This window comes from Salvelinus fontinalis, chromosome 4 (genome assembly GCF_029448725.1).
Source record: "Salvelinus fontinalis isolate EN_2023a chromosome 4, ASM2944872v1, whole genome shotgun sequence".
In the NCBI taxonomy this organism is placed as follows: domain Eukaryota; kingdom Metazoa; phylum Chordata; class Actinopteri; order Salmoniformes; family Salmonidae; genus Salvelinus; species Salvelinus fontinalis.
The window spans coordinates 32,552,052-32,696,230 of record NC_074668.1 but is presented as its reverse complement, the minus strand read 5'-3'; the positions used below and the strand labels follow the sequence as shown (position 1 = coordinate 32,696,230).

General features: G+C 42.2%; 1 protein-coding gene across 15 annotated transcripts; it reads left to right on the top strand.

The window, feature by feature from the left end:
- The first annotated feature begins 91,823 nt into the window (after window positions 1-91,823).
- Window positions 91,824-143,086, top strand: LOC129853561 (AP2-associated protein kinase 1-like). Of its 15 annotated transcripts, XR_008759152.1 has the most exons (22): window positions 91,824-92,846; window positions 104,166-104,284; window positions 104,995-105,103; window positions 105,214-105,356; window positions 105,585-105,706; window positions 105,908-105,989; window positions 108,201-108,333; window positions 108,525-108,628; window positions 109,288-109,367; window positions 109,457-109,611; window positions 110,593-110,780; window positions 112,920-113,135; window positions 113,927-114,120; window positions 114,405-114,592; window positions 114,709-114,804; window positions 115,294-115,389; window positions 119,006-119,110; window positions 119,306-119,377; window positions 120,902-121,078; window positions 123,596-123,703; window positions 130,516-131,406; window positions 142,397-143,086. XR_008759152.1 is itself a non-coding variant. In XM_055919718.1 (21 exons), exons 1-21 carry the CDS (start codon window positions 92,684-92,686, stop codon window positions 131,334-131,336), a joined length of 3,468 nt encoding a protein of 1,155 aa, XP_055775693.1. In that variant the 5' UTR covers window positions 91,824-92,683; the 3' UTR covers window positions 131,337-139,307. The 15 variants fall into 15 exon arrangements, 14 of the variants coding, with proteins under 14 accessions (XP_055775693.1, XP_055775692.1, XP_055775696.1 ...); XM_055919718.1 differs by lacking the exon at window positions 142,397-143,086 and having other exon boundaries at window positions 119,309-119,377; window positions 130,516-139,307; XM_055919717.1 differs by lacking the exon at window positions 142,397-143,086 and having other exon boundaries at window positions 130,516-139,307.
- The last annotated feature ends 1,093 nt before the right edge of the window (window positions 143,087-144,179 follow it).

Below are 144,179 nucleotides of genomic sequence, written 5' to 3'. Positions count from 1 at the left end.
CGTTGCTCGGTTGTAGATTGTCGCCTTCAACGTTGGAATTAGCAGTAAACATTAGCCATGTGGCGAAGACGTGTCCAACTCACTATAACGCAGCACTAAGAAATATCCGAAAATTGCAATATACTGATATAAACTGATATAACTCGGTATAAAATAACAACATTATGATGTCTTTAACACCTATATCGAATAAAAACAGAGCCGGATATATCTAAGGGCTATAACGGGAGCTTTCTAGAAAGACATCCTGAGGTCCTTTTTGCATCATGGCGAAGAGAAGAAAGGGCGTACACCACGTTGCCAGCCCATTTATAAGTCCTCAGATCTGCCTAGCAACTCCATTCCAATTCTCACAATTCGCTGACATCCAGGGGAAGGCGTATGCAGTGCATCTCAACCAATAGAATACATGCACATTAATAAACCGACCTCAGAACAGCCTGCAGATTTCAGCATTCTCACATCCTCATTGGAAAATTGCTCCAACTCGAGTTCTGTTTTACTCACAGATATAATTCAAACGGTTTTAGAAACTAGAGAGTGTTTTCTAGCCAATAGTAATAATAATATGCATATTGTACGAGCAAGAATTGAGTACGAGGCAGTTTAATTTGGGAACGAAATTATTACAAAGTGCAAACAGCACCCCCTATTGAGAAAAGGTTTTAAATGTATCCGTTTTATTGTGTTGACCTCCCCCCTCTTTGCAGTGAACTTTTTTTAAATTGAGTAATTCCAGAGTCATTATTCTGAATTAAGGCCTTCACATAAACATGACCTTTCCAACCAACTAGTACCATATTGTTCAAGCCTTTTTACTGAAGAATGTGTTTGTTTCATATTTTATTTTACTGTCATCTTATCCAGAGTGACTTACAGTAGCTAGAGCATACATTTCCATTTGTACTGGTCCCCTGTAAGTATCAAAACCACAACCCTGGTAGTTGCCAGTGCCATGATCTACCAACTGAGCCACAGGGGATCATATGATCGTGTTTTGCATTTCGTGTTTGCTTTCATGTATGGTGTAATTTGTGTATACTGTACAGTGCCTTCAGAAAATATTCATATCCCTTGACTTATTCCACATTTTGTGTGTTACAGTCTGAATTCAAAATGGATCAAATACTTTTTCCCCCTCACCCATCTACACATAATACCCCATATTGACAAATTGAAATCATGTTTTTAGAAATGTTTGCAAATTTATTGAAAATTTAATTCAGAAATATCTAATTTACTTAAGTATTCACCCCCCTGAATCAATACTTTGTAAAAGCAACAATTACAACAATTACAGCTGAGAGTATTTCTGGGTAAGTATCTAAGAGCTAAGAGCTTTTCTCTAAGAGCTTTTCAAAATTCTTCAAGCTCTGTCAAATTGGTTGTTGATAATTGCTAGACAACCATTTTCAGGTCTTGCATAGATTTTCAAGTAGATTTAAGTAAAACTGTAACTCGGCCACCAAGGACCATTCACTGTCTTCTTGGTACGCAACTCCAGTGTAGATTTGTCCTTGAGTTTTAGGTTATTGTCCTGCTGAAAGGTGATTTCTTCTCCCAGTGTCTAGTGGAAAGCAGACTGAACCAGGTTTTCCTCTAGGATTTTGCCTGTGCTTCATTCCATTTATTTTTTATCCTGAAACTCCTCTGTCCTTAACGATTGCAAGCATACCCATAACATGATGCAGCGACCACTACGCTTGAAAATATGGAGAGTGGTACTCAGTAATGTGTTGTATTGGATTTGTTCCAAACATAACACTTTGTTCAGGACAAAACGTTCATTGCCACATTTTTTGCATTACTTTAGTGCCTTGTTGCAAACAGGTTGCATGTTTTGGAATATTTGTATTCTGTACAGGTTTCCTTCTTTTCAATCTGTCAATTAGGTTAGTATTGTGGAGTTTTCTCCTATCACAGCCATTAAACTCTGTAACTGTTTTAAAGTCACTATTGGCCTCATGGGGCATTGCAAAACCTCCCTGGTCTTTGAGGTTGAATCTGTATTTAAAATTCACTGCTCGACTGAGGGACCTTACAGATAATTGTATGGGTGGAGCAGTGACGATTTTAGAATGTAAATCTTGGCGGGGCAAACAAACAAAAAAATGTTGGGGATGCATACGAGCAAAGACACTACACAACACAACACTAAACAATACATTTTTTGACAAACGGTGTTCACATACTGTTAGGGCGTACAGCAGTCCTAACACCTTACCCCTGCTACACCTGGCTATCAGAGGAGCCTTGTCTGGAAGTGAAACAGTTAATTCAGCCTCATTTACTGCCTTTAAAAAAAACATAGCCGATAATTGAGATGTACAAAATATGGCATAAGGGGACGACAAGCGGATAAGAGGCAATCTGTGAGCGAGCTAGGACGGGCGTAGTCAATATAACTAATTGTTAAGCACTTTTGAAATGTACAGGGACAGAATTCAGAACATGGGCCATTCTTAAGGTATTCTCTCTGTACACCAAGTCAGAACTGTAGGATAAATAAAGGGAGCATATAAGCAGACAATGAAAGCTCTTACAATATTTTATGACATTTCTCTAACAGCTATAGGCTACATGTGCACCACCAAGTCAGAACAGTTGGCGGAATTAAGAGGGGAAAATAGACCTAATTATTAGGGTGAGGAAAATGGGCTACTAACAGCTTACTACACAACATACACTTAATTTTACTTTCACAGCTACAGTATACTGTACATATCTCCGTGGCATATTACATCATTATGCAGCTGCAGCGTACAAGACATTTTTGGACTCACCTAGCTGTGCTGTGCTCACTTGAACAGGAAGGTGGCGCGACAGTCCTTTATGGGCAAATGTGTCATCAAACTTGGTCATCAAAGTCTGACATTCTCTGAATTTATGGTGCTTTCAAGACAAATGAGAGCTTGGATAAAAACAAGTTGGAATCATGATGACGTCAGTGATCTTCACGTCGTATCTCTAGAAAGAGGTCCGAGATACCCCACCTTACAATTCCAAGTTGGATGACTGTTCAAAGCATATTTTCCCAGTCTGAGATCTTTTTTTCCCAAGTTCCCAGTTGTCTTGAACTCAATAAAGTCAGATTTCCCAGTTCGGAGTTAACAGTTGTTTTGAGCGCGGCAAAAATCCTACTGGAATGACAGCATGGCCTATGTTAAATGTTTATCATTTTAAGCTTGGAAAAGAGACTCTTAAACCAAGAATTGGGACCACACACCCACTCCACTGAATAGCAAGCTAGTGATTGCTTTGCGATGCTTGCAGTTAGCCACTGATTCGTTCCAATCCACTCATTGTTGAATTTGCGATTTCCAACTTGTTGTGTAATGTTTATGGCCGATGAGCACGATACGTTTTATCTATATGATTTGACAAGGATTAAAAAGAATTTGCCAGTAGATTGTTGACTTCATTCATGATAATGACTGCTGCTAATGTAGAAAGTATGATGTTGATCAGCCCAATCAAAGCTAGTGTATATACTGTATAACGTGATTTGATGTAATTTTATCTGTGGCCAATGACCTTGAGCCTTGGATGGGCACTTCTAATGTAACTCTATGGCAGCACCCACGGGTCTTGAATTTTAGAGCTCTTCCCTTAGATTTGGCAGTGACGTAGTGTCCCCGTGAGTGACAGAACACTGAGCCAATCACGGCGCAACTAGAGAACATTACCAACCGCTACACTCTGTATTTTTCGCTGGCTGCCCAAAAATCTAACACAGCGGTTGCATTAAGAACCAGTGTATCTTTCATTTGCCATACAACAAGTACTTTTATGTAAAGTTTATGATGAGTTCTTTGGTCAGATTAGGTGAGTGTCCAAAATATCTCTGGACATCCTGGTGAATTGTTGCTACGTATTCACAATGTATAACCACGATTTGCAGCTCTAAATATGCACATTTTCGAACAAAACATAAATGTATTGTATAACATGATGTTATAAGACTGTCATCTGATGAAGTTGTTCAAGGTTAGTGATTAATTATATCTCTATTTGTGGGTTTTGTGAAAGCTACCTATGCGGTGGAAACATGGTGAAAACATGCCGTTGTGTGTTTGGCTATTGTGGTTAGCTAATATAAATACATATTGTGTTTTCACTGTAACATTTTAAAAATCGGAAATGATGGCTGGATTCACAAGATGTTTATCTTTCATTTGTTGTATTGGACTTGTGATTTCATGAAATTATATTATATGATATCCCTGTCCCGTTAGGCTAGGCTATGCTAGTCAGCTTTTTTGATGAGGATGCTCCCGGATCCGGGATGGGTATCACTGAAAGGCTAATACAGGAACTCTCACAGGTAGCACCTGAGGAGATGCTGGTGGTCAGCGGGGACTGGAACTGTACAATAGATTTTACGAAAGACAAATGGGGAAGAGCCTCATGCAGGGTCAGTGGGAGTGTTTATTTAAATAAAAAAATTGTTGAGAACAAGTGGGAGTGTTGAGACATCTTTAATCAGTTTAACCTAGTGGATGTTGGGAGAATTAGACATCCTGACACAAGACAGTGTACATGGGTGAAGGTCTTTGGGGTTAGGGTGAGTGCAGCCCGACTTGATCGTTTTTACATGTCCAGGAATCAGAACAATAAGCTGTTGGGCGCTACCATTCTCGCAGCTGCCCAACCACCACAGAAAGCACTGAGCTAGGCTGAAACACCTGCATTTTGGAGCTGCCTTGCTCAAGAAAGCAAAATATAGGCCATGTTTGTATGCTGCTTTACTGACTGATTTATTTTGACATTGTTTGCAAACTGATATGTGACACGTATTGATGTCAAAATAACATGCAAAAGAGCAAAAATTGCCCTGAATGATGGGTCGCCACTGGTGTGGAGTAGAGAGATGAGGTAGTCATAAATGTAATCAATTTGAAATGCAAACTGTAACACAACAAGATGTGGTAAAGGTTGTGAATACTTCCTGAAGGCACTGTATGTATAGTGTAATTGTTCTTAATTGATGTGCTGTTTATTGATGCTTTACAGGTCATCATTGTAAATAACAATTTGTTCTTAATTGACTTAACTTTATAAATAAAGGTGAAATAAAAGTGTTCTTGCTACACAGGTCCATATCTGTTCAGTCTTTTTTCACTTTTACTGTACCCTTTATGGTGAACACACTGCATCCTTTGAGAGGTTTAAGAGCAGCAACTCCATATTTCATAGGAAGGAAACCCAGTTTACATAATTCAGAGGCTCTACAGGAACTTCTCAATACAGTGCGTCAGCCAGTAAATCATGGGAGCTGTCGCAGAGCGTTATAGAGCCTGTTTATCACAAGCCCTGCCCACGTCATGGGAATGTTTTCTTCATTACTATGGAAACTTTTACCATGATCAAATTCGTTAGTGCTCTCACACAACTGGTGTGTGTCTGTTCTTAGATGATTTACTAAAGTGGCCTATGGCAATGGATAAAAAAATATTGTAAAGCAGATTAGAAACCTGGGAAGAAAAGAGATTTTCATGAATTCATGAATATTACATTTTCTAGGCTTCCATTTTCTAGGCTTCCATGTGCTTGACTCAAGTTTGAGTGAGTCTTATGTTGCAGCTAGATTAACGAAACATGTGCTTGTCAGCATGTTGTTGTCTTTTACTGAAAAGGATACTTCGTCATACAGCTGGAGAAGCCAAAGAAAATAAAAACGGGTATTTTCATGCATGAATAATCTGATGTAAATGTAGTTATGGTATGCTGGGGTGTATATCAGGCAATGCAGGTGTCCTAAAACATGAAACTGACGTTTCCAGTTGTGCTTATTTCTCAAGGAGACACCACCCCAAAGGCCTACAGGGAGGCTTTAAGCTTTAACTCAGTCAAACAAAAATGAAATTGAAATCACGTCATATAACGGATTCAGTATGAACAAATTGGCCAATAGGGGGTAAAGTTTGTTATTCTTCATATGTCCAATTTATTATGTCAAATTCCAGCAGTTCACTGTAAATTAAAAAGTAATCCCACTGTAGGGATTCATGTAATCCCACTAGCAGGGGTGGGCAACTCTAGTCCTCGAGGACTTGATTGGTGTCACACTTTTTATCCATCCCTAGCAAACACAGCTGATTAATCAAATTGCATTATAAACTGAAGATCATGATTAGGTGATTATTGGAGTCAGGTGTGTTAGCTGGGGCTGGGGCAAAACTGTGAGACCAATCAGGCCCCCGAGGACTGGAATTCCCACCCCTGCTTGACTATAGGGATTCCCATTGGTTCAAAGACAGGCTTGATTTATCCAGGACAATCCTTCCGCAATTCTCGAATGTCGTGACTTTGCTGTTTATCTGAAGTTTACAAGTTTGTTTGATTGTTTTTTTCTTAACAGGAAATTCTCCATTAGCATGAGAAGCTAATCAAGACAACAGGGGGAAAGAGGAAACTGCTACTGCAAAACAGTCTGACGCTCCCACCCTGATCTGACTACCACATCGGAGGCCTCACCATTTATCTGCCATGATCAGAGCATAATAACACGGTCTTTGCACCACCAACAGAGATACAACAATAATTCTCTGTGACATATGTCTGTATGGTCCCGTTTAACCAGACGATTCTGTGAAGAAAATGTTTCATAAATGTTGACTACTTACGTAACTTAGATTTGACTCTAGGGGGTTAAACAGCATGGTTATTGTTGGGTTCATTGGACCATGGAGTTCTGATAACCACCAAAATGCATACATATGTTTTCATGTTTATTTATTCTTTATTTAACTAGGTAAGTCAGTTAAGAACAAATTTGTATTTACAATGACGGCCTACCCTGGCCAAACCCTAACCCGGACGACGCTGGGACAATTGTGCGTCGCCCTATGGGACTCCCAAAAACAGACGGTTGTGAAACAGCTTGGAATCAAGCAGTGTCTGTAGTGAGGCCTCTAGCACTGAGATACGCACAATCCCTCCATTAGTGCTCAGACTGTCCGCAGTAGGCTGAGAGAGGCTGTACTGAAGGCTTGTAGGTCTATTGTAAGGCAGGTCCTCACCAGACATCACCGGCAACAACGTCGCCTATGGGCACAAACCCACCATCGCTGGACCAGACAGTGCCTTATACTGCTGCGCCATTTGAGAGCCCTAGTTTTTCTCTGTATCATACAGGTGTAGGATCTTAGTTGAGACAGTTTGCTACAGTAGGAAAATCATCCTACAGCAACTGGAAATGTGAATTATTATGTGGATTATAATTCATGGACATTTTGTCGGGGTTGGTAAATGTTTTGTTAGGGCAAATCAAGTCAAAAATTTCAAAGTGTAAATTATAAACCTTAGAAGCCTTTTTTAAACTCAAATGCGTTACAAGTTTGTATTTCCTGCAGTGCAGGAAAATACTCAGAAAAAAAAGAGTGATCCAATTACATGTTGAAGTAGGGTGTTCCTGTTATTTTAAAGAAGAATCGAATAAGACAAACATCAGTTGACCACAGTGTATGCTTGTGTTGGACTGTGCATGTGTGTTTCTGTGCATGCATGTATTTATGTGCATGCACGGACTGCATGTTTCTGCACAGTATGTATGTGGAGGAGGGCTAACCACCTGCTAATGAGCTTGGAAGTTGCTGTCAATCAAGTTGTAATCAACTCTAGAAAGCCCTCCTCCACAGTTTGACTCCCTTACCTTGTAATTAGATCTATAATACGTGGGGAGCTGAGCTTATATTTTTGTTGGGAGTAACAAGGTATGACAGGCTTCCACAGCTTCCAAGTCCAAAAGAGGCCCATGGGCAGTGCATATCAGACATAGAGCCAGTAAACACAGTCATCATCAGGAGGAAATAAGAGAATGCTTCTACTCTAGTTTCAAAAGAAAACTCATTGTCACATGTCATGAGAAACACCCAATGTGGGCAGTATTATTTGGCAAACAATGCAACATTGACCTATAATGCACTGTGGTATACTTGATTGATATGTGTGTGCTACATGGTTTAATTTCACCCATCCAATACAAGCATTTACCCCAAAACTAACTCAAGGACAGCTTCAATGGCTATTACATAGGTCGATAAAACTGCAAAGATACTACCGTTAACTGTGGTTATTAAAATGTTATATTGTAAACAAGGGTGAACGTAGATTTCATTATTCCCAGTAATAATAATAATATGTTACATTTATAAAACGCTTTTCATTATACAAGAAATCTTGTGATGGTAAATGTTATGTTGGTGCTTTTCTAATAACTGTTTTCTGTGTTCATGCAAGTGACTGATTGAACAAATCCTCACTATCAGTATCTGCAATTTGTCAGTACGCCCAGACCCTTGTTTTGAGAATGAAAGATATCTCAGTTTCAAGGTCTCAGCTTAGAGAGAAGAAGCCTCGTGAGGTATTGGTCTGTCACATGCATGACCCAGTATAGGTTGGTCACATGAATGAAGCAAACGTTAATGATTCATTAAGTATAAATAAGCTAAATCATGCAAATATGACTTGTCTGCAATATAAACTCAGCAAAAAATGAAATGTCCCTTTTTCAGGTCCCTGTCTTTCAAAGATAATTCGTAAAAAACCAAATAACTTCACAGATCTTCATTGTAAAGGGTTTAAACACGGTTTCCCATGCTTGTTCAATGAACCATAAACAATTAATGAACATGCACCTGTGGAACAGTCTTTAAGACACTAACAGCTTACAGACGGTAGGCAATTAAGGTCAGTTATGAAAACTTAGGACACTAAAGAGGCCTTTCTACTGACTCTGAAAAACACCAAAAGAAAGATGCCCAGGGTCCCTGCTCATCTGCATGAACGTGCCTTATGCATGCTGCAAGGAGGCATGAGGACTGCAGATGTGGCCAGGGCAATAAATTGTAATGTCCGTACTGTGAGACGCTTTAGACAGTGCTACAGGGAGACAGAACGGACAGCCGAATGTCCTCGCAGTGGCAGACCACTTGTAACAACACCTGCACAGGATCGGTACATCTGAACATTACACCTGCTGGACAGGTACAGGATGGCAACAACAACTACCCGAGATACACCAGGTACGCACAATCCCTCCATCAGTGCTCAGACTGTCCGCAGTAGGCTGAGAGAGGCTGTACTGAAGGCTTGTAGGCCTGTTGTAAGGCAAGTCCTCACCAGACATCACAGGCAACAACGTCACCTATGGGCACAAACCCACCATCGCTGGACCAGACAGGACTGGCAAAAAGTGCTCTAAACTGACGAGTCGCGGTTTTGTCTCACCAGGGGTGATGGTCGGATTCGCGTTTATCAGTGAGAAGGCGTTTCTTTTTTTGCTGAGTATATAAGAGAACTGAGGGGACTGCCCCATGAGGGCTCCTGACAGACGTTCACTATGGTGCATCAAGTTTGTTGGAACATCTCCAGTGCCCTGACAATAAACATTGATTCATTTAAGATTGACTTTGAGTGGCCCTGTGTAAAAATTTCCACAACAATCTCAAAGTGCATTAAATAAAAGTTTTTAAAAAATTGTTGTATGAAAACAAAGCAAATACAGTGGGGAGAACAAGTATTGGATACACTGCCGATTTTGCAGGTTTTCCTACTTACAAAGCATGTAGAGGTCTGTCATTTTTATCATAGGTACACTTCAACTGTGAGAGACGGAATCTGAAACAAAAATCCAGAAAATCACATTGTATGATTTTTAAGTAATTCATTTGCATTTTATTGCATGACATAAGTATTGAAAACTCAAACGTTTTCCCTGTGAGTGGTGCGGTTGTGAGGTTGTACAGCCTACCCTGAGAACCCTGCTTACCTACTCCGGAGCGATACTCTGGGGATCCTTGTACCTGCCGGGATTTTCTTTCTCAATGCTCCCTTATTTTTGAGCTACAGCCATCTTTGTTTCCTTCGGAACCTATTGAAGATAGCATATATTATTACGCTAATGTCGGGAAGGGCGCTCTCCTGGGCGACTGCAGTTTTGGCGCAACAATCAGCTGTTTCTCATTGAGTCTCCCCATGTTCCAGTTGATTAGGGACCCTACGTCCGTGCATTGACTAGCGGGGTTTTAATGATATTACGATTAAGAATTGTTACACCCTACCACTCCTCTCCTCGGCTTTAGAACTTCTCCAGGGGGGTCACCATTTTTTGTCGCAACTTACGTGAATTTTACGTGAATAAAATTACTTACGTGAATAAGCAGGGTTCTTGGGGTAGGCTGTACAACCTCACAACTTCACCACTCACAGGGAAAACTTTGAGTTGTTGGGGGTCCTCAGAGGTGGTAGGCTAACTCCCTGATTTGCTCCATAATAGCCTTAAACCCCTGGTCATGGCGTTCCGTCAGGGAACGAAGCCCTTCCAGAAGGTCCTGAAGTATAGGGAAAATAAGTGACACCTAGAAGGGGTGGAGACAATCACAAGGACAGGTAAAACAGATCAGGGTGTGACACCAATTGACTCAAATTATGTCAATTAGCCTATCAGAAGCTTCTAAAGCCATGACATAATTTTCTGCAATTTTCCAAGCTGTTTAAAGTTACTGTCAACTTGGTGTATGTAAACTTCTGACCCACTGGAATACGTTAAATAATCTGTCTGTAAACAATTGTTGGAAAAATTACTTGTGTCATGCACAAAGTTTATGTCCTAACCGACTTGCCAAAACTATAGTTTGTTAACAAGAAATTTGTGGAGTGGTTGAAAAACAAGTTTTAATGACTCCAACCTAAGTGTTTGTAAACTTCCGACTTCAACTGTAATTCATATTCTGTCATAAAGAGCACATGCTCAACTTCATAAACATGTTTTCCCATCTCAAGAGGTTAAATATGTATATATTTTAAATACTGTAGTAAGTGACAAATAAAGTAACAGGGTTGACAAAATTGGGGATGACTATTTCCTCTTAAATATGCCATAAATCCTTTTGTGACAGGGGGAATGGAAGCTTGTTGTGTGGAACAGGGAGTGGCAAAGGAATGCAAGCTTCACAAAAACAATTAATAAAAAAAAAATGTTTAACCTGTCTATCTATGGGTAACAGGGTCAATGTGTTACACTCGACCTGCTCAGTTTTCCACCACAAAACACTAGAAAACGGGCACTTCATTTAATATAAAATACTTTTTTTAAATTCTATATTGGTGCACAATTGTGACTGAAAATATCAAAAAGAGTGCCTTTTGCATCCTACGCAGAACGACCTTAATTTGTCTTGCTGTCCTTGTACATCTAGGAACCTGCCTTGGCAAAATGTCAGTGTTCACGTCGAACCACAATTTGCAATTTGGAGAAATTTTATTTCACCTTTATTTAACTAGGCAAGTCAGTTAAGAACAAATACTTATTTACAATGACGGCCTACCCCGGCCAAACCCTCCCCTAACCCGGACGACGCTGGGACAATTGTGCATGTACCACCCGGCTCATGTTTTACCGGTACGCCGTACCCCCACTATTTATTTTGCCAGTACTCCATACAGGACTGTACCAGCTTGCTTTCACCCCTGATTGTAAATCACCTGTACAGTAAATCTTTTTTTGTCCTTATCTATTCTAGGGCCTGGTTGAAGGCAGTAGAAAAGCTGGCTCAAAGGTGGGATATAGCACCAGCACTTTAAGAGAGTCATGTCCCCCCTGCACTTCCGCTGAACAAGTGAATGTGTCATAGAACAGAGGAAAGGTTAGGAGGCCAGGGTTCGCTTGTTCTGGCGCCAGCAAAATGGCAGCAGAGAAGCGAGAGAGAGAGAGGCGCTTTAGTTCATCATTGTGTCCTCTGGGATAGATCAGTGGGGATAGTGTCAGTACCCTGCTGACCTGCTGCAGTCACAGTGACTTTAGTACACGTTCATCATTGTAATTGCTTATTAATATCCATGATCTAGCTGAATTATGGCAAGCAATCTGAGTCAAGGTGAGATCCAGGAGCAATACATTTGCATCAGTCGAAGATGACAACCTAATAAAGCAAGTAAAAATTTCAATTTGGAAAATGAAGTTACCATGACACAAGATGACTGCAATGTACACGTGAGGAGAATTCTAATGTCAACATGAAGTAAGGAGGGGCTGAGCTGAAGAAAAACATTTTTAATTGAGCGGGGAATAGCCTAAAATAGGCAACAATAATGGCATTAAAGTAATGCTGGCAGTGTTGTATGTGGGAGTTAACTTATGAGGACAGTGCTCTACAATGTCAGTGTTTTCAACAGTATTTCACAACTCTGGTGTAACAGACAGTTGATCTGATCAAGACTATGAAGAGGTTAGTTGGGTTCAGTCGAGGTTAGAGTATTGAGAATCCAATGCATTGCAGAAGAGAAAGCTCAGTGTTCTCTTCTACATGAGATCCAACTTGGTTTATTGTTTAACACAGTGGTCACTGAAAGGAAACTCGGGGGATCATGGTGGTGTGGACAGACTAGAGGATTTTCTGGTTCTTGATGAGAAGGGTGGAATGGATTTTGTCCATATTCCCAAAGGCCTGACAGTTTGCTCAAAACATCACTACAGTGTCCTAGTTCACAAATAGCTACTTCCCTATACTGTAGCAGTTGAAATGGTTATCCTCTTAGAACACATCTGTAAATCCATTGAACTGAGATGATCAATCCATAGGGTATTTAGTCACAAAGTGATCAGATATGCCAGAGCAGTGAAGTGACAGTTTAAGAATCTTAGACAGGTTCAAACAGACATGTTCAAGATGTCCAGATAAGTGGAAAGTTCTAGGAATTGTCTTGTAAACACTTCATTCTTCCTCCTCCAGTGTTCCAGATTTCCAGATAGCCATCATATTGTGTTCAACTGCAGTTGTTCATTATCAGGTGTGTATCTTACTCTATCATGCTGTTCGGGTCTAGACCAGTTCAATGTTTTAGTGATTTAAGCAGGGAACCACACCCAATTCATGTATTTCTAGCTCTGTAAAAAGGAAATCTGATGTGTTGACATGCTCCTCTACAAAATTACAATGAGAGAGACTTAGACATAATGTATTTTCCAGTCCAATGTCAGTCCTCAATATCGTCAAAGCCTTACAGTCTGAAATCACAATTATTCATTGATTCCTATTAAGACTGGCCACACCTTTAAATCCACCCCCACCCCTTTCTGTTTCAATGACCCCCCCTTCACATTCAGCTGAAGTAATATGTGGGAAGCCCCTAGATGTTTGTACAACAGCAACAAAGTCCCTTTATTCAAGCCTACAAAGATCCTTTTTACTGGCCTCGGTCCTTATTGACCATACTCTCCAGGGCTGTGTGTGTGTCTGTGTGTCAGGGCCGCCGACAAACGTGTGGTGAGCAGTCATTTGCCACAGCACTGGAATTCTTTGTAGTTTGGTTGTTTTCAGTTTTTTTTTAATCCCCAGCCCAATTGGACAACCACAGAGCAGGCCCCACTGCCTAGTTCACTTGCCCCAGGCATAGCCCTTTACACTTGTACCCGTATTTGGGTTGAAAATGGCAGATTTAGACACTGATAAGCAATTAAATTGGAACACAGTAGCTGTACAGTAACATATTTATACATGATGTCTGGACCGCCGCTTCACAGAGCTGTATGGGTTTTGACTGACAGCCATTCTGAAAATGTTGCATTTTTTTTTTGTCTGAGTGAGGGAAATGCTGTAAATTACGAGGACTCTGTGTATTTTGGAAGATGAGACGTTGAGGATTATAATAAATACCGCTTTGATGTCATACATGCAAGCCAAACACCAGTGAGTCCAAATGTGTACATCACATTTCCATATCATAAAACCCATGTAATATACAGTGTCAATGTTTATGTTCACTGTTTGATGTACAGTTCCAAAATGACATGGCGTCATACCCTGGGTTGTCCTGAACAGAATGAGCCTATTTTTGTTGTATTGTGAAAAAACATTGCAGCTGACCACACATCTAAATGCACTCAAGACTCCATTCTATGCGCACCAAAATTATCTCTTTTCTCTGAATTGCCTAGTGAAATCTTAACACAGTAAGATCGTATTTTAGAATTTTGTCTAGTCATGTTGGCATTCAAATTATGCCCACCTGATCCAGATTGTGATTTACTGTGTAATGGACTGTTTTTGGATTGTGTAAACCTCAACCGTAATTGTGTAGATCAGATTACTTTCAGTTACTTTTGGATTACTTTTGCCTTAAGAGTCATTAGAAGAAGACAAAAAGGATCCATCAAACACATTTGGTGTGTCATCATAGTGGTCTCTGACTTGTGGTCAGACTCTCTCAGGTTGAACAAACTTAAACCTGCACCTTTTTTCAACGTTGAATTGAATGTTATTGAGAAAACAAAAGGTGTCAATGTATTTATTTTTTCTTTCTAAATGTAAAAGTAATCCAAGAAGAAATCATGTAGTCATTCAAAAGTATCTATAATCTGGTTACAATATTTTTGCTGGTAAAGTAACTGAATGCAGTTTTTTGGTAATGAGAGTACATATAAGCGATTACATGTAATCATTTACTCCTCTACCCTGCGTGCATGTCATGGGGATCACCAAGGTGGGGCATTGTAGTTTCTTTACCCAGCAGAGCAACACACCTCCCCCATTAAGTGGCCCAGCAAGTTATTTATAATTATTGTATTTAAAGAGGCCAATGCAGAGTAACTACAAATAACCAACTCAGATGGGATGCTAGGTCTAACCCTAACCCTGCTAATGCAATGTCATATGAAAGGAGAGATCATGTGTAGTTGATACAAGGACTCTATGTAAGAGTCATATAAATTACACTTGTTCTACATACATAGTCATATGAATTACAGTTCTACATAGGTTAACCTGACAGCAGGTAAAATTAATGAACCACAGCACAGATCTCTGTGTATTGATATAGATATTGTGGTGGAGATAAGCAACTAGCATAGTATAACCACTGTGTACCTCATCTGGGCACCATTCTTAACTGCCTGTAACCCAAATCTGGCAGTAAACCCTGTCCAGCCAGTGGCGCATGCTTGTCCTTAGTCGGCCTCCTCCACCCACCCGGTCCTATCTACCTCTCCATCGCCACGCCAGAGCCTTCCTGAATGCCCTGTCTCTGTCTGCCCCCTTGGGCTCATACCACTCCAGGGATAGGAAATTCACAGGGCGGCTTCTCACAAAAACTAGTTCAGACAGTCAATAGTGTGTGTTTACAACATAGTTTCTGTGAGACTGGGTGTAGGTAGTGTGTGGATGTTTATGTGAGGTGTATATAGTTTGTGGGTTGCATAGTAGTTATGTGCATCAGATACGGAGATACTGGATAAGGCTCTGGCGTGGCCTCTGACCCTGAGTCACTGGCTTACTAGTGCTCTTCCATGCCGTCCCTAGGAGTAGTGCGTCACGTCGTGCCAGGCTTTAAAAATATATATATACTCGACTTGAGCGAGTCACTGACATGATCTTCCTGTCGGGTTTTTCACCCCCTCGGGCTCATGCGGTTGAGGACATTTTTGTGGGCTATACGGTAGTAAGTTGGTGGTTTGTTGATATACCCATCTAGTGGTGTGGAGGCTGTGTTTTGGCAAAGTGGGTGGGGTTATATCCTGCCTGGTTGGCCATGTTGTTGGACAGTGTCCCCCACAAAATAACTATTGATTTAGAACCACGGAGAGTTACCTCAAGTCACAAAGAAAACAGGAGCTGCCTTTACTATTCTAGCAACATTTCAACATCATCAAATCACCTCTGCTTATTCTAATACAGTGACAACTAAAAGATAACAAAACAATTTAGTCCAATCAACTTAAGCTAAATATGATGGCTGTCTGTGGTTCTGATTTCTGTGTGCGTTTGCATGCAAGTAGAAAAGGTTGACTCCCCCTACTTGTAGAGAAACGCCAACGCCATCCTCATCGATTTCATGCTAATGAAACAGTCTATCACTGTCATACAGTAAACACATGTATTGTTTTGTCATCCTGGGGCTACCAGGCTAGCGAGCAAAGCATTTTAGCCAAACTTCCATTCATGGCCACGTTAGCCTTCTACATCCTTTGTATTTATTTTATTTAACTAGGCAAATCACTCAAGAAAAAATTCTTATTTACAATGACGGACTACCAAAAGGCAAAAGGCCTCCCGCGGGGACGGGGGCTGGGATTAAAAATATAAGACAAAACACACATCACGATGAGAGACACCACAACACTACATAAAGAGAGACCTCAGATAACAACACAGCATGGTAGCAACACAACATGGCAGCAGCACAACATGGTAGCAGCACAAAACATGGTACAAACATTATTGGGCACAGACAACAGCACAAAGGGCAAGAAGGTAGTGACAACAATACATCACGCAAAGCAGCCACGACCGTCAGTAAGAGTGTCCATGATTGAGTCTTTGAATGAAGAGATGGAGATAAAGCTGTCCAGTTTGAGAATTTTTACAGCTCATTCCAGTCGTTAGCTGGAGCGAACCAGGGATGTGTTTGCTTTGGGGACCTTTAACAGAATGTGACTGGCAGAACAGGTGTTGTATGTGGAGGATGAGGGCTGCAGTAGGTATCTAAGATGCAGAGGAGTGAGGCCTAAGAGGGTTTTATAAGTATCAACCAGCTGGTCTTGCGACAGGTATACAGAGATTTTACAGAAGAGTATAGAGTGCAGTGATGTGTCCTATAAGGAGCATTGTTGGCAAATCCGATGGTCGAACGGTAAAGAACATCTAGCTGCACGAGAGAACCCTTACCTGCAGATCTATAAATTACATATCCATAATCTAGCATGGGTAGGATGGTCATCTGAATCAGGGTTAGTTTGGCAGCTGGGGTGAAAGAGGAGCGATTACGATAATGGAAACCAAGTCTAGATTTAACCTTAGCCTGAAGCTGAGAGAAGGACAGTGTGCCGTCAAACCATACTCCCAAGTACTTGTATGAGGTCACTACCACAAGTCAAGTCAATAAAAATAGCAGCACAACATTTCTTAGAATCAAAGGCAATAGTGCCATAATTTAGGACATTTAAGGTTGAGGTGACACATCCATAACCTAAGCGGAAACCAGATTGCATACCAAAGAGAATACCATAAACATCAAGAAAGCCAGTCAGTTGATTATTGTCAAGTTTTCCCAACACTTTTGATAAACAGGGTGAAATAGAAATTGGCCTATGACAGTTAGGATCCGCTAGATCTCCCCCTTTTAAATAAAGGATGCACTGTGGCTGCCGTCCAAGCAATGGGAACCTCCCCAGAGAGGAGATACAGGTTAAACAGGTCAGAGATATGCTTGGCAACAATAGGGGCAGCAACCTTAAAGAAGAAAGGGTCTAAACCATCTGACCCAGAAGTTTAAGGAGCTCCTTTAGCACCTCAGACTCAGTGACTGCCTGCAGGGAGAAACTTTGTAGCGGGGTGGGGGAAAAAGGAGAAGCATTGGGTCTAGTCGCATTAGAAGGGGTGGGGGATGAGGAAATGTTGGATGGGCAAGGAGGCATGGTCCTGAGTCAAATAAGAATCCTGGCTTAACGAAGTTGTGATTAAAAAGCTCAGTCATGTGCTCCTTGTCAGTTACAACCATATCATCAACATTAAGGGACATGGGCAGCTGTGAGGAGGAGGGTTTATTCTCCAGGTCTTTAACCGTTTTCCAGAACTTCTTGGGGTTAGAGAGAACTGCTCCTTAAAGTAACTCACTTTGTCCTTCCGGATAGCCTGAGTGCACTTATTTCTCATTTGCCTGAACGAGAGCCAGTCAGCCTGAGTATGTGTGTGCCGAGCCTTTCGCCAAATGGAATTCTTGAGGTGTAGTAACTCTGCCAGATCACGGTCGAACCAGAGGCTGAACCTATTTTTAATTCAAATTTTCTTTATGGGGTCGTGTTTGTTAACAATACCACTGAAAATAACAAAAAAGAAGAGCCAAGCATCTTCGACAGAGGGGATCAAGCTGATTTTGTACCAATTTACAGAGGCCAGGTCATGAAGGAAGGCTTGCTCATTAAAGTTTTTTAGCAAGCGTCTATGACAAATCAAGACAGGTTGCTTCACTGAGCAGCCATTATGAACACAGGCTGTAAAACAGTGATCACTAAGGTCATTACAGAAGACACCAGACTGATACCTATCAGGAATATTTGTGAGGATAACATCAAGGAGAGTAGCCTTTTCTGGGTGTTTGTAGTCATACCTTGTGGGATTGGTAATAATCTGAAAAGATGTAGGGAGTCCCATTGCTTTAGGACTTTGTCCAAAATCAGGTTGTAGGTTTGGAGTTTTGATTTGGAGTGAAGGTTATGTTTAAGTTGTGGAGGGTAGAATCCTGTATATGTCCTTGTGGAAAAATCCAAGTTTATCTAACTTTTTGTAAAAACATGTAGAAAATGCAGGAGCCCATCTGTTCATGATCTCTCTCGCTCTTCCCCCACATCTAGCTAATGTACATACTGAACTTCCATCCTCTCAGGCCAGGGGCTCAGCATTGCTTTCTGTTTGGGTTTTAGGCTGGGTCTCTGTACACTGTAAAAAAAATATTCAGCTGGTTAGTAAATTATACTTGAAAATATTATTATTTTGACATAAAGAATATGTAGTTGTCATCTTTAACAAAAATATAAATGTAACATGCGACAATTTCAATGATTTTACAGAGTTACAGTTCATATAAGGAAATCAGTCAATTGAAATAGATTCATTAGGCCCTAATCTATTGATTTTCACATGACTGGGCAGGACCGCAGCCGTGGGTGGCTTGGCATATGCCCACCCTTGAGGATCCAGGCCCAGCCAATCAGAATTAGTTTTTCCACACAAGGGCTTTGTTACAGACAAATATTCCTAAATTTCATTAGCTTCCGGGTGGCTTGTCTGAGACAATCACGCAGATGAAGAAGCCGGATGTAGAGGTCCTGGGCTGGTGTGCTTACACGTGGTCTTCGGTTGTGAGGCCGGTTGGACGTACTGCCAAATTCTCTAAAATGAAGTTGGAGGCGGCTTATGGTAAAGAAATTAACATAAAATTATCTGGCAACAGCTCTGGTGGACATTCCTGCAGTCAGCATGCCAATTGCACGCTCCCTCAAAACTTGAGGCATCTGTGGCATTGTGTTGTGTGACAAAACTGCACATTTTAGAGTTGCCATGTGGCTCTGTTTTCAGAGGATTGTGGGTAAAATAAAATGTTTTTGATACTTTTACACAATGTTGAATGCATGGTTGAAGAACGAAAAGCACATTTCTATATTAGTATCAAACAGTTTGTTATGCTTTGAGGTGTAATGGATCATGATGAATGGATAGCAACTCTGCCATTTGACAAAGTTCCCCAGCTCATGACACTGGGGACACGCCCGATACAGCTCTGAGAGGCTACACTGAACACTAACACGCAGCCGGGCCGGTGTGTAGCAAGGAACAGCCGGCGACCTGCCACTGACAACCGACCCAGACATCACCCGCCCACCTGCGCTTCTCTCTCGCTCTTCACATTCAACGAGAGACAGACAACAACACAGTTGTGTGGGGGTGTCAGTGGCCTTGGAGGGAGCACCCTTTGTTTTGGCCTGCACGCAGCCGGCTTCTCAGCAGCCCTCTTCTCAGGTGAGTTCTGTGTTTCTGGCCCCGTAATCTGCTTCGAGACACGGCAGAGGCCGGATAATTACGGTGATTGTGATAGGGAGTTCGATGGTGAGGCATATATCTGTATCTGGGGTAAAGACCTTGTGCTTTCCTATGGCAAAAGTTCAGGATATCACCAGGTTGCTTCCCGAGGCCGTGAGTCAGTCACCGGGGGCGGATAATGTCATGGTTCATGTGGGGTCAAAAGACATCATGAAGGGCAGCTCAGAGCAGTTGAAGATTGATTTAAAAGAACTGATTTGGTCTCCACTTGACACCAACACACGGCTCATAATATCTTGCCCTCTGCCCTCCCTAAATTGTGTCATTGAACAGTTCAGCAGACTTTTAGCCCTCCATAACTGGCTACGAAACTATTGCAGCTCTGTGGGTGTAACATTTATTGACAATTTTGATAATTTGGAAACAAAGCTCATATTATAAGGCGAATGGGATCCACGAAAATAATTTGGGTACCTGGATCCTTTCGCAGCATTATAAGGCTGCGTTGAGACAACTACTTATCAACAACACAAGTCCAGCTCATATAATCCCTACCATTGTGTCGCTGAGTTGTCGTAATGTTTCAGTAAATCCTAGGGGCGTTGGAAGACAAAATATAAGTAACCTAATATATGTCCTTGTTACTTCCCGAATGCCTCTGCTGATCCTACATCTATTGCATGCAGTAATCATATGCCTATGAACCAGAGTAATACAGTTAGAACTGAGGTGGTGTGCCCTAGTAGGAAGTTCACTGCATGCAGCTCACCCTGCACTAATAAAAATAACCCAAGCATGTCTACCTCTGCTAAGCCTCCCAGAAAAACAATCAAGCATCACATCAAATTGTTAAAAATAACCCACGTTAACATATGTACAGTTCAAGTCAGAAGTTAACATACACCTTAGCCAAATAGATTTAAACTCAGTTTTCACAATTCCTGATGTTTAATCCAAGCAAAAAATCCCTGTTTTAGGCCAGTTAGGATCACCACTTTATTTTAAGAATATGAAATGTCAGAACGATTGTAGAGTGATTTATTTCAGTTTTCAGCCAAGTATGCTTGGGGTCATTGCCCATTTGGAAGACCCATTTGCAACCAAGCTTTAACTTTCTGACTGATGTCTTGAGATGTTGCTTCAATATATCCACATAATTTTCCTGCCTCATGATGCCATCTATTTTGGGAAGTGCACCAGTCCCTCCTGCAGCAAAGCACCCCCACAACATGATGCTGCCACCCCCGTGCTTCACAGTTGGGATGGTGTTCTTCAGCTTGCAAGCTTCCCCCTTTTTCCTCCAAACATAACAATGGTCATTATGGCCAAACAGTTCTATTTTTGTTTCATCAGACCAGAGGACACTTCTCCAAAAAGTACGATGTTTGTCCCCATGTGCACTTGCAAACCATAGTCTGTCTTTTTTATGGCGGTTTTGGAGCAGTGGCTTCCTTGCTGAGCGGCCTTTCAGGTTATGTCAATATAGGACTCGTTTGACAGTGGATATAGATATTTTTGTACCTGTTTCCTCCAGCATCTTCACAAGGTCCTTTGTTGTTATTCTGGGATTGATTTGCACTTTCCGCACCAAAGTACGTTCATCTCTAGGAGACACGCAAGACATTCTTCTCTTCGCCATGACGCAAGACAGACCTCAGGATTGCGTTCTGAAAAGCTCTCGTTATAGGAGTTAGATATATCCGGCTCTGATTTTATTCGATATAGGTGTTAAAGACATCATAATGTTGTTATTTTAAACCGAGTTATATCAGTTTATATCAGTATATTGCGATTTTCTGATATTTCTTTGTGTTGCGTTCTAGTGAGTTGGGCACGTCTGGGCCACATGGCTAATGTTTACTGCTAATTCCAACGTTGAAGGCGACAATCTACAACCGAGCAACGATTCTTTTGGACAAAGGACAACTTGCCCAAGATTCTGATGAAAGCTCATCAAAAGTAAGAACTATTTATGATGTTAATTCGTTGTTCTGTTGAAAAATGTAAAACTCATATTCCGCCATTAATTTCGGTGCGGTCTCGCTTTAACGCACGCTGTATGTCGTAGTAACGTTAATTTAAAAAATCTAACACAGCGGTTGCATTAAGAACTAATGTATCTTTCATTTGCTGTCCAACCTGTATTTTTTTGTCAAGTTTATGATTAGTTACTGATTAGATTAGGTGCCTCTCCCAAGATTTCTCCCGACATTTTGTTGGCAGCTTGGCTACTATTCTCATTGTATAACCACGATTTGTGCCGCTAAATATGCACATTTTAGAACAAACTCTATATGTATTGTGTAATATGATGTTATAGGACTGTCATCTGAAGAAGTTTGAGAAGGTTAGTGAAAAAATGTATATCTTTTGCTGGTTTATTCGTTATCGCTATTGTTGGCTTGAATCAATGCTGTTGTGTGGTTGGCTATTGTAGTAAGCTAATATAATGCTATATTGTGTTTTCGCTGTAAAACACTTAAAAAATCTGAAATATTGGCTGGATTCACAAGATCTTTGTCTTTCATTTGCTGTACGCTGTGTATTTTTCATAAATGTTTTATGATGATTATTTAGGTAATTCACGTTGGTTTCTGTAGTTATTCTAGTTGCTTTGGTGAGAGTTGGGATGGTGGCTGCAATGTAAAACTATGATTTATACCTGAAATATGCACATTTTTCTAACAAAACATATGCTATACAATAAATATGTTATTAGACTGTCATCTGATGAAGTTGTTTCTTGGTTAGTGACTATTTATATCTTTATTTGGTCGAAATTGTGATAGCTACCTATGCAGGAAAAAAATTGTGAAAAAAAAAGTTGTGTCTTTTGCTATCGTGGTTAGCTAATAGAAATACATATTGTGTCTTCCCTGTAAAACATTTTAAAAATCAGAAATGATGGCTGGATTCACAAGATGTGTATCTTTCATCTGGTGTCTTGGACTTGTGATTTAATGATATTTAGATGCTAGTATTTACTTGTGACGCTATGCTAGGCTATGCTAGTCAGCTTTTTTAATGATGGGGGTGCTCCCAGATCCGGGATTGTGTGCAAGTAGAAGTTAATGCAACCGCCGTGTTAGATTTTTTAAAATAACTTTACCATAACAAACAGCTTGCGTTATTGCGAGACAGTGCTCACAAAACGGCAGAGAATAGGAATCAACATTTTCCACAGAAATAACATCATAAATTGCTCTTACTTTTGCTGAGCTTCCATCAGAATCTTGTACAAGGAGTCCTTGGTCCAGAATAAATCGTTGTTTGGTTTTAGAATGTCCATTTCTTCTGTCAAATTAGCAACCTTAGCTAGCCATGTGGCGCGAACATGCCCATCTTCTCTTGATGCAAAGAACGGAAAATTCCAAAACTCCCAATAAACGTTGAATAAACTGATAAAACTCGGTTGGAAAACCTACTTTATGATGTTATTATCACATGTATCAAATAAAATCAGAGCCGGAGATATCCGCCGTGTATACCGAACGCTTATCAGAAGACAATGTCGACGTACTTCGCGCGCCAGAGAAGACAAAGACATTTCCAGACCTGTCACTCTAAAAGCTCTTGTTCGGCCTCAGATCAAGCTAGACACCCCATTCCACCTTCCACTGCCTGTTGACATCTAGTGGAAGGCGTATGAAGTGTATGCATATCGATAAATATAAGGCAATTGAATAGGCAGGTCCTGGAACAGAGCATCGTTTTCAGATTTTTCACTTCCTATTAGGAAGTTTGCTGCAAAATGAGTTCTGTTTTACTCACAGATATAATTCTAACAGTTTTGGAAACTTCAGAGTGTTTTCTATCCAATAGTAATTATAATATGCATATTGTATGATCTAGAATAGAGTACGAGGCAGTGTAATTTGGGCACGATTTTTTCCAAAGTGAAAACAGCGCCCCCCTATAAGAAATTGGTGGAGTGGTTGAAAAATGAGTTTTAATGACTCCAACCTAAGTGTATGTAAACTTCTGACTTCAACTGTAGCTTAAGAAACAATATTTTGTAGAAGAGGTCACACAATACGTTTTGTAGTGATTCCTTTGTTGTTGATGTCAAGAATATTTGTTGGTCCATGGTGTGTAATGACGAGCAACCAGATGCTGCGCGTGACACATTTATGAATTGCTTAACTTAGTTACTAATAATCATGCACCCATTAAATACGTCTTTGGGATAGGGGGCAGCATTGGGAAGTTTGGATGAAAAGCATGCCCAGAGTAAACTGCCTGTTACTCAGGCCCAGAAGCTAGAATATTCATATAATTAGCAGATTTGGATAAAAAACAGTCTAACGTTTCCAAAACTGTTAAAATAATGTCTGAGTATAACAGAACTCATATGGCAGGCGATAACCTGAGTAAAATCCAACCAGGAAGTGGGAATTCTGAGGTTTGTAGTTTTCAAGTGAATGCCTATCAAATATCCAGTGTCTGTGGGGTCAGATTGCACTTCCTAAGGCTTCCAGTAGACTTCAACAGTCTTTAGAAGTTGTTTCAGGCTTGTATTGTGAAAGGGGAGAGAATAAGAGCACTCAGAGTAAGTGGCTCAGCTGAAACCCATGAGTTGTTTATCGCGCGTGGCCGTGAGTGCGACGTTCGTTCCCTTTCCTTTCTAATGAAAGCAGTATTGTCCGGTTGACACATTGTTGAATATTCATGATAAAAACACCTTAAGGATTGATTAGAAACATCATTTGACATGTTTCTACGAACTTTAACCTCTCTAGGGTACGTGAGACGGTAGCGTCCCACCTCTTCAACAGCCAGTGAAACTGCAGGGCGCCAAATTCAAAACAACAGAAATCCCATAATTAAAATTCCTCAAACATACATGTATTTTACACCATTTTTAAGATACACTTGTTGTAAATCCAGCAACAGTGTCCGATTTCAAAAAGGCTTTCCGACGAAAGCAAACCAAACGATTATGTTAGGTGAGTGCCTATTCACAGAATAACACAGCCATTTTTCCAGCCAAAGAGAGGATTCACAAAAAGCAGAAATATAGATAAAATGAATCACTAACCTTTGATGATCTTCATCAGATGACACTCATAGGACTTCATGTTACACAATACATGTATGTTTTGTTCGGTAAAGTTCATATTTATATCCCAAAATCTGAGTTTACATTGTCGCCTTACGTTCAGAAGTTCCAAAACATCCTTTGATTTTGCAGAGAGCCACATCAATTTACAGGAACACTCATAATAAACATTGCTAAAAGATACAACTGTTATGCATGGCATTTTAGATGCTCTTCTCCTGTTCCAGATTTCAAAAAAGCTTTACGGAAAAAGCAAACCATGCAATAATCTGAGTCGGCGCTCAGAGCCCAATCAAGACACAAATATATCCACCATATTTTGTAGTCAACAGAACTCAGAAATAACATTATAAACATTCACTTACCTTTGATGATCTTCATCAGAATGCACTCCCAGGAATCCCAGTTCCACCAAAAAAAAATTGTTTAGTTCGATAATGTCCATCATTTATGTCCAAATTCCTCCTTGTTGTTCTAGCGTTCAGTACACTTTCCAAACTCATAACGCGCGGGCAAGTCCAGCGCTCACAGACATCATTCAAACAGTTTTAGAAACTTCAGAGTGTTTTCTATCCAAATCTACTAATAATATGCATATTCTAGCTTTTATGGCTTTGTAGCAGGTCGTTTACTCTGGGCATGCTATTCATCCGGACGTGAAAATGCTGCCCCCTACCCCAAAGAAGTTAATGGAACTTTTTTGACTTTTCGTCTGGATGTTGTGCCCACACTTTGTGCATATGGATTACTGAACTAAACGCACGAACAAAAAGGAGGTTTTTGGACATAAAGAGGAACTTAATCAAACAAAACAAACATTTATTGTGTAACATGGAGTCCTGGGAGTGCCACCAGATGAAGATCATCAAAGGTAAGTGATTCATTTTAACGCTATTTCTGACTTTGTGACACCTCCCCTTGGCTGGAAAATGTCTGTTTGGTTTTTGTGGCTAGGCGCTGTCCTAACATAATCGCATGGTGTGCTTTCGCCATAAAGCCTTTTTGAAATCTGACACAGCGGCTGGATTAACAAGAAGTTTATCTTTAAAATGGTGTATAATACTTTTATGTTTGAGGAATTTTTATTATGAGATTTCTGTTTGAATTTGGCGCCCTGCAATTTCACTGCCTGTAGGCCAGGTGTTCCGCTACCCCCTTCCTAGAAAGGTTAAGAAAATGACTGTAAAACTGTTAAGTCCCCATGGATTGATGAGGAATTGAAAAATGTTATGGTTGAGAGGGATGAGGCAAAAGGAATGGCAAATAGGTCTCGCTGTACAATCGATTAGCAAACATACTGCAAATTGAGAAATCATGTGACTAAACTGAATAAAAAGAAGAGACTACACTATGAAACAAAGATAAATTACCTAAAGAATGATAGTAAAAAGATTTGGAACACCTTAAATTAAATGTTGGGCGAAAAGGCAAACTCAGCTCCATCATTAATTGAAACAGATGGCTCATTCATCACAAAACACACTGTTACTTTAATGATTTTTCATTTGCAAACTTGCTGACACTACACATCCAAGTATATCTGACCAAATTAGGTAAGACAAGCATTGTAATTTTTAATTCTGTAAAGTGTGGAAGAGGTGAATTATTGTCTACCAACAATAACACGCCACCAGTGTCTGACAACTTGGATGGAAAATTACTGAGGATAATAGCGGATGATATTGCCACTCCTATTTGCGATATCTTCAATTTAAGCCAACCAAAAAGTGTGTGTTCTCAGGCCTGAAGGGAAGCAAAAGTTATCCCCCTACCTAAGAATAGTAAAGTCCCCTTAACTGGCTCAAATAGCTGACCAATCAGCCTGTTACCAACCCTTTAGTAATCTTTCGGGAAAATGTGTGTTTGACCAGATACAATGCTATTTTACAGTAAACAAAATGACAACAGACTTCCAGCATGCTTATAGGGAAGACGTTCAACAAGCACAGCACTTACACAAATGACTGGCTGAGAGAAATTGATGATAACAAGATTGTGGGGGATGTTTTGTTAGACTTCAGTGTGACATTATAGATCATAGGCTGTTTCTGGAAAATCATGTGTTATGGCTTTACACCCCCTGCTATGTTGTGGATAAAGAGTTACCTGTCTAACAGAACAGAGGGTGTTCTTTATTGGTAGCCTCTCCAAAAAAATCAGAGTAGAATCAGGAATTCCCCTGGGCAGCTTTAGGCCCCTTACTTTTTTCAATATTTACTAACAAGATTGAACCATAAACCGTAAAAGCCTTTGGTTCATGCATGTTAACATCAGAAGCCACCTCCCTAAGTTTGCTTTATTCACTGCTTTAGCAAACTCTGCCAACACTGATGTCCTAGCCATGTCTGAATCCTGGCTTAGGAAGGCCACCAAAAATTCTGAAATGTCCATCCCCAATTACAACATTTTCCGTCAAGATAGATCTGCTAAAGGGGGCGGAGTTGCAATCTACTGTAGCCTGCAGAGTTCTGTCATACTATTCAGGTCTATGCCCAAACAGTTTGAGCTTCTACTTTTAAAAATCCATCTCTCCAGAAATAAGTCACTCACTGTTGCCGCTAGTTATAGACCCCCCTCAGCTCCCAGCTGTGCCCTGGACACCATATGTGAATTGATCGCCCCCCATCTATCTTCAGAGTTCGTACTGTTAGGTGACCTAAACTGGGATATGCTTAACACCCCGGCTGTCCTACAATCTAAACTAGATGCCCTCAATCTCACACAAATTATCAAGGAACCTACCAGGTACAACCCCTAATCTGTAAACATGGGCACACTCTTAGATATCATCCTGACCAACTTGCCCTCTAAATACACCTCTGCTGTTTTCAACCAGGATCTCAGTGATCACTGCCTCATTGCCTGCGTCCGTTATGGGTCCGCGGTCAGCAGAGGATGTCTGGTTGTTCTTTAAAAGTGCTTTCCTCACCATCTTAAATAAGCATGCCCCTTTCAAAAAAAATTTGAACTAAGAACAGATATAGCCCTTGGTTCACTCTAGACTTGACTGCCCTTGGCCAGCACAAAAACATCCTGTGGTGTACTACACTAGCTTTGAATTGTTCCCGTGATATGCAACTTTTCAGGGAAGTCAGGAACCAGTATACACAGTCAGTTAGGAAAGCAAAGGCTAGCTTTTTCAAACAGAAATTTGCATCCTGCAGCACTAATTCCAAAAAGTTTTGGGACACTGTAAAGTCCATGGAGAAAAAGAGCACCACTTCCCAGCTGCCCACTGCACTGAGGCTAGGAGACACTGTCACCACCAATAAATCCACGATAATCGAGAATTTCAAGAAGCATTTCTCTACGGCTGGCCTCATCTGGCTACCCCAACCCCGGCCAACAGCTCTGCACCCCCCACAGTAACTGGCCCAAGCCCCCCTCGCTTCTCCTTCACCCAAATCCAGACAGCTGATGTTCTGATTGAACTGAAAAATCTGGATCCCTACAAATCAGCTGGGCTAGACAATCTGGACCCTCTCTTCTTAAAATTATCCACCGACATTGTTGCAACCCCTATAACTAGTCTGTTCAACCTCTCTTTTGTATCGTCTGAGATTCCCAAAGAATGGAAAGCGGCAGCGGTCATCCCCTTCTTCAAAGGGGGAGACACTGTAGACCCAGACTATTACAGACCTATATTCATCCTCCCCTACCTTTCTAAAGTCTTCGAAAACCAAGTGAACAAACAAATCACTGACCATTACGAATCCCACCGTACCTTCTCCGCTATGCAATCCGCTTTCCGAGCTCGACACAGGTGCACCTCAGCCACGCCCAAGGTCCTAAACGATATCATAACCGCCATTGACAAAAGACAGTACTGTGCAGCTGTCTTCATCGACCTGGCCAAGGCTTTCGACTCTGTCAATCACCGTATTCTTATCGGCAGACTCAAGAACCTTGGCTTCTCTAATGAATGCCTCGCCTGGTTCACCAACTACTTTGCAGACAGAGTTCAGTGTGTCAAATCGGAGGGCCTGTTGTCCGGACCTCTGGCAGTCTCTATGTGGGTGCCACAGGGTCCAATTCTCGGGCCGACTCTTTTCTCTGTATATCAATGATGTCGCTCTTGCTGCGGGTGATTCTTTGATCTACCTCTACGCAGACGACACCATTCTGTATACATCTGGCCCTTCTTTGGACACTGTGTTAACTAACCTCCAAACGAGCTTCAATGCCATACAACACTCCTTCCGTGGCCTCCAACTGCTCTTAAATGCTAGTAAAACCAAATGCATGCTCTTCAACCGATCGCTGCCCGCACCCGCCAGCCCGACTAACATCACTACTCTGGACGGTTCTGACTTAGAATATGTGGACAACTACAAATACCTAGGTGTCTGCCTAGACTGTAAACTCTCCTTCCAGACTCATATTAAACATCTCCAATCCAAAATTAAATCTAGAATCGGCTTCCTATTTCGCAACCATGCCTCCTTCACTCATTCTGCCAAACATCCCCTCGTAAAACCGACTATCCTACCGATCCTTGACTTTGGTCATTTACAAAATAGAAAAAATACAAAATTACATTTACGATGTCATTTACAAAATAGCCTCCAACACTTTAATTGGCAAATTGGATGCAGTCTATCACAGTGCCATCAGTTTTGTCACCAAAGCCCTATATACTACCCACCACTGCGACCTGTATGCTCTCGTTGGCTGGTCCTCGCTACATATTCGTCACCAAACCCACTGGCTCCAGGTCATCTATAAGTCTTTGCTAGGTAAAGCTCTGCCTTATCTCAGCTCACTGGTCACCATAACAACACCCACCCGTAGCACGCACTCCAGCAGGTATATTTCACTGGTCATCCCCAAAGCCAACACCTACTTTGGCTGCCTTTCCTTCCAGTTCTCTGCTGCCAATGACTGAAAAAAATCACTGAAGTTGGAGACCTATATCTCCCTCACTAACTTCAATCATCAGCTGTCAGAGCAGCTTACCGATCGCTGTAGCTGTACACAGCCCATCTGTACATAGCCCATCCAACCAACTACCTACCTCATCCCCATATTTGTTTTTGAGCTCTTTTGTACACCAGTATTTCTACTTGCACATCCTCATCTGCACACTCCAGTGTTAATTGCTAAATTGTAATTACTTCGTCACTATGGCCTATTCATTGCCTTATCCCCTTACTTCATTTGCACACACTGTATACATATTTTTATATTGTGTTATTGACTGTACATTTGTTTATCCCATGTGTAACTCTGTGTTCTTGTTTTTGTAGCACTACTTTGCTTTATTTTGGCCAGGTCGCAGTTGTAAATGAGAACTTGTTCTCAACTGGCCTACCTGGTTAAATAAAGGTGAAATAAATAAAACAACATGCCACTGGCTCTGAGTAAAGCCAGTGTGTCCCTGTATGTGGATGACTCAACACTATACACGTCAGCTACCACAGCGACTGAAATGACAGCAACACTTAACAAAGAGCTCCAGTTAGTTTCAGACTGAGTGGCAAGGAACAAGTTAGACTGAAATATTTCAAAAACTGAAAGCATTGTATTTGTGAAAAATCATTTACTAAACCATAAAACCTCAACTAAATCTTGTAATGAATAATGTGGAAATTGAGCAAGTTGAGGAGACTAAATTGCTTGGAGTAACCCTGGATTGTAAACTGTCATGGTAGCTAGGATGGGGAGAATAAAGCGCTGCTCTGCATTCTTAACAGCACTATCAACAAAGCAGATCCTACAGGCCCTAGTTCTATTGCATCTGGACTACTGTTCAGTCGTGTGGTCAGGTGCCACAAAGAGGGACTTAGGAAAATTGCAATTGGCTCAGAACAGGGGAGCACGGCTGGCCCTTGGATGTACACAGAGAGCTAACATGAATGATATGCATGTCAATCTCTCCTGGCTCAAAGTGGAGGAGAGATTGACTACTTCACCACTTGTATTTGTGAGAGTTATTGACATGTTGATTACACCGAGCTGTCTGTTTGAACTACCGGCAGCTGAGACACCCACAAGACATGCCATCAGAGGTCTCTTCACAGTCCCCAAGTCCAGAACAGACTATGGAAAGTGCACAGTACTACATATAGTGCCATGACTACATGGAACTCTATTCCACACCAAGTAAAATTAGATTTAAAAAAACAGATAAAAATACACCTTATGGAACAGCGGGGACTGTGAAGCAACACAAACATGGACACATGCATACAAACACACGATAACATACGCACTATACACATGGATGTTGTGTTATAGATTAAGTGGTAGTAGAGTAGAGGCCTGAGGACACACACTTAATATGTTGTGAAATCCGTTATGAATGTATTGTAAAGTTTTTAAAATGTATAACTGCCTTAATTTTGCTGCCTTGGCAGCAGCTAATGGGGATCCATAATAAATACAAATAGCAAAACTGTCAGGCAAATTGACGTTCAATGAGACCAACCATTTTCACCATTAGTAAAATCATGCACGCACTCTTGACAGAGACAAATACATCAAGCTACAATGCTTGCAGCTTTATCTCCAGTTAGTGCTTGTAACGTTCTTCGTCGGGCGAAAGAGAGGAGGACCAAGATGCAGCGTGGTGAGTATTCATTTTAATAAGAATACTTAAACAACGAACAAAACAATAAACCGACAAACGAACGAAAACGTAACAGTCCCGTAATAGTGAACACAAACACAGGAACAGGAACAATCACCCACAACCCACAATGACAAAACAGGCTACCTAAATATGGCTCCCAATCAGAGACAACGACTGACACCTGCCTCTGATTGAGAACCATATCAGGCCAAACACATAGAAACAGACAAACTAGACATACAACATAGAATGCCCACTCACATCACACCCTGACCAAACAAAACATAGAAACATACAAAGCAAACTATGGTTAGGGCGTGACAGTATCCCCCCCCCAAAGGTGCGGACTCCGGCCGCAAATCCTAAACCTATAGGAGAGGGTCTGGGTGGGTCTCTGTCCGCGGTGGCGGCTCTGGCGCGGGACATGGACCCCACTCCACCATAGTCTTAGCACGCTTCAGTGGCCTCTTTGGAGCGGCGACCCTCGCCGCCGACCTTGGACTGGGGACCCTAATAAAGGGCCCCACTGGACTGAGGAGCAGCTCCGGACTGAGGGGCGGCTCCGGACTGAGGGGCGGCTCCGGACTGAAGGGCGGCTCCGGACTGAAGGGCGGCTCCGGACTGAAGGGCAGCTCCGGACTGAAGGGCAGCTCCAGACTGAGGGGCAGCTCCGGACTGAGGGGCAGCTCCGGACTGAAGGGCAGCTCCGGACTGAAGGGCAGCCCAGGCGGCTCAGGCGCCTCTGGACTGAAGGGCGGCTCAGGCGCCTCTGGACTGAAGGGCGGCTCAGGCGCCTCTGGACTGAAGGGCGGCTCAGGCGCCTCTGGACTGAAGGGTGGCTCAGGCGGCTCAGGACAGACGGGCGGCTCAGGCGGCTCCTGACAGACGGGCGGCTCAGGCGGCTCAGGACAGATGGGCGGCTCAGGACAGACGGGCGGCTCAGGCGGCTCAGGACAGACGGGCGGCTCAGGCGGCTCAGGACAGACGGGCGGCTCAGGCGGCTCAGGACAGACGGGCGGCTCAGGCGGCTCAGGACAGACGGGCGGCTCAGGACAGACGGGTGGCTCAGGCGGCTCAGGACAGACGGGCGGCTCAGGCGGCTCAGGACAGACGGGCGGCTCAGGCGGCTCAGGACAGACGAGGCGCACTGTAGGCCTGGTGCGTGGTGCCGAAACTGGTGGTACCGGGCTGGGGACACGCACCTCTGGGCGAGTGCGGGGAGCAGGAACAGGACATACTGGACCCTGGAGGCGCACTTTAGGCCTGGTACGTGATGCCGGAACTGGTGGTACCGGACTGGGGACACGCACCTCAGGGCGAGTGCGGGTTGCTGGAACTGGAGGCCTGGTACATGGTGCCGGCACCGGAGGGCTGGTGCGTGGGGCTGCCACAGGAGAGTTGGTGCGTGGGGTTGCCACAGAAGGGCTGGTGCGTGGAGAAGGTACCGGATAGACCGGACCGTGGAGGCGCACGACAGGTCTCGAGCACCGAGCCTGCCCAACCCTACCTGGCTGAATGCTCACCGTAGCCATGCCAGTGCGGCGAGGTGGAATAGGCCGCATTGGGCTATGCACACGTACAGGAGACACCACGCGTAGGGCTGGTGCCATGCGTAAAGCCGGCTTCATGGCACCTGGCTCGATGCCTACTCTAGCCCGGCCGATACGAGGCGCTGCTATGTACCGCACCGGGCTATGCACACGTACTGGAGACACCGTGCGCTCCTCCGTAAAACACGGTGTCTACCCGAAAGCTCTCTCTCCACGGTAAGCACGGGGAGTTGGCTCAGGTCTCCTACCTGACTTAGCTACATACCCCTTGTGCCCCCCCCCCAAGAAATTTTAGGGGCTGCCTCTTTGGCTTCCAGCCGCGCTTACGTGCTACCTCTTCATACCACCGCCTCTCCGCTTTCGCTGTCTCCAGCTCAGCCTTGGAGTGGCGATACTCTCCAGCTTGTGCCCAGGGTCCCTTGCCGTCCAGAATTTCCTCCCAGGTCCAGGAGTCCTGCGATCGCTGCTGCTGCTGCTGCTGCTGCCCATTACCACTCTGCTTGGTCCTTTGGTGGTGGGTGATTCTGTAACGTTCTTCGTCAGGCGAAAGAGAGGAGGACCAAGATGCAGCATGGTGAGTATTCATTTTAATAAGAGTACTTAAACAACGAACAAAATAATAAACCGACAAACGAACGAAAACGTAACAGCCCCGTAATAGTGAACACAAACACAGGAACAGGAACAATCACACACAACCCACAATGACAAAACAGGCTACCTAAATATGGCTCCCAATCAGAGACAACGACTGACACCTGCCTCTGATTGAGAACCATATCAGGCCAAACACATAGAAACAGACAAACTAGATATACAACATAGAATGCCCACTCACATCACACCCTGACCAAACAAAACATAGAAACATATAAAGCAAACTATGGTCAGGGCGTGACAGTGCTAGTGAAATTAGTACTGCGCTCAACAATTCCTGCTAAAGTGGATCAAAAAGTCAAGAGATGAAATATATAAAGCCATGTTTAGAAATGTTTTTAATCTGGACTTAATATATTAGTGTTTGTGAAACACTACATGTCAAGTATATTATAAGTAAAAATACATCATGTTGGAAATACTCAAAAAACTGAAGCAAATAGTTCCCTCAATTATTTGAAGTGGAACTAGCACAATATTTTTTACAGTGTATAAGCACTTTGTGACATCTGCTGATGTAAAAAGGGCTTTATAAATACATTTGATATATATGTGTCCTTTGTATGTACTATAGTGAAATCCCTTTTACAGGCTGTCTTAGTAAGAATGCTACACATGTTTGCATATTATTACTACAGGTAACACTTGGGTTGTTGTTCAAAATGTCCTTTGCTGATGCTGTATGTTTCTGCTGTAATAGAACTTGAGGCCATGTGGCTAGGCATGGGCTCGGAGGTGGCCTTATCTCTCCACACTGTGTGCACTCGGATTATCAGGCCGTCTGAGACACTGTCAGGCCTCTCCTCTCAAAGCAACAATGCCTCTGGTGGTACTCATGGTGATCCAAGGAGGGCTTAGAGATAACGGGAGAGGAGAGAGGCTGGAAGACTTCCAGACATCTGCCTTCTTTTGTTGCTGAATGCTTTCACTACACGCAAGTCCCTGAACATACTCACATTCTTAACATATTAAAACAAAAAAAGAGCTAAATAATATTTTTCGAGCCTTTGCTGCTATGCTTGCAGATCAGCATAATATGCTGCGACCCTAATCAAAAAGTATTTAATAACTCCAAATAACAAAAACGTAGCTATAGGTTTGTTGTAACAAACTTAAAACATGTTTTTTTTGCACTAAACGGATCACCGTTGCGGTTGAATGCAGCATTGCTGTATGGTGCACTCAAAATGTATTGTAGTTGAGTCGCCACTCTGCTGTAATAGGCCATGTTTCTCCTTTGCACAGTGTTTTGTTGCAGGTTTAGCTTTTTTAGTTATTCATTGTCAAGCTTTAAAAACCGAAGCCAGATTGCAACATTGTAGTAGCCTAGCTAGGACTGTGGAAAGTGTCAGTACACTTTTCCTCCGCTGCGTGCTATAAAAAGGACACACAAAAGCAGCGCAATTGAAGTTCAATTCACCAATGTGAACGCATCAAGCTGTAATTTCATAAAGTAGCTGACTCAACTTTTGACTCATTTATACTCGCTTGTGTGTCCTATTCGGCCCGCGGGCCTTGTTTTGACATGTGGGCTAGTCTATCAGCCATGTTATGACTGACTTGTGATCATTGCCCTTGCTAGTTTGATTGTATTGACATTCCCAGCCTTAGTTATAGTCATCTGTTTTGTCCAGAATATTGAGTCATAGTAACGGAAACAGTGCATCCAGAATGGAGACAGCAAACAATGTACCAGGCCAGCTGTGTTTACATACAACCTGATAGCAATAGTTTTGGGACTACCAAGAAATCTATTGATTTATTATATTAATCATGCATTTAACTGCATCCATCGATTCTGCCAACAATGTCTTACTGTACTTCATGGAATTTTTTGTAAAATATAACCTATTTTTAAAACGTCTTTATAAAGTTGGTTTTGAAGCATAAACTGGGAATTTTATATTTTAACTGATATTGTCTGTTTCATATCCGCAAAGTAATTAAAACGCTGTCAGTTCAACTTTAATTATATAAAATTACAGTCCACAAAAACTATACAAACCTAAAACATGAAAAGATTGACATTCAATCGCTAGATGTTGTGATATTGATATTTTATCAATTAGCTCTCCTCTATTTTTAACATAGTTCATTTTCTGTTTGTCTGGTAGGTATTTTAGTTCTGATTTTGACTTATTTGCCTTGAACAACAAGAACAGTTTGTCTCCTGAGCCATCATGATGCCCATCTCCTGCAGCCAAACTGCCAAGACAATATATAGTCCTCCCAGCTAATAAATAACGTTCTGAGAACCTTGTGTTTTTTAGAGCCTGGTGAGAGCATGGTTGTCCTATGGTTATTTTGCATACAACCTTCCCATAAAGTTCTGGGAATGGTGCAGGATAGTTGCTTGACTTTGGAACATTCTCAGAACATTTAAGGAACATGACAAAAAAACTATTTTCTTGGTATTTCTGTCACGTTCCTAAACTGTTTTTCCTTTTTCTTGTATTTATTTAGTTGGTCAGGGCGTGAGTTGGGGTGGGTTGTCGATGTGTTATTTTCTGTGTTCGGCCGGGTATGATTCTCAATCAGAGGCAGCTGTCAATCGTTGTCCCTGATTGAGAATCATACTTAGGCAGCCTGGGATTCACGTGTGTGTTGTGGGTGTTTGTATCTCGTGTCTGTATTCGTGCCACACGGGACTGTTTGTCGGTTCGTTTCTCTTTCGTCATTTTGTTTCATTAGTGTTCCGGTTATTTTTGTTAATAAATAATCACGGACACAAACCACTCCGCATATTGGTCTGATCCTTCTCGCCTCTCCTCCTCGTCCGAGGAGGAGGATTATGACGACAGTTACAATTTCATTACTTTAACAGAACGTTTCCTTAAAGTTCAAACATGGTTACATTTAATAAAAAATTCTGTAATGTTCTAGGAACGTTCTCCAACTAGTTTGACATTGGAAATGTTCTCAAATAGTTCAGAGAACGTTAAGAAACAAAGTTCTTCAGTGGGAACTTCAGTACTTCAGCATAATGTTTCCTACAGGTTTATTAATAGTTCTATTTAAAGTCATGTTCTCAAATTGTTCCGAGAACGTTAAGAAAACAATCCATAAACACAAGAAAACATTAGTAACGTCCAAAGAACATTCTATGAATGTTATTTAAAAATATATACATTCCGTTCTCAGTATCAACAAAACGCTTTCTATCCTCTATCTTGTTAAGTGTGTTCAGGTGTGTTGGCCGCGCCGAGTAATTGGCCACACCTCATTTTAATGAGTGCTTGTTTCCTTTGAAACTGGGTTTGTTTGAATAGACTAAAATTAACATATTTTTATGAGTAAAAAATACATGGCATGCTAGCTCCATCCTGGTGGCACATTGGACTAATTTCATGGATAGGGAACAGAATCAGAAGATTATAGGTTTGCATCTAACTGATGACGTGTCACACACCCATACAAATTGTTTAATGTGATTAATGCCTAAGCAAATTAATTTCCATGTGTCCTATCTGTGGTTGGAGTTTAAAAAAAAGTTAATCTAAGCTACCAGCAGTGTTATTATAAGTTCTCAGAACATTATTTAATTACCTTCAAATAACCTAGAATTTCTGTTAATAAAACCTCCCAGGAAAACTTTCAGGGAACCACGTTCTCAGAACCAATGGGAAACCAAAAACATACATTCCCACAACTTCTAAGGAACCAAATGTGCTATCTGGGCTCCTTCAGTACACTGTAATGGTTGGTGCACTGGTCTCATCACCTCATTGTGGCTAAGTGGTCTACAACAAAAGTGCAGCATAATAGAATCATATTAATTTAATCTGCAGTGCCTCTGTTCCTGGGTTGGAGGTATTGGCTTGGAAACTCACACAATGGCATACTAAACCTGGAGATTAGACCCTGAGACATTCCTCCCCATCGCTCCCTCACTCCCTCTTCCTCCTCGTCTCCATGCACGTCTCAAGTTTTCCAATTCATGGCTAGGCAACTGTTGTAACTGAAGATAGAAAAGTGGCCAGTGGACAAATATTGGTTTTCACTTTCTCTGCTTCTATCCCACACTTTGTCCACCTCCACACACATGAAATCACACTGCATAAGTCCTCACCACAAAACCAATCCTGCAGATGTGGCTTTTTGCACACACACCTATGCATACTCACACATGTACACACACATACAGACCCACGTGCATGGTTGCACTCTTATGTCCGGCTGAGGCCAAGAAGGTGAGCTTAAGCCCTGACCAGAATGATAAGCCCTGACCAGAATGATATATTAACCAAAATGAGCTGTTCAAGCCCCTATGTCAAGTGTCAAAGGAAACTGTGCGAATGTCCAATCTCAACTGGCCAGAAGCAGAAACCCCACAGTTAAATTCCACATGTTGAATTTCCTACCACTCTTCCCTGGTAGCGCATAGACAGGCCAGAACAAGGTGAGTGAGATGGACATGGGAAAGCACCAAACTCAATCTAAAGTTTCAGGTAACTCTGGTGAGTCATTCCAGCTCTTTCAGATTGCCTGAATAGATCTAATCGAGTGGATGTATTGAGCAGCCTGTTGTGTCTATTTTCAACGGCCAACCGTGGAACCGAAACAATTTTCTGATGGCATGCAACAAAAACAATAACAGTAACTGTAAATCAGGCAAAACAGGACAAGGCCCACATCACAGGAATGGGAAATTGCCAACATCATAAACATACTGTATCACTTAGACTATCAAATTCTTACAACACTTCTATTTTTGTGGCGTCAAAGCGGGAGACCCTTTTTACAGTAAAACTTCTACTGCACACTGATAAGCGTAAGGAACACAGCTGGAGTTAGACTAACAAAAGTAAAAGCAATTGCTCTCGTATCTCAATGAACAACTTCCCCTTGGCTCCAATGAACCCATTCAATTTTTCTGTGCTATTTGGCAGCATTACGATATGCATTTAAAGGGACCAGCTTCCTGGTGACCCTCTGTGTAATCTATCATCACACAACCGGTGCAGCAATGGGAAATGGACTGGGATGTGTGTTCAGACAGAAGGACTGATTGGGCATCAAGCCCACAGAGGATGGAGCCATGAGAAAAAACAGTCTGCTAAAGATTTCTGACACTCTCTCTCTGTCTGATTTTATTTCACAGCTAGTATGACAAAGATTAAGGATAATGTAGGTCGACAGTATTACACAAATTAGCTGTGTACGAATGTTTCTTCTCACTTGGTAATGCGAGGAGACCCTTATCAGAGTTATCTGAACAACCGTGGTGCATATTATGAGCACTCACATTTCCATCTCTGGTTCATTCAATACCCCAGGATACCAGCTGACCTGTATTAAGCCCACCTGTCTGCATTGTCATTAGTCTGCTGCTGATAAGACCTTGATTAGACAAAATGATAAAGGTTTTAGTGACATATAATTGAATTACTACTTTGCAACCATTGGTGTTCTTACCCCTAATGAACGTTGGGTAATCCTAGATTGTTCCATGAAGCCAGTTCCAAATCCCAGTGCACCAATTTGTGCTGTGCTCCAATGTCATCACTTGCGTCACCCCAATTGGATAGGAAGGAAAATTGTTTAGCTGGACAAATTACATGTTGTTTGCTCAATCTGCATATGAGGGTCTGAATGACAGAACAATGTCAGGGAATCAATCAAATCAACTCGTCCTGAAATGTGATTACTGGCAATTACACCTTGGGATTCCAACCCCATTCTCTCCCGGCTGGTATTTGGACTTGATCTGCATAGAGGACCAGCACACTGTTTCTGTGTCACTCTGTATTCTGAAAGAAAAACTCTCTATTTATAAAAGTTTCTTTTTAGAAATGGTCACGTTGCATTCTTTGTGGTTCAGTGATCCTCTCTGTACTGTATGTAGTAATGACTGATGAACGGAGTGGCATGTTTCTGTAGTGCTGTTGTTGTTTCCAGATAATGAGGACCTTTCCCCTGTGCTGCACTGAGATGTCCTGTTTGCATTTTTGGGCTGGCATGCTGTCTGCTCTGCTTTGCTAGCCTCTATAAGGGCTGGACCAAGCACAGGCGCAGACTAGCTGTTCTATTTTAGAAGTCAGAAGAACAGGTCTGAGCTCGCCGCCAGCCTTTATATACCATTAGCAATGTGAGTACTGTTCCAAAGCAAAGGGAAGCGGGCTGCAGAGATGCTATCACAGGCCAAGATCTCATGTTTTCGCTCCCCTCTCTCTCACCCCCTCCTGTCTCAACATAGACTAGGCTATAAACCTGGCTGTCTCTTCCTCCTCTGCCATGCATGCTAACACCCCACCCCCAGACAACCCAACCTTACGACACCCTCCTCTCTCCTCTGTCTCCATTTTACTCTCTCTGTCTCCTCGGTTCAACTCAAGCATTAACTGGCCAGGCCAGATTCTTCAGTGCTTGCAGGTTAACATGTTTTTACACACAGCTCTTTATCAGTCTGACCCATGTTAAAATGCTATAGACAGCATCATATATATATATATATATATATATATGTATGTGTGGACATTATAAAGAGACATATTTTTTCTAATATAACAATAGCCAGTTTGGGTAGCTATTACACATTTCTTTTTAATAAAACAAAATAGGCTATGTCTGGACTGTGAATTTCTTGTGTTTTTTCAATATGGCCCGTGATCTGATTGAGTTTTACACCCCTGGACTAGCGTATCTATTTATGTAGCTAGCTATATATTTAGCAAGCTAAGAACACGGAGCCTAACATTTGCTGTCTGTTGGGAGGATGTAATGTCATTGGAGGAGTGGATGAGTGACTGACTTTTTAACCTCATATGGTTTTTCGGTGACTACAGCTAGAGATGCAGGTGTCATTTGGTTAGCTACCAAGAAATGTGAATGGCTTTGCTAGCTAGCGGCGATAGTTATCCACAGTTAGCATATCTCTTAGTTGTCAATCAAATGTATTTAGCATCGATCAAATGGGCGGGGCAGACAAGTTCCCAATCTGTTGTCAAAACGTGGGTTGGGACAAGCATCCATTGTCAGGCAAGCTGCAGAAGGATGAGCAGGCTATTATTGCCCATTGTTTCAGTGCAATTTTGACTGCCAACTAGCTAAAAAGCTTGAGGGTTTATCTAATTTTCCCTCATTAGATATTAGCTTATCTCGCTCTGGCTATCATTAGTTGTTGATCTTGTTGTTGTTGATGTGCATAGGCAACTGAGGGAGAACAAGCGTACCTTTTCAAGGTTATTTGATCAATAGGACTGTAAAGTTCCCAAATGCAAGAGGACTCCAATTGTATTTACATATTTGCCGAAATCTATTCAGGTGTATTTTGTGGCTTTTGAAAGTGTTCTAATGATCTAAAGTTGTGCTTTTGCTACTGCTTATAAAGACACATTCCAGTTCAAAGTGAATGATGGCAAGCCCGTGTGACAAATGGCTTATTTGCATATAGGCTATGGCGTTCCTGTCTGCATAGACTCCGGTCCTGGACAAGTCAGAGGTTTTTATTAGGTTTTATTTACTGCAGTGTCTATTAATTGCCCAAACGCACGGCCGCTTTCCCACTCTATATTGCTATAGAATTTTCTATATTTTGCTATAGAATTTTTTTTTTATAGAAAATGCCTTACTATACATCATTCCCAAACATTCTATGAATTTATGAAAATGTGAAAAGGACCATTTCTAAGTGCTCTCTTGTCTGATTTTTTTTTAAAGATGTAATATTCTTCCTGGGGTGTATATGAACAAATTTTAATAAGATTTGACAACAGTCAGTGAAAGTGCAGGGCGTCAAATTCAAACAGAAATCTCATAATTAAAATTCCTCAAACATACAAGTATTAAACACCATTTTAAAGATAAACTTGTTGTTAATCCCACCACAGTGTGTAACGAACATTGTCGGGAGAAGGAGAAGAGGACCAAGGTGCAGCGTGGTAAGTGTTCATATTACTTTTAATAAAATACGAAACACTTGACAAAACAACAAAAAACGACAAACGAACAGTCCTGTAAGGTGATGACACACAAAACAGAAAACAACCACCCACAACTCAAAGTGGGAAAACAGGCTATCTAAGTATGGTTCTCAATCAGAGACAACGATAGACAGCTGCTTCTGATTTGGAACCATACCAGGCCAAACACAGAAATACAAAACATTGAACAAAACATAGAATGCCCACCCCAACTCACGCCCTGATCAAACCAAAATAGAGACATAAAAAAGAAACTAAAGTCAGAAAGGTGACACAGTGACCGATTTCAAAAAGGCTTTACGACGAAAGCATACCATGCGATTATGTTAGTTCAGCACCTAGTCACAAAAAACACAGCCATTTTCCAGCCAAAGAGAGGAGTCACAAAAATCAGAAATAGAGATAAAATGAATCACTAACATTTGATGATCTTCATCAGATGGCACTCATAGGACTTCATGTTACACAATACATGTATGTTTTGTTCTATAAAGTTCATATTTATATTCAAAAATCTCAGTTTACATTGGCACGTTATGTTCAGTAATGTTTTGCCTCCAAAACATCCAGTGATTTTGCAGAGAGCCACATTTAAAGATACACTTCCCCTTAATGCAACCGCTGTGAGAGATTTAAAAAATCTTTACAACAAAAGCACACCATGCGATAATCTGAGTACAGCGCTCAGCCACCAAACAGATACCCGCCATGTTGTGGAGTCAACAAAAGTCAGAAATAGCATTATAAATATTCACTTACCTTCGATGATCTTCATGTTTGTTTTGTTCGATAAAGTCCATCATTTATGTCCAAATACCTCCTTTTTGTTCACGCGTTTAGTCCAGTAATCCAAATGCACAAGGCGCAGGCACTAGGTCCAGACGAAAAGTAAAAAAAGTTATATTACAGTTTGTAGAAACATGTCAAACAATGTATAGAATCAATCCTTAGGATGTTTTTATCATAAATCTTCATTAATGTTTCAACCGGACAATTCCTTTGTCTTTAGAAATTAAAAGGAACAGAGCTCGTGCTCACGGCCGTGCGCGTGACTAAACTAATGGCTTTCTGCCAGACCCCTGATTCAAACAGCTCAAAATTCGCTCCCCCTTCACAGTAGAAGCCTGAAGCAATGTTCTAAAGACTGTTGACATCTAGTGGAAGCAATCAGACCAAATTTTACACTGTATATTGGATAGGCAATCACTTGAAAAACTACAAACCTCAGATTTCCAACTTCCTGGTTGGATTTTTCTCAGGTTTTCGCCTGCCATATGAGTTATGTTATACTCACAGACATCATTCAAACAGTTTTAGAAACGTCAGAGTGTTTTCTATCCAAATATACTAATAATATGCATATCTTAGCTTCTGGGCCTGAGTAGCAGGCAGTTTACTCTGGGCACGCTTTTCATCCGAACATGAAAATAGCGCCCCCGGCCATAAGAAGTTAACAGCCAGTGTGCCATCTCTAATGTTAAGAAACCTGAGTTAGAATACCTCATTATAAGCTGCAGACCATACTATTCACCAAGAGTTTTCAACTATATTTTTCGTCGCTATCTATTTACCATCACAAACCGATGCTGGCACTTAGACCTCACTCAATGAGCTGTATAGGGCCATAAGCAAACAAGAAAATGCACATCCAGAGGTGGTACTTCTCGTGGCCAGTGATTTTAATATAGGGAAACTGAAATCCGTTTTACCTAATTTTTACTAAGCAGGTCACCTGTGCAACTAGAGGCAACAAAACTCTAGATCACCTTTAGTCCATGCACAGAAATGGCTCTGTCTCGCCCTCCCTTTGGCAAATCTGACCATAACTCGATCCTGCAGATTCCCGCTGACAAGCAAAAACTCAAACAGGAAGTAAAAGTGATGCGCTCAATATGGAAGTGGTCCGATAAAGCGGATGCTAAGCTAAAAGAGTGCTTCGCTAGCACAGACTGGAATATGTACCGGGATTCATCCGATAACATTGAGTAGTTCACCACATCAGTCACCGGCTTCATTAATAAGTGCATCGACAAAGTGGTCCCCACAGTGACCTTACGTACATATCCCAACCAAAAGCCATGGATTACAGGTAACATCTGCACTAATCTAAAGACTAGAGCTGCTTCTTTCAAGGAGCAGGACACTAATCCGGACTCATTGATCAGCATGTCCAGCCCTTATATTTAGCCTCACAATGAAGTGTTTTACCATTTTCTTTTCAGGATAACTAGGGCTACAAGTAGAACTCAAAACAATTTGACATAAACAATTGCTTTTATGAGTTTTATTGACAAATGTACATGTTTTTAAAGTCTGATAAAAAAAATGAATTCATATGAATGCTGTACATACATCAATTGTTTGCTCAGTGGGAAATTAATATCTAACTAGTCAGTAACAACTGTGTGGAATTTGGAGTTTGTGATAGTGTCTACTGTAATAAGATCACATAGTTGCTATGTCCTGGGATTTCCTATGGTCTTCTACAATATGTAGAAGAACCCCTTACCTTCTAAAAAAGCAAAAACATGTTACTGTGTGTGAGAGTCTCAGCTTTTCATAGATAGCTTTGAATAGTTTGTAGCTCTACAGACATTTTTGTAAAAACAAAGAAAAACGGCCCTGGGCCCTGGGCCCCTTTGGGCCTGTTAATTACACAGACTAAATAGATGAATCTAATGGTACAACCAAGAAGTCTGTAGCTCAAACACACCATGTTTAACAATCCTAATTCACGACAGCGTGGCGGTGGTACTCATTGGGTTAAACAGCTTAACATTCACAAGGCTGCAGGGCCAGACGGATTACCAGGACCCTTACTCAGAGCATACACTGACCAGTTGGCGGGTGTCTTCACTGACATTTTCAACCTCTCCCTGACCCAGTCTGTAATACCTACATGTTTCAAGCAGACCACTATAGTCCCTGTGCCCAAGAACGCCAAGGTAACCTGTCTAAATGACTATCGCCCCGTAGCACTCAGATCTGTAGCCATGAAATTCTATGAAAGGCTGGTCATGGCTCACATCAACACCATCATCCCACTCCCTGGACCCACTCCAATTTGGATACCGCCCCAACAAGTCCACAGGTGACGCAATCTCTTTTGCACTCCATACTGCCCTCTCCCACCAAAATTGTCAAAGACTCTGGCCACCCAACTCATAGGCTGTTCTCTCTTCTACCTTATGGCAAGCGGTACTGATGCACCAAATCAGGAACCAACAGGAACCTGAACAGCTTCTGCTCCCAAGCCATAAGATTGCTAAATAGTTAGTTAAATAGTTAGTTAAACCAAATAGCTACCCAGAATATCTGCATTGACTGTTTTTGCACTAACTTTTTTGACTCATCACATACGCTGCTGCTACTTTTAATTATCTATCCTGTTGCCTATTCACTTTATCCCTACCTACTGTATATGTACAATGCATTCAGAAAGTATTCAGACCCCTTCCCTTTATCGACATTTTGTTACGTTAGTCTTATTCTAAAATTGATTTTTTTAAATAATAATCCTGATAAATAAATTATCCAATACCCCATAATAACAAAGCGAAAACAGGTTGTTTTTATTTGCACAAGTATTAAAAATAAAAAAACTCATATCACATTTACATAAGTATTCAGACCTTTTGCTATGAGACTGGAAATTGAGCTCAGGTGCATCCTGTTTCTATTGATCATCCTTGAGATGTTTCTACAACTTCATTAAAGACCACCTGTGATAAATTAAATTGATTGTACATGATTTGGAAAGGCACACACCTGTCTATATGGTTCCACAGTTGACAGTGCAAGAACCAGGCCATGAGGTCGAAATAATTGTCCGTAGAGTTCCGAGACAGGATTGTGTCGAGGAACAGATCTGGGGAAGGGTACCAAAACATTTCTGCAGAATTGAAGGTCCCCAAGAACACAGTGGCCCTCACATTCTTAAATGGAAGAAGTTTGGAATCACCAAGACTCTTCCTAGAGCTGGCTGCACGGCCAAACTAAGCAATAGGGGAGAAGGGCCTTGGTTAGAGAGGTGACCAAGAACCCAATGGTCACTCTGACAGAGCTCCAGAGTTCCTTTGTGGAGATGGGAGAACCTTCCAGAAGGACAGCCATCTCTACAGCACTCCACCAATCAGGCCTTTATGGTAGAGTGGCCAGACAGAAGCCACTCCTCAGTAAAAGGCACGACAGCCCGCTTGGAGTTTGCCAAAAGGCACCTAAAGGAATCTCAGATCATGAGAAACAAGATTCTCTGGTCTGATGAAACCAAGATTGAACTCTTTGGCCTGAATACCAAGCAAGAATACCATCTGAAGGAATCCTGGCACCATCCCTATGGTGAAGCATGGTGGTGGCAGCATCATGCTGTGGGGATGTTTTTCAGTGGCAGAGACTGAGAGACTAGTCAGGATCGAGGGGAAGATGAATGGAGCAAAGTACATAGATCCTTGATGAAAACCTGCTTCAGAGCACTCAGGACCTCAGACTGGGGCGAAGGTTCACCTTCCACCAGGACAATGACCCTAAGCACACAGCCAAGACAACGCAGGAGTGGCTTCGGGACAAGTCTGAATGTCCTTGAGTGGAATGAACCCTATCGAACCCTATCGAACATCTCTGGAGAAACCTGAAAATAGCTGTGCAGCGACGCTCCACATCCAACCTGAGCTTGAGAGGATCTGCAGAGAAGATTGGGAGAGACTCCCCAAATACAGGTGTGCCAAGCTTGTAGCATCATACCCAAGAAGACACGGGGCTGTAATCGCTGTCAAAGGTGCTTCAACAAAGTACAGAGTAAAGGGTCTGAATTCTTGTGTAAATTATATATTTCTATTTTATTTTTATAAATGTGCACAAATGTCTAAACCTGTTTTTGCTTTGCCATTATGGGGTATTGTGTGTAGATAAGGGACATTTAAAAAGAATACATTACAGCCTTATTCTAAAATGTAACAAAATGTGTAAAAATGTAAAAGTGGCCTGAATACTTTCCGAATGCACTTTACATACAGCATCTACTACCTCGTACCTATATTGACTTGGTACTTACCCTGTGTATATAGCCAATTTATCGTTACTTATTGTGTATTTATTCCTTGTGTTATTTCTCTATTTTTCTCTCTGCATTGTTGGGGAGGGCCCATAAGTAAGCATTTCACAGTTTTTTTTATTATATTTTATTTATTTAACTTGGTAAGTCAGTTAAGAACAAATTCTTATTTACAATGACGGCCTAACCTGGACGACGCTGGGCCAATTGTGCGTCGCCCTATGGGACTCCCAATCACAGCCGGATGTGATACAGCCTGGATTTGAACCAGGGACACTGAGATGCAGTGCCTTAGACCGCTGCACCACTCGGGAGCCCAGGAGTATATGAGAATACTGTTCATTGACTATAGCTCAGCATTCAACACCATAGTGCCCTCCAAGCTCATCACTAAGCTCAGGACACCAGGACTGAACACCTCCCTCTGCAACTGGATCCTGGACTTCCTGACTGGCTGCCCCCAAGTGGTGATGGTAGGCAACAACACATCTGCCACACTGACCCTCAACACAGGGGCCCATCAGGGGTGTGTTCTTAGTCATATCCTGTACTCCCTGTTCACCCACGACTCCGTGGCCGCGCAAGACTCCACGCCATCATTAAGTTTGTTGACAACACGACGGTGGTAGTCCTGATCACCAACAACAATGAGATTGCCTATAGAGAGGTCAGTGACCTGGCAGTGTGATGGTGGACTACATGAAACGGAGGGCCAAGCATGCCCCATCCACATCAACGGGGCTGTAGTGGAGCGGGTTGAGAGCGGCAAGTTCCTCGGTGTGCACATCACTAAGGAATTAAAATGGTCCACACACCAACACAGTTGTGAAGAAGGCACGACAACGTCTCTTCACTCAGGAGGCTGAGTACATTTAGAATGGGCCGTCAGATCCTTAAAATGTTCTACAGCTGTACCATTCAGCGCATATTGACTACCCCGTGCATATAGCCAAGTTATTGTTACTCATTGTGTATTTAGTCCTCGTGTTATTATATATAGTTTTAAATCGCTCTGAATTGTTGGGAAAGGCCCTTAAGAATTTTACTGTTAGTCTACACCTGGTGTTTACGAAGCATGTGACAAATAAGATTTGATTTGATTTAAATGCCAAATCCCTTCAAAACACTTTGTCTCGCTGCTGCTGCATGTAATTATCATTCCATCGATAACACAATTATGTAAATGTAACTCTTTTACGGTTTCCTTAACCTAAAGTAGTGAGGGACACTTCACCCTATGAATTCCTCAACATGAACAGAACATTCCCCCATACGTTAGAAAAAAGATCTAGCCAACAACCATTCATACTGAAATCTTAGTTCAGTGTTATGAGATCTGTTGAAGTGGGGTCTCAGTTACAGGCTAGAACACAGTGCCAATGCTAGCTTTATATTATACACCCCCTTAATGAAGAGACATATTCATACTGTATGTCTGCAATGGCATGGGTGGACTGTACAGGGAATGTAGTTCATCTCACACAGGGTACCATCATGTGTGAAGTAATTGTCTCTGAATTTATCCCTTTTCCCCTGCAGGACCTTGTCTCCAGTCTAGCCTGGGATAATATGGTGGTAATTCATGACCATAGAGTCAGATCTGTGGTCTTTTAACACAGCATTGCATTTATTGTGTGGGTTCCTTTTGGCAGGAGGTCATGTTATCTTTTTGTCTCTTGTCAAATGATTGTGTTGCTCTTTGCTATTTTGGTTCTGTGCTGGGCCGGTTGTGTTATCAGTCTCTGTCAATGCCCCTCTCACTGTCCCTTAATTGGATTTCTCTTTTATCTGAATACAGAATCACACTTCCTGCTTCTGCTGCCTCCCGGAGGCTCCTGGAAACTTAGTGTTTGGCCTTTTCCAGCATTCCCTTATCCTGCATGGCCCAATCCCAGCCCCCTCTCCTCTGCCAGGTACAACAGGTCCAGGCTTGGGCTGCAGCCATGAGGTGGTGGAGATAGGGTTTAATGTTATCCAGCATTCAATCATAGAAGAACTACAGTGCTTTCCCACTATCTGGGTGCTAACAGTAGTGGGTGTATAATCCAATGTCTGTCAGGAGGAGCTCTCTAGAGACTATGATTAATGGACTGGCTATGGGCTTGGAGAAGCATGTATGATGGTCAACATCAGGCCACAGCTGGACTATGAGTCAGGCTGTTGCTGACTTCACCTTGACCTGTCTGTCTGCTGACTCCAGCATGTTTTACATTGTTCTACAGGTGTGTTTGTGACAGTTGATCCAATCATATATTGGGCGTCGTCTCCCTTCCACATACCTCACAAAACAATTTGAGCATTGGTCATGTTGTGCACTGTATAGAAAAATTATTTTAACGGCCGTTTGAACAGGACACAAACAAACAGTTATTGTAGTTGTGCAAAGATAAACACGGTCTTAAGTGGCTTTGAAATACTTTGAAATGATCACAAATACAATATCTCTATATTCAGGAAATGGACCAGTAGCTGCATCCAGGCCCGGCGGTAGCATTAATTCCGCAAGGGGGCATCAGAAATGACCAAGGGGTCACAACTATCTTCGCTTACTGACAACACAGGATGGATAATAATTAATAGTACAATTACACACATTGTATTTGCAGCCACGCATGGCTGTCTTGACGCAAGAATACAGGCTACTGCACCGCTTTACAAACATGGACAATTCATAACTTGCAATTTCTCGAGCTGGTTATGACAACTCTACACAGCTACATGCACAATACCCAACAATGCAATGCAAAACAGTTGCTAAGTACTGTAATACACTTCCCCATGCCAATACAATGCATTTCCAATCGTGGAAAGCAAACAATAATGTACAATGCACTACCATGAATTATCGGTACAATGTAGCTTGGACGCAGTTACCAAGCTGTCTTCCCACAAGAGTGCCATACTACGTTGCATATGATAACAGAGAAATGTGTATTTCATAGCAACGATGTGTTTATGCCAACACTATAGCTACATTGTTACTCAACCATTGATCAAGGTTTGCCCACCCTCATCAATGTAATGCAAAGCACCTCTTCTACCTTATAGACCAACATCAACATCAATCCGATTATACTATAAAACAAACATTTCCAATCCAATCACATCGCAGAAAACAGAGTATTCGCTCCTACCGGTGAGCCTGGTCTTTTACCGGGCATGAGGACACAAAATGCCCAAAAGTCCCGCAATACAGACAACTCCTTGTGCTGATCCGATGTTGCCGTTCCACTGGTGACAGCCCAGCCCTGCTTAGTTGTATGAGCTCGGGAAACAGTGCCTCGGCCCTCCTCGGTGACTCTCGAGGAAGGTCGGGAAATCTCGGGTGCTCTCGGCCACGGGACCGTCGGGGACTTCCGGGATGACTCGGAGGCGAGGTGGAATCCCTGGACGTGCGAGTGAAATCATATTTCCTCTCCATACGTCATTCCCGCAATCGGCCATCGATGTGGATGGTCAAAGCGATCAGGGAATCAAAATCTGTGGTTAACTCCCGAGCCGCAAGCTCGTCCTTAACCTCCTCCGAGACGTTGTGCAGGAACATGTCGAACAGAGCTTCCGGGTTCCACGCACTCTCCGCTGCCAACGTACGGAAATCCACCGCATAGTCGGCCACCGTGCGGGCTTCCTGCCGGAGCTGGATTGGCTTCTGGGCACCTTCTCTCCAGGAGAACAGGGAATCAAAGACCTTCCTCACCTCTCCCACAAACCCCTCCAGGCTCGCGTATATGGCTGGCTGCTGTTCCCATAAGGCGGTAGCCAGGTGAGAGCCCTTCCAGACATCAGCGTGATGAGGTAGGCTTGGAGCGATCCGAGGGGAAGGAGGAGGGCTGAAGCTCAAAAATGAGGGCACACTGAGCTACAAATGCCCGGCAGGTGCTTTGCTCTCCATTAAATCGTTCCAGAGAAGGTAACCAGGGCTCCTGGGAAGGTGGAGTGGCCGGTGGGGTTACCACCGTGGCAGCTGACCCCCCAATGACCCACAGAATTGCTCCAGCAGCATGTCCAACGCCCGGTCATGGTTCTCAGCCAACATTTGAAAGACCTCCATCAGCCCACAAAGCAATTCCTCGTGCCTACCAATGGAGGCTCCTTGGTAGGAGATGGTGTTGAGCAGCTGGTCCGGCTCTACTGGGTCAGTCATGGCCAGTTCGTACTATCAGGTATGAAGGTAAGACCCAGATGCAGACCAAATCAAATAAACAATAGTTTAATATACCAACAGGGGCAGGCAATAGACAGGTCAAAGCAGGCAGGGGTCAGTAACCAGAGGTGGGGCAACGGTACTGGGCGGCAGGCAGGCTCAGGTTCAGGGTAAGGCAGAGGTTGGTAATCCAGAGGGGGGCAATGGTACAGGTCAGCAGGCAGGCTCTGGGTCAGGCAGAGTGGTCAGGCAGGTGGGCTCGGAGTCAGGACAAGCAAGGGTTAAAACCAGAAGGGCTAGAAAAGAGAGACTGGAAAAAGCAGGAGCTGAGACACAAAACGCTGGTTGACTTGAACAAACAAGACGAACTGGCAACAGACAAACAGAAAACACAGGTATAAATACACAGGGGATAATGAGGAAGATGGGCAACACCTGGAGGGGGGTGGAGACAATCACAAAGACAGGTGAAACAGATCAGGGTGTGACAGGTTGCCTGTTCTTACCCAGATTCAAAAGAGTTGCAGCCGCCTTGATGCGGTGTTGAACCTCCTCAGCAGTCTCTCGTTTCACTCCCCACGGAATTTGTTTGTAAGATCCCTCTCAAATGCTAGTTGAAATCAGCTGCACTTTCCTCCTGTGTAACATGCTCTGTCTGTGCTCACTGAATACGATTTCAGTCTGTAGAAACTGGCGTGCGACAATAAACTCAGCTTCCACAGATTAAGTCCAGCAGTGGTTTCACCTTTTCCACATCCATAAAGGTTTCATTCTCTGGGTGAAGGCACACAGGGCCTCAACAAGTTGGCTGTTTCATTCGTTAAATCTTGCTGACATTTCTCCCAGTACAGCACCCAGAGTGCTGAAAAACAGTCTTTTGCTCTACCTCTCATTATCCTCTTCTTCTGGCCCATTGTTGTTTCGACCACATATTCTTTCAAATTACTACTCTTTGCCATTTGCTTGGAGCAGGGGTGTCCATGTGCTTCTATTTCTCCCATAACTCAAACTCACTGTCACGTCGCAGTTTTTACACAACATTGTGGGCACTGCAGACGACTCGGATGCCAGTGTACAGATCAGTTGCTTCAGCATGAAGTAACTTGTTAGAGGGGGAGGGTCGAAAAGGCTGAGGACTTTGTGAACCATGAAGGCAATGAATCTGAAGCTCGGCTCAGAAACAGCTTTCAATAGGCCCACAGCCTCAAGTCGCACCTCTGTACCGTAGGTGCGGGTACTCTCGATTTCTCTGAGCAGGTGGATGATGCTGTCCAAATATTTTATAATGACACTCACCGTGGCCAGATGACCAGTCCATCGCTGCTCAAGCAGCCATTTCAGTTTCTCTCCCATATATTGCGCAGCCACAGTTGGTTTCTTGAGAAACTTGTAAAGGGAATTACACACATAGAAAAAGTCATCCAATGCACCCTCAGAGGACATAGCGTGCACTACGACTAAATGCAGCTGGTGGTTAAAAGCAATGCACATACGGCACTTCCCATTTCAGCTTGTCCTGCACTAACTTTTTGCATACCCCCATGTTTACAAGACATCACACTGGCCCCATCATAACATTGACTAAGAATCTTCTCGGTGCTAAGGCCAACATTTGTTATTTTATCTTTATTTAACTAGGCAAGTCAGTTAAGAACAAACTCCTATTTTCAATGACAGCCTAGGAACAGTGTGTTAACTGCCTTGTTCAGGGGCCGAACAACAGATTTGTACCATGTCAGCTCTGGGATTCGATCTTGCAACATTTTGGTTACTAGTCCAACGCTCTAACCACTAGGCTACACTCCGCTCTGACAGGACCAAGTTAGTCAGCGATAAAGCATCACATTCTTTACTCGTTGCCGCTCACAAACACGGTTGTTTTCGCTCATGTAACGGAGTACAATTGAAATGTTCTCGCACCCGGTTGGGTCTTTAGTCCCATCCACTTTAAGTGTGTACCATGAATCACCAACTTCCTTCACAATTTCCTCTGTACCTACCTCACTCATGAGCCCAATTATTTAGTTCTGGGTCATGAGATGTGTATGTGGCATTGCGGGGAATTGTGCTTAAAAGGCACTCGCAAGTTCCTTGTCTTTCCTGAGCATAAAATCTAACATCGCCAGGAATAGACAAAGCTCATTGACAGCAAGAAATTCCACAATGTCCACAATCTTTGACAAATACATACGATTTCTTGTAAGCTTTGCAGAATACACAAGTGTTGAAATCTCCGCTCCTTGTGCATTCCTTCCTTGTCTTTCTGTCCAAAGTACCATGCATTTTAAATGTTACTTGCTTGATGCGTGCCTCTCCAGTCCCTTGTTGCTATCAATGTCATGTCACCAGTTATTATATCCAGTTTGGGTGAAAGCCTTATAGGCGTTAGAATTGAAGCCGTATTGTTACATTTTCGACAAGGATAGCAGAAATCTGCATCTGCCTTGCAGGAATATTCCAGCCACACGCTACAAAATGTCAGTTTTCTCCCACAGTACAGGCAGGTTGGATATATTTCCCCAGACAAACCTGTGCTGGCTCCTCATCACTGAGGTCATTAGGCACTAACAGAGGCATCAGTGCTTGTAATATCCTGGTGGTGCTGCTGCTAGGTTCGGTCTTGGCGGCTGCAGGCCCCTCCTCGTGTTGATTAACTCCTATGTCACCAGGCTGCAAGACAGTTGCGCAAGTGCCTTTGCTGCTGGGCTCAACTACCTTGGCCTCGGTGATTGGCATCGGCTCAGCGGCCTTGGCCTCTGGCAGGCCTCCCCCTCCCCGCCGCTTTGATCCGATGCTGCCGTTGTGCCCTGGCAAAGCCAATTTCTAATATCCATCATGCTATCAGCTACCTACCTAACTGTTAACATTAGCTAAATTCCATCCAGCTGGGCAGTGAACCTTTTTTTTTTGTAGTACGTAACTTTGAAAGTAAACCTAAATGGTCAAATTGACCCCACCTTTCTACTGTGAAGGCCAATCAAAATGCGTTTTTTTCAACTGGTAAAATGTGTATGACGTATGTATGATGCGTGGAAGGGAGTTGCATGAATGAAGCATACACAACAAATCGTTTGGGCATGACGGAGGGGGCAGATTGTGGGACAGAATAGGAATACAAAACTGAAGGGGCACAATATTCCAACTATGGGGACATTTCCCCCTTTTGCCCCCCTCGTGGCACCGGGCCTGGCTACATCCGTTTCCTATCTCTACAGTTTACATATTTAGTGATCAACAGTGGAGGTGTACAAATTGATTTATTGATTGTTTTCTTTGTTTGAGCTTGCTAGGAGAGCGAGGATGGGCAGAGAGCAGATAGTGTACAGGAAGAGTTTGTGGGGCACAGAGACTGGCACAAGGGAATGGGCTAAACTAAGCTGCCCAAGAACAGGGATCCTTCCCCTACAGTCCTTGAACGAACCACCAGAGCTGCTCTCTTCTCCACAACAGGAACCCTATCTTCAACAATGGACAACCCTCAAACCCACCCACACAATACAGTAATTCATATTACGAACATGAACCTGCGCCTCAACCCCACATGCCCCCTCCACACTCACCCATTCCCAGTCTAACTGCAGGCATGGTTAATGTACACACTGCACATGTTTTAAATATTCAACATACAGATGTGCATAGGTAAGTCTAGGATCAGAGCTAGGGATAACATTTATTTATTGACTGTTGAAAAACTGCACGTCAAGAGAGATGAGACTGCATGCAGACAGTACACAACTCTCTGCATGCAGTAGGGTAATCATGAGGTAGCAGTAGGCAGCAACAGAATGTGAAGTTTCACAAAATGATGTGCTGTGTGGGGCAGTGATTGATACAGCTTGAGTAGAAGGGATGGCTGTGCCTATGCTAATTGTTCTGTTTGCAGACTGAAGTAACAAGGCTCAATGAGATAGTGTCTGAACAGGGGGTTTTCTGGTGAAATTAGTTCATAATGGCTCAACAAACAATACTGCACTTATTCCTCTAGCATTATCAGCAATTCAAGAGATATCACATGCTGTTTTTATTAGAGGAGACAATGGGAAGTGGGGGTGGGGATGCATGAGGCAATTGTGAACTTGGAGAGCTCTGGGTTTCGTTTTGTCAACATGATTGCGGCCATGTGCGGTCGTGACCAATGGCAGCATGTGGGAACCTGGCCCTAGCCAATAGGAGATGTCTATATTAGTGTGTGATTCAAGTTAAAAGGCTCCATTCCCTTGAGAGATACAAGTTATGGTTTCTAAACAGAAAAACAAGATATTTGACTTAAACCTATACAATTATTTATAATTCCCGTGCTGATTTATTTTGGGCTCAACTGTGCAGTATACATCACTAGTGTAATGGTATTGGGACAGACATTCCATTCTTTTTCTCAGGCCCTGCATCTAGTCCACCCACTGTGTCCCCATGGGTCTGCTCCTGCCACAGAACAAGGCACAGTTGAATCCAATTCAAATACACTGAGTGCTGAACCAACTTAAAGGAATTGGAGTCAGTAGTTGGAGAAATTGAGAGGTCTCAGCCGCTGAGCAGTTCTGCACTAGTCACACACATAAGGAATAGATGAGTACCTTGCAAGCAGAGGAACAGTGTGGATCAGAGATTTCTTGTGTGTTATTGCTCTACGTTACCTTATTTTACAGTACTATATATTGATATTGATTACTGCATTGTTTGGAAAAAAGTTTGCAAGAAAGACATTTCACTGTACTCGTGAACGCGACAATAAAGCTTGAAACTAGAACTACAGCGCCTTCAGAAAGTACTGTATTCAGTACTGTACTGACTTTTCACACATTTTGTATGTTACAGCCGGAATATAAAATGGATTAAATTTAGATTTTTTGTCAAGACCTGAAAATGGTTGTCTAGCAATGATCAACAACCAATATGACAGCTTGAAGAATGTTGAAAAGAATCATGGGCAAATGTTGCACCACCCAGGTGTTGATAGAAGACTTACCCAGAAAGACTCAGTTATAATCACTGCCAAAGGCGCTTCTACAAAGTATCGACTCAGTGGTGTGAATACTTATGTAAATTAGATATGTATGTGTTTTCATTTAAAACAAAATTCACATATTTCTAAGAACATGTTTTCACATGGTCAATATGTGTGTGTTGTGTGTTCATGGGTGAATTTATTATTATTTTTGAATTCAGGCTGTAGCACAACAAAATGCGGAATAAATCAAGGGATATGAATACTTTCTGAAGGTACTGTGCCGCTCCAGGTCAGAGGGCATGCTGTGAGGATGAGCAGGTGCTACCTCATGTCAAATGTGTAATTGGACAGGCAGGTGTTACTCTGTGTGCTAAGTCTATATACAGTATATATATATTTTTTTTTTAATGTATATAAAATTAGCTCTTCATTGTACTGTAATGACTGTTTCCTAACCAAATACCACAAATACTCCATGCAAGTCAAGTGAAAGGTAACACAGTATATCACAATCTGCTGTCAGTTTGATCTGGCAATAACAGGCAACTGTCAAGCACTTCACAACAAATCCACCAAAGTGACCATACTGTTTCTTCTGATCAGGCAACTGCAGAAATGTGAGAAAAATTGTGTCTGTGACGAATTATACTGGTCAGTGCAAGTACAATTTTGCATACCAATATTACTTGCTGTGCATCATGCTGTAGCTATATACAGTACATACTCAATACAATATTTTCTTATTTTCATTTTATAGTTTTGCACAAACTTGTGGGCCAAGCAGAAAACTCCCTGGGATTACATAATGCTCTGTGCCATTATCAGCAGAGATAATGTGATTACATAATGCTCTGTGCCATTATCTTGGCCCTAGTACTTCTCTGCTCTCCGCTCCCAGGGGCTAGCACTTCCCAATGCTAATTGTGGTAATTACTAGACATTTAGACGTTCTGTACTGGCAGTCGCTTATTTGAGGCATTTTAAAAATGCTCTGTGATCACACTCATGCCGTTGCCATCAGGATTGCTAAATGTAGACTGAGCAATATGTAAACGTTTTGTTTTGGTTAAAGCATCATGAAGGCTTTGTGATTATATATGTACATTTAATAGTGACTGTTGCTGCCGTTGTTTTGACCCAGAAGCATCAGATAATCTTTTAATGAACTTTGTCAAGTTTAAACCACAAATGTTTGTTTGACTACAGCTGTCTATAAGATTATAAATCCATCAATGCTAATTATGACTCTTTGTCTCCCATTGAGATTTGAGACTAGAGGATGGAGTGAGGCAAAGGGAGAGATGTTTCACTGGAGTTTCCTTGGTGTCTGGACCACTGCGGGGCTGTGTTATAGGGAGCCAGGGGCAATAACCTTGGGCCCACTGCCCAATCTCATGCCTCGTTATTCCTTTCCCAGCCTGCCTCTACCCACTATGAATTGTGAGGGTAATTTCAAACAGTCACCACTCACCCATCTGAGCAGAATTGTGATTAATAATCCACCAGAACCAAAGAAAAGCACAGGGAAATTTCTTCCATGCAATTAAGTTTAGAGTACCTTGTTGACTAATTAACGCCCAAAAAACAACTCCATTCGGCCAAAATGTGTTGATAGTTTGATTCAGTCTTTCATTGCATTGACTGACAGAGACACTAACAAAATCACATATCCCTTTCCCTCCTGTAAGAAGTATCTGAAAAATCACGTCTACCTCTATCTATTGATCAGAGCCAATGCTTGTAATCCATATCTCTCCTGGATCATACCCATCTTCCCTGAAAAGGAAGAGGAGATCATTGGCAAATATCTCCACCAAAGCTTGGAGACACAGGCTGGCTGACAAAACCATATATCGTCCCTAGGAATTAGTGTCATATAAGAGCCAGTATGGTGGAGATAGATAATAACTTCTCCAGTTCATGCATTACATTAGTCTCATCAGGACACAATCATTTGTTTCCTTTCTCTTTAGTAACCAATCCTTTAGTAGTAACAATCTATGCCGACTCTGCCGAGTCAGACTTTGACACAATGACAAGGCATTATGTTCTGCAGGTTGGTTTGTTGTATGATTCTACATAAACCTGATCAAATTGTAAGGAAGATTTTTCTCAAAAGCACAATACCTTAGATTAACCTAATTTGTACTAGTCTGGGCCCAGAGCTTTATCAGAGAAATTTCTAGACATGCCTGGCCACTTCCTTACAATTTGATCAGCTTTATATGTGGAAGGAAACATACAAGACACGGTCTGAGTAAAATGGACCATCTCCAATATAGCATAGAAATTATCCTTTTACCGTCTGGGGCTCGTGCACACCAGGTTTAGCCTGTGAGTGAGATAGTCAGCCAGTAGTATTTCAGTGGCTGGCTCTGCTGATTGGGACACACTGCCAGTGAGTGAATCTGAGGCTCATTACTCATCTCTGGGCGGCTCAGCTGAATCCTATGGTTTAGAGATCAGATCTAGGGTCAGTAGACCAGACTCCTGTCTGCAGGACACAATTGGTAGGTGACTGACTGTTCCTAAAATACAATAATAACAATGTAATAGATCATAAATCAGCTGCCATTTGGTCCAGGCATGCCTAATGGGATTATGCACTGGGATAGGAATGACGGTCAACATCTGGCCCTGCTCTTGAAGTATACAGCAAATACTGACAGAGCGTGCACACTGTTAAGATCTAAATTCTTGGCCCCCTTAAATTTGAACTCAGCCGCTGAGTGACTTCCAAGAAGCTTTTAAGAGTCATCATAAAGCAGAACCTAGTATCCTAGGTGATCTCCCTGAGGCCAAGGGCCAATGGCTGTAAATTCAGCCATCGGTGGTTTCAAATGATAGAGACTATCATCTAAAATACGATTATAGTGTAAGATACGATTCCTGACAACACATGCTGAACAGTATTCAGTATGCAAGTATTCAGATTGTCAAAAACACTCACAGCTTGATGTTGGTATTGAACTCTTCCTCAGTTAAAGGAAAACAAAAGAAACATAATGGAAAAAGCCCCCGCTCTAATACATCAAATGTAATACTGGCCCTGAGCAACAAAAACAATATTACCTTTTGAAATTGTATTTCAGTCAGAAAGCGATGAATTAAAATAAAAAATAGGCATGAGGGAAATTAATCTCACCATGTCACTGATCACACAGACTAGACTTAATCAGTCAATAAAATATTCAAATCTGAATGTGTTTTGTGCACAATATTAAGTGTTAAGAATGGTGCTAAAAAGGTTTTTAATTAGTAGGCTATTAGGCAAACGCACATAGTGTGAACGTGAAGAAGCATTTTTATTATACCCTTGAATGAGTTTAATTGTTTCTAAGGTGTGTGGGACAGACAATGAGACAGATGGGAAGAACAGAAAGAAAATAGATTTTTAGCTTTATAGGAATACAGGAAGCTGTGAGCACTTCTTCCATCTTGGGGTCACACAAGTGATTGACAGATACTGCCATTAAAAAAAGCAGTGAACTTGAAATGTATTGTGCACAATGTGCATTGAAAAGTTTCTATATGACTAATGATCTGGGGAAAGAAGGCACAGTCTCTGAAATAGAATCATATGACTAATGATCTGGGGAAAGAAGGCACAGTCTCTGAAATAGAATCATATGACTAATGATCTGGGGAAAGAAGGCACAGTCTCTGAAATAGAATCATATGACTAACATCTGGGGAAAGAAGGCACAGTCTCTGAAATAGAATCATATGACTAATGATCTGGGGAAAGAAGGCACAGTCTCTGAAATAGAATCATATGACTAATGATCTGGGGAAAGAAGGCACAGTCTCTGAAATAGAATCATATGACTAATGATCTGGGGAAAGAAGGCACAGTCTCTGAAATATAATCATATGACTAATGATCTGGGGAAAGAAGGCACAGTCTCTGAAATAGAATCAGAGGGAGAAAGCACAACCTCCTGCAGCTTGTCGGAGCTCTGTTTTGTCTGCAAGTATCTTTTGTGTTATTTTTGTGCGTACAATTAATGAAGTTCTAAGTTGCTGGGCTCACAGTATAGGAGCCGCAGCGCATACGTGTATGACACCCCTTCTAATGGCATCTTTAGTTCACACTTCTCTGCTCATTTTGCAGTAGCTGGTCATTTGTGTTTGTCAACGTATGGTCCTCAGCCAGGCATACAGTGTGTTCCTGCATGCATTCATGGTGCCTCTGTGCAATTGGACGCCTTCCATGAACCTCCTTGCCTCCTCTTTTGTGATGAGAGAAGTTTAAGCTTCGTCTGTGACCTCTAGAGGTGAGGACTCTCATGAAGGACTTATCCACACGGTTAACAGCCTGTTTGAGTATTAGGTTACTTCCTGTGCCTCTAAAGACTACATTCTATTCCACTCTAGCTGGGGATTACAGGCGTGAATCATTTAATTCTGGGGAAAGATGTTTATGTAACCCACAAGGGGCTCGTAAACCGAATCTGTTGCTCCTCTGAACATTACTTAGACACATGGGATTAGGATAAAATCCCATGACTGTTGATAAAACTACACAGATGAATATCAACAATGCTGGTTTCCAGTGTTTTATTGCTAGACTATTCTAGTTGATTACTTTGGAGAGGCTTGTAACCATGTACTTAATGAAGCCATCCGTTGTGGTCATGTCAGCTCATCATGTCCCGGTTTATGCTGCTCTCCAGCCCTGAGGGAGCCACTAGTCAGATCCATCCAGCGTCTTTCCCACTCCACGCAATACTGTGGTATTAGGGTACACTGAGGTTGATGTATATTTGATGACATGCCAAAGTGTGACACGCCAAAGGATGGAATGAAAGCAGCAGGGATATCTGTATAAGTAACACAGGGGAACAGGCAGCTTTACACATGACCGCCCTCCTTGACAAACCAAATGATCTATAGAAAACAATCAAATTTGCTAGCTCCATTAGCAACATTTTAAGCTACAGTTGAAGTCAAAGGTTACATACACTTTAGCCAAATACATTTAAAGTCATTAAAACTCGTTCTTCAACCACTCCACAAATTTCTTGTAAACAAACTATAGTTTTGGCAAGTCGGTTAGGACATCTACTTTGTGCATGACACAAGTATTTTTTCCATTAATTGTTTACAGATTATTTCACTTATAATTCACTATATCACAATTCCAATGGGTCAGAAGTTTACATACACTAAGTTGACTGTGCCTTTAAACAGCTTGGAAAATTACAGAAAATTATGTCATGGCTTTAGAAGCTTCTGATAGGCTAAATTACATAATTTGAGTCAATTGGAGGTGTACCTGTGAATGTATTTCAAGGCCTACCTTCAGTGCCTCTTTGCTTGACATCGTGGGAAAATCAAAATAAATCAGCCAAGACCTCAGAAAAAACATTGTAGACCTCCACAAATCTGTTTCAGCCTTGGGAGCAATTTCCAAATGCCTGAAGGTACCACGTTCATCTGTACAAACAATAGTACGCAAGTATAAACACTATGGGACCACGCAGCCGTCATACCGCTCAGCAAGGAGACACATTCTGTCTCCTAGAGATTAACGTACTTTGGTGCGAAAAGTGCAAATCAATCCCAGAACAACAGCAAAAGACCTTGTGAAAAAGCTGGAGGAAACGGGTACAAAAGTATCGATATCCACAGTAAAATAAGTCCTATATGGACATAACCTGAAAGGCCGCTCAGCAAGGAAGAAGCCACTGCTCCAAAACCACCATAAAAAAGCCAGACTACGGTTTGCAAATGCACATGGGGACAAACATTGTACTTTTTGGAGAAATGTCCTCTGGTCTGATGAAACAAAAATAGAACTGTTTGGCCATAATGACCATCGTTATGTTTGGAGGAAAAAGGGGGATGCTTGCAATCCAAAGAACACCATCCCAACTGTGAAGCACAGGGGTGGCAGCATCATGTTGTGGGGGTGCTTTGCTGCAGGAGGGACTGGTGCACTTCAAAAATAGATGGCATCATGAGGAAGAAGAATTATATGGATATATTGAAGCAACATCTCAAGACATCAGTCAGGAAGTTAAAGCTTGGTCGCAAATGGGTCTTCCAAATGGACAATGACCCCAAGCATACTTCCAAAGTTGTGGCAAAATGGCTTCAATCCTTTAGAACATTTGTGGGCAGAACTGAAAAAGCGTGTGTGCGGAAGGAGGCCTACAAACCTGACTCAGTTACACTAGCTCTGTCAGGATAAATGAGCCAATATTCACCCAACATATTGTGGGAAGCTTGTGGAAGGCTACCCAAAACATTTGACCCAAGTTAAACAATTTAAAGGCAATGCTACCAAATACTAATTGAGTGTATGTAAACTTCTGAACCACTGGGAATGTGAAAAAAAAAAAAAAAAAACGGAGTTTAAATGTATTTGGCTAAGGTGTATGTAAACTTCCGACTTCAACTGTATGCCTAAATAGTATATATGATGGTATATAATTTTTAAGTGGAGGATTCTCAATAATAATTTCCATGATAGCACATTGGTAGAAGTCAGTGACAAATATCAAAACTAAGCTGGGCTCGGCTAAAACCCTAGATGGGAGAACAAAGTTCAGTTGTACATAGATTATCACGTAGGAGGTGCTCGGCCCCAGCCTAATGTTGAAGATCTGACGTTGTTTCAAAAGTACAAATTCAACATATTTTATACAAGGTTAGTCTATGTTGAAAATTGGTTACCAAGATGGCATAATCCTGTGGTTGAAATTTCACCCTCAAAACAACAGCTTATGTTGGTGACTTTTTGCGAATCCAAAGTATTTTAAACATAGATTCCATGTCACAATACATTAACAAATTACATTGAAACAACGTTGATTCAACCAGTTTGTGCCCAGTGGGATTTGACTCCATGAGCAAAGCTAACTAATGCAGTCCCACCATTAATGATCACTGATTAGTGATATGGATGACGCTTGTTAGTGATCTTCCATCACAGAATACCATCTGTTTTGAACTTGATTCAACATAAATAGATCGTGGTCTACCCTTTACAACACAGGTGTCAAACTCATTCCACGGGGGGCCGAGTGTCTGCGGGTTTTCGCTCCTCCCTTGTACTTGATTGATGAATTAACATCACTAATTAGTTAGGAACTCCCCACACCTGGTTGTCTAGGGCTTTATTGAAAGGAAAAACCAAAAACCTGCAGACACTAGGCCCTCCGTGGAATGAGTTTGACACCCCTGCTTTACAACATAACCATCCAACCACATTTCTAATCAGGAGCATGTTCTAGATACCACCCCCAACCCTTCCTTAAGCAGGGAGCACAGCCATAAGTCATTGCATTGCGCATTGCGCCCGGCCCGCCACAGGAGTCGCTAGTGCGCGATGAGACAAGGATATCCCTGCCGACCAAACCCTCCCTAACCCGGACGACGCTGGGCCAATTGTGCGCTGCCCCATGGGCCTCCCGTTTGCGGCCGGCTGCAACAGAGACTGGACTCGAACCCAGAATCTCTGGTGGCACAGCTAGCACTGCGATGAAGTGCCTTCGACCACCGCGCCACCCGGGAGGCCGAGATGACGCAATCTCAATCACACTCCACACTGCCCTTTCCCACCTGGTCAAAAGGTACACCCATGTAAGAATGCTGTTCATTAACTACAGCTCAGCGTTCAACACCATAGTGCCCACAAAGCTATTCACTAAGCTAAGAACCCTGGGACTAAACACCTCCCCTTTGCAACTGGATCCTGGACTTCCTGACGGGCCGCCCCCAGGTCGTAAGAGTAGGCAACAACACATCTGCCTCGCTGTACCGCCACACATTGACTCGGTACTGGTACCCACTATTATTGGTATTTTATTGTGTTACATTTTTTTTAACTTTCGTTTATTTAGTAAATATTTTCATAACTCTATTTTCTTAACTGCATTGTTGGTTAAGGGCTTGTAAGCATTTCATGGTAATGGTCTACACCTGTTGTATTCGGCGCATGTGACAAATAAAATTTGATTTGATAATTGTGTAAGTAAGGTGTTAATAATCTGTATTAATCTCTATTACACTCTGAGCCTTGACCATGATCCCAAAGGGGCTCTGTTGTCGAGGTCATCTTTGAAACAATCTGCTATCACCTAAGCTTCAGTTTCCTCTGCTGTTTACTCTAAATCTCCCTCTGATCCATCTTCAAACAGACATAGACAAACAAGAAAAATCATTCCCCCTCCAGCTAAGTGATTATAATTGTTTATAGGACGTGAGCTGTGTATAATGTGCTTACTAGACCGGCTATGATATGGTTAAGCTCTGAAAATTGTTTATTTTTAATAGTAAGTCTTTCTATCATTTCACTCCTTTATCAATTCAATTGACTGCTATTAATGAAAACACGTTTGTGGGACTCTGTGGGACTGTGATTTTTTTGTAATCTTGATTTTCTCCATTATGATAATTTAATTTCTTATAATACCAGAGTTAGTGATATGTCTTGTGAAATTTCAAGCGTAAACAGTACTGCGAGGAGCACATTTTTCTATACAGCCATTTGTCTATGGAATAGCCTCCCCTCAGAGACCAAGCAAATGAATAATAGAAACAGCTTTCAAAAGCATGCAAAGTTTTTCATTTGGATGAGGTTGTCAACTAAGAGAAACCACTCCACTGCCCCCTTGCGTTGCTGCTACTGTTGATCAGGTTTTATTTTGTTAGAGATAGGGGTGATGTGCAATGAACTTGTTTTTTTACAGTTAGGAATGATGTGCAAATTCATTTATATCTTTAAGGTTAGGGTGATGTGCAATGAATTAGGTTTTATTTTTAAGGTTAGCGACTGTGCCACTTTTTTGCATTTTTAGGAACTTGCAGTCTGGTGCTTGCAAAGTTTAATTCTATCTACAGTACCTTAAACCGCCTCTCAAATCTTTGCTTCCATTTATGTAGCGATTTCACCAAACATAGACATTTTCTAATGAGGCTGCTCTCGAATGGGACAAGATCTGACCCTCACGATGTTGGCTCAGAGTAGAAAGCCTTCGTTATCTGTGCTTGTGATTGCAACCTAACAAAGACTAAAAAGGGCTTTGTTATGTGAGCCAGGGCTGACATTGATCAGCAGCTAGGTAGGCAGCTGTGATTGTGGAGTGGAGCTGGGGGGCCAGGGGTGGTCTACATATTAATCACTAACAGAACATGTGGTTGGGCTGCAGATGGAGAACCAGGGCACCTGCTCTATTTGTTCTCTGTGCATGACTGATGACAATTGAAGGCAGATCGTCTTGGTATAGGCCGATTTAAGAGCTCCTCACCTCACTGTCTTACTGAAGGCTGTATGCTGGTGTCTATATCCAAAGTTTCTGAAGGCTCAGGTGGAGACATGAGGTTACATTATGAGCTCAACAGTCCTGTGGAGAACAGGTCATTATTTTACACTCGGTTGCCTCTCCTTCTGTGGGCAGTCTGTTCAGAGCGCCCCACCCTGTGCTTGAGGAGAGGCGCATTCCAAAGGAAGTTTACTCTTCCCTTCTTCCCTCTCTCTTCCTGTCCACCCTTTCAGATTTGTGCTGATTGTTGTGGGCTGATAAGAGAATGAGTCGGGGAGACCCCTGGCCTGGCCTGCACACATAGAGTAATGGTGTGAACCAACTGTACACTGTTCTGAAGTAAGCCACAATGAATCAATGCACCAAAATAATCTGTGTGTATAATATAAATTAGAGGTTATTGCATCAGTATTGATAAAGAAATTGAATTGTGTTATCAGGGATATCCAATCAATTCTACCAGGAAGAAGCATCTACATTAAATGACTGCTATAAGTGCTTACAATAGATATAATCGTTGTTCTCGTCACCTGTGCTGGCTTTGTCACAGAGCCCATCTACACCTTCATCTTCCTAGTCAATGCTGTCAGAAGCAGCCCACCAGTTGAGGAAGCATTGTGTGGGTCTAACAGCTTGACTCCAGTTTTTACTGGACTCCTGTGATAGATAGCAAATTCCATAGCTTGGACCGATAAACATGCACTGACATATTCCATTCACATATACAAGTATTACACAAATATATAAACCAAAACTCAGAGTATAAATATTGCGCAAGCACAGAGCTGTACATCTATTTTTGGATGCAGTGTATTCCCTTATGCACCTTGCTGTTTCTTTACATTAGGCCAGAAAACTGAAGACAGGCCTACTCTGCTGTAAAGGAAAACAGCTCAAATAATGTTTAAATTCTAGTGTCCTAACATGTCATTTCTGTCATTTTCATGTCATTTTCATGTCATTTCTGCACTCGGAGGAACAGAGCAAACCTGAGGAATGAGCTTGTGTTGACTACTTAGGATTATTTAAAGTGTGCAGAACAGAACACTTAAACCTGTTTTAGAAGCATTGCATTTATTGTATACTTGTACAAATACAGGTGTAGAAGAAAGCATTCTGATTTCCTGACAGGGAATAGGTCCCTAAATGATATCAAATAAAATGTTATTAGTCACATTCGCCGAATACAACAGCTTACAGTGAAATGCTTACTTACAAGCCCCTAACCAACAATGCAGTTTAAAAGAAAATATGGATAAGAACAAGAAATAAAAGTAACAAGTAATTGCAGAGCAGCAGTAAAATAACAATAGCGAGACTATATACAGGGGGGGTACCGGTACAGAGTCAATGTGCAGGGGCACCGGTTAGTTGAGGTAATATGTACATGTAGGTAGAGTTATTAAAGTGACTATACGTAGATGATAACAACACTACCCTCTGTAGTGCCTTGCAGTCGGAGGCCGAGCAGTTGCCATACCAGGCAGCGATGCAACCAGGCATGATGCTCTCGATGGTGAAGCTGTAGAACCTTCTGAGGATCTGAGGACCCATGCCAAGTCTTTTCAGTCTCCTGAGGGGGAATAGGTTTTGTCATGCCCTCTTCACAACTGTCTTGGTGTGCTTGGACCATGTTAGTTTGTTGGTGATGTGGACACCAAGGAACTTGAAGCTCTCAATCTGCTCCACTACAGCCCCGTCGATGAGAATGGAGGCGTGCTCGGTCATCTTTTTCCTGTAGTCCACAATCATCTCCTTTGTCTTGATCACGCTGAGGGAGAGGTTGTTGTCCTGGCACCACACGGCCAGGTCTCTGACCTCCTCCCTAGAGGCTGTCTCGTCGTTGTCTGTGATCAGGCCTACTGTGTCATCTGCAAACTTAATGATGGTGTTGGAGTCGTGCCTGGCCGTGCAGTCATGAGTGAACAGGGAGTACAGGAGGGGACTGAGCACGCACCCCTGAGGGGCCCCCGTGTTGAGGATAAGCATGGCTGATGTGTTGTTACCTACCCTTACCACCTGGGGGCGGCCCGTCAGGAAGTCCAGGATCCAGTGGCAGAGGGAGGTGTTTAGTCCCAGGGTCCTTAGCTTAGTGATGAGCTTTGAGGGCACTATGGTATAGAACGCTGAGCTGTAGTCAATGAGTAGTGATGAAACATAAACATCCTCTCTCCATGTTATAGTTTACCAGATTAAAGGGTGTATATGAAACATTGTAACAGGGCAAACTGTCACACCCTGATCTGTTTCACATGTCTTGTGCTTGTCTCCACCCCCTCCAGGTGTCGTCCATCTTCCCCATTACCTCTGTGTATTTATACCTGTGTTCTGTTTGTCTGTTGCCAGTTCGTTTTGTTTGTAGAATCTACCAGTGTTTTGTTTCCCTGCTCCGGCCTGTTCCTTGCTCCTGTTTTCTAGTTTCCCGGTTCTGACCGTTCTGCCTGCCCTGCCCTGACCTTGAGCCTGCCTGTCATCCTGTACCTTTGCCCCACTACTCTGGATTACCGACCTCTGCCTGACCCTGAGCCCGCCTGCTGTTCCGGTGCCTTACACCCTCTCTGGATTATTGACCCCTGCCTACCTTGACCTGTTGTTTGCCTGTCCCTGTTTAAAGAATAAACTTTGGTTTCTTCAACACTGTCTGCACCTGGGTCATACCTTAAAACGTGATAGCAAACAACTGTTACAAAACAACTCAACAACCACCCAGTAGCCTGTTCACTAACAATAGTAATCTATTTTCACCTCATTTTAAAAATGGGAGTGGCTTCTAATCCGTGACTGTCTTTTATTTCTGAGGCTCCGTAGCCGTGAGTGAGAAAATTCTTGAGGGAAATTGGGACTTCACTCATTTTCTCCTGCCAAAACCGGATTAGATACATACCGGTAGTTACAGGAGGGTTAAATGGCAATAAAATGCTATTCTCAAAGTACATAGCAAAACAACCAAAACATCAATAGCCACTATAATGTCAAAACATGATTTTGTCATGAGTTCCATACTATACTATTTGCTTGATTTTGCAGACCCACGACTATGGTGTATCGGCATTAGCTAGCTAGCTAAGATAACAGACTGAACTGTGTTGAACACTTAGCTGTAATTAAATTAGGTTTTTCGAGAGGTACTTAAAAGAGGGACATTTTTTATGATCTCATCAACTAAGGGCATGTCATCGCACCATTACAGCATGTCAAATGTTCTCCTAGTCCACTGGAAACCGATAAACCTGCTGGCTAACGGCTAGCTAGATGACCAGTGGTGCTCTAAGGCTCTAATAAGTGCCATCATACAGAAATAGTAAATAAAATACTGGTTGAAGAGTTAGCTAAATTAGCTAGCAAGGTAGCTATGACAGTTATCAGCAGTCTGCATGCACAAATGCATGACGACACATTGTATCGAAGTCAAGAAGGCATGCAGAACGGACTGCCTCTGGGACTGGACTGACCCATCTACAGTAGCTAGCTAGTAAAGGGGTACAAAAACGCAAGTACAGTAATATTTGTTCGATCTACTCAATGAAAATACATGTTGCAAAGTAAATACCTGCGTCAAATATATCTCATTGCATTTCATGCAAGTGCATACAAATGTTTGCATAGGAAAGGGGACACGCTCAACATCGAGCTTGTGAAGGGGGATACACTTTTATGATAGCTAGTGACTGAGGAAAAACCCTATGACCACAAGATGTCCTCGTATACCCATATTTAGATAAAAACGCACTTGGTGTTTCATCAATACTGTGTGAATGACAAGCCCATTCAATCTATTTTGGAGTATCTATAATAATTGTTGTTTTTTATAGTCAGCTGGTAAGGGCCTAAGTACTTCAGATCATTTGTTTTCGTTAATGGTTTCACGTGGGCTTGGTTGCGTCCCCCATCTTAAAGTGTAAGAAGGCATTTGATATCACAATGTATGTTGTATTTCCATTTCCCTTGGATTGCCATTTCTCATTTAGTTAACCCCACCTCAATCCAGAAATGCAAATCAGTTGTCAAATCAGTTTATAGAGAAAATACATAGATGTATGCATGTATGTGTCTAATAGATCCATAAGTGTTCTCCAAAATGTCCAAGATATGTTAATATACAATTGATATGCAATGGTGACATTTTACACCAGTGGAGAAAACTAGTGGACTCTATCAAGTACTGTTGAAATCAATTTGATTTGATCTGTGGGTATTCAATGACACCTAGTGGTCGGTCGTATCGTTGTTTCTCCCAAACCATCTCCCAAACCATCCCCCTCGCTGTTCATTGTTTATTGTGATTTGGTAGGTCCCTGAAAACGGTCTCCACTTCTTTCCTAAGCAAGAACTACGGGCCAAATGTCAGATGTTGTGGACTAATACGTAATGTATTGAGGGATACACTACATGACCAAAAGTATGTGGACACCTGCTCGTCGAACATCTCATTCCAAAATCATGGGCATTAATATGCAGTTGGTCCCTCTTTTGTTGCTATAAGTGTCGACTCTTCTGGGAAGGCTTTCCACGAGATTTTGGAACATTGCTGTGGGGACTTGCTTCCATTCAACCACAAGAGCATTAGTGAGGTCGGCCACTGATGTTGGGCGATTCGGCCTAGCTCGTAGTCAGCGTTACAATTGATCCTAAAGGTGTTTGATGAGTTTGAAGTCAGACCTTCACACCGATCTCGACAAACCATTCCTGTATGGACCTCGCTTCGTGCATGGGGTATTTTCATGCTGAAACAAGAAAGGGCCTTTCCCAAACTGTTGCCACAAAGTTGGAAGCATAGAATCGTCTAGAATGTCATTGTATGCTGTAGCGTTAATATTTTTCTTCACTGGAACTAAGGGGCCTAACCCGAACCATGAAAGACAGCCCCAAATCATTATTCCTCCTCCAACACACTTTACAGTTGGCACTATGCATTCGGGCAGGTAGCGTTCTCCTGGCATTCGCCAAACCCCAATTCATCCATCGGACTGCCAGATGGTGAAGATTGATCACTCCAAAGAACGCCTTTCCACTGCTCCAGAGTCCAATGGCGGCAAGCTTTACATCACTCCAGCCGACACTTGGCATTGGGCATGGTGATCTTACGCTTGTGTGCGGCTGCTCGGCCATGGAAACCCATTTCATGAAGCTCCCGACGAACAGTTCTTGTGCTGATTTTGCTTCCAGAGGTAGTTTGGAACTCGGTAGGGAGAGTTACAACTGAGTGTTGCAGACAATTTTTTGCCTGCTACGCGCTTTACCACTCTGAAGTCCTGTTCTGTGAGTTTGTATGGCCTACCACTTCCTGGCTGAGACGTTGTTGCTCCTAGATGTTTCCACTTCACAATAACAGCACTTACAGTTGACCGGGGCAGCTATAGCTGGGCAGAAATTTGAAGAACTGACTTATTGGAAAGGTGGCGTCCTATGACGGTGCCACGCTGAAAGTCACTGAGCTTTTCGGGTAAGGCCAATCTACTGCAGATGTTTGTCTATGGCCATTGCATGGCTGTATGCTCGATTTTATACATGGGTCTGTCTGAAATAGCCGAATCTACTAATTTGAAAGGGTGACCGCATACTTTTGTATATACAGTGTATTTTGTCGTATGTATTTTTTATGCAATTGCAAGATGTGCTATTGGAGATAACACATATAGCTAACTACTTTACTGTTTTCAACATGCTCGCTCATAGCTATGTGAGTTTGTATACTAACTACTAACTACAGATAATAAAAGATAATTGCATTGCATGAGCGCTGCATATGTGTATGTGCCGCCGTTTTTGCTAATAGTTGAATGTTGACACAACACCAAAGACGGTCTACCATTGATCTTTGACAAAACTGGTCCTGCCATGCATTCAAATTAAGCTAGCTAGCATCCTCTTTGTTAACCGGTATACCTTGCTAGCTAACTTAGCTAGCTCATCAAACATTATTTTCTTTGCTATTTCTGCATGATGGCACTTATTAGAGTGCCTTGAATCTCATATGGACTTCACTGGCACCACTGGTCATGTAGCTAGCCACATAGCCAGCAGGGTTGCATCGGTTTCCATTGTAAACTTTGTGAACTCAGATAAACCTTGTGAATTCAGATAAAATTTGAACTCAGAGCAAAGCTTCAATCGCAGAGGGACATCAGGGAATGCTGTGTCTTTGTGTTTACTGAGACGTGGTTTAAGGACAATACACTCGACTCTGCTATTCAACCAGAAGGCTCCATATTCCGAATGGATCGCACCACGGCTTCGGTTAAGAGTCGAGGGCAGGGGTATATTTCCTCATAAACAAATCCTTGTGTACCGAAGTTGAAAACATTGCGAGTTCCTGTTAGCCCAACCTGGAGTTTCTGATGCTAAAATGCCGACCCCACTATATGCTGAGGGATTTCATGTGTGTTATTATAACAGCTTTGTACATACCGCCACAAGCAAACACTAAGGCGGCACTCAGCAAACTGTACAAGATCATTAGCCAGCAAGAATCTTCTCCATGCAATCTTCTCACCCAGAAGGACTCAAAAGAGTGAATACTTACAAAGTTGCTGGCCCAGATGGCATCCCTGGCCGCGTACCCAGTGTGTGCTGACCAGCTGGTGGACGTCTTAGCTGACACCTTCAAGCTGTTCCTGTCCCAAGCTGTAGTGCCCACCTGCTTTTAAGGATCCACTCCTTTTTTTCAATTTTTGCCTAAAATTACATACTCAAATCTAACTGCCTGTAGCTCAGGACCTGAAGCAAGGATATGCATGTTCATGATACCATTTTAAAGAATTCAATTTGAAGTTTATGGAAATGTTAAATGAATGTTGGAGAATAACACATTAGATCTGGTAAAAGATAATACAAAGACAAAAAGATGTGTTTTTTTGTATTTTCTTTGTACCATCATCTTTGAAATGCAAGAGAAAGGCCATAGTGTATTATGCCAGCCCAGGCGCACTTTAGGTTTTGGCCACTAGATGACAGAACAGTGTATGCGCAAAATTCTAGACTGATCCAATGAACCATTGCATTTCTGTTTGGAATTTTGTATCTAGACTGCCCAAATGTGCCTAATTGGTTTATTTATACATTTTCAAATTCATAACTGTGCACGCTCCTCAAACAATAGCATGGTATTATTTCACTGTAACAGCTACTGTAAATTGGACAGTGCAGTTAGATTAACAAGAATGTAAGCTTTCTGACAATGTTGGATATGTCTATGTCCTGGGAATTGTTCTTGTTACTTACAATTTCATGCTAATCACATTAGCCTATGTTAGCTCAACCGTCCTGCGGGTGACCCACCGATCCTGTAGAGGTTTTAATTAAAGGAGACCACCCTCATCCCAGTACCAAAGGAAAACAAGGTGACATGCCCAAATGACTATCGCCCCGTCGCACTCACCTCTGTCATCATGAAGTGCTTTGAGAGGCTGGTCATGGCCCACTTCAAGGCCAGGCACACCGGACCCACTCCAATTTGCCTTCCGCTCCAACAGATCCACGGAAGATGCCACTTCCATCGCTATTCACGTGGCAGTAACACATCTAGACAAGAGAAACACCTATGTGAGAATGTTGTTTATTTACCACAGTTCAGTGTTCAACACTATTATTCCCTCCAAGCTCAACACCAAGATCAGAGACCTGGGTCTGGACACCACCCTGTGCAACTGGATCCTGGACTTCCTAACGGGCAGACCACAGGCTGTGAGGATTGGCAACAAGATCTCCTCCACACTGACTCTTAACACATGGGAACCCAGGTGTTTGTCTTCAGTCCTCTGCTGTACTCCCTGTTCACCCACGACTGCGTGGCTTTGTACGACACCAACTCCATCATCAAGTTTGCCGAAGACACCATGGCTGCAAGCCTGATAATGAACAATGACGAGTCAGCTTATAGGGAGGAGGTACAGTGCCTTCAGAAAGTATTCACACCCCTTGACTTATTACAGATTTGGTTGTGTTAGTCTGAATTCAAAATTGATGAAATTATCATTTTTTCCTCACCCATCTACACACAAGACTCCATAAATATTTGCAAATGTATTGATAATTAAATACATAAATATCTAATTGACACAATTATTCACATCCCTGAGTCAATACATGTTAGAATCACCTTGGCAGCGATTACAGCTGTGAGTCTTTCTGGGTAAGTCTCCAAGAGCTTTGCACACCTGGATTGTACAATATTTGACATTATTATTTTTTACATTCTTCAAACTCTGTCAAATTTGGTTGTTGATCATTGCTAGACAGTCATTTTCAAGTCTTGCCATAGATTTTAAGCTGATTTAATTATAACTAGGCCACTCAGGAACATTCAATGATGTGTTGGTAAGCAACTCCCGTGTATGTTTGGCCTTTTTAGGTTACTGTCCTGCTGAAAGGTAAATTTGTCTCCCAGTGTCTGTTGGAAAGGAGACTGAACCAGGTTATCCTCTAGGATTTTTCCTGTGCTTAGCTCTATTTCTTTTTATTAAAAAACCCCTCCCTGGTTCTTGCCGATGACAAGCATACCCATAACATGATGCAGCCACCATCATACTTGAAAATTCACTGCTCGAATGAGGGACCTTACAGACAATGGTATGTGTGGGGTACAGAGATAAGGTAGTCATTCAGAAATAATGTAAAAACTATTATTTCACACAGTGAGTCGATGCAACTTATTGTGTGACTTGTTAAGCACATATTTTATCCATTAACTTATTTAGGCTTGCCATCACAAAAGGCTTGAATACTTAATGACTCAAGTCATTTCAGGTTTCAATTTTGTATTAATTTGTAAACATTTCGAAAAACATAATTCCACTTCGACATTAATAGCTATTGTGTGCAGGCCAGTGACACAAAATCTCAATTTAATAAATGTTCAATTCAGGCTGTAAAAATTTGAGGGCTGCGAATACTTTTTTATTTAGGTGGTTGATCAGCTTTAATATTGCAGATATATTGTGGCTTTTAACAATGTAATTGTTAGCATCCTTTCCAATCCCCCATATATATCTTTTAAAATATGTTTTTTAAATGTATTTTTTTTCTTTATTATTTTCCCCAAAACCTACCACCCCTCCCCTAACTGGAGTAAACGAATTAAATATATTTTTATGCTTTACTATTTCCCCCTAAGCCTACCACCCCTCCATTAGTAAACTAATGGACAACAATATTTAGGCTTCCACTTCCAGCTTATACAGTGCCTTTGGAAAGTATTCAGACCACTTAACTTTTTCCACATTTTGTTACATTACAGCCTTATTCTAAAATTGATGAAATATAATATTTTTCTCATCAATCTACACACAATATCCCATAATTACAAAGCAAAAAGAGGTTTTTAGATTTTTTTGCAAATGTATTAAAGCTAAAAAACAGATACCTTGTTTACATACGTATTCAGACCCTTTGCTGTGAGACTCGAAATTGAGCTCAGGTGCATCCTGTTTCCATTGATCATCCTTGAGATGTTTCTACAACTTCATTGGAGTCCACCTGTGGTAAATTCAATTGATTGGACAAGGTTTGGAAAGGCACATACCTGTCTACATAAGGTTCCACAGTTGACAGTACATGTCAGAGAAAAAACCAAGCCATGAGATTGAAGGAATTGTCCATAGAGCTCCCAAACAGGATTGTGTCGAGATAGATCTGGGAAAGGGTACTGCCGTGTCTCTGACTAGGATTAAATTACAAATCGATTACCTAACGTTTAATTGATTACGTGATTGAAATAAACAATGCAACAATTAAACCATTAATAACCTGGGGCACCACAGAAGTATTCATTTATATAGAGCGGTTATCTCCCGAACCCACTCTTTTAAAGATCTGTAGATCTTTAATATCCATAGCAGTCAATTATTAATCATCACCTTATTCAGTCTCATTCTGATTGCCATAAAGTACTTGGTTATCTGCACAAACCCTGGTTAACAAGTTGAATCAGGAATACACAAATTGGCCGAATTATTTATTTACTAAATACCTAAATAAATCACACAGAATTACATAAACTCAGCAAAAAAAGAAACATCCTCTCACCGTCAACTGCCTTTATTTTCAGCAAACTTAAAATGTGTAAATATTTGTATGAACATAAAAAGATTAAACAACTGAGACATCCACAGGCATGTGACTAACAGAAATGGAATAATCTGTTCCTGTAGAAAGGGGGGGGGGGGGGGGGGGTTCAAAATCAAAAGCAAAAGTCCGTATCTGGTTTGGCCACCAGCTGCATTAAGTACTGAAGTGCATCACCTCCTCATGGACTGCACCAGATTTGCCAGTTCTTGCTGCGAGATGTTACCCCACTCTTCCACCAGGGCACCTGCAAGTACCCGGACATTTCTGGGGGGAATGGTCCTAGCCATCACCCTCCGATCCAACAGGTCCCAGACGTGCTCAATGGGATTGAGAGCCGGGCTCTTCGCTGGCCATGGCAGAACACTGACATTCCTGTCTTGCAGGAAATCACGCACAGAACGAGCAGTATGGCTGGTGGCATTGCCATGCTGGAGGGTCATGTCAGGATGAGCCTGCAGGAAGGGTACCACATGAGGGAGGAGGAAGTCTTCCCTGTAACGCACAGCGTTGATTGCCTGCAATTACAACAAGCTCAGTCTGATGATGCTGTGACACACCGCCCCAGACCATGATGGACCCTCCACCTCCAAATCGATCCCGCTCCAGAGTACAGGCCTCGGTGTAACGTTCATTCCTTTGACGATAAACGCAAATCCGACCATCCCCCCTGGTGAGACAAAACCGTGACTCATCAGTAAAAAGCACTTTTTGCCAGTCCTGTCTGGTCCAGCGCCCATAGGCGACGTTGTTGCCGGTGATGTCAGGTGAGGACCTGCCTTACAACAGGCCTACAAGCCCTCAATCCAGCTTCTCTAAGCCTATTGCGGACAGTCTGAGCACTGATGGAGGGATTGTGCGTTCCTGGTTTAACTCAGGCAGTGGTTGCCATCCTGTACCTGTCCCGCAGGTGTGATGTTCAGATGTACCAATCCTGTGCAGGTGTTGTTACACATGGTCTGCCACTGCGAGGATGATCAGCTGTCCGTCCTGTCTCCCTGTAGTGCTGTCTTAGGCGTCTCACAGTACGGACATTGGAATTTATTGCCCTGGCCACATCTGCAGTCCTCATGCCTCCTTGCAGCATGCGTAAGGCACGTTCACGCAGATGAGCAGGGACCCTGGGCATCTTTCTTTTGGTGTTTTTCAGAGTCAGTAGAAAGGCCTCTTTAGTGTCCTAAGTTTTCATAAATGTGACCTTATTTGCCTACTGTCTGTAAGCTGTTAGTGTCTTAAAACTTCTTATGGCTGAAATCCCGTTAACGGGATGATATGACAACAGCCAGTGAAAGTGCAGGGCGCCAAATTCAAACAACAGAAATCTCATACTTAGAATTCCTCAAACATACATGTATCTTATACCATTTTAAAGGTAATCTTGTTGTTAATCACACCAGTGTCCGATTTCAAATAGGCTTTTCAGCGAAAGCACCACAAACGATTATGTTAGGTCACCGCAAAATCACAGACAAACACAGTCATTTTTCCAGCCAAAGACAGGAGTCACGAAAAGCAGAAATAGAGATAAAATTAATCACTAACCTTTGATGATCTTCGTCAGATGACACTCATAGGACTTCATGTTACACAATACATATATGTTTTGTTCGATAAAGTTAATATTTATATCCAAAAACCTCAGTTTACATTGGCGCCATGTTCAGAAATGCTTCCACAATATCCAGAGAAATTGCAGAGAGCCACGTCAAATAACAGAAATACTCATCATAAACTTTGATGAAAGATACATGTTTTACATTTAATTAAAGATACACGTGTTCTTAATAGGCGGGCTGTCCCGATATCGGTACACTTATGACAACATCCAGCTCTATTGCAGGGCGCGAAATTCAAAATCTATTTTTTTTAAATATTTAACTTTCACACATTAACAAGTCCAATACAGCATTTGAAAGATAAACATCTTGTCAATCCAGCCAACATGTCCGATTTTTTAAATGTTTTACAGAGAAAACACCACATATATTTATGTTAGCTCACCACCAAATAAAAAAGTGGACAGACATGTAGCAGCAGCACAAGTATGATTCAAGTAGCATGCACAAGCCAACCTAACTAACCTAGAACCAACCTAAACAACCTAGAAAAAACTACCTCAGATGACAGTCCTATAACATGTTACACAATAAATCTATGTTTTGTTCATAAAATGTGCATATTTTAGCTATAAATCAGTTTTACATTACTGCTCCCATCCTAGCTACATCATAGCTACAGTCTGAAATCGCACGGGAGTAGCCAGAGAAAATACAGACACCAACGTCAACTACTAATTACACCTCATAAAACATTTCAGAAAAACATTTGGTGGATAGCTAATGAAAGACAAAGATCGTGTGAATAGAGCCAATATTTCCGATTTTTGAAGTGTTTTACAGCGAAAACACAATATATCGTTATATTAGCTTACAACATTAGCTAGCATACGGCAGCATTGATTCTAGTCAAACGCTAGCATAGCACAGTTCGACAGATATATGAAAAAGCATCCCAAATTGGGTCCTTATCATTGTTGATATTCCATCAGAATGTTGTAAAGGGGTCCATTGTCCAGTACAGTCTTTAGTTGGGTTCCAGAACGAACTATTTCCCTCTTGGGTTAGCAAGCACAATGGCCGTGCGGCGCTAATCTCTCTTTCTTCAAAAAATTCTTCCAAAGCATCACGTCTAAAGTCCAGAATAAATTGCAATAATATAATTAAAGTATATTGAAAAAACATACTTTAGGATGATTTTGTGACATATATCAAATAATATCGTAGCCAGAGGTCATATTCACCTTTAACGAGCGTATTCCAGGAGCCGAGTCCAGGTTCTACTTCGAGCCCAGAAAAAAAAATAAAGTGCGCAAGTCTCACTACAAGATGTTGTGTTCAGCCCCTGGAAGAGATATTCAACTGCTTTTTCCTCTCACTTCCGCATTACACCCAGATGAAGGCGTATGACGTGTTTCTACGGTCCTAAGTGACATGACCTTTTATAGACAAGGTCTTAAAGAGAGACATCGCATTTGGAAATCTCAATTCTGGATAGGAAATGGGCTGTAAAAATAGTTCTGTTCAACTTAGAGAAATAATTCAAACGTTTTTAGAAACTATAGACTGTTTTCTATCCAATAGTAGTAAATATATGCATATTGTAAGATCAAAAATTTCTTAAGAGGCCGTTTGAAAATGTGCGCATATTTTCCAGTTTTTTCAATATTCCCCCTGCCAATATTCACCCGCCAAATTGAGCAGTCAACAAAACTCATAAAAAGCATTATAAATCTTCACTTACCTTTGCTGATCTTCGTCGGAATGCACTCCCAGGACTCTCACTTGCACAAGAAATGTTCGTTTTGTTCGGTAATGTCCATCATTTATGTCCAAATAGCTATTTTTGTTAGCGTGTTTGGTAAACAAATCCAACGTCAGGAAGCGCGTTCACTAAAAGCAGACAAAATGTCCAAAAGTTCCATAACAGTCAGTAGAAACATGTCAAACGATGTATTGAATCAATCTTTAGAATGTTTTTAACATAAATCTTGAATAACGTTCCAACCGGAGAATTACATTGACTTCAGATGTGCGAGGGAACATAGCTCCCTCTCATGTGAACGCGCATGGTCAGAGCATGGCCAGGTCATGGTAGACCTGACTATTTCCTGTCTCCTTCGGCCCCACTTCACAGTAGAGGCATCAGACATGGTTCTACAGACTGTTGACATCTAGTGGAAGCCGTAGGAAGTGCAAACTCATCCATATCCCACTGTTGTTTCAATAGGGGCTGTGTTGAAAATCTACCAACCTCAGAATTCCCACTTCCTGTTTGGATTTTTTCTCAGGTTTAATAATAATAATAATAATAATAATAATAATAATAATAATAATAATAATAATAAATATATATATATATATATATATATATATATATATATATATATATATATATATATATATATATATATATATATATATATATATATATATGCATATATTAGCAACTGGGACTGAGGAGCAGGCAGTTTACTATGGGCACCTCTGTGCACCTTTCATCCAAGCTACTCAATACTGCCCCTGCAGCCATAAGAAGTTAACGACTGTTCCACAGGTGCATGATCATTAATTGTTTATGGTTCATTGACCAAGCATGGGAAACAGTGTTTAAACCCTTTACAATGAAGATATGTGAAGTTATTTGGATTTTTATGAATTATCTTTGAAAGACAGGGTCCTAAAAAAGGGACATTGCATTTTTTGCTGAGTTTATATATACAGGATAGATCATACATCGATTACTAATCATGTCATGAAAAGTCCCTGGTGGACTAATCCGATATGACGGCTGGTTACACAAAGAAATGGGGTTGTGTTTGAATTAAAGAGCGGGAAGACAGAGGGACAAAGGGATTGGGTCTCTATCGGACCGCTATGCTACCGTAAATACAGAATCTTATGCTTTCTAATAACCCCCCATTCAGAAAAGGAAAATGCTCGTTATAAATTTACTCGAGAGCTGCGCTCTCCAACCAATGTCTGTTCACTTGGGAGTGGCCACTGAGTGAGCATAAGTTTACTTATGAACACAATTCTCTCATTTAGAAGCTAAAATCACATTTCATCTTCTCACAAATAGTTTCATATTTAAACATTTAAATTGCACAACAATTTCATGTGAATCTGATAACTAGAATGTGTAGACTTTCCAAGATACAATTTGTCATCCTAACATCAGATATAATGTCCCAGACAACAACTGATCTGACATCATATTCTTTAAGTACCAACGGACACTTTCAACTGGTTGAGAAAGGGAAATATTGTTCCATTCCCCAACCTTTTGATGTTACCACAAGAGTCCATTGTGTAGAGGGGAGAGAAAAGGGAAAGGTAGTTATGGGGGGGAGTCATAAACCTCACCCAACAGGGCAACTTTATGGCAGTACCAGAAAAAATGTCTGCAGGTCCGCAAGAACACAGTGGCCTCCATCATTCTTATACGGACGAAGTTAGGAACCACCAACACTCTTCCTAGAGCGGGCCATCCAGCCAAACTGAGCAATCGGAGGAGAAGGGCCAGGGAGGGAGGTGACCAAGAACCCAATGGTTATTCTGACAGAGCTCTAGAGCTCCTCTCTGGAGATGTGAGAATCTTCCTGAAGGACAACCATCTACGCAGCACTCCACCAATCAGGCCTTTATGGTAGAGTGGCCAGACGGAAGCCACTCCTCAATAAAAGGCATATTACAGCCCGCTTGGAGTTTGCCAAAAGGCACCTAAAGATTCCATGCCTATGGTGGTGGCAGCATCATGCTGTGGGCTGTTTTCCAGCGGCAGGGACTGGGAGACTAGTCAGGATCGAGTCAAAGATGAACGGAGCAAAGTACAGAGAGATCCTTGATGAAAACCTGCTCCAGAGCGCTCAGGACCTCAGACTGGGGCGAAGGTTCAACTTCCAACAGGAGAATGACCCTAAGCACACTGCCAAGACAATGCAGGAATGGCTTTGGGACAAGTCTCTGAATGTCCTTGAGTGGCCCAGTCAGAGCCCGGTCTTGAACCCAATCGAACATCTCTGGAGAGACCTGACAACTAGCTGTGCAGCAAAGCTCCCCATCCAACATGAGAGCTTGAGAGGATCTGCAGAGAGGAATGGTGAGAAACTCCCCAAATGCATGTGTGCAAAGCTTGTAGTGTCATACCCAAGAAGACTCCAGGCTGTAATCACCGCCAAAGGTGCTTCAAAAAGTACTGAGTAAAGGGTCTGAATACTTATGTAAATGTGATATTTCATTTTTTAAATTTTTTTTTTATTTGCTAACATTTCTAGAAACCTGTTTTTGCTTTGTCATAATGTGGTATTGTGTGTAGATTGATGAGGAAAAAACGTTTTTAAATAAATGTTTGAATATGGCTGCAATATAACCAAATGTGGAAAAAGTCAAGGGGTTGAATACTTTCCGAATGCACTTTACATATTTCATACATTTCACAGACAGCAGATTTTACATTAGTTAACTTGTGTTTGTTTTTAATCCCAGCCTTCAGCTACAGTATCCTCTCCCCCTCCCATCTATCTTTGAAGACCATCCATTTAGCTGCCATATATTTTTCCACTATGCTTTGATGTTTCACTAAAGTTGTGAACCTTTCTATTATCATATTTCCTACAGATTGTAAATGAAAGATAAACACTTTTGCTAAGAGTATTATTATTATATTATTGATCGATTGACTATGACTTTTCAAATCATCCAGCAGTGCTATTTACAGAGTTGGCTCCAAGTAAATGTTGTCATTTTTCAGCCATTCCTGAACCTGAGACCAAAAAAAAGCGACATATGTGCAGTACCAAAACAGAAAAATCTGTACAGCTGGGATAGTTGTATCCCCCATATATATATATTACATTCTAATGGTTGCAAGAATTTTGTATAGTTCATAGAGCATGTGCCATGGAATCGGTACATTGAAAATCCCCTCCCAACTATTTTGCAACCTGTATGGCTCAGCTGTCAATTTTTTGGTCCTTAAATGAAACTATTATACTTTTTTTAGTATATGAAACTGGGATACTTTTTTTCTCCAATGTTTGGGTTTTAATGCAAGGCCGACAGACAAGTTGCTTACCTTCTCTCTCCATTTTCAACTTGCCTCCTCCATTTTTATGGTTAAGCTGCTTGAACATGTGGATAGAGTAGACATTTCCATACTTTTTTGTTAACTGCATGTGTGACATAACTCCACCAGTCCTATATATGATATCATTTACAAAGATTATAACGTTTTTAAACATTTCCAAAAATATATATTTTTTTTTAATCAATTAGTATATTTGAGTTTAACCATAATATTTGTTCTAATATTTGTTCCATCTTTTCTGGTCGATTAAACTGAAATTGCAACCTGCTTTCTATTGCTTGTTATAAAAATTGCAATATTTTGGAGATGATTTCATTTTCAAATAACTGAAAGTGAGAGGTTGTAATCTGAATGAAGGGGAAAAGGCCATTCTTACTAATCTGCTAGAGAACCAGTTAGGATTTAAGTATAGTGTTTGCATGACTGAAGCCTTTAGTGAGAGGTCCAATGCTATAATATTTAATAATTTCTGCCCTCTGAATTCATATTCATTATATAAATAGACCTGATGAATTTTGTCTGGCTTGCCATTCCAAATAAAGTGAAATATTGTTTGGTCTTATAATTCAAAAAACAAGTTGTTAGGTGTAGGCAGGACAATAAGTAAATAGCTAAACCACTTTGTTGGTTACTACATGATTCCATGTGTTATTTCATAGTTTTTATGTCTTGACAGTTATTCTACAATGTAGAAAAGAGCCAAAATAAAGAAAAACCCTGGAATGAGTAGGTGTGTCCAAACGTTTTACTGGTACTGTATTTGACACAGATATTTATTTTGCAACATGTGTTGTCATTGACTAGACCAAAATATAATTGCATCTGTGTAATGGCATTTTTTTTTACCCCTCTACTAGTTAGCTAGATGGGGAAATCCATTCCCAGACGCAGTCCGTTCTGCATGCCTTCTTGACTTCGATACAATGGTTCTGAACTCCTGACAAAATCATGTTTTGACATTGTAGCGGACATTGATGTTTTGGTTGTTTGTTTTTTGCTTAGTGACATTGCAAATATAATATTTTTGCCATTTAACTCTTCTTCTTCTCTGGTATTATGACGGTCCGCAAACTAACGTTAAACGTGCATGCCACCACCTACTGTACGGGTAGTGAACAAAAAACAAAAATACATTGCGGGAAACGGGGAAAAAAACAACATCATATACAATACAAAAAAATTTAAAATACAAAAACCCATCCTCTTTCACCCCAACAGGGCACTTCATGACTTCAGGCTCCACCACAGTAGCAGCATTTCGCCTCAACTGGCATAAGATTACATACTGGCATAAGACTACATACACTTGACACATGTCCAAGTAGTTTACATTTATCACACTGCATGGGTTCGGGCACAAAGGCTCCAACAGGGTATCTCACATAACCCAAAAATACATGCGAATGGAGAGAGTCTTCTTCCAAGAAGTGAGATTCCTCACTCCATCAACCATACAGGTCAGTCTGCGTGCACCAACCACTGCATCTACTTCTTCAGTTACATCCTTTACCCTCACTTCTAGTGCAACTCCAGCAATAAACCCTTTGATTGGCACCCTGCTTCGCAGATCCACACGACACATTCCAATCTGATATTTTTTTTTCAAGTAAAAAGCACACTCCTGGGCCTCCCGGGTGGCGCAGTGGTCTAGGGCACTGCATCGCAGTGCTAGCTGCGCCACCAGAGTCTCTGGGTTCGCGCCCAGGCTCTGTCGCAGCCGGCCGCGACCGGGAGGTCCGTGGGGCGACGCACAGTTGGTATAGCATCGTCCGGGTTAGGGAGGGTTTGGCCGGTAGGGATATCCTTGTCTCATCGCGCTCCAGCGACTCCTGTGGCGGGCCGGGCGCAGTGGGCGCTAACCAAGGGGGCCAGGTACACGGTGTTTCCTCCGACAAATTGGTGCGGCTGGCTTCCGGGTTGGAGGCGTGCTGTGTTAAGAAGCAGTGCGGCTTGGTTGGGTTGTGCTTCGGAGGACGCATGGCTTTCGACCTTCGTCTCTCCCGAGCCCGTACGGGAGTTGTAGCGATGAGACAAGATAGTAATTACTAGCGATTGGATACCACGAAAATTGGGGAGAAAAGGGGGTAAAATGTATTTTTTTTTTTAAATGAAAAATAAATAAATAAATAAAAAGCACACTCCTTCTGCTCCTTGGACACACAATAAAAATAAACCCACTTCTTGCTATCCCCACTGACGCTAACTCATACAACGGATCTATGATTTTCATTGAGATGTCAAACAGATCTCCCAGAGAACACCATCAGTCCAAAACCCTCACTCCAACTAAAAGAAATGTCAGAACAAGGCTTGGATTTACTAGATTCCACGACCACTTTACTTCTCTTATTTCCCTTGTTTGCCACTGTAATCCATTCCTTCTCACTCTCATCTCCACTCGATATGCCAGCCGTTTCAAACAAAACATCCGCCATCTTCCTCAGCCCTGACATTGAACTCTGATTTAACTACTGGTATCTATCTAATCTGGTTTCGGCATGAGAAAATGAGATCCCACATTCCTGGGAGAAGCTATGAGAATTTGTGCACTCCCGGATACAGAGGGTTTTCACTAGTTACCACAGCCACAAAGCTATATCATAAAAATGTATGAAAATAAACGTTGCTTTTTTGGCCTTAATTTAAGGTTAGAGTTAAGCATAAGGTTAGCAGTGTGGTTAAGGTTAGGTTTAACATCTGATTTTAAGAAGAGAAAAGGTAGAAATAGGCAGGGTTTATGATTTTGTGACTGTGGTAACTAGTGATGACCAATATAGAGCCTCAGAAATAAAATTTCCAATCATGGATTAGGAGCCACTCCTTTCTAAAAAACAGTTGAATTTCTGTCAATTGCTATGTGACATCACTTGGGGATAAACTGGTTGCATAGGAATCAATGTGTGACACTGCAAACATTGCACACTTCTGTCACAAGTGAAATGACACTGTGAAATGTTTGATAATGTATGTGATCAACAGAGAGGTATATTTTCTGGGTGACCTAAATATTGACTGGCTTTCATCTAGCTGCCCACTCAAGAAAAATCTTCAAACTGTAACCAGTGCCTGCAACATGGTTCAGTCTGGGTATTTACCAACAGCACAGGAATTAAATCATCCACATGTATTGATCATATCTTTACTAATGATGCAGAAATCTGCTCTAAATCAGTATCCAAATCCATCGGATGTAGTGATCATAATATAGTAGCCATATCAAGGAACACCAAAGTTCCAAAGTGTATAAGAGGTCATACAAGATGTTTTGTAGTGATTCCTATGTTGAAGATGTAAATAATATTTGATGGTCTGTGGTGTGTAGAAGCAACCAGACAATGCATTTGACGCATTTATGAAATTGCTTATTCTAGTTACTTATAAGCATGCACTCATTAAGAAAATGACTGTAAATACTGTTCATTGAAAAATTGTAAGTTTGAGAGTAATGACGCAAAAGAAATGGCAAATAAGTCTGGCTGCACAGCCGATTGGCAAACGTACTGTAAATTGAGACATTTTGTGACTAAACTGAACAAAAAGAAGAATAAACTGTACTATGAAACAAAGATAAAGAATATAAAGAATGATAGTAAAAAGCTTTGGAGCACCTTAAGTGAAATTTTGGGCAAAAAGGTTAACACGGCTCCATCATTCATTGACTCAGATGTCCAAATCATCACAAAACCCACTGATATTGCAAACTACTTTTAAAAACAATGTATGGGCAAGATTAGAAAAATCAGACATGACATGCCAACAACAAATTCTGAACCTACACATCCATGCATAACAGACCAAATTATGTACTGTAATTACTGTAAGTACTGTAATTTTGAAGTAATTGTGGAAGAGGTGAAAACATTATTGCTGTCTATCAACAATAACAAGCCACCTGGTTCTGACGACTTGGATGACAAATTACTGTGGATGATAGAGGACAATACTGCCACTCCTATTTGCCATTACTTCAATCTAAGCCTATAGTTAAGTGTGTGCCCTCAGACCTGAAGGGAAGCAAAAGTCATTCTGCTACCCAAGAATAGCAAAGTTCCCTATTCTAGCTCAAACAGCCGATCAATCAGTCTGTTAGCAACCCTTCGTAAACTTTTGGAAAAAAATTGTGTTTGACCAGATACAATGCTATTTCACAGTAAACAAATTAACAACACATTTTCAGCTCACTTATAGGGAAGGGCAATCAATATGTACGGTACTTACACAAATGACTGATGAAATTACTGGGAGCTGTTTGATTAGACTTCAGTAAAGTTTTTGACATTATAGATCATAATCTGCTGGAAAAACGTATGTGTTATGGCTTTACATTCTCTGCTATATTTTTGATTGAGAGTCACCTGTCTAACAGAACAAAGAGGGTGTTATTTAATGGAAGTCTCTCCAACATAATCCAGCTAGAGTCAGGCATTCCCAAGGGCAGCTGTCTAGGGCACTTACTTTTTCAATCTTTACAAATGACCTGCCACTGGCTCTGAGTAAAGCCTGTGTGTCTATGTACAGTTGAAGTCGGAAGTTTACATAAACAAGATTTAATGACTCCAACCTAAGTGTTTCAACCACTCCACAAATTTCTTGTTAACAAACTATAGTTTTGGCAAGTCGGTGCGGAGAAATACCGGTCACTCAAAAATAATGGGCGTAAATACATAACCCAGCAAACATAACCAGCCGACAAGACCCGACATGAACAATCAATAAACACGCACACTAACATGTGGGAAACAGGGTTAAATAATGAACATGTAATTGGGGAATAGAAACCAGGTGTGTAGAAAACAAAGACAAAACAAATGGAAAATGAAAAGTGGATCGGCGATAGCTAAAAGACCGGTGACGTCGACCGCCGAACGCCGCCCGAACAAGGAGAGGGACCGACTTCGGCGGAAGTCGTGACATTATCTTTACTATTATTCTGACATTTCACATTCTTAAAATAAAGTGGTGATCCTAACTGACCTAAGACAGGGAATTTTTACTAGGATTAAATGACAGGAATTGTGAAAAACTGAGTTTAAATGTATTTGGCTAAGGTGTATGTAAACTTCTGACTTCAACCGTATGCTGATGAATCAACACTATACACGTCAAAATCACTGCAACACTTAATAAAAAGCTGCAGTCCATATAAGAATGGGTGGCAAGAAATAAGTTAGTCCTAAATATTTCTAAAACTATATGCATTGTATTTGGGAGAAATCATTAAACTAAACCCTAAACCTCAACTAAATCTTATAATGAATAATGAGCAAGTTGAGGAGACTAAACTGCTTGGAGTAACACTGGATTGTAAACTGTCATGGTCAAAACATATTGATGCAACAGTACCTAAGATGGGGAGAGGTCTGTCCATAATAAAGCAATGCTCTGCTTTTTAAAGATCGCAAAAAAAAAAAGGCAGGTCCTACAGGCCCTAGTTTTGTCACACCTGGACTACTGTCCAGTCGTGTGATCAGGTGCCACAAAGAAGGACTTAGGAAAAGTACAATTGGCAAGAACAGGGCAGCACGGCTAGCCCTTAAATCAACACAGAGAGCTAACATTAATAATATGCATGTAAATCTCTCCTCATTCAAAGCAGAGGAGAGATTGACTTCATCACTACTTGTATTTGTGAGAAGTATTGACATGTTGAATGCACAGAGCTGTCTGTTTAAACTACTAGCACACATCTCAGACACCCATGCATACCCCACAAGACATGCCACCAGAGGTCTCTTCACATTCCCCAAGTCCAGAACAGACTATAGTACTACAGTACTACATGGAGTTATGACTACATGGAACTCTATTCCACATAAATTAACTCATGCCAACAGTAATATCAGAAAAAACAAGATAAGATAAAACTACACCTTAAGGAACATCGGGGACTGTGACGAGACACACACAGACACAGAAAGACGCATTCACACAACATAACATACGCACTCTACATACACGTGCACATGGATTTTGTGTTGTAGATGCAGTATGTGGTCCCGTGTGGCTCAGTTGGTAGAGCATGGCGCTTGCAACGCCAGGGTTGTGGGTTCAATTCCCACGGGGGGACCAGGGTTCAATTCCCATGGGGGGACCAGGATGAATATGTATGAACTTTCCAATTTGTAAGTCGCTCTGGATAAGAGCGTCTGCTAAATGACTTAAATGTAATGTTAAATGTGGTACTGTAGTAGAGTAGTGGCCTGAGGGAACACAATGTGTTACGAAATTCGTTGTGAAATGTAATGTTTTTAATTGTATATAAGTGCTTTCATTTTCCTGGATCCCAGCTTAGAGTTGTTTTTGTCTTTAGCCAATAAGGATGCAAAATGTGGCAGGGGACCAAGTTTTCAGTCTGTTTTCTAGAAGTGTTTGTGCGTGCCTCCGCAATGTAAGTTGGGGCCTTATATTGTTGGGGATTGTTTAAGATGATTAATACATGCTCCTGAAACCTTGCTAGTGTCGGTTATCTTGTTACATATGTACATTTTTTCTGTCGCCAACTGGTAGCATTGTTAACCTGTTTAGCTCATGCATGTCGTCCAATTACAGAATTTCCAGCCGCTAACTACTGTATGCTTGTAGCTAATATCACAAGTATTAAGTGCATGTTTCAGCTACTGAAAAAGAGTGTGTTATATTCAAGCTAAAGTCAGTTAAGTTCAGGGATGCAAATGGCGGAGGGCCCAAAAAGGTGACACTTTTTTTAGTTGCACTGAAACATGCCAAAAAAAATCCCTGCTAGGGGGAAATGCAGGCTTTAACTAATTAAACAACAAAGAACATGATCTACATGATCAATCTCTGTGTGTAAAATAAAAAGTGGTTAATGTGAACCTAACTCACAGCTAAAAATGTAAAGAATGCAATCCAATGTTATTTGTTGCCTAGACTTTACTGCAAATGACACTCAAGTCTTCAGAAAAAGCAATACACTAATATTGCAGTTAGCCATGACAGCCTTTATAATAGAATGCATGTGACCACACACATAAATATTGCAATTGTGGAAAAAGCATCTTAAAGTAGAAATAGAATGAAACAAACATTTTATTCTATTTTTGCTCTATTATAGTGGCCACTATAGACATCGATGAAGTGCATATAGACATCAATGAAGGCTACATGTGTGCAAAAACAACGTTCACTGAGTTTAAAAAAGTATAATCCCTCCCCACTCACACACACACCTGTTACTGTCAAATTCAACACAACAAAAACAATATATTAGGGCTGCACTGCACATTATTACATTGTATACTTTCTGCCTGTGGACATCTGTTCTACAATGTGCCAGCAAAAGTGAGAAAGAGGGAAAGTGTGTGGTGTTCCTTTCACTTCTATAGTGGCATCCAGTTTTAGACAGGCCCAGCACCAGCTACACTTGATCCCTGAATCCACTTGTTTAATAAGCAACGCCTCCTTTTCACCTAATTCTCTAATTCTGAAAATGAACCACATACTGTAGAGAGAAAACATTAGTTAACAGATAGTGGTTAGTTCGTTAGCTAGTTAACATTTCCCTCAGATTGCCAGGGTCCAGTAAATTGGCCAATGTTGCTCAACATTTCTCTGGCTAGCTAATGGATAATTCGATCCAGCTAGCAAGATACTTAATACTAATACTTGTTCCACCACACTTTCTCCCTCACCTCAAATTTTCCAAATGACAGTAGTTTTTTGGTTACAGCTCATGAAGTACGCTTCTTCACCTTCTCACCCCGGTCTCCGTGGTCAGGCTTCTCACGTTACCTCTTCGTTATCATTCAGGGGACGCGCTGCTGTAACTGGCAAGCTGACTTTCCAGAGGGCGTGCTGATGATGTATCTAGTAAATTGGTTGTCTCTTCTTTCTTCAGTCGCGTGTTGCGCTGCATTCTGTTGTTATGTAAATGTAAACAACAACGAGTTATGTAAACAACAACGAGCATCACTTGTTTGCTTACAGCCAGTAGTGATCCCCCCCCAGTGGGGTCAGGATGTGGACACATCTGCCTGGCTCTTACCGGACCCCCTCTAGTGGGGTCAGACCACTAGTTTAATTCACTAGCGGGTGAGAGCTCAGAAGAGCCAACCACTCAGATGGCTCCAGCTAGCCATTTTTACATGATCTTTCAAGATAGAATTGAACCTGCTGTAGTTGAGATGTTGGGGTGCCCCGAAGAGATACCAGCCCACACCACCACACGAAGCTGTCATGCACCTGAGGAAGATGAGCTGCAAGGGTTCAGTCCGCTCCTGCTGGCCTGGCCCCGTTAGCCCCTACCTGGTGAGAGCTGCCGGTCCCAGGCCTGGGGTCCCTGCTGGCCCTGCCTGCTAGCATCCTGCTAGCTCCAATACCTCCAGATCTTCCAGACCTCGACTTAGGGGACCCTCCAGTTCTCGCCATGCGGGACCCGCTAGACATCACCCCGCGTGACCCACCAGAAGTCACCCCTGATGTCCCCCATGACCTAGATGTCCACTTCCTCTCCTTGGTAGAGTCAGGTTTAGAGTTCCGTGCCTTACCAGTAGGCCAAGTATGTCCTGACCTTGAAAGAGGACTAGTGTATCCTGCCCTCATGGTAGGTCTAGAGTTCTTTGCCTTCCCGGTAGGTCCAGTCTAATCTGCCCCCTTGGTAGGCTTTCAGTTTACAGCAGTACAAGGCCTTCAGTCTATGGCCCTAGTTGCAGGTTCACACTGTTCTGACTTAGGTTCCCAGATGCCTGTCATTGTGTTAGGTCCCCAGTCCTCTGCCGCTCTAAGTTCATAGTTACCTGCACTAGTAGCCCCTAAGTTTGCTGCTCTGCCAGGCCCTAGGTATCCTACCCAGCTAGGACCCACATTTGCTTCTCCGTCAGATCTGCAGTCTCTTGCGCTGCACGGATCACAGACCCCCACCTTATTGGGTATGCATTGTCCTATCCCGCCAGGCTTAGAGCCCCCTGCCATGCTAGGCCCTAAATTAGCTACGCCGCCTGTAGGTCTGCAGTCTCCTGCCCTGCTTGGATTGCAGACCCATTTCTTATTGCGTAAGCAGCGTCCTAGCCTGCCGGGTTTACAGCCCCTTGCCCTGCCAGGCTGTAGGTTAGGTGCCCAGTCTGTAGGTCTGCAGTCTCTGGCCCTGCACGGATCGCAGCCCCCTGCCTTAGTTGGTAGACAGTTTCCTAGAACGCCAGGATTAGAGCATCCTGCCTTACTAGGCCCAAACCTTACTACATTAGGCTTGCTGTCTCCAGACACAGTCAGCCCATAGCTCCCTAGGTTCTCAGTCCTCAGCCCTCAGTCCCTAGCACTTTCCAGTTATACTGGGTCTGAGGTCTCCGGCACTCAGTCCCAAGCCCAGGTGGGCCATCAGGCTCTTACCCGACTCAGAGTTACCAGTTCCTCTAGTAGGCCCAGAGCTCTTCCGATCTCCTAGCTCTCTGCCAGGTTCAGGTCCAGAATCCTTTTTCTTGTCAGGTCCAGAGCCAGTTTCCCTGTACGGTTCAGAGCCAGTTTCCCTGTCACATCTAGAGTCAGTTTCCCTGGCATGTGCAGAGTCGGTTTTCCTGGCAGGTCTAGAGTCAGTTTTCCCAGCAGGTCCAGAGTTGCTTTCCATGATAGGTCCAATGTTATCAGCACTATGCTCCCAGACCTCACCCATTCTAGTGTTGCTGTCTCCAGCTTAAGTCGGCCTTATACAGTGCCTTCAGAAAGTATTCATACACCTTGACTTATTCCGCATTCTGTTGTGTTACATCTACAAACAATACCCCACAATACCCCATTTGTGAAAACTCTTCACAGTTGTGTTCTGTGAGTGTCACTGAGTAGGCTGATACCCCATTTCATGGACCCAAAATCTATAGGTAAGGCCGTACATTGCGATATGAATGTCCAATATGAACAATAGATTCAATTGTGACATGATTTCGTATTAATGGACCCAAGATCCATAGGTAAGACTGTACATTGCAATGTCAGTATGCCCCCAATAAAATTCTGAAGTCTAATACACCCTTACAACAACAAAAATGCAGTTTTAAAACTGCAGTAAAAGTGCAGTAACTGCAGTCGACTGTGGTATTTTGGATGCAGTAATTGCAGAATAACTGCAGCGTACTGCACTAATGTACTGCAAAATTACTGCAGTAAAAAAACGGTGTTATTTTGGATGCAGTATTTGCAGGATACTGCAGTTATACAACACAATGACTGCAATCTTTTTCATAAGGGCATCCACAGTACAATTTTTTTTTTTTTTTTTTTTTGATCAAATTAACAAATTGTCTTTTGTTGAATTTATATAACACCATTCCAAAATTGTTTAGCATCATCTAGTCAAATTGGGTCATGATTCCACAATGTTTAACTGTTTGCATCAGTTTCAAAGGGGGGACCTTTATTTTGAAGGCAACCCGCCGATTCCACAACATACCTTGTACGGACTACAATTCCCTGGTCTCATTGAGGTCAACGTCACTCAGATTAGAGTATTTATTTTTATTTTCAAAATTGTGCATATTACACGGTCCTTCGCGACGAAGAACCAAATAAAGCTAGAAATATTTTCTCAGATAGTTCGAACGTGCAAACATTATCTACGGAGTCACTTGCCTGATCTAAAGCCCTACCGAATCCAACTGACAGTAGCGCGGATCTGCACATTTTGTCATCGACGTTGCGCCCAGGCAGATCAGTTGTTGTCCACGGGAGTAAAGCTGGCTATGAATTACTAGCTACTAGGACACATATGTAGCTAACGTTAAGCAGCTAATTAGCCAATGCTCGAAGAGAAACCAGGGAGTATTCATGAGTCTACACCAAGAGCTCTGGAGAAACGGGTGAAATAGCTAAATGTCTTTACGCTGAAAATGGGTGATGACGTTTGTAAATAACTAGAACAAGCTGGCCAGAGTAGCTAGCTAGCTTAGTAGTTTGCCAACACAACTGTCAAAGCCAGCTAGATAGGGATTTCTTTGCTACCACTAGCTAACTGATTATCCATTGCTAATGTTATAGTAATAACCTTAGTTAATAGCTAACCCGTGTCAACGCATATGCTGATAGTGAGTTAACTAGCTAGTTGGCTATTTAGCTAGCTAGCTATTATGACAGTCGACACCTTGGTAGCTAGCTAGCTAGCGCCTGGAAATCGAACGAGGGGGCTCTTCAATAAGATAGCTAACTTGTTAACTAACCTAAATTGACTACGGTCAACCAATTATCCAAATCGAATAGTTAGCTAGGCGTTATTGTGGATAGGTATTGATTGCAAACCAATCGGCACTTGGCTTTCACCACCGGAAAATGAAGAAGTTCTTCGATTCACGCCGGGAACTTGCGAGTTCTGGGCCTGGTTCTGGAGTAGGTGGAGGTGGCATTGGGTCGAGCAGCAGCGTTGGCAGTTTTATTGGACGGGTTTTCACCATTGGACGGTATCAAGTGACCGTTGATGAAACTGTTGCTGAAGGTGAGTTAACGTTAGAGTAATTGATTTGCTATTCAAACATTGCCCGATATCACTAGTGCCAAGCTGGAAGCAAGTTTGGGTTCGAAGCAAGTTTACCCTGATGACGTGCAACCTGGTTTCAAGAAGAAGCAAAAAATTCTGTACGTAAATCAGACACCTCATTTACGATATGTAGCGTTTCGTATGGTATGTATTAATTTACAGATGTCCACCCATTTCGTATGATATATTACGAATTTGCAAAACTTACAATATGTTGTGAATGTGCAAAACGTATATATGTTACAAATTCCACTTTCTGGGTTAGGGGAAGGGTTAGCTAACATCCTAAGTAGTTGCAAAGTAGGTAAAAATAATAAGTAATAGTATAAAAGTTGTTCCAATGCTAAAGTTGACTAATGAGATTCGAACACGCAACCTTTGGGTTGCTGGACGTTCGCGTTATACGCACACCTATCCACCCCAATCAGTCTTAAGTAACCTTCTGTCTTATGTAACCATACACAATGTAACATATACGAATTTCAGTGTCCCGTATTTAAAATGTCTGAGACCAAGCTGTGATATGGCCTCCATCCTATGATCTCAATCTAACATAAACTAACATTAGCTGCTTTTGTTTGCAAATAGTGTTATAACAGATTGGCTTTGATTTTAATTCTTGGCGATATCAAGAATTCTGTCATCATGGTCAATAATAAGGACTTAGCCTAGCCTATGCCTGGGGGCCTTGGAAGCTCGGCTATGGTATGCAACTGCTGTAACAGCTGTGAGCGCCCTAAAACAGCTGTGGTGTCACTGGTAGTGTCAGGATTAATTTGGAATGTGACCACCAGACGGATGGTGATGGGAATCTAAAAACTGGACAGTCTCCATCCTGAAGCAGATGGGGCATCTAGGGCATGGGCAAGGTTGTATCAAGCATTTCTATCATTCAGGATTGTCCACCTGGTTGGTCTTTCACAGGACGAACATGGCCCTGGAATTGGAATCTCACCTCATCATAACTGACATACATTATAGGCTAACATTTCTAGCGCCCATTCCTCAAGAATGGAGGAACAAGGTATTATTTTAAGTCTGCTCAGACATTATTACCTTCTGACTGAGTCACAACTCTTGATGACAAATGGAGGGGATAAAAAAATGTGGGATTTTAGATGAGGGTATCAGTACAATTTGCTACATGAGGACTGTAGGAGCCAAACGGGTCATATTGTTTCCAATTAATTTCTGTTGTATGTGTGTTCACCATTAATCTCCGGTCAATGGAGGATGGAGAATATACTTAAAAGGAATAGATGCTCCAAGGCCTACTGGGAGTGACTGTAATGGGAGGCCTATAACTTAAGGCAATGAATTAGCACATGCTCCACACAATACATTATCTTTCAGATTAGATTGGGAGAATTGTGTTGGTTTGGCAACGCGGCTTGTCTTTGGTCACTGACTCTTGTGGGTGTGTTCATTTGCTTCACAGGGTTGGTTGGAACATTGACACAGCTTACCTCTTGAGCTATGTTCTCCTTCACATGATGTTGATGATCATCTGGCATTGTCATTTCTTAATATGTTTGGTAGACCCGAATCTGAAGTCATCATGAGGGGCCACAGTTGCTCGTGGGTATGCGTACATTTTAGTGGCCCCCCTCTTTACAGCAGAGATACTTTTTTGTACGTTTTAGAGTTCAACTCAAGCAATTCTACACATTTTGCCTTGGGCTGTAGAGAAAATGTTTCCAGTTTTAATGTGTGACCCACCATCTGGATTTGGTCCTATGTAGCAACATTTGGAATTGTTTTTTACATTGGATAAAAGTAGACTACGCTGGAAAATGGTATATCAATGGGAAAGTAATTCTGCTTTGAGAGTTGATGAAATTGTAACCCCACTTTTAAGAAAATTGTCCTTGAATATTTTGCTACACCTACTGGAGAGCATGTTGTCTACACCCATTCAGCATTGTTCACACCCTCTTAAGCCTTAGCCCCACACATCTCTTTAAGGATTCACATGTGAGGCCATGTACTAAACCGAGTGAGTAGTGTAGTAAACAACCAAAGATATCAAGACTAAAAATTGTAAAAGTAGTAGCCTACAATAAGTGTGAACTCCATTTAAAAAATATATTATCTAGTCCTTGGCCTGTATCCAAATCTGACTTTGGTGCTGGTCATGTTGTTCACATTACCTTCTCTGTTAAACACGCACTATAACAAATTAAATCTAATTTTGTCACACGCACAAGATACAGATGGTGTAAAGGGTACATGGAAATGGTTACTTGTAAAATATTTTATCATTATTAAATGACGCTTACCAGGCGCACTTTTCTAAATTGATGGATCATGTGAAAGAAAGGCTATTACCACCCCCAGCCACATCTAGCTAGCGTAGCACCCCGTATTATCGGAATATTCAACAGCGTTTAAGAGATATATTACCTTTGTCGTGTTGTGACTATCATTAAATGTGAAGACTGTTATTTTATCAAATCAATTCTCTTTAATTATTAAAATTATCATGTAAACTTTAACTAGGAAGTTGGGGCACCACAGGGGGAAAAAATTGTCTCTATTTCCCGAATCGACTCTTAAGATATTTTCAATTAGTCTTCCATTAATGATTATTAATTGTTACCTCATTAGTCTCATTCCAAACGTCGTAAAATTTTTGGTTATCTGCACAAACCCTAGTTTCCATAATGATTCAGCAATATACAAATTGGCTTAATTATTTATTAACTAAATAATCACAGAAATACATAACAAACAGTAGATATTGGTTACTAACAATGATAGAAAAGTCCCTAGTGGGCTAATCCGATATGACTGCTTGGAAGACAAAAGGAAAGGGTGGAGACTGGGAAAGACCAATTGGATTCACTACACACAGTCTAGAATTATATTAATTGAAATGCTAATCCTTTGCACGTGAACGGCCGCTCATTCGAGGATAATTGCAATTTATATATTTACGCCGTATGTCGTTGTCTTCTCTGTTGGAATATTCAATCGTCCTGTAGGGTTCATCAGAGTCTCTGGTTAACTTTCCCAGAAGTCACAATGTCTTTTGCGGTTGTAGGTGGTTAGAATGGATATTTCAGAGTACCATTCAGAAATCTTATCATAGAATAGATGCTTCAGCGGTTGTCGGTATTCTCTTTCTAGACTTCTATGTAATTTCTAGCTGCAGACTAGTAATTATATCTAAGATTTGCTCTTATTCTGTAGGGACTGATAGTCTCAGAGTTGAACCATTTCCAGCCGTGTAGCCAATGCTCCACGTGGTATGGTCTTGTCCTTTGGTAGAGTTGTAGTGCAAACTATTTTAACATGTTGCGTCAGCTGCATGTTTTCTAGTCTGGTGTGAATTTCTTCAGGAGTGGGTTTTATCCTCTGTCGAAGACGGTGCGGTTCTATGACGCCTAATGTGATGTCTGGGCTCACGGGGGTGTAGCCACTGAGTAGAAAAAATATTAAAAGAAATAGAAATATCAGAAATAGTGTTGTCACGATACCAAAAATGTTACAAAAGATACCAGGCTAAATATTACGATACCTAGTAGTATCGCGATACCACGGTGTAAAAATAAATAATTGGCCTAGCATCCTGTTTGCCCCGTCCCCCAGAGGCTTGTCCACGTTTTCTAAACATTTTCCAAAAAACCTGTCACTGAAATTCACACTTACTCAATACAACACATTGAGTTGAACTTCACACTGTTCAGTGTATAATAGAATATGGCATTGAATGGCTGATTTGCTCATATTTCCAAAGGCCTACCTGTGATTTGGCTGGAGGAATGGGAGGAACGAATATACATGCGTAAGGATCTGCATGTCATTATGTCAGTAAGGGGAAAACACTGCATGAACCCTTTACCCTTCAGTTAATTCACACACACTCTCCCTCCCATCCACACACTCTCTCGGTCTCCCTTACTCTCAAACACACACACCACTCTCTCTCCCACAAACACACCTATACACACTGCTCCCAGTTTAAAACGTTCGACACCAAACAGAATTTAAGGAGCACCAGAAAGAAATAGATTTTTTTTATTTACTTAGGCTTACATTAGGCCAATAGGAATCTTACCTTTTTGAAGCGCATCTCATGACTAGCAGACCTTTTACCTGTTCTTCCTGTGCCAATAAAACCTGAACCTATTGTCAAGTTACCAGGTTGTTAGCTAGCTAGGTAACATGACTGAATGTTGTTTGTTATCAAAACAATAATAAGCGACCCGGTATTAGTTTTAAATGTTCCTTGACATAGTTTGTGAAATATCAAATGCGCGTGAATACCTATACAAAGAAAGAAAATGGCATCTCTGGTAACATGGGTAAAATACTACTTGAGTAAAAGTATCTGGTTTAAATTGTACTTAAGTACAGTGGTGGAAAAAGTACTAAATTGTCTTAAGTAGAAGTAAATTGATTATATTAAGCAAACAGCATGATTTTATTCGTTTATTTTTATTACGGACAGACAGGGACATAGTGAGCTATATTGATAGATGCCTGAGCATTTGAAATGTAACGACTACTTTTGGGTGTCAGGGAAACGTGTGAGTAAAAAGTACATATTTTCTTTAGGAATGTAGTGGAGTAAAGGTAAAAGTTGTAAACAACATAAATAGTAGGGATGCACCGATATTACATTTTTGGCCGATACCAATATCTGATATTTTTCTTGCCAAAAAACCCGATACCGATAACCAAAATTTAAAATTTTAGCAGCCTTAAGTGTTCTAGTACAGTTAAATAGTTGAAACACACACTGATCAAAAAGTTAGTTGGCATTTACAGGTGAAGTCGGAAGTTTACATACACTTAGGTTGGAGTCATTAAACTAGTTTTTCAACCACTCCACAAATGTCTTGTTAACAAACTATAGTTTTGGCAAATCGGTTAGGACATTTACTTTGTGCATGACACAAGGAATTCTTCCAACAATTGTTTACAGACAGATTATTTCACTTATAATTCACTGTATCACAATTCCAGTGGGTCAGAAGTTTACATACATTAAGTTGACTGTGCCTTTAAACAGCTTGGAAATGTCCAGAAAATCCTCATGGCTTTAGAAGCTTCTGATAGGCTATTTGACATAATTTGAGTCAATTGGAGGTGTACGTGTGGATGTATTTCAAGGCCTACCTTCAGACTCAGTGCCTCTTTGCTTGACATCAAGGGAAAATCAAAAGAATTCAGCCAAGACCCCAGAAACAAAATTGTAGACCTCCACAAGTCTGGTTCATTCTTGGAAGCAATTTCCAAATGCCTGAAGGTACCATGTTCATCTGTACAAACAATAGTACGCAAGTATAAACACCATGGGACCACGCAGCTGTTGTACCGCTCAGGAAGGAGACGCATTCTGTCTCCTAGAGATTAACGTACTTTTGTACGAAAAGTGCAAATCAATCCCAGAACAGCAGCAAAGGACATTGTGAAGATGCTGGAGGAAACGGGTACAAAAGTATCTATATCCACAGTAAAACGAGTCCTACATCGACATAACCTGAAAAGCCGCTCAGCAAGGAAGAAGCCACTGCTACAAAACCGCCATAACATAGCCAGACTGCGGTTTGCAACTGCACATGGGGACAAAGATTGAACTTTTTGGAGAACTATCCTCTGGTCTGATGAAACAAAAATAGGCCTGTTTGGCCATAATGACCATCTTTATGTTTGGAGGAAAAAGGGGGATGCTTGCAAGCCGAAGAACACCATCCCTACCATGAAGCACGATGGTGGCAGCATTATGTTGTGGGGGTGCTTTGCTGCAGGAGGGACAGGTGCACTTCAAAAAATAGATGGCATCATGAGGAAGAAGAATTATGTGGATATATTGAAGCAACATCTCAAGACATCAGTCAGGAAGTTAAAGCTTGGTTGGAAATGGGTCTTCCAAATGGACAATGACCCCAAGCATACTTCCATAGTTGTGGCAAAATGGCTTAAGGACCAAGTCGAGGTATTGGAGTGGCCATCACAAAGCCCTGACCTCAATCCCATAGAAAATGTGTTGGCAGAACTGAAAAAGCGTGTGCGAGCAAGGAGGCCTACAAACCTGACTCAGTTACACCAGCTCTGTCAGGAGGAATGGGCCAAAATGCACACAACATATTATGGGAAGCTTGTGGAAGGCTAACAAATGTTTGACCCAAGTTAAACAATTTAATGGCAATGCTACCAAATACTAATTGAGTGTATGTAAACTTCTGACCCACTGGGAATGTGATGAAAGAAATAAAAGCTGAAATAAATCATTCTCTCTACTATTATTCTGTCGTTTCACATTCTTAAAATAAAGTGGTGATCCTAACTGACCAAAGGGGGGAATTTTTACTAAGATGAAATGTCAGGAATTGTGAAAAACTGAGTTTAAATGGATTTGGCTAAGGTGTATGTAAACTTCCGACTTCAACTGTAGGAAGGTGGTTTTCTGTTAAAGTGCATTACATGCTGACCACACCGCTCGTGTCGCGTGCTTGGCAAAATAAATTTATACCAACGAGTATCTTCATTGCCAAGCGCTAAAATAGAAGTCAGTTCTATTTGTGATGCTGAACGCGGTGCAAGTCCTACCTCTCCCATCTCCTCATTCGTTTATAGAAGCAGATACCCACGTGCCATCCCGTCATTGGTTATACCCACGTGGCTGATTTGAAAGATGAACCGAGTTCGGTCGGTCGTCGTGGAAAGAAGAAATATCCTGGAAGGAGGTGAGGTGACTAGAAACGATTCGGTTGACCGTTTTATGTGTGAATTACTTCTCGGAGTAGAGGACCTTGTGCATTTCAGGTAAAATAACAACTTAATGTTTATATCCCAGGACAAATTAGCTAGCAACAGCAAGCTAGCTAAATATGAAAAATTAGCTAGGAAGTGCAAGCTAGCTAGCTAAATTGCCATAAATGTTTAATGCTTTAAGACCTGTCCCCAAATTAATATAATTGGTTCAGAGTTTGTTTTGATATTTTAACTTGCTTGTCATGATCGCGTTTGGTGTGGGGGGACAAAATACATTTATGCACGAAGGAGCACGAGCGCAGCCGGTTTGGGTTCCGTAGAACGTCTGCGCTTCAGCTGAAAAAGGTAGCACATTGTTGGTTCTTAATGGGCACGTGAGAGTGATTTATTTATTTTTTTCTAAAAAAACAACATTTGACCCTACAAAAACCTCCAGGATATTTTTTAAGTACAATGGTCCCTTTATGGATGCTGCAGTTTCATTTTATTCCAACGTCTAGACGTCTGTGACTTGGGTGACTGGAGTCTCTGACAATTTTATTTCCTCTGACACCGCCTATCATATAGGTCCTGGATGGCAGGAAGCTTGGCCCCAGTGATGTACTGTGCTGTACACATGCCCCTTTGTAGCGCCTTACGGTCAGATGCTGAGCAGTTGCCATACCAGGCGGTGACGTAACAGGTCAGGATGCTCTCGATGGTGCAGCTGTAGAACTTATTGAGGATCTGGGAAACCGTGCCAAATCTCTTCGGTCTCCTGAGGGGGAATAGGTTTTGTCGTGCCCTCTTCATGACTGTCTTGGTGTTTGGACCATGATAGTTCGTTGGTGATGTGGACACCAAGGAACTTAACTCTCGACTCGCACCACTACAGTCCTGACAATGTTAATGGGGGCCGTTTCGGCCCGTCTACCATTCTTCTTGATTGATGCTATTGGCTCAGTGTGCTGCTGTCTGCATTGTTGTCAACACCATTAACCCATTAGGCTGCTTTGCTCTCCACACCATATCCCTATGTTCTACACAGTACTGTCCCGTCCATGAGCCATCTACACCCACAGTCTAGTCTGCTGAGCCCGACGCTGTGTCCCCCAAACACTAATGCTCTGCTTTAGAGACAATGCTACGCTGATCCACACGACCATGGTCAAAGTGAATGTTCCATTCTGTCAACTGAGGGCCTGTTGCTGAATAATAGATGGGCACTATGTGTCGGTCCGTACCACCCCTGGTTGAATGCCTGGATATCTTCACTTTCAGTTCTCAGCAGGTTTAGGACTACTACTCTATGAAAGTGAGTGTGTCATTCAGAGGAGACAGTGTCACATGGGGGTTGGATGATACAATCAAAGCACAGTAAAATCTTTCAGTATAACTAACTGGATAACTTTCTGAATATTCTCAAACCATGAATGAAGAGGCTGCTTATGTGATTCACTGGTCTGGGACCAGTGGTAGAACCAGCTGAGATGACCCTCTCCCTCAAACCACTCTTGCCCTCCATTAGAAATCACACATTTTGACGAATGTTAGTTAGAATATTTTTCCATCGATACATTTTTCTGGCTGTAGATTTGCTTTCCTTCAGGCTATTTTTGTTCAGCTGGTTTTGAGGTATTGCAGGGTCACATTTGCAGGAATTGTCAAAGCAGTTTTGCCCCTGTTCTCTCAGCAATCCCAAGACCAGAAAGCATTTAGCTGCAACACTTTCTCTTTACAGTATCAACAAGGTGGGTCATTTACTCCAGTTTACAGGCGTGTAACGTTACTGCTGGTATGGTAACACTAGCCCTCTACTACTGACATTGTCATGGCGGAAGCCTGCCTGCCCCTCTCACTCCACTGTCAGAGAGTGCACACACAAACCACTGGGGCATGCTGGGAAAACCATCTGTCTTTAATTTTTCGAATCATCAACGAGTGTTAGCTGGTGCAAGCTGGTTTAATATAATAATAATGCCTACTGGAGACTCGACAGTGCCAGTAGAATTGTCTTCTCCGTGCAGGATGCAGCATAATGCAGACGCCTCAGTGAGCATGATTATTAACCATGTAGTAGTCATATTTATTTATAGTTTGCTGTTTGTCGTCACTGCAATGGAGCTTGTCTATCATTGTTTCCTGAACTGTATGCCAAAACACTTAAGGATACTTTAATTATTTTTATTTGTGTTTGGTTGAGTGGACAGCGGGGTATTATACTGGCTGTCATCAGTGTTAAGGGGGAATGTTTGTAATGTAGTTGTTGTTGGCCTGTCCAGTCTGGTGAAAGTCAATGGGCTGCTCGCGGCATGTTACTTAAGACGGTGGCTAATCCCTCTAATTTCACGTAGGTGTCTGAGATTAGACGGCGCAAACTAGCAGTGGCTTGTCAGGACAAACCCTACGTCAGCCACCCACACACACACTCCATGTTGTGTGTAGGTCTACATGTTTGTTCTTGCTCCCACAAGGTATTCTGATTTTTGCTTTGAAACGGGGACAAGATAGGCCTTGCTGGATACACTCTATTTTGCATATATTTGAGTTGATAACATAGATTTAGCTTGGCCCTCCACTGGTCGTACATTTACCATTCTACTGAGTGTATAGGCCACACTGATTATTTGAACTGAGTCTCATTGTACAGCAGTAGCTCCTATGGAACTGAAGGCTGTGGTCCAAAGCCTCTGATGATCAAAACCCCTAACAGACAGATCACATGGAGGGGAGCTGTCTTGGCTTAGTGATGTGAGGCAGGCTGGATGACTCAGCCCAGGGCATGGCTCAGCGCAGGCAGCTACAGACAGCATGCTGGGAGAGCACAGGGCTGGCTACCAACAGGCCTCTCTGAGCAGCAGAAGCAGGCTCTTCTAATAGGACTGACTGTGTGTTTGTCCCAGTGAGTTCAGTGCAGGGTTGAAATGCTTTAGGCCTAGCTGTGTCAGCAGTGAAAATAGACAAGGAAGCAGTTGTCCAGTAGCCTAATGCTCTCAAAGGCTTGATTTAGACCTCACTTGTTGTACAGGCTGCAGGTGCTCTGTAGTGCCTTATCTTCTGCATTCAAATGTACAGCCACCTCCCAGTTTGTATTGATTCTTCCCAGAGCATGCAGGCCCATCTAAAAAATAATCTACAAGATTCAGGAGGACAAACAAGCCTTGTTTCTGTGGTTTAGGGTGATGTGCTGAAATGCCACTGCGGTACCAAGCCACCTGCACTGGAACGTGTCTGTTTATAGTGCTTGTGTATGCGTACAGCAGAGAGAAGAACCAATATGAAATCAATCTCTTATTCAGATTAGTGAAACTTGGTCCTGGCCCATATCTGTTTCTGCTCTGATCAGAACCTGGAGGTGCTTATTTAGCGTAGTGCATGTCAATGCAGCAGCACAGCAGAGCTCTCAACCAACCCCTCCGAGCATTGGCTCAGCTACTACTAGCCTATAGTTCTTAATCACAGACACACATACTACTCACCTTACAGCATTGTGCTGCTACAACACTGCAGAACCACCAATCCTTCAAAACACCAGCTCTGCATCACTGACATAAATGCACTACTGTTACCTTTCTTTCAACAATGTGAGATAAAATTCTAGCTGAGATACATGCACAGTATGTTAGGTTCCAGACAGTGCTTCTACTGAATCCTGCCCATCTGATGGAATTATTCTTTATGGAGGTAAAGGCCAGCTCCCTTGCTGTGTGTGAAAGGTGTGTAGATGAAAGAGCCCAGTGTTGTACCACTCATGGAACAAAGCAAGCCAGTACTGCCTCCTTGTTCAACAGAAACAAATAGTGGGCACAGCCAGCCACATACACAATCACTAGTGGTTTTGTGTGTCTGAATTAGCAGGTGAGCGAGATGGAGAGACCAACATAAGGGCCCTTTTGGAGCCTTGCCAGTTGCCCAGTGTCAGTACAATGTTCTTCTAATAGCCGGATGATGGAATCTCGCACTCTTCACTGTCTCCAGTCAGTGCTGCTGCTCCAATACCTGCAGTCTTTCTCGGTCTCGGCTCTACTGCTGACTCACCCAATGCTATTTTGAGCCTTCCTTTATCACAGCTCCCTCTGACTGAACACACATTTCACAACGTATCTTCCCAGCTAACTTTGCCACCCCCACTGTTTATCCAGGGTCATGAAGTGTGTGTGTGTGTGAGAGAGAGGGTGCACGTTGCGTGGTGTGCTGCTGTCATGAGGTAATGGACAGACTGGAGGATGCCCGCTCTGCTCTGCTCACAGTCAGCCTCTCAGCAGCATCAGCAGCTAAGACTCATTCATTGAGGCTGAGCAGAGAGACTGGAGGAGGCTGACTGTCTATGACTCTGGGCTGATTCAGTCACTGTCGCTGACATTTGTGATGGTCAAAGCTCATCATTTGGCTCAATGGGGAACCAGTGTCACGAAGCGAACATTTGTCGCTCCATATTTAGCCATTTTCATGTTTATTGTATTCCGTTCTTGTTAAGTTGTCTGACATTGCAGCTGACTTTATTGGTGACCTGTGCTGAATGCAGAAATTTAAGCATCCTCTGCATTCTTTCTCACTCTCTCGCTCCCTCCACAGGAGGCTTTGCCATTGTGTTCCTGGTGCGGACCAACCAGGGGGTGCGCTGTGCTCTGAAGAGGATGTATGTCAACAACGAGCACGACCTGCAGGTCTGCGAGCTGGAGATCCAGATCATGGTGAGAACAGGCTCTGGGCTGGAGCCCTGCTTAGTCGGTCACTCAGTCCAACGTAGAATGCACACCTAGCTAATAGCTATATGGTGAGGCTCTTGAACAAAGAGGGCAAAGGATTGTGTGAGGTCACTGACTCGTTGGAAACCACAGGATCACTGTGCTTCTGCTATAGTGAAGCGGATGTAGAACCATAGAGCAACATTACACAAATCAAAGAGGGTTGTTTTTATTCTGGAAGAGGTGATATGGGAGTGTGTGATTTGCTGACTATGGAAGGGGAGGGTTGACAAGACTAACTTAAACATATACAGAGAGGAGATGGAGGGAAGGAGCAGGAGGGTGGGTAGTAATAGAGTTTCACTCTTAGCCCAGTTGGAGCCTGCTGCTGAATGTGTTGAATTGGCATTCATGCAGCTAAACTCCCCCGCCCCCTTGGGCCTCCGTTGCCTAACTGGAGGCCATGCTCTAAGATAACTAGCCCCTGCAGCCACACCCTGGGGGGCATAATTGGTACAGGATGGCTATCATTATTACTTCCAGCCTTTTGGCATATCCTCATAGGCAGTAAGCTAGAGCAGAACGGGACACTCAGTCAGTCCAAAAAACAAACAAAGATCACCATTGTTATGGCAGCCTGTTTGGAACTTGAAAGCCAACCAGAGATGTATGAGGTTCTTTATATTCTCTAAAATATTAACCAATTGTGTGTTCAGAGGGACCTCGTGGGCCACAGGAACATTGTGGGTTTCCTGGACTCCAGTATAACTGCAGTGGGAGCAGGAGATGTCTGGGAGGTCCTCATCCTCATGGACTTCTGTCGTGGTAATTCTGCTCCTCTTTCCTTCTCAAGCGCTTTAGTGGTTTCATTAGTGCACAAACCTCATACCTATTTTTTCCCAAACCCATTGTAAGTCCTTCCTGGTTTGTTATAGGTGGTCAGGTGGTGAACCTGATGAACCAGCGTCTGCAGACAGGCTTCACTGAGGCAGAGGTGCTGCAGATCTTCTGTGACACTTGCGAGGCCGTGGCCTGCCTCCACCAGTGCAAGACGCCAATCATCCATCGAGATCTCAAGGCACGAGCACTTGTCTTCACACACACACACACACACCTTCAGTCTGCACTTTACTTACACTTTAATGGCCTCATTGGCATTATCATGGCCTTTTAATCTGTTTTTCTTTAATACATGTCCTAGCTGCATATGTGTGTCAGCATGAAGTGAGCCATGAAGTGTATACATATGTTAAACGCTATTCGAAGATGGTCTCAGACACACAGATGACTCCTATCTCCTCTGCAGGTGGAGAATATCCTGCTCCATGACCGGGGACACTATGTGTTGTGTGACTTTGGCAGTGCCACCAACCGCTTCCAGAACCCTCAGACAGAGGGCGTTCCGCTGGTGGAGGAGGAAATCAAGAAGTGAGTGATTCTGAAGAGCTTCACCTCAACTGGAATACTGAACTCATGAAAGGGGTTTGATAGTTTTAGTCTAGTGAATCAACAAGTACAACAGGGTGGGATGTTGTGAGTTTAACTGTGCCAAGTGAACCCTGTTGAGGACATTTATCTGTGATTTGAAGTCCTTCCAAAATTGGTGTGCTCCCTTCCTTCCCATGTAAGGTACACTACTCTGTCATACCGAGCCCCAGAGATGATCAACCTCTATAATGGCACGGTCATCACTACAAAGGCAGACATCTGGGTGAGTTGGCATGCTGCTATATCACCATGAGAGATTATGACTGGTTTCTCTCCACTATATAGGGCGTTCACTCACTGCTCTAGAATGTGTGGAGAAACAGGGCAATTCAAGAGGGTACTGCAAAATGAATGTCAAAGTACAGTTTTCTTTTCCCTATGTCATTATAAATCACATAATCATTAGATGGTTCTCTAAAAAATGATAACCTTAATATACTTTCACTTGACAGTGTTGATGAAATAAGAACGTTCATTTGCTGTGACCGTTACCAGTTTAGACCTCGCCGCTCTTGGTTGTAGCTCTTCCATACAGTATTTGGCATTGTGTGGTAGTACCATTTGGAGGACTTTCCACGGTTTGGACCAATCAAAATCAACTTGATACCCTTGTAATTTTCATCTTCAGATCCTTGGCTTTCATTGGCTATACTGGTGATCAATCTACTTTGGGGGGAGGGACTTTTCTGTGTCAATTTTAAAGGGAAAGACTCAGAAATACACAATGAAAACAGGAACAGATTGTCTTTGTGGAGGGTGGATAATGAAATTCAGTCTGTTAGCTTTGTAAATAAATATACAGTACCAGTAAAAAGTTTGAACACACCTACTCATTCAAAGGACTTTCTTTATTTTTACTATTTTCTACATTGTGGAATAATAGTGAAAACATCAAAACTATGAAATAACACATAAGGAATCATGTAGTAATCAAAATGTTAAACAAATCAAAATATATTTTAGATTCTTCATAGTAGACACCCTTTGCCTTGACAGTTTTGCACACTCTTGGCATTCTCTCAACCAGTTTCACCTGGAATGCTTTTCCAACAGTCTTGAACGAGTAACCACATATGCTAAGTATTTGTTGGTTGCTTTTCCTTTACTCTGCGGTCAAACTTATCCCAAACCATCTCAATTGGGTTGAGGACAGGTGATTGTGGAGTGCAGGTCATCTGATGCAGCACTCCGTCACTAGTCCCACTAAGCGCAAACCAGATGGGATGGCGTATCGCTGCAGAATGCTGTGGTAGCCATGCTGGTTGTGTGCCTTGAATATTAAATAAATCACAGACAGTGTCACCAGCAAAGCACCATCACACCACCTCCTCGCTTTACGGTGGGAACCACACATGCAGATCTAATCCGTTCACCTACTCTGCATCACAAAGACACGGCGGTTCGATCCAAAAATCTCAAATTTGGACTCATCAGACTAAAGGACAGATTTCCACCGCTCTAATGTTCATTGCTCGTGTTTCTTGGCCCAAGCAAGTCTCATCTTATTGGTGTCCTTTAGTAGTGGTTTGTTGGCAGCAATTTGACCATAAAGGCCTAATTCGCACAGTCTCCTCTGAACAGTTGATGTTGAGATGTCTGTTACTTGAACTCTGTGAAGCATTTATTTGGGCTGCAATCTGAGGTGCAGTTAGCTCTAATGAACTTATCCTCTGCAGCAGAGGTAACTCTGGGTCTTCCTTTCCTGTGGCGGTCCTCATGAGAGCCAGTTTCATCATAGCGCTTGATGGTTTTTGCGACTGGACTTGAAGAAACTTTCAAAGTACTTGAAATGTTCTGGATTGACTGACATTCATGTCTTAAAGTAATGATGGACTGTTTCTCTTTGCTTATTTGAGCTGTTCTTGACATAATACGGACTTGGTCTTTTAGTCCTACTTGGTATCTTCTGTATACCACCCCTACCTTGTCACAACACAAATGATTGTCTCAAACACATTAAGAAGGAAAGAAATTTTAAAAATCAACATTTAACAAGGCACACCTGTTAATTCAAATGGATTCCAGGTGACTACCTCATGAAGCTAGTTGAGAGAATGCCAAGTGTGCAAAGCTGTCATCAAGGCAAAGGGTGGCTGCTTTGAACAATCTCAAATATAAAATATATTTTGATTTGTTTATCACTTTTTTCCCCATATGTGTTATTTCATAGTTTTGATGTCTTCACTATTATTCTACAATGTAGAATTTTTTTATATATTTTTTTAAGAGAATAAAAAGAACTTGAATGAGTAGGTGTGTCCAAATGACAAGAGACATGGGGTTTGGACAATTTGTTTTTCAGATGCAATTCTCTATTGAATGGACATATTTGTATAAACCTTCAATTAATGAATAATTTTATGGATGAACACAGTTGTCTTGATGCCAAGTTAACACAAGGTGTGCTGATGCTTTCTGTGCTGTGGTTCTGCAGGCTATGGGCTGCCTGCTTTATAAGCTTTGCTACTTCACCCTGCCGTTTGGGGAGAGCCAGGTGGCCATCTGTGATGGCAGCTTCACTATTCCAGATAACTCCCGCTATTCCCCGGACATGCACTGCTTAATCAGTGAGTAGCCATCCTCCCCATCACCTTATACTCACTGGTCCATGTGTGTGTGAGAGAGTCAAGGCTCTGTTGTTTTCTGTCTCTGTTTTTCTCTGTGCCATTTCTCTCTTACACAGTCCCAAGTATTTTAGTCCAATGAGTGAAATGTATTCGTATCATCATTACCAACCATATGTTTTTCCATTCATCAGGATACATGCTGGAGCCTGACCCTGAGAAGAGACCAGATATCTACCAAGTGTCCTACTTCTCCTTCAGGCTGGCCGGGATAGAATGCCCCATCCAGAACGTACATGTAAGTTACCTCACCATCAGTAATGACAACCGTACTAGAAAATCTCCCTGGAGACAAAGGTTACAACCAAATATTTCAAAGGGTCATAATGTAGAGGACCTTTTTAATTTGATCTGAATTGTTATCTTGCCCGTTCCTAATGCCAGGTGTAAATACATCATTGAAAGTAAGAGATGATATGTAAGGCACTGTACTAGATGTTATTTATTTTTAAACGTAAGAAGCTTTCACGTTTTATTGAAATGTTTTATTCATGCCGTATCGTTTTGGAAAGCAACATAAGTGTAGTGTAAAATGCCAGAAGATGGTGGAGCAGGGAGCTTTGTGATTGTTGCCAGTTGGCTGCCCTCCATCCCCTAGGCCCCTTTGCTATGCATTGATGGTGCAATGTCAGCATTCAATCATCTGACACAGCACATTTCAGACCACATTCCCAGAGAGGCATCAAAGTGGACATTCAAAGCTGATTCATGAAATCTGTAACTGATCATTGAATTGCTGCAATCATATGTCATGCAGAAGTTTATAATGATAAAGGGTCCTTGTTCCTGCTCTGTGACCGAAGGAAAACTTTTAAACTAGAAATCTGGGTGAAGCTTATTGATTTTAGTTGGGTAGTATATCTAAGCATAGTAGTCTAACTCTTTTCACCTTCTCAGAACTCTCCTATTCTTACAAAACTCCCCGAACCAATCAGAGCCAGCGAAGCTGTGGCCAAAAAAAGTCAATCCAAAGCCAGGTGAGTGAAGAGCATAAGTATCTGGGCTTTTTTTTTATAGTTAAATATGTAAAGCTCCAGCAATGATAACCTGCCTTTCCCCCTCCAAGGCTCACAGACCCCGTCCCCACAATGGAGACCTCCATCGCACCCCGTTCACGCCCCAAAGCTGGAGGGACCCAGCCCATAGGCATCCTGCCCATCCAGTCAGCCCTCACCCCACGCAAGAGACCCGACATGGCTGCAGGAGGGCCCCAGCCCATAGGTACGCATACAGTACACTACCCTCTATACAACCTCTGCTTCTCAAAGCTTGAACCTTAAGGATCTGATGATGTGTGAGCTGAGGCCTGCTAGCAGTGAAAGTCTCTTATCCTGTAACAAAGCACCCACCAAGATGGGCATCCTGCATTGAAATGTTCCACATCTTTGGCTGACATAACATGGCCTTGTAATCCCAGTGGTTCAATTTGTCTAGCAGGACAATGTTTGAATTAATGAGCCCTTGGTGACATTCATAGTCTATCTGTCCATATGCTTGTATAGAGACGGATAGGAGCTTCAAGCTTGTCTGTTTCAGTCCATTGTTATGAAGTCACCCTTATACTTGAGCTCCACTACGTATTACTTTGCCATCAGTGTCGGTTCAATGTGACGTGTTACCTACTACACAGGGCCATGCTTTGAGAGCGGAGAGGAGCAGAGGGGAAGGGCATCTTATTCTATTTTCACCTACTGTACCATGTTCATTGATTATGCATAAGCACAATATCTTTGGTCCAGTTTTTTTGCAAGTACTCACTCAATTGTTGCTAGTGGGGTTGTACTGAATGATCCTTTAATTTTACAAGTTGCTTTTGTTTACACTGTGAACATGGTCATTGTAGCTTGCTAGCGTTTCTGCTAGCTAATAGCTTCTTGACTTCATAAATCTGGATAAAAGCCTCTGCTAAATGACAAATGTAAAATAAGCAGTGGTGTATAGTCAAGGCCATATACAACCACAATCGACTTTATTTCAATTCACAAGAGAATGAACACGTGTATCAGAGAATTGAACCGCAACGATTCTTGAGCTTGGACGCTGCCATTGGATGTGACGCAACGCGAGCGCGACATGGGCAGTATAGCAGCTTTCATTGATTTCAAAAGAAGCATTCCCTCAATGGCTGATGGCAATGCCGGAAGCCCAATGGCTGTAGTTTAGCAGGGCTGTTACAAGACAACCATCTTAACTGTATTACAGGTGTTTTAGCTGCCGCACAGCCTGCTGCTGCTGTCCAATCAGTTCAGCAGGCACTTTCTGCACAGGCCACATCCCCACTGGCTCAGACAACCTCTTCGCAACCCATGGCCACGCCCCAGCATCAGCAGGGTCTCTTCATGAAGCAGCAGGCAGCCGCCTTTTTCAGCCCACATCAGCAAGTCAACCAGGTGGGCCTATCTCATATCAGTCTGCTAAAGGCACTATATATTACATTGTGTTGATAATCTTGTTGCCATTTGCCAATAATATGAAGTAATTTCACTGCAATATTCCATTTACTTTATCTAAATAGTATTAGTTGGAGACTCCTTGGTTATAAACATGGTCCCCTGTATGCTCATGCTGTGTATGTAAGGATGCCATTGTTTGTTTTGTATCCATTTATTGTCTAACTTGTTTCTATGCAGAGTGCACTTTTATCAGGACCTCTGAATAACCTTGTGCTTTTGAATTCAATTGAATCAAACTGAATAACTTTATTGACTTTGCAGAAACTCCCCTCTGATCTGTTAAACCAGTTCACCACATGTAAATACTGTAAATGACAAGTTTCATGAAAAACACAGGACTCAGAAGGGTATTTACAGTGGGGCAAAAAAGTATTTAGTCAGCCACCAATTGTGCAAGTTCTCCCACTTAAAAAGATGAGAGGCCTGTAATTTTCATCATAGGTACACTTCAACTATGACAGACAAAATGAGAAGAAAAAAATCCAGAAAATCACATTGTAGGATTTTTAATGAATTTATTTGCAAATTATGGTGGAAAATAAGTATTTGGTCAATAACAAAAGTTTATCTCAATACTTTGTTATCTACCCTTTGTTGGCAATGACAGAGGTCAACCGTTTTCTGTAAGTCTTCACAAGGTTTTTGCACACTGTTGCTGGTATTTTGGCCCATTCCTCCATGCAGATCTCCTCTAGAGCAGTGATGTTTTGGGGCTGTTGCTGGGCAACACAGACTTTCAACTCCCTCCAAAGATTTTCTATGGGGTTGAGATCTGGAGACTGGCTAGGCCACTCCAGGACCTTGAAATGCTTCTTACGAAGCCACTCCTTCGTTGCCCGGGCGGTGTGTTTGGGATCATTGTCATGCTGAAAGACCCAGCCACGTTTCATCTTCAATGCCCTTGCTGATGGAAGGAGGTTTTCACTCAATCTCACGATACATGGCCACCTTCATTCTTTCCTTTACACGGATCAGTCGTCCTGGTCCCTTTGCAGAAAAACAGCCCCAAAGCATGATGTTTCCACCCCCATGCTTCACAGTAGGTATGGTGTTCTCTGGATGCAACTCAGCATTCTTTGTCCTCCAAACACGACGAGTTGAGTTTTTACCAAAAAGTTATATTTTGGTTTCATCTGACCATATGACATTCTCCCAATCTTCTTCTGGATCATCCAAATGCTCTCTAGCAAACTTCAGACTGGCCTGGACATGTACTGGCTTAAGCAGGGGGACACGTCTGGCACTGCAGGATTTGAGTCCCTGGCGGCGTAGTGTGTTACTGATGGTAGGCTTTGTTACTTTGGTCCCAGCTCTCTGCAGGTCATTCACTAAGTCCCCCCGTGTGGTTCTGGGATTTTTGCTCACCGTTCTTGTGATCATTTTGACCCCACGGGGTGAGATCTTGCGTGGAGCCCCAGATCGAGGGAGATTATCAGTGGTCTTGTATGGCTTCCATTTCCTAATAATTGCTCCCACGGTTGATTTCTTCAAACCAAGCTGCTTACCTATTGCAGATTCAGTCTTCCCAGCCTGGTGCAGGTCTACAATTTTGTTTCTGGTGTCCTTTGACAGCTCTTTGGTCTTGGCCATAGTGGAGTTTGGAGTGTGACTGTTTGAGGTTGTGGACAGGTGTCTTTTATACTGATAACAAGTTCAAACAGGTGCCATTAATACAGGTAACGAGTGGAGGACAGAGGAGCCTCTTAAAGAAGATGTTACAGGTCTGAGAGCCAGAAATCTTGCTTGTTTGTAGGTGACCAAATACTTATTTTCCACCATCATTTGCAAATAAATTCATTAAAAATCCTACAATGTGATTTTCTGGATTTTTTTTCTCATTTTGTCTGTCATAGTTGAAGTGTACCTATGATGAAAATTACAGGCCTCATATTTTTAAGCGGGAGAACTTGCACAATTGGTGACTGACTAAATACTTTTTTGCCACACTGTACATGTGGCGAACTGGTTTGCACTTCTCAGAGCAATAACTCATCCCAAACTTGGCCAAATGAGACAGTAGGGAGAGGTTTTCCTGAGCACTGGTTGTGTTTTTCCCACTATCCTATCCCTAAGCAGCATCAGCTGGTGCAGACCCTCTACAAACGGCAGCAGCCTCCCATGCCGGCCCCCCAGAGCTCTGTGGCTATGCAGCCCAAAGCTAGTCCTGTTGCTCCTCTGCAGCCACCAGCCGGCCCTGTGCCCCCCTCCCCCCAAACAGCAGCTCCCCCTCAGCCTGCAGCCACAGGACCTGTGGCACCTGATTTCGACTCTGACTGTGACTCTGAGCCCACGGTAACCTCCCTCCCCTCTGGCAGCCTGCTGCTCTTTGGGACAGGGGGGCTAATGGGCCCTCTCCTTCTGTCTGGGGCCTTCGAATCTAGCTAATCACCTAACACTGACTTTGTATGCATTCTACATTTGAATTGGATTAGTTCCCTTTAAAATAACTGCATGTTTTATTGATCTATGTAAAAAATGGTAGAAATACTTGCTCTTGGATTTGTCCTGTATCCTGTAAACATCAGGGCTGCAATAAGGTGCAAACAAACAATGTAAAGACGGTCATCTTTTAATCTTTTTAGTCATTTTTTTCTAACATCAAAGATGGATATTTCATGCTTTGCATAGTGTTCAATGATATACAACCAAAAATATGAGTTTTAGAAGCTGTCTGGCTGCTTTTCCTTTCACTATGGTTAATGTCTAAGGTTGTCATGAAACATCTCTCTCTGGAACCTGTCACCACTCAGTTCTGTCTCCTTGATTCCTGTATTTTGTTATTTATTGTTCTGAATCTTCTAAATCCAACCTTTCAACAACAAAAAATATAATGAATAACTGGTCATCCTCAAGACCCTACATTGGCGCTTTGCCACTAATCAACCATGTTTTTTCACTAACCAGTAGAATGTTTCAATATAGTTTTGCAATGGTTCTGTATTTTGGGATGCAATTAAATAATATCCTCTCTTAGAGAATGGGTAATCAACTTGTATCAACCTGTAATTTTCTTCCTTCTCTCCCTGATTTTCATATTCCGTGTGATATTTTTCCTAATCTTCATGACTGTCTTTCCTCCCCAGCCTCTGGCATCTGGCCGTGGGCTCCACAAGGTTGGCTCCCTGACGCCCCCCTCTTCCCCAAAGATGGGTCCCCGGGGTGGCCACAGGCGCATACTGAGCGATGTCACCCACAGTGCTGTGTTTGGGGTCCCAGTCAGCAGGTCCACCCAGCTACTGCAGGCGGCTGCAGCCGAGGCCAGCCTCAACAAGTCCAAGTAATCTGAATTAACTAATCTCAATGAACTAACAATCAACTGTCCAATTATTCTACTGACACAGAGAGAGATTCAGGCCAATGAATATACAACAGACAACCGTATAAACACCCCCTTTATAGCCCAGTTTAACACAGGAATAAACCGTCTATTCAATCTACAATAGACTTTTAATTCACCCATATTTGCTTACAAGCTCTTTATTTGCACAGACTTGTTTGTACATAAGATTAATGAGATGGATGATTTCCACTGTAACCTTTGTTTCCGTATGTGTGTTGTAGGTCAGCCAGCACCACCCCGTCTGGCTCCCCCTGCTCCTCCCAGCAGAGTGTGAACCAGCCAGGTGAGGGCGGTGCCCAGACAGCTCCCTTTGCACCGACTGGCAGCTGGAACCCGTTTGGTGACGACAACTTCTCCAAGCTCACTGCTGAGGAGCTACTCAACAAGGATTTTACCAAGCTGGTCGAGAGTAAGACCACAATGCCCAATCTGTGTATACACTTCTGCAAGTGCAATGGATAGGTGGTAGATAGAAAAAAGCGTCACCTCTGTTCATTTACCTAATTGTGTATGTCTTTATGACAGCTACAACAGGGGAGAGGGCCAGCCTCTCCACAGAGAACGTCATTCCAGGTCTGCAGCCTGTCTCTGCTGCTGGTGCTACAGGCAAGGCTTTCCCAGGTAAGGCTGTCCATGTTTTCAACAGCTCTCCTCCATCTACCTGTGTCATACCTACATTATTATCCCTCCCTCATCTCTACATATTTCCCATGAGGTGTTTTTAGGTGTTGGCTTCATCTCTAAATTTAAGACAAATGTTTTCTAAATTTTTACTAATTTACAATGTATTAATATTGGTTTGTGTAGTTGTTGGTTTAGCTTCTGTAACTTCGTAGCAAGTACGGTATGCATGTGCAGTGCTTTATGTTGCGTCATGATTCGGTGTCCCGTATATATCGGTCCCAGAGACATCCAACTGTCCCGTGTTCTAGAAAGCCCTTCTAGCCAATCAGAAACTAGTATTCAATAATGTTGTTTATTGTGTTGTCCTCAATGACATCTTGTTGACTTCAATTAGATCAATAACTGTAAAAAAACTCAACATCCTTCCTCCCCCTATTCTCCTGATAGCTCTCATTCTTTCTCTCTTTCTCCCTGTGTGATGTTAAGCTGAGAGATCTGCTGACATCCTGAGTTTGGATGCAGGCTCAGAGATGTTGAGTGGCCCGGACCCCTTTAACACACTCTCCCTCTCTGACACTCCAGGTAATGCCCTTTTCCAGCATGCAACATTGTTGTGCGCTGAAGTGGCACGTTCCAGTTGTCTGTCCTGCCAACATCAACCCTCCATCCAGTGTTTTTCAGTTCTTGCACATAGATGTTCCTGAGGCAATCATGTTGGTGGACTGTATACACTACATGGCCTAAAGTATGGACACCTGCTTGTCGAACATCTCATTACAAAATATTGGGCATTAATATGGATTTGTTCCCCCTCTTTGCTGCTATAACATCCTCCACTCTTCTGGGAAGGCTTTCCATTAGATGTTGGAACATTTTTTGCGGGGACTTGCTTCCTTTCAGCCACAAGCATAAGTGAGGTCAGGCACTGATGTTAGGCAATTATGCCTGGCTCGCAGTCAGTTTTCCAATTCATCCCAAAGGTGTTCGAGGGAGTTGAGGTCAGGGCTCTATGCAGGCCAGTCGACAAACCATTTAGGTATAGACCTCGCTTTGTGCATGGGGACATTGTCATGCTGAAACAGGAAAGGGCCTTCCCCCAAACTGTTGCCACAAAGTTGGAAGGACAGAATCGTCTAGAATGTCATTGTATGCTGTAGCATTAAGATGTCCCTTCACTGCAACTAAGGGGCCTAAACCAAACCATGACAAACAGCCCCAGACCATTATTCCTCCTCCACCAAACTTTACAGTTGCCACTATGCAATCGGGCAGGTAGCGTTCTCCTGGAATCCGCTAAACCCAGATTCGTCTGTCGGATTGCCTGGTGGTGAAGCGTGATTCATCACTCCAGATAACACATTTCCACTGCTCCAGGGACCACTCCAGCCGACGCTTGGCATTGCGCATGGTAATCTTAGGCTTGTGTGCGGCTGCTTGGCCATGGAAAACCATTTCATGAAGCTCCCGACGAACAGTTCTTGTGCTGACGTCACTCCGAGGCACTTTGGAACTCGGTACTGAGTGTTGCAACCGATTTTTGCGCTACGTGCTTCAGCACTCTGCAGTCCCTTTCTATGGGCTTGTGTGGCCTACCACTTCGTGGCTGAGCTGTTGTTACTCCTAGACGTTTCCACTTCACATAACAACACTTACAGTTGATCGGGGCAGCTCTAGCAAGGCAGCATTTGAAGAACTGACTTATTGGAAAGGTGCCATCATTGAAAGTCACAGCTCTTCTTCAGTTGGGGCGGCAGGTAGCCTAGTGGTTAGAGCATTGGGCTAGTAACCGAAAGGTTGCAAGATCGAATCCCCGAGCTGACAAGGTCAAAAATATGTTGTTCTGTCCCTGAACAAGGCAGTTAATCCACTGTTCTTAGGCCGTCATTGAAAATATGAATTTGTTCTTAACTGACTTGCCTAGTTAAAATAAACATTTTAAAAAGGCCATTGGCAGTATGTTTGTCTGTGGAGATTGCATGGCTGTGTGCTTGATTTTGTACACCTGTCAGCAACTGAAATAGCCAAATCACTATTTTCAAGGGATGTCTGTTTTTGGCACTGTAGTGTATGTCCTATAGCTCATGTCGTTTAAATCCAATTGTATATATAATGACTCTGAGATTACATGGCTTTGCTCTGTCATGCTATTGTCCCTGTCCTGTTAGCGCAGTAAACGCACTCATTGATTCCCTTTCAGCTCCTATGAATAGAGACCTTAGCTGGATCGCCTCACACTTGTGGAACCGTGCCTCTAACTGCACTGTTGCCTGATTACCAGAAGGACACATTCTACTTTGTTAATTGGATTGCTGTACTGTAGCCTACCTCTGGAGGTGCCTGCTTCAGAATGCCCTTCTCACTGAGAAAAGTGGGAAAGTTTACCATCACATCTGAGCTCTTCCTTCATTTGGTAGTTGACTGCTTTTCCAAATGGCACAGGAGCAATACACTGTCTTAGCTCAGTCTGGTCTGTGCAAAGGCCCACAGAGTGGCTCCAGTGACAGTCAAACAGTCTGTGGGGACTGAGACTGAGGGGATAAAAGGCAGCCTGTGGCTGTTACATAAGCAGGGTGTGGTTATTCTTCTCTGTCCTCTCCCCACTCACATATTCTTCTACACAGTGTTCTCTATCCATCAGTGCCCTAAGGATTTACTTGCAGCACAGCACAGGTAGAGTCGACAACAGGAACTGCATCCCTGCTGTTGTAACCTTTATTTATTTGACTAGACAATTCAGTTAAGAACAAATTCTTATTTGCAATGACGGTCTACATCGGCCAAACCCGGAAGACGCTGGGCCAATTGTGCGCCGCCCAATGGGACTCCCAATCACGGCCGGTTGTGATACAGCCTAGATTCATACCAAGGTGTCTGTAGTGACGCCTCTAGCGCTGCAGTGCCTTAGACCCCTGTGCCACTCGGGAGCCCAAATGTCTCTGTTGGGAGAGCACTGCACAGTGTCAGCATTGGAAAGAGAATCTGTTTCCTCACAGATCAGTGCATGCTGCTGCGATATGGTGCCAAACGAGAAGTACACCAGAGCCATACATCTAAATATGGCTCTGGAATGCACAGCTGTTGTATTATAGCAGTTTGTTAGCATTGACCTACCACCTATGACCTTTATCCCTTAGTGAAGGCGGCAAATGGGCAGCTGTGCTGTGTCATATTCTGAGCCCACACCCCCTGCCCAAGGTCCTCTGTCCCCCCATAGCAGCCAGTCACCTGTAAGTATGTATGGAGAGGAGGTTTTGACCCAGAAGATGCTCTCACACGCATGCACCTGGTTTGCACTTAGGCTGTTTGGATGTACTTAACTGCTGGAGAGGCACATATCCTGAAGACAGTTCTCCTGCTTTGTCTGTGACACCTGGCACACCCAGCAAAGCTGACCTAACAAGGATGCCTTCAGTCCGGTAGTGCTGGCTGATCCAACACTTTTTCAGGGATGAAAGTGAGGAGTCATGTAAGGACAGTCAGTGATGTCGGCCTAGTCTGTGGAATGGCGCTATGGTAGCTAACCCCTGGTATGTTTTTTGTATAGGCTAACATTTTGCTCTTTGAGACTATTTGGCAATGCTTGTCTGCCATATTGAAATGAATCTGTCAACTAATGACCAAATACAGATGAGATAATGACACTAGCTGCTAGTTGTTTGTCTTTGTCTCAGTTTGGTTGGATGGATTTATGTGTTGATGGTTTAAGACGATCAGGGTACACACTCCCTTTTGAAGGCATGCTGTTTCGTTCCACTACCAGTTTGACATGAATGGTATTAATACAGTGGGCCCAGCTGAAATAAACCTGTCCTCTACTCAAGCATGGTCTGTGATTTCTATCACACTAGGATTGTTTTTATTTTTTCCTAATCTTTATTTATGCCCCTCTGCTGAATAGGAAAGCAAGAGGGACAGGGCTGCCTCATGGCAAAACATGACGCAGCCAGTAGAATATTGACAAATCCAAGAACTAACCGTTACTACCCCTTGTGAGCGTTACCCTCTACCAACTAATGCTCATCTTGATAGCATAATTAATTACCATGTTCTCAGTGGTACCTAAATGAGCCTTCTTCTCTTTTCTCCCTCTACTCCTACTTTGCTTATGCAAATTCTACATTCCTTTCCTCTCTTTCTATGCCTTTCTCCTTCCTGGTCCTCCCTCCTTTTCCTGTCTCTCTGTTTGGATGGCTCACAGTGAAGCTGATTGAGGGACTGAAGTCCCCTGAGACTTGTCTGCTGCTCCCTCACCTTTTGCCAATGGCTGACCCCTTCAGCAGCTGTGGAGAGGGCAACAGCAATGGTATCAGGCTATCCTGACTGCCTGCCTGTCTGCATGACTGTCTCTCCCCTTCCTGTATCCTCTCCAGATATGAGAGATGCTTCTGGTTGTTTATGAACTCAAATCAGTCTCATATACTTTATTACCTGGAGCTTTTTTTTTTTATTCCTTCTCGTTCATTTCTTTATCCGACCATGTCTCCTGTTCCATTTTCAGCAGCAGCTAAGGCTGATATGTATGTGGACTCTCTGATCCTGGGTCTGGACACAGCCTCAGCCAGCCTGCCAGGTTAGTGCCCTATACCTTACTGTTTTACCACTCCTCTGTATCAGCCTTAAATTATAGGTAGTATTATTGCCGTACATCAGTTGGCGTGCATGAATGAACGCACAGCTCTGTGTGTGAGGCCACAATGCATTGGGATAACACAGAGGGATTTTCCTTCACTAAGATTGAGTGTTATTTCTGCCATCAACGTCATACAGGCATATCAGTCTTGATTCAGGAGCTTAGTTGTGGTTTTCTTTGTTTTAACTATTGCTTGGTGTTGAAAGGATCAGGTAATTTATCAGTAGCCTGCTCAAACATGCCCTGCCAGGCTGTGCTGACAGGTTTGCTTGCAGCAAAATATTATTCCCTGTCACCATTTATTTACTGCTGTTATTGAAACTGTCTGGAATGGTTGTGACAGCGAGCGCCTCGCTTTATCGCAATGATCCGTTACTATGATGTACTCTTAAGGGTGAACAGGAAAACATTTTCAGCGCACTGTTGATTAGCAGTGCTGATTCTGCTCCAGATGAACATAAGCAAAGTGTGAATGTTTGTGTAATGGCTGACATTCCCTGCAGGCAGTGAAAATAGGCTGGAGCTGGGGACAAGGCAGCTACTGCTGAGCAATAGAGCCTGTCTGCTGCCCCTGGGTTTGACCTCTCCACATCATTCAGTGGGCAGGTTTTTCTTTTTTCAGCTTTTGGTTGTAGTGGAAATCTGCTCCACTAGAGGACACTAATGGACCATGGTCCTGTCATTGGTCCAACTACTACATACAGCACAGTACCATTACTAGTCTAGGGTTTGAGCAGGGTACTACTTGGAGGATAAATTTACACTGAGTATACCAAATATTAGGAACACCTTCTAATATTGAGTTGCAGCCGCCGTTTTGCCCTCAGAACTGCCTCAATTTGTCGGGGCATGGACTCTACAAGGTATCGAAAGCGTTCTACAGGCATGCTGGCCCATGTTGCTGCCAATGCTTTCCGCAGTTGTGTCAAGTTGGCTGGATGTCCTCTGGGTGGTGGATCATGCTTGATACACACAGGAAACTGTTGATTGTGAAAAACCTAGCAGCGTTGCAGTTCTTGACACAAACCGGTGTACCTGGCACCTACTATCATACAATGTTCCAAGGCACTTAAATATTTTGTCTTGCCCATTCACCCTTCGAATGGCACACATACACAATCCATGTCTCAAGGCTTAAAAATCCTTCTTTAACATGTCTCCTCCCCTTCATATACACTGATCTGATTTTGAAGTGGATTTAACAAGTGACATCAATAAGGGATCATAGCATTCACCTGGTCAGTCTGTCATGGAAAGAGCAGGTGTTCTTAATGTTTTGTATACTCAGTTTATAAGAGGAAGCTTACATTTACTTTTGGTCTGAACTTTTTTCTGTGGGAAGAGGGTGAGCAAGCTTATTAACCCAATGCTTTTCCTGCCCTGTTTGGGCTAATGGCCTGTTTACTTTCTTTCCTTCTTCCTCCCTACATCCTGGCCCCTGTGCTCTGGCCTCTCCTCCCCCAGACCCTCTAGCTGGGGAGGACACTCTGCTGGGCTGCTCTCTGCTGTCTCACACCTCCACCCCTGGGGCTCAAACTGTCTGTGTACCTCCATCCTCCTGCTCCTCTGCCCTCGCAGGCTCTGCCTCCTGTCTGGATGAGCTGGCTCCTGTCTCATTTGGCACTGCCCAAGCACCTGCTGGTAAGACCCTCTCACCAGCTGTCATATACTGTACACTGAGTGTACAAAACATTAGGGACACCTTCATAATATTGAGTTGCACCACCTTTTTCCCTCAGAACGAACAGTCTCAATATGTTGGGGCATGGACTCTATAAGGTTTCAAAAGCATTCCACAGGGATGCTGGCCCATGTTGACTCCAATGCATCCCACAGTTGTCAAGTTGGCTGGATGTCCTTTGGGTGGTGGACCGTTCTTGATATTACACGGAAACGGTTGAGCGTGAAAATCACAGCAGTGTTGCAGTTCTTGACACTGAAACCTGTGCGCCTAGCTACCATAATACTACCATACCCCATTCAAAGGCACTTAAAAAAGTTATTTTGCAGGTTTTGCACAAGGTGCAATACATGAATTTGGCACTCTGAAATTCAACTACTGAATCAACTACTAACTACAACTGAATGAACTACTAAATCAAACATTTTCTCAAGTTGGTACTTCCAAAGTACTTTAATTAAAATTAGATGAAAACAGAAAATTATCAATTATGTTAATATTAGAAATATTAGAAAATGTATTGGTCGTGCAAATTAATTTCCAAGCAGTCTACTGAGTTTTATTTCCTAATGAGTTTTGCACTCTAGTTGCCAGGAGAACTCGCTCATTCCACCTACACTGCCACTCAGGCAGGTACAGAACTGACTGATTAGGTGCCACCAAACGTCACATCAATAGCTAAAATGCCGGTCAAATGTACAGTAGATTCCTCCTGCCTGGCAGGATATTGATGTTTATGAATGAGTTTTGCCAGACTCAACCAAGGATGTAGTGGAGGGTTTAGGGTAAACACCGTTTACTTACCTTTATATTTGGGAAATGGCGTTTAATCTCCCGGATTTGCCTTGTTAGCAGCGCGTTCATTCACTACTCTGTCCAACGGGAAACTCCGCCTATGATGTAGGCCGAGAGGGGAAATGAACTACCTCAGACCAGACATACAGTGGCAAGTAGCAGAGGGACGCCGCTGATAGTGGGAATTATTTTAACATCCCTTGACTCTTGCCATGTCAACAGACATCCCCAAACAACCCCCCTCCCCCCAGTGTACAACTGGTAAATAGTCGCTTATATTTCAGTCAGGTGTCTAGCTAGCTAGGTAGTCCAAAGGCTCTGGCTGTTAGCCAGGTAGCTAGCTATAACTAGCTGGCTAGAAGGATGAAGTTAGAAGCTAATGTTGAATGAAACCTGACCTCAGCAGGAGCAGTTGACTGAAATTAAGCTAGCTGTAATCCAAAGATGGGCTACTTTAAATTCTCATAACAAAATACCTTTTCTTTATAGAGTAGTGAGACAGACAGTGGTGAGTCAAGCTGCAAAGGAGATACACAGAGAGAGGAAGCATTGAAGCAAGCAGGGAGAGAGGTTAGTAGTACAGAGGTCCCCAAACTTGGGATCCGGGACCCATGTGGGTTCCCCAGAAATGTAAATTGTGTCTTTAATCTTATCAAACACATAACTTAATTTTCTTCTAATGGGTATAGAATAAAATATTTTTGACTCTACGAATGGCTTTTTACACCGTCAAATTTCACTTTCATGTCATTTAGTGAAATATAAAGACAATTTAATATGTATACTGAACAAAAATATAAGTGCAACAATTTCAAAGATTTTACTGAGTTAGAGTTCATATAAGGAAATCAGTCAACATCATCAGTACTGACTTACCACTCATAGTAAATAAAGTGAAACCCGTATTATTGAGTTGAACTTGTAAGGTAGTGATGACTGCGACTAGAAACAATTGCATAATAGGGACTATAACAAATTGATGATCCTTGAAAATGAATATTATTGCTTGAAAAGTACTTGAATTTGACTTGTACTGTCTGTATGAATCCTGATCTTGCCCATTCACCCTCTGAATGGCACACATACACAATCCATGCCTCAATTGTCTCGAGGCTTAAAAATCATTCTTTAACCTTTCTCCTCCCCTTCATCTACACTGATTTGAAGTGGATTTAACAAGTGACATCACCTGCATTCACCTGGTCAGTCTGTCATGTTTTGTACACTCAGTGTGTTACCTGTGTAAACGCCCCTCAACAAGTCTGACCTCAGACTTATGTTCAGCAAAAACTAAACCACACGCCTGCAATATCTCTCAGCTTTAACGCCCAGTCAAAACACTAAAATACATGTTCAAAGGCAAGTGACCTTTGAATGTATGAGGTTAAACTATCATATTAGTAATATCAAGATCAGCCGACAGGCTGACCTGTCGGCAGCCCTTCATGGTTCAAACAGTGAGGTATTAATTTGTAGCGCTATACAGCAGCCACAGCATTGTGGGATCTTCTGCAGACCCTTGACTCATTTACAAAAGCCACATCAGATGCATGGATTAGTACTAATGTTGTGACTGCTCTGGCTGCATCTGTCTCTGTACTCCCTGCACCCCCCCCACTCGCACTCTTCTGGGCTGCGCTAACCTTCCCCCTCCACCTTCACCTCCTCCCCTCCACCTGCAGACTCTGCTTACCTCATGTCGGGCTTCCAGCCACCCGAGGCTGGGGAGAAGGGCACTGAGGATGAGTTTGACCCCATCCCTGTGCTCATCAAAAACACCAACAACCAAGGTATGTAAGGTAGACCAGCAGAATGTAGATATGGTTTGGATCCACGTGTCTCGTTGATCCACACAGATCTTCTGAAGACCAGAGTACTGTTCTGTATGAGCTGTCTTCCTCAACTTATATAACCCAAGGTGACCATGAATGAGCACAGTCATCGCTGGGAAGACCCTAGATAACACCTTAGTTCATCACTTACACCTGATGAGAGCGACTATAGCTGGATTGTGCTGTAACCTTAGCTAGCCCTCGTCCTAGCATGCTCTCACATCGGTGGGTTTCTCTTAGCTTTCTCGCCTTCACTTTTCATTGGTTGAACGTTGTCAATAAGAATTCCGATCAAAGGGAGGCACCGTTCTGCAGTTGTTTTGTACAGTCTGTCAGAACAGAAGCACCAAAGGCAGAGCTTGAAGGAGTAGTTCTTCTAGAGGGTAGGACGACTTACAATATGTTCTCCCAGCACGCTTTCCCTGAAATGCTGCGGCTGCATTTAGATAACATCAGCTTACTTTCTGTATCTTTCTTCTCTTCCCTCTGTCCCTCATTCACCCCTGTCTGCTCCTGTCATTCTGCTCTCTTCTCCACTCTCTTTCACCGATTCTCAATTATTTGCCATTATATGTTCTGGCCTCTGTTCTGTCAAATTCTTTCTCTAAATATTACTCTCACTCCCGCTTGTTCGCCTTTCTCCCTCTTCTCTCTTCCTTGCTCCCCCCTTGTCCTTGTCTCCCTCTCTCTCTCTCTCTTTCTGGCACGTTTCAGGTGGTCACTCGCGCAGCAACAGTGGCAGTTCAGAGTCCAGCATCCCCAACATGGCCCGCTCCCTTCTGCTGGTGGATCAGCTCATCGACCTCTAGGGGGGTTGGGAGAGCGAGGTCGAAGGGGCAGCGTGCAATCGTAACACATAGGGGATGGAGAGGGGGCAGCAGAGGCACTTCTGTAGCACCTTGCGAGGTGAAATGGACTAGTGAAAACTTTCTCCGGTGTGCCTCCTTGCCCCCACCTCCATCTCTTGCTTGCCTGATACAATGGTGGCCGTTGGCATTCCCATGTTGGTGTAACAACTTTGCATTAACCATCCACCCTGACACATTGTCTGCTTCTGTCTTGGCTGCGCTATGGTCATTATCACGCTTTCATCAATCTGTCAACATTCCTAATTGTCCTTCCATGCAGATTCAACCCCACCTCATGCACATACTGCCTGGCTTGCCCATAACCCGATTTGTCTTTGCTGGGTTCTACAATGTTTGATCACTTGTACAATCCACCCCTGGCATACCTATTTGTCACAAGTCTGACCATGTAACACAACAGTACAGTGCTTCTATCTCTCCTGGTTATCTGTATGCACTCTTCCTGTAGCAGCTATGACCATGTATAGTCTATAGAGCAAAGCAGTTGCCCTTAAGAAAAGCATATGCTGACTGAACTATCCAGAGCTGCTTGCATTGGGCATACAGGGGAGACTAATAATGACGATAAGCTGTCAGTCCTTGGTCCTTCTGCTGTGTGTTTAACTGTTATCAAACTGCTGTGATCCACTGCTGCCCCCTGGGAATGTTTGGCTTTCTGTTGCAAATGTTGTAAGATGTCTGCCATTGCGCTTGTGCAACGTGCACCATTACGGTAGACATCTGATCTCTACAGGCGTCGCCAGCTACCCCCAAACTGGCGCTGATATTCAGGTCTGCTACAACAACCATCTCCTTTACTGTGCAACCATGTTTATCTTGGCTGTGTTTTACGTAAGAGCTACAATCTGTTTATCTGAAGGTTTCCTGGGATTATTGTTTCTGTGCTGTGAATTTCCTGTAGTCCTCCTTTAAGATTATATTGAGCTGGTCCATTTTTTTCCTCCCACTATGCCCTTAAGTCTAAGAATTGTCTGGAAAGGTTGATACAATCGTGGTATTATTCTAAATGTGTGTGATTCATTTGAATGCCCTTGTCTTTTGGTTATGTGTATTCCAATAAGAGCTTTTATTGGGTTTATTTGGGTTTGTTTGTTTCTATTCTCGGTCCATTGGCAAGGTTAGCAGCTGTAAATTCAGAGTCTGCGATAGAAAAGAGTGCCATATTGAGCAGGGGAATAAGCATGAGAATAAGACTCGCAGGTACAACAGAACTGTGCAGTGGTTGTTTAATGAGTCGGTTGATATTCACCAGTGAGCCAGCAGAGCGAGAACTAGGTGCAGCTTGGGTTTTGTCTGTCTGCTTGTGTTGCGCTGGTATAGCCATACAGTACAGGCAATCCGTTTCTCTATTTGTTCCATGTGCCTCTGTTGCACATGTTCATAATCATTCATATCCACCTCCCTTTTGTCCGATCTGCCCATCCATACCACACACACACACACACACACACACACCTTGATGTTGCTTGCCTATGATGTAATGTCCAACTTAAATCTGGACAAATCCATTCCCCACCAACTCTTATCTATATAATACCACTGTTTCAATGTCCTCATTCTCCCTTTAAAAATGTACTTTAACTACTACTTTCAAAGTGTTTTAATATTTAAAAAATATATATGTTATGAATAAATGTGACTATTGATAGTACCATAGAATGAATGTATGAAGTGAGTCAATATGAAATATATAAAGTTCATAACAAGTACATATACTTGAATGAAAAAAATGTATTTCTGTGTATTATTTATGAAGCTGTATTTAAGAGTACTACCATCCTGTCCCTCCATTTTGTCCACAGTATTTTTGTCTATCCTTCTTGGTCTTGTGGAAGACTATTTTAGCATAGGGAAGCAACTAGCCCCATGGTTTTAATTATCTTAATTTGGTTGTGTTCTGAGGATAGCTCTGTGCTTGTTACTTACTGTACCTTATTGAGGTATTGACTTTTTTCTAGTTTGATTTTCTTTCTCTGAGCTGTAGTTTATTTAATACCGTAATTTCCGGACTATAAGCCGCTACTTTTTTCCCACGCTATGAACCTTGCGCTTTATACAATGACGCGGCTAATTTATGGATTTTTCCCGCTTTCACAAATTCATGCCGCCAAAAAACTGAGCACCGTCACATAATGTGAAGTAAATCGAGCGCGCTCAAACTTTCCATCATTCTGATTACGGTAGTCATTTTGTCACCCTCATCATGGCAAAGACATGGAAAAATGCATATGATGCAGCTTTCAATTTGAAGGCGATCGATCTGGCTGTTTGAAAAGGAAATAGAGCTTCTGCACGGGAGCTTGGCCTTAATGAGTCGATGATAAGACGTTGGAAACAGCAGCGTGAGAAACTGACTTAGTGCAAAAAGACAACAAAAGCTTTCAGAGGAAAGAAAAGCAGATGGCCCGAACTAGAAAATGGATTGGATGACAAGTGGGGAGAAATCCTTCACTAAAACGGGCCGCATGCGAAGAGCGACTTACGCTTCGAACACACCGGCTGCGTCATTGCATCACTGCTGCATAACATTTTGCGCAACTAGGCAACTATACTGATGCAGGTACCTTTTGCAAATGGTCGCATGCGGTTGGACACATGGAGGAGAGAATCATTTTCGCAGTATCCTCAAAACCGTGTCTTTTTGACACAACTGCTGACAGCTACAGGGACATAAACACAAAAAATGCTGCTTGGAGACGAGTGTCCACGATAGTAGGATTGCCAGGTCAGTTTAGTAGTGAGCTTGTGCTAGATGTGGCTAGTTAGCGTTAGCTAGCTAGCTAACCTAGCCAATGAGGTGTGTGTGAAAGAAATAGTCAAATAAATTATGCTAGTTACTACCCCTAATAACTTTACCAAATGTTCATGTTTGAAAGAGTGTGAATGCTAGATAAATAGTAATGGAAATGGTAGATACTACTGTACCCCTGATAATTTGGTCAAATTACCGTGTGTCGAATAAATAATATACTTGGCAAATAAATAAATAAAAAATGTAAAGAAATTATGCAATCAAACTGTTTTTATGTAATCCCAATTTTTTACTGAATGTGTGCAACAACAAAAAAATCTACATTCATATTTTGCTACTCTCTGTCAAGTCCACTCATACAATTTGAATCGAACGTATGCACCACACAGAACGCACTGCAACTGCCTCTGCAACGCAATGCTGCAAGGCAAATGCAGCGTTCCATTGGAAATGAATGTACTTCTGGTGTTTCGAAACGCAATGACGCAGTCGGTGTGTTCGAAGCGTTATGGTCAAGTCTGCCAGTGGGTCCTGACAGCGTGGAGCTGCTGCGTATTGAAGAGGGCAGCATAAACTCAGCGGGGAATTTGCCTCCGGATGAAAGTGAGGAGAGCACAATGAAAACGATCCAACATCGGATGAAGCAATTCTGAGGCTATTCAACTCCGACACCAAAGGAGATGACTTCAGTGGTTTCAGTGCACAGGAGGAAGATAGTGACCAAGGACTTTCTTGGTAGGCTACTGTTTACTGCTATTTAAAAAAATAAAAAATGTTACAAGCCTGTTTCGTTAAAGCCTATTTATTTTTGTTACAAGACGTGTTTCGTTAAAGCCTATTTATTTTTGTTACAAGCCGTGTTTCGTTTAAAGGCTGTGTAAAGTTAATTTGTTTCAATGTACCGGTAGGCACCTGCGGCTTATACACACGTGCGGTTTATTTATGTACAAAATACATTTTTTTTTTTTAAATTCAGTGGGTGCGGCTTATATTCAGGTGCGCTTAATAGTCCAGCAATTACGGTAGCTTGAAGGGAATATATTTCTTCCACCTCATAGAGCCCTCCCTCTGAAAACAGGGTTTATGACGGAAGGGTCTTCCTGATATCTCTGTCCCTTATTTTCCTCCTTTACTGTTAGCTTATGTTATACATTTAGGGGTTATCTAGCTTACCTACTCACAAGTTACAGTGCAATTAGTATCATTTGTTGGAAACAGAACCAAAATTTGTCTTGACTCCTCTTTATCCTCCTCCCAGCAAGCATAATCAGTGGATGTGATGCACTACATTGTACCCAACCTTGATTGATCTTCTGAGGCATATCAAAATGATACAGTATTTCAGAAACTGAAATGCAACCCGTATGATGCATGTCAAAAAGTTTTGTTTCCATACTTGGAAAGTATACAAAGCAAAATGATAAATTTCCGTTGATGTTACTGCTAGTATCTTTGAGATAAACGTTGTTTTACCCCTCCTCACCAAACCATATATTGTACAGTAAGTTTTAGAAATTGGCCTATGGAATCTGAAGTGTATGGACAGATAATCAGTAAAGCTACTCTTGTTTCATTTTTATTCATTTTTCTCTCTGATCTACTTGTTGTACAGTTCAGTCTTCTGCAGGTTTTAGTGTAGCTAACCTATGCAATTCTACAGTAGTGCTCATATTGTTCTTAGACACCACAGTGCTGTATTCAGTAGAGGTTTAGCCTTGCCATTTAGAGTTTTAAATTGTGTTGCTGTGAAACGGATGTACCTACTGTGTTTGCTAGGGGAAACGGTGACAAGTATAATTTGATAAAATGAAAACTGTTGAAATGAACAAACAGCAAATGTTAATATGTGAAAGCAAAGAGTTATCTAGTGTGTACCTTCTATTTTTATGAAATAAGAAAAAAAAGAAACCAAAGGGACTTTAAATAAACATGTAAACGTGGATGGAACTAGTCTCCTTGGTGTCTTTCAGTTCACCAGTAGGAAATGTAGTTCAATATATGCTAGTGTTATGAGATGATTGGATGAGCAAGTAGCTATAAGCACAGTATGCATCCTATGGCTGGTTAAGACAGTCTGTTGCTTAGTCACACACCCACATAATTCACTTCCCTAACAATGTCAAGGCTCACACTTCAGACAAGCTCATAAATGCGCTAATGGCTTTCGGAGGCCTCCGCGTTTTGAAACAAAAAATTTATAATTTTGCCCAATTGATCGAAACACAGTTCTCATTGACGCTACAGTATGGAAGTGCCCAATCATCCTATTACACCTCGGTGCTCACTCAGTTAAGCAACTAACACACTTAACACACTGCACTCTTACATGGGGTTGAGTGCTCTCACTGACTGTAGAACTCGCACACCTAGCTTCTTGCCTTTCAATCCAGTGGGAGGTTGAGAAGCTTAGAGCTACAGTTCTACCTCTTCTCTTACTCACACCCTGCCCAGCTCTTTGCCTTCTGGCTGACTTTGAACTGTGCCCTACAATGGCTGCCACTAACCCTATACCTCTGGAGCTGCCGGCTAACTCCTGCTACCTGCACTCCCAAGGTAAGACTGCCCCTGTTTCTTCCTCCCTCTCTTTTTGTTTCTGTCTCTGCTCCTGTGAGTCCTCTCACTCCTTGTTTCCATAGGTCCACTGCCTTCTTATCAAGTCCCTATATCTTTATATAACTTACTAATTACAACCCTAAATCTGACATTATTACTTTCTCTGTAATGGTACATGGAATTGTTTTGATGAGGTATTGAGTATATATGCTTAGAGAATGTTGCAGGTCTGCTGAAATCAATTAGTGGAAACAATGTATTTTGTTGTGGTGACAGTGCTGAATAGTCTTGTCTGTCACATTGTGTTGTACAGAGTAGAACATGTTGTGTTTTTGATGTAGTCGTGCTGGCTTGCTGCTGTTGGACCATTGTGCTGTTATTGCAGTTTCCATGGTGTTTACTTGTTTGCAGTAGAGCTGTATACTTGTCATCTTTGGGATTGACCTAATTGATGGTCCGTTAGACCAAAGGACCACAGACCGTAGTGTTCAGAGCTGCGAGAGGTTTCTCAATGTCAACTCAATTGCTGTATCATCTTGTCTCCATTTACACATCTCAAGTCTTATCCATTACTCTGTGCCTTCTCTCCTCTGCAGAGCTGAAAGGGGTGAGTAATGGTTACGCTGTGCTGGACGAGGGGGGTTATAAAATTGAGCTGCCTGGAGAAGGTCACAGAGCAAACGAGGGCTGTATCCACTCCAGCGATGATGACGAGGAAGACGAGAAAGTGAAGGAGGAGCAGGGCAGGAGGTCCAGTGAGAGTGATGTGGTCCATGACTGCAGTGGCTCCAGACCTTTGCTGCTGGATTCAGATGAAGAGGAGGAGCAGGGGTCTAAATTACCCCTCCCATCCTCCCAGCCATCCCTATCACACCCACAACTCTCCACTTCCTCCCACCAACCTACCCCATCCCTCTGTGCCCCATCCTTGAATCATTCCCACCAGATGCCCCAGCAAGCCAGGGGGGTTGAGGTTGTCCCTGATGTCTTCAAATCCCCCTTCAGGATTGAACAAGAGGAGGCAGGTGACGTGTTCGCAAATGCCCCCTTCCAACGTCCCCCTGTTGTGGCTCAACAGCATCCAGACGTCTTCCTGCAGGCCCCCTTCGTGAAGCCCAAGACCCAGCACCCTCACCCAGCTGTGCTTCACCTTGTGGCCCCTGAACCAGCCCTCTTGAGCCAGGTGGCCACGCAGCCTTTCCGCCCACAGGCCCTGGCCAAGTACTCCCGACACTTTGAGGGCCCCTTGCCTCACCAACCTGTGACAGCTCAGAGGGTGGTGTCCAATGTCAGCAGGCAGGCTGCTGTGGGCTCAGTACCTGTGGGACCCTTACACTCCTGGACTTCAGAGGTGAGCTCAGTAGACCCCTTTGTCTCTGCGCCCTTTCACATCAAGGCCCCACAAGAAAAGCCCTGAAAGATCCCATCCTTCCCTACAGAGAAGGGGAGCCAGCATTGGAGCCCACACCTGTGCACACTACACTAAGGTATACACACTGCATGCTGTCACCAGCACCGGGGCTGGACTGCAGGGCAGCATAGAACTCTTAAGATCTTATCCTTACAAACTTTGATCATTCTCGATATTGAGCAAGGTCATCAATGTGTATTTTTGCTGCAGTAGAATTGAGGTGGGTCCTCATTTATAAATGCTGTGTACACACAAAATATGCCCCAAAACATGCATGCAGCAGTTTAAGCAAAAATTGTCATTATAAAAACTGAACTTGACGTTAGAATGTGATTATCCTGTCTCCATGTGTATGCAGTTTCAAGTGGTTGAATTTTTGCATTGCAATTAAGGGAAAAGTAGCGTAGTAGCCTTGTGCAGGAATACAGTGGCCTTCAGAAAGTATTCATACCCCTTGACTTATTCCACATTTAGTGAATTATGTGAAGCCTGAATTCTAAATGGATGTTTACCCATCTACACACAATAACCTATGACAGTGAAAACATGTTTATAGAAATGTTACTTATTTATTGAAAATGAAATACAGAAATCTAATTTACATAAGTATTCACACCCCTGAGTCAATACATGTTATAATCACCTTTGGCAGTGATTATAGCTGTGAGTCTTTATTGGTAAGTCTAAGAGCTTTACACAACTGAAATGTACAGTATTTGCACATTCTTTTAAAATGATTCAAGCTCTGTTATATTATTTGGTGATCATTGCTAGACAAACATTTAAGTCTTGCCATAGATTTTCAAGCTGATTTAAGTCAAAACTGTAACTAGGCCACTCAGGAACATTCAATTTTGTCTTGGTAAGCAACTCCAATGTATGCTTGGCCTTCTGAAAGGTGAATTTGTCTGTTGGAAAGCAGACTGAATAAGGTTTTCCTCTACGATTTTGCCTGCGCTTACCTCTATTTAGTTTATTTTTATCCCCCAAAAAACTCCCTAGTCCTTGCCAATGACGAGCATACCCATAACGATGCAGCCACCACCATGCTTGAAAATATAGTGGTACTCAGATGTGTTGTGTTGGATTTTCCTCAAACATAACGCTTTGTATTCAGGATATAACGTTAATTTCTTTGACACATTTTTGTCAGTTTCTTGCCAACAGGATGCATGTTTTGGAATATGTTTATTCTGTACAGGCTTTTCACTCTGTCATTTAGGTTAGTCTTGTGGAGTAACTACAATGTTGTTGATTCATCAGTTTTTTTCCTATCACAGCCATTAAACTCACTATTGGCCTCACCACAAATTCCTCTCCTGCAACTGAGTTAGGAAGGACACCTGTGTCTTTGTGGTGACTGGGTGTATTGATGCACCATCTAAACCCTAATTAATAACTTCACCATGCTCAAAGGGATATTCAATGCTTTTGTATTTTTACCCATCTACCAATAGGTGCCTTGCTTTGCGAGGCATTTTAAAACCTCCCTGGTCTTTGTGGTTGAATATGTGTTTGAAATGCACTGCTCAACTGAGGGACTTTAAAATTAGCTGTATGTTGGGTACAGAGATGAGATGGCCCCTAAAAAAATCCTGTTAAACTATTATTGCACAGAGTGAGTCCATGGAACTTGTGACTTAAGACAATTTGTATTTAGGTTGCCATAAAAGAGATGACTCAAGACATTTCAGCTTAATTTTTTTTTATTTGTTAACATTTCTAAAAACATAATTCAACTTTCACATTATGGGGTATTGTGTGTAGCCCAGTGACACAATCTCAATTTAATTCATTTTAAATTCAGGCTGTAAAATAACCAAATGTGGAAAAAGTCAAGGGGTGTGAATACTGAATTCTGAAGCCACTGTATATAATAGTCGAATTAATAACAAAAACAGGTAGCTAAATATAACAAGATACAGTCATTTATTAGTGAGAAGAGCAAAAATCTATTTATTTTCTTTGCATTCTAAAATAATTAGAAAAGTAATTTCATTTCCATGATAATTTCATAATTAATTCCTCACCTTTTCTGACTAATGGCTTCATACTCACAAAATTGCCTATAGGCCTACAGCAAGTTAGTATAGGCTACAATTTATCCCATTTCTCAATTAATTAAACCCACTTTACAATAGTACATAGATAAGCTATTTCAAGTATTTTGCTCAATGCGATCCGACGTGAAGCGCAGTTTAACGGTAGAAGAGACGGTTCCTTTTCCATTAACGTTTGTAGGCTACATCTGAATACTGTAATGTCAAATTTCTCGGGTAGACAATATTTCATTTATAAACATGCATACACCGAGTACACCAAACATTAGGAACACCTTCCTAATATTGAGTTGCACCCCCCTTTTTGCCCTCAGAACAGCCTAATTTCGTCATGGTCTCTACAAGGTGTCGAAAGCATTCCACAAGAATGCTTCCCACAGTTGTCAAGTTGGCTGGATGTCATTTGGGTGGTGGACTATTCTTGATACACACGGGAAACTTGAGTGTGAAACCCAGAAGCGTTGCAGTTCTTGACACATTGGTGCGCCTGGGCTGGCACCTACTACCATAACTCATTCAAAGGCACTTAACTCTTTTGTCTTGCCCATTCACCCTCTGAATGGCACACATACAAACCATGTCTCAAATCCATATTTAACGTGTCTCCTCCCTTTCAGCTACACTGATTGAAGTAAATGTAATAAGTGATATCAATAAGGGCTCGTAGCTTTTACCTGAAATTCACCTGGTCAGTCTGTCATGGAAAGAGCAGGTATTCTTAATGTTTTGTACACTCGGTGTATAGGCTTATCATAACCATTGCAGAATACATTCCTTACCTTTTCTGTCCAAGTTGAGTTCATATTTCTGACATAACCATACAATAAATGACCATACTCATCTCTCTTTTAATTGGGCCTATTAGATAGGCTATTATACGTTTTTGATCTATGCATCCGAGAGGAGCGTGGTTAATAACATACAGTTGATATTTTGCATTGAAGTGTGTAGGCTACCACTGTAAGTAGGCCTACTGTAGTTCAACATTTTTTTCAGAGTAGACAATGTTGAAGAATTTGCGGGCAGTGCAGCATGTTTTGGTTCAGGAAAGTTTATACAAAACATTGTTGAATTAAAACGATCTGTTTACAGGTCCACAACAATTTGCAATTGTTTTTTTCTATCAGAAACGGTCAGATACAGCAAATGTCACTGCAAAAGAAAATATTCTGCCAACAGCACCAAAGACATTTGGTGAAGTTTTCCATTGCTATTTTCTTTAGATGCTGCCTTGGCCTAATTCCAATACTTCCAAAGTATACAGCAAATAAGGGAGTTATCACCATAAAAGGTGAATTCTGGGGTTTTACAGGCGGCGTTATAATGCCTGTTGACGCGTAGTTTCACCACATGTCTGATTTTATAACTGGAAATATGCATATGTATGCAAGGCGCCAAGTTTAACTATTTTTATATAAAATTTACGCAAAGGTTATAAATGAGGCCCCTTGTACATCCGTTGTCCCTGTGCTGGTAGCTGTCATATTCTTTGTCAGAAGTAATCTGTTGGTATGCACAGAGGATATGGCAGTCTAGTGGGGGAGGGGTTTCTGCCCACATTAGTTTGCACTCAGCTTTTTTATCAGATTGAAAGCATTACTTAATTTAGAGAGCTTCTTGTCTGGGTCCAGTGTTAGATTAGATACAGAAAGGACACACATATTTGAAGTCGGAAGTTTACATACACCTTAGCCAAATTCATTTAAACGCAGTTTTACACAATTCCTGACATTTAATCCTAGTAAAAATCCCCTGTCTTAGGTAAGTTAGGATCACCACTTTATTTAAAAAATGTGAAATGTCAGAATAGTAGAGAATTATTTATTTCAGCTTTTATTTCTTTAATGACATTCCCAATGGGTCCGAAGTTTACATGCACTCAATTAGTATTTGTAACATTGCCTTTTAAATTGTTTAACTTGGGTCAAAAAATTTGGGTAGCCTTCCACAAGCTTCCCACAATAAGTTGGATGAATTTTGGCCCATTCCTCCTGACAGAGCTGGTGTAACTGAGTCAAGTTTGTAGGCCTCCTTGCTCGCACACGCTTTTTCAGTTCGGCCCACAAATTTTCTATAGGATTGAGGTCAGGGCTTTGTGATGGCCACTCCAATTCCTTAAGCCATTTTGCCACAACTTTGGAAGTATGCTTGGGGTCATTGTCCATTTGGAAGACCAATTTGCGACCAAGTAACGTCCTGACTGATGTCTTGAGATGTTGCTTCAATATATCCACATAATTTTCCCCCCTCATGATGTTATCTATTTTGTGAAATGCACCAGTCCCTCCTGCTTCGAGGCACCCGAACAACACGATGCTGCCCACCCCCGTGCTTCACAGTTGGGACGGTGTTCTTCGGCTTGCAAGCCTCCCCCTTTTTCCTCCAAACATAACGATGGTCATTATGGCCAAACAGTTCTATTTTTGTTTCATCAGACCAGAGGACATTTCTCCAAAAAGTACAATGTTTGTCCCCATGTGCAGTTGCAAACCGTAGTCTGGCTTTTTTATGGTGGTTTTGGAGCAGTGGCTTCTTCCTTGCTGAGCGGCCTTTCAGGTTATGTCCATATAGGACTTATTTTACTGTGGATATAGATACTTTTGTACCTGTTTCCTCCAGCATCTTCAAAAGGTCCTTTGCTGCTGTTCTGGGATTGATTTGCACTTTTCGCATCAATGTACGTTCATCTCTAGGAGACAGACCGTGTCTCTTTCCTGAGCGGTATGACAGCTGTGTGGTTCCATGGTGTTTATACTTGTGTACTATTGTTTGTACAGATGAACGTGGTATCTTCAGGCGTTTGGAAATTGCTCCCAAGGATGAACCAGACTTGTGGAAGTCTTAATTTTTTTTTCTGATGTCTTGGCTGATTTCTTTGGATTTTCCCACGATGTTAAGCAAAGATGCACTGAGTTTGAAGGTAGGCCTTGAAATACATCCACAGGTACACCTCCAATTATCTCCAATTATGTCAATGAGCCTATCAGAAGCTTCTAAAGCCATGACATTTCTGGAGTTTTCCAAGCTGTTTAAAGGCACAGTCAACTTGGTGTATGTAAACTTCTGACCCACTGGAATTGTGAAATAATCTGTCTGTAAACAATTGTTGCAAAAATTCCTTATGTCATGCACAAAGTAGATATCCTTACCGATTTGCCAAAACTATAGTTTGTTAACAAGAAATTTGTGGAGTGGTTGAAAAATGAGTTTTAATGACTCCAACCTAAGTGTATGTAAACTTCCAACTTCAACTGTATACTGCATATCCCGTTCTGGGCTCAACCGCTCAGATTTGACCCTCTGCTCTTATACTTAGTCCATTCCCCATTGCTCTGTGGGCCCAGTAAGGATTCCCATGACAGCCCTGGTCTCAGGGTGATGAGAGGAAGGCCTCCTTTAGTAGTTACTGTGTTTTATACTTCTGATATTTTGGAAGTCATCTGATGACCATTTTAGCCCATTTGAGTGGTGTACACTTTTTACTAGGTAGGTTAAATGTACCTCTAGCAGTGCTGTCATATTTGATCATGTATTATAATGTTAATCAGATGCTGGATTATGTTGCACATGTCAAGCTGTAATGTTTGAGTTTTAGCCTTTTTTTATTTTTTATACTTCACCGATTGCTTTCTTAGTCACTATTAGTTGTGTTTTACATGGTCACGTGACTGTCAGTGCTGCAAAAGTCAGCCTTATGAATCTACATGCAGGGCAAACAGTACAGAACATACCTTAGAGGTGAAAGGTCAGAGTTTCTCCTTACGCTTGTCCTTTCTTGTGGGTGCCTCTGCTGTATTTAAGTTTGTTGGTTTACTTTAATTTTGGACTGAGCAGGTTGCTAATGCTGTAGAAGTGAACCCTTAAGTGAAGTCCTCCACTCTCACAATCAGCACTATCGGCAAAGTCACTCCCAATCAGCACCTCCGCTACACTCCCAATCAGTATCTAATACTACCTTCACTGGAACTCTATACATTCACAATCATGTTCTCAATCCGCACTTCTACATTATACCTGCACTTGAGTCATCGATTCAAGATTTGTAAATGTGATGTAGTTGTTAAGCCTTGTTCACACTGCCGAAAAATAGGATTTATTTTATTTTATTATTTTTACATTTTATCCCCTTTTCTCCCCAATTTTCGTGGTATCCAATCGCTAGTAATTACTATCTTGTCTCATCGCTACAACTCCCGTACTGGCTCGGGAGAGACGAAGGTCGAAAGCCATGCGTCCTCCGAGGCACAACCCAACCAAGCCGCACTGCTTCTTTAACACAGCGCGCCTCCAACCCGGAAGCCAGCCGCACCAATGTGTCGGAGGAAACACCGTGCACCTGGTCCCCTTGGTTAGCGCGCACTGCGCCCAGCCCGCCACAGGAGTCGCTGGAGCGCGATGAGACAAGGAAATCCCTACCGGCCAAACCCTCCCTAACCCGGACGACGCTAGCCCAATTGTGCGTCGCCCCACGGACCTCCCGGTCGCGGCTGCGACAGAGCCTGGGGGCGAACCCAGAGACTCTGGTGGCGCAGTTAGCACTGCGATGCAGTGCCCTAGACCACTGCGCCACCCGGGAGGCCCCGAAAAATAGGATTTGAGTCATTTCAAACTACCAGTGTGAACAAGGCTTTAGTTTAGACCGATGGCACCTCACACTATTTCTACCTTTTTTAGAATCAGCACCCCCTAGCAGAACATACCAGAATAACTACAACCCTTGTCAAGCACCTCAAGCGAAACACACAGTTGAACCATGACTTTCACGTCAGACACCTACCTACACATGCTCAAAATACACTTCCAAGTAAATGGTCAACACATGGTTTCATCATAAACCCGTAAGGGTTACTTTATTGCTCTTCTACACCAGATTTTGCATTCCTTCTGTTTTTGTTTTCTCCATAGCCGTATGAAATGCTGATATGGTCTTCTGCTGACTATTCAATAATCTTGAAGCACTTTTTAATGTTTGCTATCCACGACTCTGCATATTACCTGGTCATGGTGGGGACCAATAGAGGTTTTAAACTACTTGATCCAAAGTAAGAACCGCTGTCTTAAAATTAGTCATTCATTATTTTTGTATTACTTTGTACAACACTTGTATGTGTTTGTTAATCTGCAGTGAAAATGAAGAATGCACACTGCATCAGCAGTAATAATTTACTCTACAATAGTTTATTTTAGCAACTATAGTATTTACACAGTATCTTTGGTAGGAATTAGCTTGCAAAAAAACAAATAGTGCGCCAGAAGTTAGATAATGTGATTGTAATTTACTCTGCCAATTGTCCATAGGGTTGGTCATTGTGCAACAACAAAAAACAAAAATCTAATAGAACATACATTTAAAGACTTTCCAAACGTGGGTATGTTGTAGTAGACCCGCTTACCTCATGTCAAAAATAAAATTCCTTCAAGTGCGCCACACTTGCACACACAAAAAGCATGAACTTGTGGGCAACCTTTATTTTGACATGAGGTAAGCAGAGAGGAACTGACCTCCAAGGAACTGCACGGGTCTACAAAGACCCACGTTTGGAAATGCTTTTTAATTATACGTTAAATTCGTGTAATTTAATTGCCCCTGCATAAAGACTACGCCTACAGACAATCGACAGAGTAAATTGAACTTTATTTAACTTCTGTCTTCCGGCTGACTAACATTTGTTTGCCAGCTAATTGCTATTGTGTGAAGTTTAGTTGTTAAAATCGTTCTTTTGTAGGTAAATTCCTGAACGTAATATCAAGTCTTTGATTTATGACTGACTGACTTGTATAGGAATGAACAGTCGCTGATTTATACAGAAAGCCTCACCTGCTGAAACCTAAAAGCACCCATATCAAAATACTTGTCATGCAAAGCTTGCATTTGATGAACACTCATTTGTAAAATAAATAAATTAATGCAAAACAAGTCATTTTAATTGTTTTAATTTATATTGCATTTATTTATCATCATGAGACACACCCATATGTAATTGTAGCGTGGTTCATTCTGCGTTGTGTACTTTTAATTAGGACGCTGCCACAACTAGTTTATTTTTTGGGGCCAATTAACACCAATACCCTTATCTAGTGAATATGCTACATTCACCTTCACTATTTACAGTATACATTCACTTATAGCAAACCAGGTGCGCATCTCCTCCAAATGCACAGCTCCGGTGGTCGGCTTGAGCTGACCAGTCGGCAGGTCGCGGAACCAGTTTGTAGCGTGGTTCATTCTGCGTTGTGAACTTTTAATTAGGACGCTGCCACAACTGACGGTCTGCTAGTTGAATTATTTGTATTTGCCCTGCACACGAAGAGACAATACACATTATGTTAACCCTTGGCGCAGTCCTAGCTCTCAGGCACCTTGCTAGCCGAAGGTCAGGCAAAAGAGAACAATAAGGGGTTACGGAAATACAGATAACCCGCGATGGGCCAAACCAAAATATACAAAACTTTTACAATCACATGTTTGTACAATATTTATATGAAAAAGTGTTTGTACACCAAAGAAAAACATTATCTATGCAGCTGTAATTTTTTTTTTTTTAAAGACACTGAATTATTAACATCCCCCCCTTGACCTGGCCTATCTGAATTGGTCCTTGTGTGCAACTTGTTGTTCCCCTAGATTATGCACCATCACACTGCTACATAATGAATGTTATAAGATGCACCTTTCATCTACCTTGTGGTTGTGTGTCATATAGGTAGGCATACATAATTTGCTTACATAAAGATACAAGGACGGTTTCCGCCCTCAGCGGAGTTTGCCGAAATTGAGTCACTGTTTAGAAACATCACAAACATGGCGATTTACAGGCAGGTCAGGAGGTTGTTGGGTATTTCTCTAAGAATTTCAAGTCCGTAAGTTTTCCTCTGGATTCGTTGACTACTGAAGATATCTATTAAACTTTAAGAATGCATGTTTTCACGTTATTTCTATCACTTCGTGTTCCTCAACTAATTAGTAAGTAAGCAGCTAGCTATAGTAGCTCTTATCAGTTTCATAACCCAAGCCGAGGTCTGACGCAGATATGAGACTAGTGAGCCAATGTGATTATTGTAGCTCCATCTACAGTTAAATTATATTGCAACTGTCATAACTTAACTAGTTTAATAGAACATGATTATTTATAGCTAGCTATTTGCTCAGCTTGCCTCTCACTGGCAGAAATACACCAGCCCAGTCAGCACAATATCCCTACTTGCCTAATGATGCAGTGGGAGTTTGATCACAGGAATATTTTCATCATGGTTTTTTGGAAGTAACATTGGAAGTAACATTTTCTGTCCACATTCCATCAAATTCCATTCCAGTCCATCAAATCCATTGAATTGTTCATTGTCAGCATGTGGTACTCATAAATAATGTTACATCATGTGACGAATCAGATTATCTACAATCTCGCGTGACTGGTTGTTTTTATTTAGCATGGTTGATCCTGGTGGTCCATTTACCCCTTTCTTATCCGAATTTAACCTGCTTAGAGTGTTTTTTCTTAAGCCTTGCTGTGCGTGTGTAACAGTATAACTTTAGTACGTCGCCCCGACACGGGCGCGAACCAGGGACTCTGCACACATCAACAACTGACACCCACGAAGCGTCGTTACCCATCGCTCCACAAAAGCCGTGGCCCTTGCAGAGCAAGGGGCAACCCTACATCTAGGTTTCAGAGCAAGTGACGTAACTGATTGAAACGCTATTAGCGCGTACTCGCTAACTAGCTAGCCATTTCACATCCGTTACACGTGCATATCAGTATGCTGGACTGCATTGGACTCCACTCAACATTGGTGTCACAAGGAGTTGGCCACTATTTTCAATTGTTTCTTGTAGGCATGAAAACCATGTATAGTGTGTGTATATAGATTGCCTTCAGAAAGTATTCTCACACCCTTTGTCTTCTTCCAAATGTTGTGTTACAGCCTGGTTTTAAAATGTTTTAAATTGAGATGTTTTTGTCATGGGCCTACTACACACAGTGCCCCATAATGTCAAAGTGGAATTGTTTTTCCAGATTTGTCTAAATTAATAAAAAATGAAAAGCTGGAATGTCTTAAGTCAATAAATATTCAACCCCTTTTGTTATGGCAAGCCTAAATAAGTTCAGGAGTAAAAATGTGCTTAACAAGTCACATAAGTTGCATGGACTCAAACGAGATACCGGTGTCCTTCCTAACTCAATTGCCAGAGAGGGAAACTGCTCAAGGATTTCACCATGAGGCCAATGGTGACTTTGAAACAGTTATTTTAATGGCTGTGATAGAACTGAGGATGGAAAAGCAACATTCATTACTCCACAATATTAACCTAATTGACAGCGTGAAAAGAATAATATTCCAAAACATGCATCCTGTTTGCAACAAGGCACTAAAGTAATAACTTTTTGTCCTGAATACTACGTTATGTTTGGGGAATTAATTCAGCTTTCAGCAGGACAATAAGTTAAAACAAGGCCAAATCTACACTGGATTTGCTTACCAAGAAGACAGTGTATGTTCCAAAGTGACAGAGTTACAGTTTTGACTTAAATACATGGCAAGGAAAATGGTTGTCTAGCAATGATCAAGAAACAATGACAGATCTTGAAGAATTTAGAAAAGAATAATGGGCAAATGTTGCACAATCCAGGTGTGGAAAATTCTTAGAGACTTACCCAGAAAGACTTGCTGCTGTAATTGATGCCAAAGGTGCTTCTACAAAGCATTGACTTTGTGTGAATTCTTATCTAAATTAGATATTTCTGTATTTTATTTAATACATTTGCAAAAATGTCTAAAAACATTTCACTTTGTCATTATGGGGTATTGTGTGTAGGTGAGTGAGAAAAAGTATCTAATCCATTTTGAATTTCGGATGCAACTTAACAAAATGTGGAATAAGTCAACTGGTATGAATACTTTCTGAAGACATTTACATTAAAGTACCTCTATTTTGTACAAGCTATATAACATGTTGTAACACCACAATAGCAAAAATGATTGACAGTATTGTGCCCCTCTTTCCAGCAAGGACCATGTTCATTCAGACTCAAGACACTCCCAACCCAAACAGCTTGAAGTTTCTGCCAGGTCGCATGGTCCTCGAACAAGGAACAATGGATTTTGCTGCACCCCGGGAAGCCTATTGCTCACCCCTCGCTAGGTTAATGACTTAGGCTACTGAAACCATGCCTTCCAATATGGGATAAAACTATTTTACACATTTGAAAGAAACAAGCAGTCTGATAGTGTTAGTAAAACGTTTACTGTTGACAGGAGAACAAGAGGAGACAATAGGACGAGGTGGATAATTTTATAATAAGGCCGTTTAATCACATGTAAAGATATCTTAGTAAAATCTTGCAGCAAGGCTCTTTCTGTCTGATTCTTATGGAACCGTCCGGAAAAGAGGGTAGTTTCAACAGTTGTACAGTTTTATATAGACAACAAGCAAAGTAGGTTGATCTGCGAGTCTGGCCTTCCGATTGGTCGATCTGGGTCTTGGATAGTCCTGAACAGGCCTGGTGTCCACGTTCCATTGGTTCCTGAGATAGTTCTTTGTCTTGAGCTCCAACCCTGAGTTGTGTGTGTCTGTGGTTATCATGGGGGAGGGGAATTATGTGTGTCTGTAGTTGGTGTCTTAATAAGTCCAGCATATGTCCAAGAGAAATGAGGAGTATGTGTATTTTGTATAAAAGATGACTTATGTATAAAAGATGACTTATGTTGAAATGTTGTTATTACTAGTTTCCAGTCTCTATTACAATTTCTTACAAATCCCTCTCTTCACGTCTCACCAGAGACGTGACATAAAAGTATATAAAAAGACAAAGCTACAGGATAAAATTTGTCAGAAGACAAATTTTAATTCCCTCTCTTCACGTCTCACAAGAGACGTGACATAAAAGTATATAAAAAGACAAAGCTACAGGATAAAATTTGTCAGACAAATTTTAATTCCCTCTTCACGTCTCACAAGAGACGTGACATAAAAGTATAAAAAGACAAAACTAAAGGATAAAATTTGTCAGAAGACAAATTTTAATTCCCTCTCTTCACGTCTCACAAGAGACGTGACATAAAAGTATCTTAGTCCTCAAATAGATAGACAGGTCCAGTTTCCCCATCATCAAGCAATGGGAACATTTGGGCCCTTTCCTGATTAGGGTCTATGGCGGCAGTTATAACACGGCTTGCAAGCGCGCGCGCGCACATGGAATGCAACAGCATCCACAAAGTAGAAGAATGCCCGCAAAAACGGAAATTGATACTAGGATAGAGGAAACCAGCGTCTTATATTTACCAAAAGCATCCATCCATGAGTCCCACATAGAAGTGTCCACTCCAGAATGCTGTTTCATCTTACCATTAAGGGTACGAAGTCCCTCCAATGCTACAGTCAGACTCCCATCCGTAGCTGTGTTATTGGGAATGAAAGTACAACACTGTTCACCAAACATTGCACAGACCCCCCCCCCCGTTCTGCCAATAACATATCAACCGCGATTCTATTTTATTATTATTATTATTTATTATTTATTTATTTTTTATCCCCTTTTCTCCCCAATTTTCGTGGTATCCAATCGCTAGTAATTACTATCTTGTCTCATCGCTACAACTCCCGTACGGGCTCGGGAGAGACGAAGGTCGAAAGCCATGCGTCCTCCGAGGCACAACCCAACCAAGCCGCACTGCTTCTTTAACACAGCGCGCCTCCAACCCGGAAGCCAGCCGCACCAATGTGTCGGAGGAAACACCGTGCACCTGGCCCCCTTGGTTAGCGCGCACTGCGCCCAGCCCGCCACAGGAG

What these genes read in the sequence shown, in the direction of transcription:
- LOC129853561 (XM_055919717.1), top strand. Translation starts at nt 92,684, where the DNA reads ATGAAGAAGTTCTTCGATTCACGCCGGGAACTTGCGAGTTCTGGGCCT. An exon ending in AGGAGGGCCCCAGCCCATAG is followed by an intron (nt 109,612 to 110,592) that starts GTACGCATACAG and finishes ACTGTATTACAG; the next exon opens with GTGTTTTAGCTGCCGCACAG. An exon ending in TACAGGCAAGGCTTTCCCAG is followed by an intron (nt 114,805 to 115,293) that starts GTAAGGCTGTCC and finishes TGTGATGTTAAG; the next exon opens with CTGAGAGATCTGCTGACATC.